The sequence below is a fragment of the Tenrec ecaudatus genome, unplaced genomic scaffold (assembly GCF_050624435.1).
Source record: "Tenrec ecaudatus isolate mTenEca1 unplaced genomic scaffold, mTenEca1.hap1 Scaffold_719, whole genome shotgun sequence".
In the NCBI taxonomy this organism is placed as follows: Eukaryota; Metazoa; Chordata; class Mammalia; order Afrosoricida; family Tenrecidae; genus Tenrec; species Tenrec ecaudatus.
This window is the reverse complement of record NW_027459613.1, coordinates 135120-275846: the sequence shown is the minus strand read 5'-3', so window position 1 is coordinate 275846 and position 140727 is coordinate 135120. Positions and strand designations below refer to the sequence as shown.

Genomic DNA, 140727 nt, shown 5'->3' with positions numbered 1-140727 from the left:
GAAGGTAACTAGTTACCACAAGTCAGCATCAGGAAACAGTAAGTGTACCTCTCCTGTCATCCAGCAGTCATGTCAGTCTTTAGTCCTTAGCCTCTCAGTCACATAGTCCCTTTGCCTCTTTGGGCCAGAAAGGCAGCCCACTGCTCTGCCTCAAAGTATCATAGTCTCAGTATTGCTCCTCTGTTTTATGTCATGGACGCCTTGCCTCAGCTCTGGTCTTGGCCTAGTCCCTCTGTTCTGTCCCATGGTCTCTGTGATGCAGCCTTTGATGCCTCCATCTCAGTCTCTACCACTTCAGACAAAGATCTCAAGTATGTCCCACTAGGGCCTCTTACACCTTGATGGTCCAGCATTTCTCTGTGTTCCTGCTTCTGAGATGGCTTTTCCACATAACCATCCCTCCAAAATGGGATTTTAACCATAGCCATATAGGCTAGAATTGATAATACAATGCATAAGAGATGATGGCTAGATGGGCCTTATTCATTGACTACATCTCTTCATCTCTTTCTTAGGATCCCTGCTGGCATTGTAGGATAGGCATTGATTGGACTGCTAACCATAAGGTTCCAGAACCAAACTCTCTGGTATGGAGTCAATGCTGATTCCTAGGGATCCCCTATGGGTTTCTGAGTAGAAAGCCCAGGCTTTCTCCTACTGGTACTGGTAGTTTTGAACTGTCGACCATGCAGATTGCAACCCAGTGATTAACTGCTGTACCACCAGGGTTCTGAAGTTCTTACGGTTCAAATTTACCAACTGTTGCTCAGGGGAAAGATGAGACTCTTAGTTTCTGTAAGGATTTACAGCCTTGGAAAACCAATATAGGGTCATTGTGAGTTAGAATCAACTAGAGGGCGGTGATAGAATCTCTTTATAGATATTTTAATTTATGTATATATATATTGCTAACCCAGTTTTCTTTTGTTCTTTGGGCCTGTTTTTTTTCCTAATTGTTTTATTAGGGGCTCATAGAACTCTTATCACAATCCATATATATACGTACATCAATTGTATAAAGCACATCTGTACATTCTTTGCCCTAATCATTTTTTTTACATTTTATTAGGGGCTCATACAATTATTATCACAATCCACACATATACATACATCAATTGTGTAAAGCACATTCCTACATTCTTTGCCCTAATCATTTTGAAAGCATTTCCTCTCCACTTAAGCCCTTTGCATTAGGTCCTCTTTTTTTCCCCCCTCCCTCCCTTGCCCCCCCTCCCTCATGAGCCCTTGATAATTTATAGATTGTTATTTTGTCATATCTTTCCCTATCCGGAGTCTCCCTTACCCCCCGCCCCCCCACCCTTCTCTGCCGTCCGTCTCCCAGAGAGGAGGTCACATGTCGATCCTTGTAATCAGTTCCCCCTTTCCAACCCACTCACCCTCCACTCTCCCAGCATTGCCCCTCATACCATTGGTCCTGAAGTTATCATCCACCCTGGATTCCCTGTGCTTTCAGCTCCCATATGCACCAGTGTAGAATTAGGATCATGGTAGTTGGGGGGAGGAAGCATCCCGGATCCGGGGGAAAGCTGTGTTCTTTTTTTTTTTCTTTCTTTTTTTACATTTCATTAGTGGCTCATACAACTCTTATCACAATCCACACATATACATACATCAATTGTATAAAGCACATCCCTACATTCTTTGCCCTAATCACTCTCAAAGCATTTGCTCTTCACTTTACCTTTGCATCAGGTCCTCTTTTTTTTCTCCCCTCCCTCATGTGCCCTTGGTAATTTATACATTGTTATTTTGTCATATCTTTCACTATCCGGAGTCTCCTTTACCCCCCCCCCCCACCCTTCTCTGCCGTCTGTCTCCCAGAGAGGAGGTCACATGTGGATCCTTGTAATCAGTTCCCCCTTTCCAACCCACTCACCCTCCACTCTCCCAGCATTGCCCCTCATACCAATGGTCCTGAAGTTATCATCCACCCTGGATTCCCTGTGCCTCCAGCTCCCATATGCACCAGTGTACAACCTCTGCCCTATCCAGTCCTGCAAGGTAGAATTCGGATCATGGTAGTTGGGGGAGGAAGCATCCAGGATCTGGGGGAAAGCTGTGTTCTTCATCGGTACTGCATCACACCCTGACTGACCCATCTCCTCTCCTAAACCCCTCTATGAGGGGATCTCCAGTGGCCGACAAATGGGCTTTGTGTCTCCACGCTGCACTTACCCCTTCATTCACTATGGTGTGTGTGTGTGTGTGTGTGTGTGTGTGTGTGTGTGTGTGTGTAAAATTAAAAACTTTTATACAATAGCCTATACTCCAGGATAAAGTGTAGCTATCTGCTTTATACTCCTCCTGGATCATTGCAGTATCCCCACTTTGGGAAACACTGCTATAGAGGGACAGGAGTATAGAAATACTTATAGTGCCCTCTCTGCAACAAACTTTGATTCACAGTTTTAAGGTAATAGTGTTGTGTGAGCTGAACTATATTAAGCTTATATTTTATAGGTCAAAAATGATTGGATGTTGGCACTTTAATTTCAAGCATCTTAATGTAATCTAACATTCCATCTTCCATAAATTTTGTTTTATTTTTAAAATACTAAATGAAAATTAATTGATTGCTAAGTTACTGTGTAAGCAAAATGAAAGAGCATGAAACTGAATCTTTTAAATGTATTTTTAAGTATTCCTGAGAAACAAGAGATTGGAAGACTTGATTTCCTTTGAAAAACAGTTTGTTCACTCCCTCAATGCATGAATATCTCCTTTTATTAAATTGGAACTCTATGATGCTCACTCTCCCGACACAACGTCTGGAGCCAAAGTGGGTGAACAAGTAAATATGGTGAAGAAAGCTGATGGTGCCCGGCTATCAAAAGAGATAGTGACTGGGGTCTTAAAGGCTTGAAGATAAACAAGCGGCCATCTAGCTCAGAAGCAACAAAGTCCACATGGAAGAACACACCAGCCTGTGTGATCGAGTGGTCCCGAAGGGATCAGTTACCAGGCATCAAAGAACAAAAAATCATATCATTGACTGCACACCTCCATGATAGGATCGCTGAAGACAAATGGGTGCATAAGCAAATGTGGTGAAGAAAGCTGATGGTGCCTGGCTATCAAAAGAGATAGTGTCTGGGGTCTTAAAGGCTTGAAGGTGAAAAAGCGGCCATCTAGCTCAGAAGCAAAAAAGCCCACATGGAATAAGCACACCGGCCAGTGCGATCGCGAGGTGCCAAGGGACCAGGTATAAGGCATCATGCAATAAAAAAAAGATATGTGTGTATGTATGTGTACATGTGTGTATATGTATATATGTATATGTATATATGTATATATATACCATATTAAATGAAGGGGGAAGTGCAGAGTGGAGACCCAAGGCCCAAGTGTCGGCCAATGGAGATCCCCTCATAGAGGGGTTTAGGAGAGGAGATGGGTTAATTAGGGTGCGAGGTAGTACCGATGAAGAACACAACTTTCCTCCAGATCCTGGATGCTTCCTCCCCCCAACTACCATGATACGAATTCTACCTTGCAGGGCTGGATAGGGCAGAGGCTGTACACTGGTACATATGAGGGCTGGAGGTACAGGGAATCCAAGGTGGATGATACCTTCAGGACCAAGGGTGTGAGGGATGATGCTGGGAGAGTGGAGGGTGAGTGGGTTGGAAAGGGGGTACTGATTACAAGGATCCACATGTGACCTCTTCCCTGGGAGAGGGACAGCAGCGAAGGGGGGTAAGGGAGACTCCGGATAGGGCAAGATATGACAAAATAACGATGTATAAATTTCCAAGTGCACACGAGGGAGGGGGGAAAGGGGAGGGAGGGGGAAAAAATAAAAAAGAGGACCTGATGCAAGGGGCTTAAGTGGAGAGCAAATGCCTTGAGAATGATTGGGGCAGGGAATGTATGGATGTGCTTTATACAATTGATGTATGTATATGTATGGATTGTGATAAGAGTTGTATGAGTCCCTAATAAAATGTAAAAAAGGAAAAGAGAAAAATATGATTAGGGCAAAGACTGTACAGATGTGCTTTATACAATTGATGTATGTATATGTATGAACTGTGATAAGAATTGTATGAGCCCCAGTAAATTGTTAAAAAGAAAAACAGTTTGTTTTTAGATGTATGTTCTTTTATCCTGATGGATTATGGGAAGGATCTGGTCAATCTAGTTGAGGTAAAATGCTCTTTTCTTTCTTGTTTGCCACTGTTATGTCCCTCATTTTTATTCCTTCTGATTAATATAGTGCATTGTTTGAGAGGAAAACGTCCAACTATGTAGTCTCCTTTTATCTAAATCCCTGGTTTCCTTATTGGTAATACCATCCATGTATACATTTGCAAAGCTTATTTTTCCCTTCCCGGTGACGTAGGAAATTGAGATCTTTAGGTTTAGGACCACAGTAAATATCTGGGAATAGTAAGGGTCCTAAGTACACAGAGGAGGACAGACACATAAAATACAGTACTTTTACTGTTCGGGCATTTATATAATCCCACTTCATGTTATGATCACTGCATATTTTAAAAGGTAATTTGGATAAAATATCTGATTTTCTTTTCAGGTACGGTGTCTAAGAGACTATGGAGAATTTGAAGTTGATGATGGTACCTCTGTGATACTAAGAAAAAACAGCCAGGTATTTATTGTCTTAAGAATGTATACTTTGAACTTCAATAAAAGTATTGAATGAAGAAAATGTTCGAATCAATAGTAAAATAATTACCTTGTGATGACAATTTATAGCACAGGCATTATGTTTAATATAGATCACCTTGTTTTGTACTTTTTGTAAATGTTAAGACTTACAAATATTGAATATACAATGGACTGCAAAAAGTGGGAAAATTCCATTCTGTGATTCCATTTATCTACCATGTGTTCTAAGCAATGTACTAGTAAAATTTTTATCTATTAATTACAAACAGATATAATTTTTATGAGTATATTACTTGGGCTTTGTTTGTTGTTTTTTCATTCTCTTTTGTTTTGTTTTTTCTATAGCACCTATATCTTTAGTGACTTCTTTAAGCATTAAAGAGGGCCACATCCTAAGAACTCATAGTTCTTAGATTGGGGCTAGATTTAAATGGGAGCACAAAATCCATTCACATATCTGTGGTTTATATATGTCTCTGGTTCACTTTAGAAACAACATTATCATTTTATGATAACGAAAACTTTTCAAACCATCTTCCTGGGACATAAGGTAACGATAGTGTGATTCATTTAGCTAATGATACAGAATTTAAAACACGGTTGAGAAAAGCATATAGAAGTATAGGCTGGTTTCAGACATCAATTCATGCTCGAATTGTTGACTTATATAGATTAAATTCAAGTTTCTGAACAATTTATTAAAAAATCTTTTCTGGGGGGACTCATACAGCTCTTATTACAATTCATCCATACATACATTGTGTCCAGCACATTTGTACATTTGTTGCCATATAATTTTCAAAACATTTTCTTTCTACTTGAGCCCTTGGTATCAGCTCCTCATTTTCACCCTCCTTCCCCCACCCTCCCTCACGAACCCTTGATTATTTATAAATTATTATTATTTTGGCATATCTCACACTGTCCAACGTCTCCCTTCACCCACTTTTCTGTTGTCTGTCCCCCATGGAGGAGTTTATATGTAGATCTTTATAATCCCTTGCCCCTTTCTACCCTACCTTCCCTCCACCCTCCCGGTATCGCCACTCTCACTACTAGTCCTCAGAGGGTCATCTGTCCTGGATTGCCTCTGTTTCTAGTTCCTGTCTGTACCAGTGTACATCCTCTGGTCTACCCGTATTTGTAAGGTAGAATTGGGATCATGATAGTGGGAGGGAGGAAGCATTAAAGAACTAGAGGAAAGCTGTATGTTTTATCTTTACTATACTATACCCTGACTGGTTTGTCTCCTCCCCAAGGCCCTTCTGTAAGGGTATGTCCAGTTGCCTATAGATGGGTTTTGTGTCCCCATTTCGCACTCCCACTCATCACAGTGATAGGACTTTTTGTTTTTTGATGCCTGATACCTGATCCCATTGACACCTCGTGATCACACAGGCTGGGCTGGACACTATTTACACAAATAATTAGGGTTGATGTTGGAACAAAACTTTCAACAAAATTCATTCCAAAAGGTAGCAACATGCATACCTGACTAATACATGTCATAACAAAATAAGAAGAGCATTAAAGTAGTAAATATTTGGTATTCCTGGATCACCATTCATTAGGCACCCTGAAGGCCAGAGAGTCAAACCAAAGTCCAATAACTGCCAATTCCATAACTTGGGATAGCAGTCATCATCTTCTCACACTGATGAATTTCAGTCTTAAATCAAAGGGCTCCTGATGAGTTTGAATGAAAGCCCAGTTTACAAACTCCAGTGAATGTAGCTTCCACAAGGATTCTTTCTGGTGTGGCCTATGAAAGATATTGTGTGCCTCCAAAGAACAATATTAAGTCCACGAGTCTGTAGCACACACCCTGGATTACCAAGAGCTGGATAGAAAGTAGGTCCAAAAGGTCCAATTAAGTGGGCCTCTACTCAAGTACTCCCTCAACGCAAGAACACTTTGTTCTAGTCACCTGGCATTCTGTGATAACCTTCCCGCCAGAATTGCTGAAGACAAATGGGTGCATAAGCAAATGTAATGAAGAAAGGTGATGGTGTCCAGCAATGCAAAGATATAGCATCTGGGGTCTTACAGGCTTGAAGATGAACAAGTGACTCTCTCTAAGAAGCAACAAAGCCCACATGGAAGAAGCACACCAGCTTGTGTGATAAAGAGGTGTCGAAGGGATCAGGTATCTGGCATCAAAGACCCAGAACAAAAAGCCTTATTGATGTGATTGAGGGGGAGGGTGGACTGGAGACCCCAAACCCATTTGTAGACAGCTGTGAGAGTAGTGGTAACAAGAGGGGGCACTGATCACAATGTAACCCCTCCTTGGGCATGGGCAGTAGAAAAGAGGGTAAAGAGAGACCTCGGACAGTGTAAGACATGAAAAATTAATAACAATTTATGAATTATTAAGAGTTCGTGAAGAAGGGAAGAGGGAAAAATGAGGAGCCCATGCCAAGGGCTCAAGTAGAATGAAATTGTTTTGAAAATGATGATGGCAACAATGAACAAATGTGCTAGACACAATGGATGGATGCATAGATTGTGATAAGAGCTGTATGAGCCCCCAAGAAAATGATTTTGATCAGAATTGTGTTCTATCTATAGATTTATTGCTTTCAGTAATATTCACATTTTGATTTTTCTGTAGTTTCCTTTGTACAGGTCTTTTGTTTCTTTGGTTAAGTTTATTCCCAGGTATTCATCTTTTGTATGGATATTATAAATGATATTGTTTTCTCTTTTTTATTTTTTTTCTTGATGTTTTTATTTTGGAGCTCTTCAATAGCATATTAAAATTGATTTCTGCTTATTAATCTTGTATGCCATTACTTTAACAGATTCGTTAGTACTTTCCAACAATCTTTCTGTGGAGTCCTTGGGGCTCTCACTATGTAAAATCATACTATCTGCAAATAGTGACACCTTGACCTATTTTTTGCCCAATTATATTCCTTTTATTTTAAAATTTTTTTGCTGTCTGTCTGGCTAAGATGTTTATTGTAGTACAATGTTGAATAAGAATATTGATGAGGGACACTCTTATCTACTTCCTGTTTTCATTTTTTCTAAATGATCGTGATCAGGTTTTGAGGATTATGCTCATTTCATAGAATGCGTGTGGGAGTTTGCTGTCAGTTTCTATATTTTGGAATAGTCTGCACAGAATTAGTTATGGCTCTTCCCTGAATACTTGCTAGCATTCTCCTGTGAAGGCAACATACATACTTCTTTAGAATCTTTCTTGGTTGGAAGTCTCTTGGTGACCTCTAATTCTTCTTTTGCTCTACATGTATCTTTTTATTTCATTTGGATCTTTTGTGATGGCACCCTTTTCATCTCAAATTCTAGATATTTGCATCTTTCTTTTCCTTTGTTAAGTTTTCTAGCAGTTTGTCGATTTTGTTAATCTTTTCATAACCAACTTTTTGTCTTGTTGATTTCCCCCCCATTTTTCAGTTCATTTATTTCTGCTTCAATTTTTATTAGTTCTTTCCCTTTATTGTTGAAGGACTTATGTGGTTTCCCTCTTTCTACTTCTTGGAAGTGTTTTATTAGTATTGGTTTTGGATTTCTCTCATATTTCGTGTGTGTATTGATTGCTATAAATTGACTTCAGATAACTGCATTTGTTGTATCCGAGTTTTTGGTATGATGTGTTATAGGTTTGCTTGTTTTAAGGAGTTTCTTAATTTCTCGTTTTCGTTTACTCTAGTGTCCAGTCATTTTGAAATGGTATGTTGTTCAGTCTCCATGTGTTTGTCTTTTTGTTCCTTTTCTTTCTGTTGTAGATTTCCAGTTTTATAACATTGTGATCTGAGAAAATGAATTGTTGAATTCAAAATTCCTTTATTTTTTCCTCCTCAGGAAATAACCTTTATTTCTCCCTTGTATTTGAGGGATATTTTTGTTCAGTATAATATTCTTGGCTGGCTTCCTTCCGCCCCACCCCCCCTTCCACCCGTCACAATTGTATATATGTCATTCCATTGTCTTCTTGCCTGCAGGTCTTTTGCTGAGAAGTCTGAATTTATCCTTTTCAACTTTCCTTTGTAGATGACTTTTCCTTTTTCTCTACCTGCCCTCAGATTCTCTCCTTTTCTTTATGTCTTGATGTTTTCTCTTTGGTTGTCCATTCTTCTCAGCTTGTTGAATAGTATGTTGAAATTTTCTTCCATGGTTTCTTGTACTATTCTCTGTAGATTTTTTTTTTTGGTGGTGTTCTTTTCCCAGCATTTCTTTTCTTTTTTCTTTTCTTAGATGGGTTCTTATGATAGTGTCCTACAGGATTTATTTGAATGCTTCCGGGTTTTTTTGTTGATTGCTTCTCTTGTCTACTGTCGTGAGGGTAATTGTCTTCAAGCTCATTTATTTTATTTTCCTTTTCCATTTTATTCCTCTAGCCTTTTACTATGTTGCCTAATTCAGTTATCTCATTGCTTATCTTCTAGAATCCTTTGGTTTAAGGATGTTAGTTTCTCAATTTCTTCTGTTTTTCTCATGAACATTCCCCAGATCTCTTGACCTAAGCATCATTCTTCTGAATTCTGTTACTGGTGGTTCACAATCACATCTTCAGACTATTCCATTGGTTTGAGTGCTACTTGGTTGTTCATGTTTGTTTTTCTTGAATTTGGAAGCTTTCTGTGCTTGACTGCTGTTTCTTCAGCATTGTGGTGTGTGAGCTGCTGGTCATACAGAGGTAGAGTTTGTCTAGTGACACAGGTGAGTTCTAATAGGAGCTGGAAAACATACAGTGGTGAAATGAAAAGAAGGGGAAAGGTGCCTAAGTGGGGATAGTGGCTGGGAAAAATAGAATAAAATAAAAGTAATGATAAGAATAAAGTAATGATAGTAATAAGTGACTGTGAATAAGCCAACAGACTTGCAAAAATAATGGGAAAATATTTTCAGAGGGGTAATCACAATAAGGAGCTCTGGTCACATAATGGTTATGTATTGAGTTGTAATCCGAAAGGTCAACATTTTAAAACCACCAGCTGCTCCGCCAAAAAAAGGAGACTTTCTATTCCCATAAACAGTTACAGTCTCAGAAACTCACCGGACAGTTTTACCCTGTCCTATAGGATCACTGTGAGTTGACACTTGCGGGCAGAGAGTTAATCTCAATTAATAGGTTTCATGGAAAGATATTTAATGAGAGAACAGCAAGAAAATAGAAAGATAATTGATAGAAGTACAAGGATCAAAAAAAAAAAAAACTTGGGTATGGTTGTGGGTACCAGATTCTGCTATTGTGGCAATGTGAATGAATGTGAGCATATCTGTGCACGTAGGAGGTCCTGGAAAGCCCATGCTAGAGTGGGTATGCTGGGATACACAGACCTGTCTCTTCCTGGGAGGAATGTGGATTCTCAGGAGGGTGGAGTCACTCCAGAAGAGGAAGTAGGAGATCAAAAAAGAGAGAGAGAGTATTAAAATAGAACAAAAGTACAAAATCCAAAATTATATATAATAAAGCTACCTTGTGGGTGGGGATTCCTGCTCTTTTAGTAGTCTGTGTGTACATGTATGCGGTATCACGGCGCTGGCACACGGGATGGAATGCCTTGTAGAACAAAGCAGGAAAAGAGGAGGAAGATGGGGAAATGGTACAAAGCGTACCTTGGGTACTGAGCATGTGTGTACCAAGCTGCCCAAGTGATCTGCTAGCTATCTGTGTCCCTAGAGGCCAGGGAGGTAGAGGGTTGGCTGGCTGACTGTCTTTTCTCAGGGGCCACGAAGAATCACGATGCTTGTAGAAGCAACTCATGTTGCTGCTCATCCGTAAAGGGGAGTCTGTCAGCAGGCCTTGCTGCTTTCCACTTTGAGAAACTTGGGTCAACTTGGCTTTTAAGTTGAATTTCTTGCTACCAGGAAGTGCAGAATCTCTCTCATAGTGGAAACTCTTTGGTAGTTGCTGAGCACATCTTCCCGGGCTTGTTATATGGTGGCCATCTTACCCCATTTTCTGTCTTTTTCTACTTGAGGTATTATAGTAGTATAGATGTATTTTTTTTCTCACAACAACAACCTTACATTATTTATTGTTAAACTTGATTAGGAAGTAAAAAAACAAGGAATAAACCAGATTATTTGCCGATTGAAGTTCAATTCATCAGATGGGGACAAAAATCTTAATTCATGATATGAGCCTGGGAAAATGCGGCCATGCGTGCCATCCTTCAGGGGGCTCCTTACAGACCCAGCTTGGTTCTTCTCCAATGTCTTCTCTTGGAGTTGTACCTGATTTTATTACCGGTTTTCATTCGAATCCATTGGGGAATGGGCAGATTCTGCTTCTGTTTCTTGGCCAGGAATCTCTTGATCCTGAAAGTCTTATGAGATGACATGGTGAAGTCGGAGCACCACCACACTCGGGGTGGCAGAGAGACGGAGAGGTAGATGTATTTTTTAATATCATTTTACTAGGGGCTCTTACACCTCTTATAGCAACCCATATATCAATTGTATCAAGCACATTTGTACATATGTTGTCACCATTATTTTCAAAACATTTTCTAATTGAGGCCTTGGTATCAGCTTCTGTTTTATTTCCCTCCTTCCCTCCCTCACCCTCATGACTCCTTGTTAAATTATAAATTATTATTATTTTCATATTTTACACTGTCTGCAGTCTCCCTTTACTCTGTTGCTTGTCCCCTGCAGGTGGGGAGTGGCTTATATGTCGATCATTGTGACTGGTTTTCCTTTTCTCCCTTTCCTCTCCCATCTTCCCCTTCCCCTCATGGTATTGCTACTCCCATTACTGTTCCTGAGGGATTTATCTGTCCTGGATTCCGTGTACCAAGAGCTCTGATATGTACTAGGGTACATGTTCCTGTCAAGCCAGATTTGTAAGCTAGAACTGGGGTCAGGATAGTGGGGTGCCAAGGTCAATTAAAGAGCTAGAGTAGTGTGTATTTTGTTGGTGCTAAACTTCACCCTGACTGACTTGACCCTTCTGTGAAGAGATGTCCAATTGTTTACAAATGGGCCCTGGGTCTCCACTCCACCCCCCCCCAATTCATATCTATATGATGGTTTGTTTTGGGTCATCTGATACCTGATCCTGTTGACACCTTGTGATCACACAGGCTGTGTGCTTCTTTCATGTGGGTTTTATTGCTTCCCTGCTAGATGGCCGCTTGTTTAACTTCAAGCCTTTAAGACCCCAAACACTGTATCTTTTCATAGCTAGGCACCATCAGCTTTCTTCACCACATTTGCTAATGCACCCATTTGACTTTAGCTATCATGTCAGGAAGGTGAGCATCACAGAATGCCAGGTTATTAGAAGGAAGTGTTCTTGCGTTGCGGGAGGACTTGAATAGAGAACCAATATTCATCTGCAACCTTAATATTAAACATAAATATATGAACATAGACCCATATCCCTATCATTATATAAGTATATTTTTATATATGTGTGTATATTTACACCTCTATAAATGTCTTTTGCCTCCAACAAACGATCCTTGAACTAACTACAAGTTTTCTTTCTTGATGTGTTTTGTTTTGTTCTTTGTCAGTGATTTGTTGTTGTTTTGTTGTCTGGTTGTATACTGTTGCTTTGTTTTCCTCTGTCTTATTTTCGTGCATGTTATTGTCTCCACAGGTCTGTCTAAATAAGACAGGCTGGATGAACTATCTGGAGGAAAAACAATGGACCGACAGTTCCGGGGGGGGCTTGGGATAGGGGAAGTGGGGGGGTAAGGAAGTGGTGTTAACAAACCCAGGGACAAGGGAACAACATGGGACCCAAAATGGTAGTGAGGAGGGAGTGGCAGGCCTGGTAGGGAATGATCAAGGGTAAGGTTACATAAAGAAGAGGTATAGCTGTAACCCAGGTGGGGATGGAGCTTGGTAGTAGGGCAGGAGGAAAGTCAAGGGAGATGGAGGAAAGAGCTAGGAGTCAAAGGGCATTTATAGAGGTCTAGACAAAGACATGTACATGCAAATATATATATGAGGATGGGGAAATAGATCTATGTTTCTGTATTTATAGGTTTAGTTTTAAGGTGGCAGAAGGACCTTGGACCTCTACTCAAGCACTCCCTCAATGCATGAATACTTTCTTTTATTAAGTTGGCACTCTACGATGCTCACCCTCCCTACACAACTGCTGAAGCCAAAGTGCGTGAACAAGTAAATGTAGTGAAGAAAGCTGATGGTGCCCGGCTATCAAACGAGATAGGGTCTGGGGTCTTAAAGGCTTGAAGATAAACAAGCGGCCATCTAACTCAGAAGGCACAAAGCCCACATGGAAGAACACACCAGCCTGTGTGATCCCGTGGTCCTGAAGGGATCAGTTATCAGGTATCAAAGAACAAAAAAATCATATCATTGGGTGCACACCTCCATGATACGATCACCAATGACAAACGGGTGCATAAGCAAATGTGGCGAAGAAAGCTGATGGTACCCGGCCATCAAAAGAGATAGTGTCTGGGGTCTTAAAGGCTTGAAGGTGAACAAGCGGCCATCTAGCTCAGAAGCAATAAAGCCCACATGGAAGAAGCACACCAGCCTGTGCAATCACGAGGTGCCAAAGGCATCATGCAAAAAAAAAAAATATATATATATATATATATATACCGTAGTGAATGAAGGGGGAAGTGCAGAGTGGAGACCCAAAGCCCATTTGTCAACCACTGGAGATCCCCTCATAGAGGGGTTTAGGAGAGGAGATGGGTCAGTCAGGGTGCGATGTAGTACCGATGAAGAACACAGCTTTCCCCCAGATCCTGGATACTTCCTTCCCCCAACTACCATGATCCGAATTCTACCTTGCAGGACTGGATAGGGCAGAGGTTGTATGTACACTGGTGCATATGGGAGCTGGAGACACAGGGAATCCAGGGTGGATGATACCTTCAGGACCAGGGGTCTGAGGGGTGATACTAGGAGAGTGAGGGTGAGTGGGTTGGAAAGGGGGAACCGATTACAAGGATCCACATGTGACCTCCTCCCTGGGAGATGGACGGCAGAGAAAGGGAGGAAAGGAGCCTCCGGATAGGGAAAGATATGACAAAATAACAATCTATAAATTATCAAAGGCTCATGAGGGAGGGGGGACCGGGGAGGGAGGGGGGAAAAAAGAGGACCTGATGCAAAGGGCTTAAGTGGAGAGCAAATGCTTTGAAAATGATTAGGGCAAAGAATGTAGGGGTGTGCTTTATACAATTTATGTATGTATTTGTATGGATTGTGATAAGAGTTGTATGAGCCCCTAATAAAATGTAAAAAAAAATGTCTTTTGCCTCCTTTCCTCCTCTATTTCCCTTTACTTTCCTCCTGTCCCACTATCATGTTTGACCTTCATTTGGCTCTCAGTAATTCCTCTTTCAGCTACATTGCACTTGATCTAACCCCACCAGGCATTCTACACCTTCCTCTCCATCAATTTTAGATCTCTTGTTGTTCCCTGTCCGTGGGTCTGTTGGCTCCCCTCCCCCTTCCCTAGCTCTCCCTTTCTATTATCCCCTGGAACCGTCGGTCCCATTTTCTTCTCAGGATTGTAGGATTTGAATTTTTCTAATATGGTTATAAAGTTCTTTCCTGTTGTTTTGTTTATATAGTGGATAACATTGATTGTTTTTCTAATATGTAACCATCATTGCACCCTTGTTATGAATTCATGTTGGTCATGATGATTTACTTTACTGAGATATTTATTGTTGGCTTTATTAGGTAGGGTTTTGTTGAGATATTTTTACATTTATGTTCATAAGGGATATTGCTGTATTATTTTCTTTCCTGGCTATGTTTCTGTCTGATTTGGGTATAATGATTTTACAAGTTTCATAAAATGAATTTGGGGACTTTCCATTTTTATTATGTCCTACAATGGTTTGAATAAAATTGGTGTCAACTCTTCTTTGAATGTATTGGGAGTTTTTAATTGCATGACTTGTTTCTCTTTTCAATATCTATGTTTACTTTTCCTGCTTCAGTGTGTTCGTGTATGATAGATGGTGGTGTTGTTGCTGTTATTGGAAGGTGCTGTGGAGTTATTCCAACTCAGTGTTCCTATGGACAATAGAGCAAAACCCTGCCCCATACTGTGCAGTCCTCACTATTATTCTTATCTTTGAGCCCAGTGATGCAGCTACTGTGTCAATCCATCTTGTTGAAGGTTTTCCTCGGTTCTAAAACCCGGTACTTTTATCATGCGTGGGACACGTCTCCAAGGTCTGTCTCCCTGGACAAAATGTCCAAAGTACATTAAACCAAGTCTCGTCATTTTCTGCTACAGAGCCTTCTGGATGCACTTTTTCTAAGACAATTTTTGTTTTCAGTTCCTCTTTTTAAGTAACTTATTTTTCCTCAATTGCTGTCAGGATTCCTGTCATTTGTAACTTTCATCATGATATGTCATGATTATTTTATTTCAGTCAGCCCTGCTTTTGGTTTGTTTAGCTTCATGAGTACATTTGTTACCATGTCATGATATATTAAGGAAGTTTCCTTCTCTCTGCTCTTTTGATTGTTTTGTTTGTTTCTTCCTGTTTTTTTGTCCAATCACACATAATGTACTTGATGTTGTCCCACAGAATTCTGTGATTTTCTCTAGATTTTCTTGTCTATTTTAAAAATTATTCCTTTACCAAATTAGGTTGAGAGATTTTCTTTAATCTCACTGATGAACTCTCTCTGATTCAATTCTAGTCCATTTGCTCTTTTTTAAAATTAAAAGATCATACTACTGGGGACTCAGTTAGTTTATTGTGCCAACCTGGCCGATAAACACATGTGGGGTTAATTGAAGGGCAGAGGGATAAATGGCTCAGTGAGCCTCACCTTTCTAGTTCTCGGGTCTCTTGCTTTGTGGTCACACCAGGGTGCAACTGCTTTCGCAGTTCCCTGCTTCAGCTTGCAAGACAGACTTCCTGCAAGACATCCCCAGGGAGAAGCCACATGAACGTACCCTGATGCAGCCCTGGGTGCTGGAGCACCCACGTGGAGACCCCTGCCAGCGCTGAGATGCTTACATATTCATTGACTCAGCTTTCCTCTGCAGTCGACATCATTGTGTCTGTTTTGTGAGATGGAGCAGGACTTTGTGGACTGTTATTGGACTAATGGGTTAATGTTGGACTTGTGGGCTTGGGCAGCACTGGGTTGGGATATTTTCTTGATGCGCACTTAACCTTTACATACAACTCTCTCTTATACACAAGTTGCTGTAGATTTACTTCTCCAAAGTACCTAGACTAATAAAGGGGCTCTTAGAGCTCTTATAACAATCAATACATCAATTGTATCAAGCATATTTGTACATATGTTGCCAAGATTATTTTCTAAACATTTACTTTCTATTTGAGCCCTTACTATTAGACCCCAGGGACTCTCAAGGGGCAGGATTGTACTAGGAGGCCAAGAGGTGCAGTCCTTATGCCCTTGTGATGATACTGGCCTTGCTGTGCCCCAGGGTCAGTTAGCCCCTAGGGCAAGGCAGGGCATGAAGTGAGACCAGTGTTAAGAGCTCCGCTGGTGTAGGCAGTCCCCAAAGGAGAGAAGGCCACCGTTGATCCCAAACCCTAGCGAGGTGATCTCCTGGCTGTCTTTTCAGGCAAGTGGGGGAGATATGTCAGTTACGTGGGCGCTGACAGAAAATGAACCAGCCATGTGATGGACATGGGGCTTAGAGGAGCCAGCAGAGAGCAGGCTGCCACGGTCAGGCCTTATCATGGGTTTAGAGGCCAGGGTCAAAATATCAGTCCCTCTTTTTCCCCTCCCTCCCCACCCCACCTTGACCCCTTGATAAATTATAAATTATTATTATTTTCATATCTTAACCTACCACTCTCTCCTGTCACCCTTGGTTTCTGTTGATCGTCCCCCTGGGGTGGGGGTGTGGTTATGTGTCAATCATTGGAGTCACCTTTCTCCTGCCCTCCTGGTATCACTACTTCCATTGTTATTCCTTGATTCAGTGTGTGTCTCGAGCCCTTATCTGTATCTGTGTACATGTTCTGGTCTAGCCCTCAGTGAAAGGCAGGACTGGAGTCATGGTAGTGGGGGGTGAGGAACCTCAAGGAACCAGAGGAATATTGTATATTTCATTGGTGTTATACTGCATCCTAGTTGACTCATCCCTTGTGACCCTTTTGCAAGGAGATGTTCCATTATCTACAGATGGATTTGGGGGGGTGTGTGTGTGTGTGTGTGTGTTTTGGGTCTTCTGATGCCTGTTACCTGATCCCATCTCATGATCACACAGGCTGGTGTGCTTCTTCCATGTGGGTTTGTTTATCAGCTAGACAGCTGCTTGTTTAACCTCAAGCCTTTTAGATCCCAGATGCTATATCTTTTGATAGAAGAGGTACCATCAGCTTTCTTTTTTTTTTTTAATATTAGCATGGTGTGTTTTATTTTTGCAGTACTTTCACATATCCTGCTCCAATTAGTGATACTTATTTTCCCCAGAGATAAAGAAAACAAGGGAATGGGTTATTAAGCTAAACTGAAATAAGGTATGAATAGCAAACTAGTAAATGTACAAGTAATTTTCTCACATAACACTTGATCACTAGAGTATGAATAGCAGCTTCTCCAACTCTGACACCAAGCGATTACATTTAATGCGATGGAAAGTTAATGTCCAAGCCTGGGTGAGCAGCATCTGACACTTGTCAGAGCCAGTCTTAGTTTTCTGTTGTTGTTGTGGTCGGGTGCTGTCGAACCAGCTCCACCTCACAGTGACCCTCTAGACAAGAGAGCACACCCCATCCAGTCCTGAACCATCCCCAGTATCGCTCTATTTTTGCATCATTGTTGCAGGCAATCCATCAGCTTTCTTTACCACATTTGCTTGTGCACCCATTTTGTCTTCACCGATCATGCCAGGAGGGTGAGCATCACAACATGCCAGGTTCTTAGAACAAAGTATTCTTGTATTGAAGGCAGGCCCTGAGCAGAGACCTAACGTCCATCTACTACACCAATGTCTTGCCATATATGATGTACATAGACCAATACCTCTATTTTTATGAATTAATGTATTTACATAGGTACACACTTATGCTTATACCTCTATCTATAGCTTTGCTTCCTAGATCTTTCCTGTTTCTTTTTACCTTTCTTCTACCTCACCATCACACTCACCCTTCTTCCACCTTAGTAGTTCTTCTCAGCTAAACTGCTGTTACCCCAACACCACCAGGATCTCTATGTCCTCCTCATTGTTGATTTTAATTCCTTAGTTATTCCCGTCTTTGGCGTTGTTTGCTTACCACTCCCTTCCCCTGCCTCCTTCTACTCGCAAAGTCCTTTGCTCTTCTAATGCGTTATCTGTTTCTCTCATCTTAGTATTAATCTTCTGAATTTCTCTTTGCTGTGGTGTACGGTTTCTAGTTTCAATTGATGTGTTATTTTAGTGCTTTCCTGAATTACTCTAGTGTGTGTGTGTGTGTGTGTGTGTGTGTGTGTGTGTTCAGTTTTTCTTTAGCTTCGCAATCTTTCCTTTCTCCCGGTTCATTGATAGTATAAAAGTATAATTTTTAATAGTTTATCAGGTAATTTCAATGCCTTTTCTTCCTGAAAAAAGGTCTTCTAGCTCTATATTGGTCATGTGCTTCAGCTGTTCTGTCTTGTTTCTTCATATAAACTTAAATTGTCTTTGCCACTGAGATGTTGTAGTATTAGTGTTTTTGTGTTTAATTGATCTTAGTATCTTGAGACTGCAGACACTCCACCTATCTACTGGTTGTTGTAAAGGATAATTTGAGAATGTGTGTAGTACTGTTTGTTGTTATTATAGCACAGTTAGCAATGGTTTGTTTGGTGGTCTCACTTACGTAAAGATGATCAGGTGGTACAGGAGTATGTAGTGTCTGTCACTGTATAGGTATGACTACAGTCATAGAGGTGGCTAGGCCTGCGATTGCTGTCCACTGTCAGGTAGAACAGGAAGGGACAAAAAAAATTGCCAACGAAGAAATAATTTTTGAAAAAGAAACCAGCAAGAGACAGCGGACAAACAAGAGCAAGTGAAAGGAATTTAATAACTAGAAGTGTGTGTGTGTGTGTGTGTGTGTGTGTGTGTGTGTGTCAAAAACCAAGGTAGAGAAAAATAAAAGAGAAGCTAATCAAAACATAAAAAAGGAAAGGAAGGGAACTGGAAAAGTAAATTAAAATGGAAAGAATAGAAGTAGAAGCAGAAATAAAGAAGAAAGCAGAGTGCAGACGTGATTAAAATAAATAAAAGGAAGTGAAGGAAAAGGAAAAACAAAGAGAAAACTTGGGGTGAGGACCTTTTTGTATAGGTCACAGCCTCTAGGGGGTTGAATATTGATTCCAGATGGAGCTTGGCAGGCCTATCTGTTTTCTGTGGTCCACGCACCTGATCCAGTAGGGCGTTTTTACAGCTTAGGTGATAGCTGAGGGGATTCTTTCTGGTAGAGAAGCAGCTGGGTCAGAATGGCTAATCATGGGGGAACTTTCCACGTGTCCAAGAGCAGCGAGGGATCCAGCAGTGTATTTTTTGCTAGTGCTTTGAGGAGAATCTCAAGCATTTCTGGGCATGGGGGTGATAATCCATCTCTAGGCATGGGGATGTTAAACCATGAGGGCATAGCTTTGTCTTCAAGCAGAAATGGACTTACAAGGATATCTCTGTCTGGTGTATGGGTGAAGGTAGGGGCTGGCAATTGTGATATCAGGAGGGTGTGGGAAACAAGTGAGGATCCTTTCTTAGTGCCAGCTACCAATGTGCCAGGCTTCTGTCTGGATGGAATGCGTCAGGCTAGCTGACAATTCACCTGTCTGTTCTTGCACCACTTTTGTTTCCCTTCATCTTCTAGTTAGTTTTTAGTCCACTTTTCTATAATTTCTTCTGAAGCTCAAGGTTCCAAGATTACCTAGTTTTACTAGATCTCTTGTATCTTTGTTGTAAGTTGTCTGTATAGTTATTCATTATACCTGATGTCCTTAATTCATAAGGTGAGCATCACGGCATGCCAGTTCAATAGAACAAAGTGTTCTTGCAATTGAGGGAGAAAAGAAGTGGAGGTCCAATGTCCATCTGCTACCTTAATTCTAAACCTATCAATATTAACAAGGGTTTAGGAGGGAGGGGGTAGGGAGGGAGATAGAAAAACGAGGAGCTGATACCAAGGGCTCAATTAGAAAGGAAATGTGTTGAGAATGATGAGGTCAACAAATGCACAAATGTCCTAAACACAATGGAATGATGTATTGATTGTGATAAGGGTTGTACAAGCCCCCAATAAAATGATTTAAAAAAAAAGGGGGGCGACTGATTACAAGGATTTACATATAACCCCCTCCATGGAGTTGCACAACAGAAAAGTGGATGAAGGGAGATGTGGGCACTGTAAGACATGACAAAATAATTGATAAATGATCAAGGTTCCATGAAGCAGGGGAAAAAGTGAGGAGCTGATATAAAGGGAGTAAGGAGAAAGCAAATGTTTTGAGAATGATATCAAAAATGTACAAATGAGCGTGACACAATGTATGTACATATGGATAGTTATATGAGCCCTCAATAGAATGATTTTTATTTTTAAAAAAGGGAAAAGAGGAAGTTTCGGGGGGTGTGGGTGGTACATCTATTCCAAGCTATGCTGCTCCCTAAACTATGTGCTCAGATTAGTATTGGAAAATTCGTCTCACCTCATGGATAAAGTCAAATGGAACCCCAAGGACTCTTTCCGGAGGGCCGCGTTCCACTGGAAGAAGGCACCGGTCACCGCCTCCCCACTTCCGGTCATATTTCTCTACCGCGTATGGAATTGTCCCTTTGCAACCACCGTAGCCATGCAACCTGCGTCCTTGCCTTCCCATTGGTTGGGGATTTTTACCGCCAAAGCGCAGGCGATTTCCTAGACCTGCGCTAATAAGCGCGGCGCGAACTAGGCTGCAGGGAGCCCGCAGACTCTTCGGTCAAGTGGGCGGCCGACAAGGAGGTCCCGGTACCAGGTCTACCCGCCATGTTCTGTGAAAAGGCGACGGAGGTGGTCCGCGAACTGCACCACACGCCAGAAGGGCAGCTGCCCGCCTTTAATATGACGGGCTGGACGGCAGAGGGCGGGATGGAGGTCCGGGGAGCTTGGCTGAAAGGGGCTGGAGGGTGAGCGGGATCTCCCCTGGGCTGCTCTTTTCGCGGTTTGCTTCAGATTCCCCTGAGGGTGTGAGCCAAGTTCCCGAAGGGAAAGTAACAGCATAACAAAAGGTTACTGTGGGAGAAAGAAGGAAGTTACTGTACTACTCAGCAATTGAGCTTCCTCAAAGTCTACTTCCTTCCGTTTTGCTTCATTTTTAGCTTTGTTGCTTTTCCTTTGCTTAGCCAATACGAACTAAAGTAAATTCGAATCCACCTCCATTCTGCCGAAGAAAGCTGGAAGCTTTCTGTTCTTTTAAAGATTGACAGCCTCAGAAACCCACAGAACCAGTCGTTTTTATTGGATCTAGCGTTTTATGCGCGTTAGTGTGCGCGCACGCACTCAGTGAGCAAAATGTGATGATGAAGTAGGCCTCTGGTGCCAGACTGAGATTCATACTCTGTTCGATCACTGTGGACTCAGGCTTTCTGTGCGTCCAGTGTTCTCACCAACAAAAATGGGCATGATGATGGTACAGAGCTCTTGGTGTAGTGAGGAACTGTACCTGACACACCCAGGGCTGAGTCCCTGTATGCTGTTTCTACAAGAAATAATAATAGTGCTAACAGTCGTATTGTTACTATTATGATTATTTGTCCACTACAATACCATGGAAGTAGGAATGATGTTCAGCACTTAGCTTGCAATTGTCTCTCCTCATAATTGTGTGAGATCTGAGCTGTCTCCCCCCACCTCAAACATGTGAGTGGAGAATTGAAGTTAGGAGATTTGTCAGTGGTGATATAGCCAGTAAAGAGCAGAGCTAGAGCTTGAACCCTGGAAGTCTGGCTCAAGAGCCTGTACGTTTAAGCATCGTAGTAAACAATCATAGGGCAGCAACTAGATAGATGTCAGTGAGAGGACCAAGAAACACAAGTGAATAGAATGCAATGTGGTAAGTGAAACTGGTGTTGCGTAGATGGGAGCATAAAGAGAAATGCTACTGGGGGGTTGGGAGTGGGTGTTCGAGCCTTGTATGAAGTATTAGCCCTCACACAGGCAGGTGATAAACAATGGCTTAAGACTCATGATCACAACTGGAAAGGTTATGTATGGAGATGTCAATGGTGGGTTCTAGGATTAGAAAAACTTCGGCATTATTCCACAGGCATTTGGAATCAGGTAGAGGTTTTCAGGTAGGGGTGTGGCGGGATGTTTTTATATTTTGGAGTACTTATTGGCAGTAAAATGAGGCCTGGAGTTATGCATTGGGCTGCTAGCCTAATGGTCAGCAATTCAAACACACCAGCCATTCTAAGGGAGAAAGATAGCCGCTTCTGTAAAGATTTACAGCTGTGTAAACCATAGGGAGCAATTTTCTCCGTCCTATAGGGTCATTTAATCAAAATGTACTTAATGGAAGTGGTTTTGGTTATTGGCAATATGGAAAATGCATCAGAAGAGAAGAACTAATGGAGGCAGAGAGATGAGCTAGTGGTGAGAAATGTGGATGATTGAAACTCAATTCTACAGATATTGATAAATGAGTTTTTTAAGTGATTGAAGACTAGCAGGACTTGTAACTTTTAGAATTGTGGAGATGAAATGGGTAATAAATGACATCAAGAGTAAACAAGGCTATTCATCATCATCAGATATTTTCAACATATAATTGGCTACAGGGTTGGTTGAACCCAAGACTGTATTTTGGCTGAAAGAATATGTGATGTCACTTCTTTTCAAATGGTCAACTATCTTATTAACATTTATGAATTTTAGAATTAAAACATTTTATTTGTCTAAGTGAAAAATTTCTATCTTAAGGTAGATGGTAGGAAAAATTCCTTTGGCTTTTCTTTTCTTGCAATACAAACCAAAACTGTGTCTTTGGGGGGAAAAATTGGGAGAAATATTTTAAAACTTGTATTTGTTGTTTTTGCAGTGAAAATGTGTACTTTCATGCTCGATTAAGCCTTTATTTTTGATATAGGTACATAAATAGCCAGAATTTATGCAATGGCTATGGATTTTAAATAAATTATATATATAAATTGAGGATAAATGTAGTACAGATAGATTTAGGGGATTAATTGAATGCATTGGGGAATCCATGGATATATATCAAAAGCAGTTTATATATTCCAGGAGGATGGACTCAGACAAATTCTGGAGAAGATGAAGGCTTTATATGAACAAAACCAATCCGATGTGTAAGTTTTCATAAGATTTTTTTTAAGTTATCAGAGTTAAGAATTAATTAGAAATAATATTAGCTAGTTGATTTTGCATCATATTTGGGTTTTTTTTAATCTCTGTGCACCTGATTATATTCTAACTATATAATTTAGCCCAGCTCTAAAGGACTTAATATTGCTTATTGTTATATCTGCATTTTGGGTGCTTTAATGCATATTTGTTGGTTGATTGATATGACGGAATTAGGATAGACCCAAATTGAGATACAAGTGAATAAAAGCACTAACAAAGTGGAATACATACATTTTACTTTTTAAAAAAATTAATAGATGTTTTAATGCATTGAGTAAAGAGAATAGACAATATATAGTAGGCAGTATAGACAATAGACAACATGATAGCTACATGTTGGGCTGCTGACTGCAAGATCAGCTGTTTGGAACCATCAGCTACTCTGAGGAGGAAAGATGAAGCTTTCTACTCCTATAAAGTGACAGTCTTAAAAATCCAGAGGGGCAGTTCTACCCTGTCCTATGGGCAGAACTGCTTTGGGTGGAAATCAACTCACTGGCAGAGTTTGGTTTGAGTATCGGCGCAGTAGAGATTATTCATAGTTGGAGTGGAGTTTATACAGAACTAGTGCTGCAGAAAGCTCAAAAGGTTTCTAGATTTACAGATAGTAAAAGTTCAGCCTGGGATTTGGCACAGTGAAGAATTTGAGCTGTAAGACAAAGTAATAGTGCCCTGTGATTTGGTCAAAAAACAAACCAAGCTCACTGCCATTGAGTCAATGCCGACTCATAGTGACTCTATGGGACAGGATAGACTGCCTGTGTGGGTTTCTGAGCCTTTTTTAAAACAGTTTTATTGGTACTTAATCCACATATATCACACAATTCAATAGTTCAGTCATATCAAGAAGACTTACATAATCATTAACACAATCAATTCTTTAGAGATAAAATTACAAATAATGAGTAAGAAAGAAAAGACCACCTTGTCTTAGAACAAGCAAGAAATGCTCTCACCTAAACAGCAGTTGTCAACCTGTTGGTTACGACCCGTTGGCGGTCAAACAACCCTTTCACAGGAGTCACCTAAGACCTGAAAACACATTTCCAATGGTCTTAGGAACCAAGACACTGTTCCTCTAGCTGTCTCTAGGCAGGGCTGCCCATATGCAGATATGCCCACATACGAGTAACTGGCGTGAAAACTGTTACCCATGCTACACTATGCTTTACAACAAAATTAATTTCATTTGTAGTTAGAAATTAGTCTTTCACAATAGAAAATGTTTTTGTGATTAATCACTCTGCTTTAATTGTGTTCAAATTGTAACAATGAAAATACTTCCTGCTTATCAGGTTTTACATGACGATTCATAACAGTAGCAAAATTACAGTTATGAAGTAGCAACAAAAATAATTTTATGGTTGGGGGGGTCACCACAATATGAGGGACTGTAGTAAATGTATATTAGGAAGGTTGAAAACCACTGACCAAGAACAAGTTCAGGTTAGAAGGGAGGTCATCTGACCATGTATCCAGTTCATTCCAGCATAATCACACTTACAATGATCTCTATCTGATAGAAAAGCTGTTCGAGACACTTTCCTGTGACTAGAGGGGATCTGCTGGTGGCTTAATCTGACTAGATACTCTGCAGATGGGTTTGGGGCCCCCCTATCTTCTATAGCATTCTATAAATTGGGTCTTCGAAATTTGGGTTCTGATACTTTTCCCTTTGTCATTTTTGAATTTTGTTTTGCGTGCCTTTGGGTCACGCAAGCTGGTGTGCTTCTTCTTTGTGGACATAGTTCACTCCTCGTTTAGATGACTACTTGTTTGAATTTAAGACTCCACACACTATTCCGATTGATAGTGAGCACCATTTGTTTTCTTCACCACACTTAGCTATAGCACCCTTATCTTCAGTGATCATTACATGAGGTGGGCAAGGCCATGTTATCCAAACTAACTGTCTTTGGATTGGGACTAAAGTTAAATTGGGGCCAGAATCCATCTGCTTGTCCCTGGGATATGCATAGCTCGGGTTTACTTTGACAGCCATACTATGACAAATTAATACCCTGTAAGACCAACTACCCCACCAACAGCAGCAAAACAACTAGCAGACAACTAAAGAGAAACACAAACAAAACAAGCAAATGAAAGGCAGGGAAAAAACCCATAGAAACAGAAAAGTAACACATTGTCAATCATTCCCCCTGGAGTATAAGATGATTGCACTGGCAACACCATCAAGTTTTCCGATGACACATCATTCTGCTGTAGGTTTGAGGAGTCTGCAAGTACAGTTCTAACTTGAGCCAAAACCCATGAGTTGTTGCTCCACACAGTTAGATCTCATATTCAGTTGAATTCTGTTTACCCTAAGCAGGGGGGATCGATGCCAGGGGAAACATCCTGGATCAATTCTTCCAAGTTTAAATCCCTGCCCAACAGATCAAAGCCAGTCATATCACTGAGAGGGGAGCATCAAGGTACTAAATATATGGTGATTCTGAGTCCCTTTTGATGGACTCCAACCAAATGGGGTTCCCCCCAAGGTCCAATGACCATCACTTCCACAGGTCCAGGGCAGCCACTCTGCTTCCTCTTCTATCTAAGCACCCCAGTCCTCAGTCCAAGGGTACAGGCACCTTTGAGGCCAGGCTCAGTTCATTCTGCTGGGCCTCTGTGTTAAGCGCTTGTGTAGCCCGAGTGATGCCATGCTGACCACAAGGTTTACCGTACCACAAGGTCAGCATCCAGTGACATCTTGGTGTTTAGTCCATGGCATGTTTTATTGAGCTTTGGCTAGAGACATATTTGTAGTGTTTACCCAGGAACATAAAATCTGTCCCTATAGGTTCCCTACAATCATTGTTTAGCACCCCTTCCCAATGTGAGGATATTTCTCCCCAATCACCTACCATGCTCGCCAACAGAACTATCAGTGATGTTCCTCTCCCCTGGCCTAAACTTGATTTCCTGGCAAGGTTCTTTCATTTCTGTGGGGATTTGCCCCAGCCTTGTCTTGGTGTAGACCCTCAGGTGGATGGTCTTATCCCATATCCCACCTCTTTGTGGAGTGACCCACTTTGGAGGATATTTTTGGTTTAAGGATTATTTTAGGACTTGGGTTTTTCCAGTTTACGTGGCTCTAGAAAGTCTAGAGTTCTTGGTAATTTGAAATTCAATTTTGAATTTTTCCCTTTTGATCAGCATTCGTTTATAGATTCTTTAATCAAAAAGTTCACACTATCAATAGAATTGCCATGTGCCCCTGGGGGTGATTGATAATGTTCTCTAATATAAAATTACAATGATGTCTCTTAAGATTAACCAGAGATGTACGTAAACCATAGATAACATGAATGGGATTTAGACTTGCATTTAATTCTAGCCCAATATGAGAATTAGTTCTTGTGACTTGGCCCTTTTTGATGCTCACTGAAGATATGGATGCTATAGCAAAGTGTAGTAAAGAAATTTAGATGGTATGATTTTTAGAAAGAATGGCGCATGGGGGTCTTATTTTTCAACAAGCAGCCTTCTGAGTGAAATGTCACCTAAGTCCACATGGAAGAAGCACATCAGCCTTTGTGACCAGAGGAGTGTGAATAATTAAAACTCAAATATGAAGGAGGGAATAGTATTAGAGCTTAAATTGTGAACACCTGATTTGCAGAAGGATATGGATGACAGTGGAAATCCAAAATCATTTGCAAGTTCCACACAAGTGGTTTAAGATTCCGGTGAATCCTCTCTGACTCAGTTGAAGGATGTCAGTAGTCTTGCTATCAGACAGAGAGTGTTATAGAGATGATTACAATAAAGCATGATATCATTTGACCTCTGTTTTGACCCATTTTACTTCAGTAAAAACAAAGTGCAGGGGAAATACGTATGGATAAAGCTCTGTGAGTCCTCTCTGAGCATAGACAAGTGTTGTGGTTAGCCTTGCTGTTATGCAGAGTGCATTGGAAAGTGGATTATTGCAGATGCAATTCCTTTAAAATTTAGCACCATAGCCATTGATCTCCTTTTTGACCCATTTTAAATTGATTTTAGTTTTTTATATTTTCTATCTTTTCAGTTGGGATACTTTTGTTTTACTTTGTTATTTTTAGTAGGTTTTTTGCTGTTTTTAAATGTTTTAGTGTATATGAAATCTAGGGTAGGTATATCTATTGAGACAATATCTTGATTAATGGTTCCTGAGTTGTGGCCGGGGCGGTTTGAAGGAAGTGAGTACAATAATAACAGTGAGTACAAGAAGGAAGAAAATGTTCTAAATTCGATTGTGGTAATGATTGTACAACTCTTCTTAATATGATTGAACCATTTAATTATATAATTTGCGATGGACTTTTTAACAGTTTATTGGTATATAATTCACATATCGTTGTAGAATCATCACCATAATCAGGTTTAGATATTTTCTTCATTCTTGGACTCATTGTTATTAGCTCCCCATTTCCTCCCCACCTCCCCTGCCCTGCCCCAAGGAACCATGAATCCAGTTACTGCCTCTGATTCACCTATCTTGGATTTTATATACAGAAAAACAGTGAAAACAATAAAAACAACACTAACAAGACTATGAAAGTAAAACAAAAACCTCAGTCAAAAGAAAGCTACAAGTATCTTAAGAACTAGAACACATTTAGATGGCTCATAAGGGAGAGCAAATGGTGGGGTGCTGAGTTTGAACCTAACCGCATCCGCAGGAATCCACTGCGCTCTGCATGCTAGCGAGGCCCTCCACCCCTCGTCCATGGTCACAGTGAGGCTCCAAGGGTTTGCTTCATGAGTATTTTCCCTTCACTTTTTTTTTAAATTGAAACAGCTTTAAAATGGGTCCAAAGGAAAATCAAATAAGATATACTGCATTTTGATCTATGTCTGACATATTGATTTACAGTGTCTGATAATAGAGCTCTTCACATCCCTCAGCTATAACGAGAGGGAATTCACAAGAGGCTTGATCTCTTTGTGGACCCTCTAAATGGATTTTGGGCTTCCACTGACAACCATAGCCTTCTACAAACCAATTGTTCACAATTTAAGCTTTGATATCATTCCAGCCTTTAGATTTGGATTATGTTCACACAGGCTGATGTGCTCCTTCCATGTGACACCCCACTTAGATGGCTGCTTGTTTGAAAACAAACCTTTAAAATCCCCAACACTATTTTTTCTAATAGCTGGGCACCATCTAGGTTCTTCACCACATTTTGCTGTAGACTCATATCTTCAGTGATTTCTTCATGAGGGCAACCACTAAGCAGGACCATGTCATAAGAACTAGCTGTTCTTAGATTGGGACTAGAATTAAGTACAAGCCTAAAATCCACTCATGGTTTATAAATGACTCTGGTTCACCTAAGAGACATCATTGTCATTTTATGTTACAGAACATTATCAATTATCATCCCCTTGCTGACTCATGACAACTTTATAGGGCAGGGTAGAACTGTCCTGTGAGTCTCCCAGCCTGCACATCATCACAGGAGTAAAAAGCCTCATCCTTCCCCCACAGACTTGGCTGGTGACTTTAAACTGCTGATGTTTCACTTAGGAGTCTAATGTGTAGCCGGTACACTTTGATGGTGTCATTAGTTTAGCCAATGTTACAGAATTTAGAACATTGTCGAGAAAGGGAAATTATACAAGTATGGGCCAGCTATGAACTGCAATACATGAATTGTTGACTTGTGTAAATTAAACCTTTAAGTGACTGAGCACTATTTACAGAAACAACAGGAGTTGGTGATAGGGCAAACGTTCCAATAATATTTACAACAGCAGAGCCACACCTGCCATAAAAAGCAAAGAAGCATTAAAACAGACTGGTAGTTCTGGGCCACTGTTCTTGGTGGCAAGAGATTGAAACCAAGTCCCGTGCTGTGGTTGACTTCTTTCACTAGTTTAATGACATCGAGTCCCATCCATATTATAGATTGTGCCAATTCTTCATTTCTCCGATTGGCTGAGTAACATCAGCAGCAGCAGTAGTGTGTACACATATATATCACATTTTCCTATTCATGGGCATTAGGTGGTTCTTATCTTCACCCATTGCAAATAGTATAGCAAGGAATGTTGGTGTACAAGTCTGTTTGCATGTCTTTTCAAATCTGGGTGTAGTAGATCAGATTTTTGTTGAGCTGCGACACTACTACCTACATTAGCGATACCATTTTACATTCCTACCAGCAATGGATACAGGAAATTTTTTTTTTTTGGTAGTGAGTTTGGTTAGGTTTATTTATTTTATTAAATCCTTTTATTGGGGGCTTGTATAACTAACTCTTTGCACAATCCATAAATCCATCTATTATGTCAAGCACATTTGTGGCCATCATCATTCTCAAAACATTTTCTTTCTTCTTGAGTCTTTGGTATCCGCTCATTTTTTACCCTTCTTCTCCCTCCCTCCCTACCTCACAAAACTTTGATAATTTATAAAATTTTTTTCATGTCTTACACTGTCCAATATCTCCCTTCACCCACTTTTCTGTTTTCCACCCCCAGGGAGGGGGTTATATGTGGATCGTTGGTTCCTCTTTTCTCCCCCACCTTCCCCTTACCCTCCTGGTATTGCTGCACTCATTGATCCTGAAGGGTTTATCTGCCCTGGATTCCCTGTGTTTCCGGCTCTTATCTGTATCAGTGTACAGCCTCTGGTCTACCCGGATTTGTAAGGTAGAATTGAGATCATGATAATTGGGGGAGGAAGCATTAAAGAACTAGAGGAAAGTTGCGTGTTTCATCAGTGTTATACTGCACACTGACTGGCTCGTCTCCTCCCTGTGACCCTGCTGTAAAGGGATGTCTACTTGCCTACAGATGGACTTTGAGTCTCCACTCCGCACTCCCCCTCATTCACAATGATGATTTTTTTTGTTCTTTGATGACTGGTACCTGTTCCTATAGATACCTCGTGATCACACAGGTTAGTGTGCTTCATCCATGTGGGTCTCTATCTTCAAGCCTTTAAGATCCCAGAGGCCATATCTTTTGATAGCTGGTACCATCAGCTTTCTTTTTCACATTTGCTTATGCACCTGTTTTGTCTTCAGCAATCATGTAGGGAAGGTGAGCATCATGGAATGCCAATTTAATAGAACAAAGTGTTCTTGCATTGAGGGAGTATTTGAGTAGAGTCCCAATGTCCTTTAATACTAAACCTATAAATACATGCACATTAGATCTACTTCTCCATCATCATATATAAATATTGGCATGTACACACCTGTATTTAGACCTTTAAATACTCTTTGACTCCTAATTCTTTCCTCTATTTCCTTTTGCTTTCTTCTTGTCCCACTATCATGCTCAGTCTTCATTTGGATTTCAGTAATTCCTCTAGGTTATACTGCTCTTGATCAAGCCCTACCAGGCCTCCTGCACCCTCCTGGCCATTGATTTTGAATCACTTATTGTTCCCTTGTCCCTAGGTTTGTTAACACCCACTTCCTTTCCCCCCACCCCCGCCTCCCCTGCTCCCATATCTCCCCAGAACCAGCAGTCCGTTGTTTTCTCCTTCAGATTGTTTATCCCGCCTATTTTTTCTAGATAGAATTGCAGAGATAATAATATGCACAAAAAACAAGACAGAGCAAAACGAAGCAACAAAAGAAAACCAAAAAAAGACAAAAAAAAAAAAAAAAAGAAAAGCCTGTAAATAGTTCAAGGTCTGTTTGTTGACCTTTAGGAGTGTTTTCCAGTTGAGTCTGATGGGGTGGCACACTCTGGCCCCAAAGTCTATTTTTTTACTCCCTCAAGACTTCTTTGCTCTGCTTCCTTTGCTGTTTTGTTGCATGGCTCTTAGTGTTTTGCCTCAGTGTGATAGGGTCAGATTGGGCACAGTTCCCACACTGTGTTTCCAGTGTTGTCCCCTGGTAGCACTATGGGTCAGTGAGGTACATCGTGTCTCATAGTGGACTGGCCATATGGTCCTCTCTGTGCTTTGACTTCTCTGAGTGGAAATATCGTCCTCAGGGCTTGGTGGGCCAGGATGTGTTCCACTTTGAACTACTTTCTTGTATTCATAACACTTGTAAATTCTTGTTTTAAAAATTTGTCCCCCATCTTCCTGATGTCCTTCTGAGAAAACAATCACTGTAAGCAATGTCTGGTTAAATTATATATCAAAAGAAATCTTTTTATTTACCCACCTATAAATGTGATTTTTTTTAGGACATTTGATGTATGTTTTTAAGTACTTGGTATTAGGTGTATTTGTGCTTAGTTTGTACAATGTAGACCATAATCTGGTACCCATAGAGTGACAGCAGATAGAAAAACGTAACAGCACAGGGTGTGCATTTTTCCTGTTTTCAGGGCCTAGTGCATTATGTGGAACAAAGCATGGTGGACCCTTTTTATATTCATCTAATTGCTTTAAAATGCTAAAGTAGATACTTACTCCTTTTGTTCTTCTGGTTTTAAAATGTGATCCATATCAAGTGTCTAAGAAGATGTGCATTTTATAGGGTGAAACTACTTCCTCTGTATATGAAAAAACCCTAAAGTATAGTAAAAAATATAGATGGGGAAATAGCAAATATTTGTTGAATGAATAAACTGCTGACTCCATGTCCAGCTACAGTAGTGTGGTGAGGATTCGGAAGTGCTCCTAGAAGCGGAGTGCTCATACAATAGAAACATCATGTAAGACCACCTTCTTCGGGCCATGATGTCAGGTTTTCTCTTACCTCAGTGAACAAATAGGACACTTGTTTTTTGAAATAATAGAAAGCAATCAGTGTGCAAAACTGTACAATACCAACTGGTTAAAGGAGATTAAATTATTATAGTATCATTGCATTGACAAGTTAGTTAACTTGGCTTTTTCTTACTTTAATCTTGTAATGTGTAAATAAAAGTTCTGAAGTAGAAGCAGCACAATTTGCTTAGGTAAACTGTTACGTACAAATAGGTAAAAATGTGTACGTGTATCAGTCCTTTGAAAAATATCATGGAAACATTAATTTTTTTGGTTCTGTAGTGCCAGGAACTGGATTTAATGGTTTCTTGTGGGGATTGTAGGGGTGGTTGGTGGGAAAGAGGAAGCTAATAACAATGAGTACAAGAAATAAGAAAATGTTCTAAAATTGATTGTAGTGGTAATTGTACAGTTTTTTGTACAATTCTTAATAACTATTGAATTGTTTGATGTGAATTGTTACATGTCAATAAAACTTAAAAATTTTTGTTGTTCTGCAATGTATTTATCCATTTTCTCTTTAATTCTCTTCCGAGTAATGAAGCAAAATCAGACGGAAGAAGCAATTTGATACCAACCATCAAATTTCGGCACTGTTCTTTGTTAAGAAATCGACGCTGCACTATTGCGTACTTGTAAGCTGCTGTGATTTTACTTGTAGTAGCAGGAAACAAAGAAGAGTTTTCCATGGGGTTTCTCAATTAAGTTTCTGGTTGATAGCAACAGATCTCAGATTTATTTATCTCTGTGGTTATGCATGGAGCCCTGGTAGCATGGTTACTTGTTGGGCTGTGATCTACATGGTCCACAGTTCAAAACCACTAGTAGTTCCGAGGGGAAAAGGCCGTGTTTCTATTCCTGTAAATAATTACAATCTCGGAAACCCACAGGGGTTTGCTATGAGTCAGCATTGGCTTGATGGAAGTGAGAGTGTTTTCAGTGTTTATGCGCTGGACTGTTAACCAGAAACAGCATTTCAAAACCACCAGCTGTTCTGCGGGGAAAAGATGAGGCTTTCTACTCTTAAAAAAGAGTTACAATCTCGGAAACTCACTGGTGCGCTTCTATCCTGTCCTTACAGTGTCAGTATGAGTCAAACAACTCCATGTGGCAGTGAGTTATTTCTTTTAAGTTTGATTTAATGTAAGCATTTTAATTTCGTTTTTCCAGTTTAAAATTTGTATTGTAAAAGATTGCACTATTCTTGAAAGCAGAGAGAATAATATAGTGAAGCTCCTGGAGTTGTCTTATAAATTTAACAATACATTTTCCATAATTTATGACATATGTATGTTAGGCTACTTAAAACTAAGTACTAAACATCAGATAACATTTTACCACTATATACTTTAGGATACATCTCTAAGAAATAAGGGCCTTTCTGATCTTTTTCCACATTACTGCTGTGTCACCATCACAGTTACGACAATGAACAGTGCTAGGGGCATCAGCCCAGTTCCTATTCCCGATTTCTGGTAGTCCCAAAGATGTCTTCTTAGAGTAGATCTATTTGCATCAGAATCTTAAAAAAAAAAAATCCACAAATGACAGTTTAGTTGATAAGATCCTTGAGTCCTTACTGATAGAACAGTGTCTGATTTCCTGCTTGTTTCTATGCTAATACTCTCAATGTCCTAGGTATGACCGGTTACTGCGGATTCGTGCACTTAGGTGGGAATATGGCAGTGTGTTGCCTAATGCTTTACGATTTCACATGTCTGCTGAAGAAGTAAGTTAGCACTTTTTCAAGTTAATGATTTTGGGAAAATACTGAGATCCTGGCTTTTTTTTTCTACAATGATGTTTACTGGTATTTCTCTGTTTTCTGTAAATTTTCTATATTTTGTTTGTGAGAATGTGTAGAGGTAAATATAAACTACTAACTCAGCAGTTTGTATATATAATTTATTGACACATACTTTTTGAATTAAGCAACCATTCTTACCATACTTTTCTGAGTTATTCCTCACTAGCATAAGCTTACTACTCCAAGATTCCTAGCTAATCTTTTGAGTTGCTATCATTTGATCCATGATTTGATCACCTTTTCAGCAATAAGTTTTCAGCGTTTTTTAAGCAGTTAGTACTTACTGCGATAGGCATGGGAAGTATAAAACCAAACTCATTACTCTCAAGTCGATTGTGACTAAAACTGCCTCAGAGGTTTATAAGGCTATACATTATTTTTGTTTTGAACTGTCTTATTTGGCACATAATCCATATACACTATCAATCTTTATGGAAACCAACTGCCATATTTTTCTCTTACAGAGTAGCTAAGTGGATTCAAATTGCCAACCTTTCCATTAATAGTGACAAATGTGGCAACTGCCATTGGGGTACCCTCCTGGAAGGGAGTAGTAGTAAGTAATTCTAGTGCTACAGGGAAAACTGACAAACAATAAAAAAAGGAGTTTCTTTTATTTATTAGTGATTCATCAGTGGAGTTGAAAAGCCGACATTATTCTTAGGAGATATGTAGTTTTCTAGTCAGCATGAATAAATATTCAGAATAAGATGAGTATTTGTCACTGAAGGTAGGGTGCTAGACCAGTATTTCAAGATAGAACATTAGAGTCAGAACACTTGGTTTCAACTCCTGACACTGCTTTCTAATCTTGGGCAAGTAACCTCATTGCTCTGTGTTCACTCCTTTATTTACAAAATGGGGTCATAGTGTGTCCTACTACAGCCTTGGTTCTCAACCTTCCTAATGCCACGACCCTTGAATAGAGTTCCTCATGTTGTGGTGATCCCCAATCTTAAAATCATTTTTGTTGCTACTTCATAACTGTAATTTTGCTACTGTTGTGAATTATAATGTAAACATCTGATATGTAGGATATATTTTTAGTTTACAAATTGAACATATTTAAAGCATAGTGATTAATCACAAAAATAGGTAATTATATCTTGTGAAATACTGATTTCTAATTATAAATAAATGAAATTTTGTCTTGAAGCATGGTGTAGCATGAGTAACAGTCTTAATATAACAATAGTGAACTACATTGCTACATTTTGCGACAGTGTGCGTAAAAAGCCAGAAGGTTGAGATAGTTTCTTTCTCACTAGATCAGAAATTCTCCAGACAGTCTTTGCAAGAGCACAAGATCATCTTCCACAACAAATCTACTTCTTTATTTAGACTTGATAACAAACAAGCTGGAAAACCCTGTTTCACAAAGATAAGTTGTTGGAAATGGAAGAAAAAGGTGCAACACAGTCTCAGACAGAACAGGACCTGACTGCAAACACTTGATCCAGAATTTTGTAACTGGCATTATAGAGAAATCAGTTCTCGCTGCATCGCTGTTAGTTCAATAAACGTCTCTTGTGCTATCTCAGGAACATCTTCAACTTTGACTGCAAATGGGCTTCTGGCAAGTGCAAATGAGGTGTCGGGTAGATTTGGAAAGTACGATGAAATTTCATCTGCAAGCATATGCAAGTGTTCTTTCACAGAAATTGTAATCCTTTTGTCTGGTTCAGTGTCATGTTCTTCAAAGAAAACAGATAGGGTAGGCATGTAAATTTTATTTTCTTTTTATTATTTTTTTGGTAAATTTTATTTTCATCCAATTTTTTCCCCCAAAGCTGATGTTTCCTTTGGAATGATCAGATATTTTCAGATAAATCAAGGCATGTTGCATTTTGTCCTTGCAGTAATAAATTGTAACTCATTCAAGATGGCAAAGATGGCAATCAAACTATTTTCTGTATCTCACTTTTATCGCTGCAAAATGCTTTGAACTGCGGTCATGTTTTCTGATAAAAAACGTTTTGAGTTCATCACCATGCTCAAAAACACCTTTTAAAACTTTTCCTCTGGACAACCGTCTCACTTCAGTTGCGAAAGCAGTAGACTGTTTAAAGTGCTCGCCTTTACAAAATTGACAGAATTTATGATGCTTCTCATTACTTCTTATAACTCTTTTGGCCGTGCATTTGTTGCTAATATTTTCTGAGGAGTTATACAGTGAGTTCCGGTGACTTTCGGTGACTCAGTACCAAACGTTGAAATTCAGATTGACATCCTAGCATAGTGGAGCATCATCTGCAAACACCACAAACCTTTTCCCAAGAGATCTTATGCTCTTTCAGAATGAACCAACTATCAAATACATCACGTGTAGTAGTTGCCATTTTAAGAGGTTTGCAAAAAAAGAAACTCATATTTAAAGTCGCCATCATTAATATGCCTCAGGTAAACAGTAACTGTGAACAGTTTGCAACGTCTGTAGATTCATCACGCTGGATGCTAAATATTGGAAGTGGAGCAGATTTACTTTCCTGGATTATCTGATCAAGAATATCAGCAGCCTTGTCTGCTATTCTTCTGCAGGCAGTGTCATTTGATAAGAAAATTGCGCTCAATTTTGTAACAAATTCATCTCTGATCATAACTCGAACAATTTACTGGCCCCTGGCAACAGTGAATCCTCAGCAATGGTGTAGGGTTTCATAGCGCTGGTGATTCTGAGTGCCACCAAATATGAAACTTCAATGACTGCTACGTTTTGTTTGTGGTACTTGCCACCAGTGTCAAGTCTGGCTTTCTTGAGTTTATCATCAGCTTTGCTTTTAAAATAGTTGGTATCCTTGCCAGCAAAGCTCGGATATTTGCTATCAAAATGGCATATTAGTTTGTTCAGCTTCATAGATTCAACTAATAGAACTTCACAACAAGTAAGACATTGTAGTTTCTCAGTTCCTGCTGTCATTGAAGTAAAACCATACCATAAAAAATCCTCACTATCTTTTCTTAACGTTCTTCTACATGATCCATTGTCATGGGATGGTTGGCTAATGAAAATAATATATAACCATAGCTTTAATAATACAAAAGATGGCTCTCCCTCCTCCACCACTGCCACCTCCTCCTGCTGTTCCTGCAGCTGCCTGTGTGCTCGTTTGGTGCGGACCTGGTACCTCTTTTGAGAAGACTTCAGCATTCACCCTGGCCAACAAAAAACTCAAGGGAGGAGTCAAGACTGAGAACAATGATCAGATTAACTTGAAGGTGGTAGGGCAGGATGGTTCTGTGGTGCAGTTTAAGATTCAGAGGCACACCCACTTAGTAAGCTAATGGAAGCCTATTGTGAACAGGGTTTGTCAATGAGTCAGATCTGATTTGATTCGACAGACAGCCAATCAATGAAACAGACACACCTGCACAGTTGGAAATGGAGGATGAAGATACAATTGATGTGTTCCAGCAGCAGACAGGAGGCATCTTCTAAGGGAGCCTGCTCCTTTCCTCCAGAACTCTCTTCCAGCCGACCAAGAATCCATTCTTGATTAGAAAACCACAGTTTGATTCCACCACCTCCTGACAACTACAGTATAGTTTTCTCTTTATTTCATTTCCCCTTCCTCATTCCTTTATTGTACACAAAGTAACTGGTGCATGTACACAAGCATATTAAATTTTTCCCTTTGTTTATTTATTCGTTTACTAAATCACCAATGGTATGTTTTGATCAACATCAGGTGGAGATGGGATGGGGAAAACACTGGTTCTGTGAAAGCTCCCCTTCTCCATCAGTGGCTTGCTCATTCAGCTTCTCTCTTTGTATTTCAGTAGGTTATTTTGCTCTCACTGTTTAACAAAAACAAAAAAAAATGACATGAAAAAAATCCTTGCATGCCTTGTTCGATTGAAGAATTTTTATGTTTTTCATTTATCATTGTAAAACCAAGGACAGTTTTATAACATTTTTGTATGTAGCTATTACATGTAGGGCAATCTGTCTTTAAGTAGGCATAAATTACTCTCAATGAAGCCTAGATAGTTTTCCCTTCAAGTCAAGCGTCTTGTTTAAATTTCTTATTTAAAAAAAAAATAGTACTAAAGATGATACATGGCACAATTTAGTCAATACAGTTTATTAAAATTTCCTATGATTTAACATTCTCTATGTTGTGTTTTTACATACCTGTTACTATCACAAGGAGCAGTATTCACATCAACCACAGCTGAATATAAAAAGACCAATCAGCATCCAGATAAAGTTCCCATGGTACAGATATCGATTTTTTGCAGTAGTTTATGATTTTACCCAGAAATAATAATTCATGAAGTGTCATTTACCACCAATACTGCTGCTTTTAACACTGTCGCTGCTTTTAACACAGTAGCTGCTTTTAACACAGCAGCTGCTCTCTACGCATGTGTGACTTGTCCACATAAACACATTGTGGTGCCAACCCTGTCACATCCACCTTTATTTGTACAAGTTGAATGTGATGGGGTTGTCTGATTATGTCATTACGCTGCGTACTCGTATGTGGGCAGACCCTCCTGGAGATGGATAGAGGAGCAGTGACTTGGTTCCTAAGACCATTGGAAATACATGTTTTCCAATGGTCTTAAGTGACTCCTGTGAAAGGGTCCTTTGACCCCAAAAGAGGTCGTAACCCACAGGTTGAGAACTGCTGTATTAACAGGGTTGTTACAGGATGATTAAGGCTGCCCATTTGGAACATAGCATAGAACGGAATGTGATCAATGCTGTTATTGTGTGAGTTTGGTATAGTATATCACTTATGAAAGAAAGTGTTAGTCTGGGTTGACTAGAGGAACAGTCATACACTCATGTGTATAAGAACTTTATATAAAAGAGCAATTATATATTGAGAAAACATCTCAGCCCAGTTCAGATCAAGTTCCTAAGTCCGATATTAGCCTATATGTTCGGTACTAGTCGATAAATTCCTCTTTAGATTCACAGTATATGTAATGATGCCAAATGCAGGAATATCGCAGGCCAGTGGGTAGAAGGTCTTGTGGATCCAGTGGCAGTGTATGCATTTCAGTGTTGGCACGGGTCTCCTCCAGCTCTCTGACTGTCTCAGCGCAGAAAAGGAAGGCAGAGAGACTGGGTTTGATCTCCATTGAGCTACTTATTTCTGTCATGCCTCAAAATGAGGTCATCAAGCTGCAATTTTATTGACAGGCTGACAGGATATAATGTAATTGCCACGGCATGTATTCAGTAAATTTGCCATGAGTTTTATAAACAATTTACTTGCTAACTGCATTTAAAAAATTTAACTTGAGTTTAATTGACATAATTCATATACCACACAACCCAGTGGTTTAAATATATTAAAAAGAGCTGTGCAGTTATGATCTCCATCAATTTTAGAACATTTTCTTCAGTCTTAAACTCACCATTTGCCCCAGCCTGCCCTGTCCTAACCCAAAGAAACTTAATCCATTTATAGTCTTCACAGTAACTAAGTCCTATCCTAGATTTTATTTAAAGAAAATCATATGCGTATGGATTGTGATAAGAGTTGTATGAGCCCCTAATAAAATGTAAAACACAAAATAAAAAAAACACCTAACTATCCTAAGTCATCATGGCAAAATATTGAATGCTCAATAAACCACTGAAAACTCCAAAAAAAAGAAAGAAAATCATATGCAAAAAAAAACAGCCCTCAATCCAAAAGAAAATATAAAAACTAGGACAAATTTAAAAGGGACCAAAAGAGAGAAAAACAATAACGTTAAAAATTATCTGTGTTAATCTACTTTCCAATGCACTCAGTGTATAACAAGACTATTTCCATTCTTTGTTCATGGTCTAAGGAGATTCACTGGAGGCTTAATCTGTGTGGGAACTGTGCAAATGGAGTTTGGGCTTCCACTGTCATCCGCAGTCTGCTCAGGTTTTAATCTCTAATACCATTGCCTCCTCTGATCTTGGATTGCTAAGTACATTTCCATGCTTTATTTTTATTCTGTTCATGTTCTGGAGAAAGAAACAAAGTACCTCAGCTTCTTGAGGGAACTACTAAATAATTACGTTACCAGTTAATTTTTCAGGTTCTTTTTCCATGGTCTTTGTGCCGGAATCTTACATTAAGTGGACTTGAGGGGTGTCTCTTTATTATGGTGAAATGAACAGAACATGTTCTTTCTCTAATAACAATAGCTATAGTATTTTTTTAAAAACATAGAGTGTTTAAGAGTAATAGTTCTTGTAGGATTTTATCTTAAAATTTAAGTAACCAATAGATGAGGATTTTATTTTAAACATAAATACATGAACTTGTCGTGCATAAACTTTTTTAGTTTAGTACAAGGTAGTCATGACAAGGCACACAGGTAAGACTTCAAGATGCTGATTTTCGAACCAGAAAATTATAATTAAGAATTATAATGTTAGTCTTGAGATTAGATTTCCATATTTTAGACTTCATTTTGACCTTGAGTTCAATGGAAATCCCTTATAGCTGGGGTCCAAATTCGGTGTTAATAGAGTCTCTACAAGGTCTAGTCTATGGAGAGAATCACTGCCTCTGCCTTTTCCTTCTCACAGCATAAACCGAAATTCAGTTTCTATATGTGAACATTTCACTTTGAACTCACCGATAAGGGATAGGTGATGCCATCTTTAACAAAGATTAGTGTATTATTTTTTTCCATGAAGGTAGACAAATAGTAGTTTACAAGTTAGAGACTCCAAGACACTTTAGAGAGAGATAATCTTATGTCATAATTTCTTTTTTAAAAATCATTTTATTGGGGCTCATACAACTATTATCACAATCCATACATACATACATTAATTGTGTAAAACACCCACTGCCATTGACTTTTAACAATCCTTAAGGATGAGCAAAGTCGAACTGGCTCTTTAGGTTTCTGAAGCTGTATTTCTTTATAGGAGCAGAAATCCCCTTTCTCCCTAGGTGTAACTGGTTGAGTCAAACTGTTGACCTTGGCTTTAGCCAACACATAACCCAATACTAACCAACATAGTAGTGGTGGGTGCCTTCTCGTCAGTTCCGCCTCATAGTGGCCCTGTCTAGATCAGCATGAAGTACTACTGGACTCTGCATCCTCACAATTGTTATGTTTGAACCCATTGTTGAGTTACCGTATCAATTCATCTCCTTGAGTTGTTTTTGTTTTTCCCACTGACTTTGCACTGTACCAAGTATTGTGTCGTTTTCTAAGGACTGGTCTCCTGAAAACATGCCCAAAACTTGTGAGACAAGTCTTGCCATACTCATCTCTAAGGATCAGTCTGGCTGTGATCTTCCGAGACAGATTTGTTTGTTCAGTTAGCAGTCCATGGTACTTTCGGTGTTCTTTGCCAACATGCTAATTCAAAGGCATCTATTCTTTGGTCTTTATTAATTGTTGTCCAACTTTCATATGCTTATGAGGCAATGGAAAATCCCATGGCTAAGGTCAATGGAAAATCCCATGGCATTGCTCAGTCCTCAAAGTGTGACATCCTTGCTCTTCATCACTTTAAAGTAGAATTTCAGAAATCCAAAATATGTTTAGTGAAAGAAATTTGTCACAAAATAATAAATACTGTGTGGATCTATTTAAAGTACAAATAATGAACAGCACTAAACTAGTGTTTTAGGGATGCATTCTTGGGTGATAATGTAAAATTTTCAGAATGGAACAAAATGATAAGTCTCCATTTTGGGGCTGAGGATGTGTTACTCCTTGACCAGGCTGTTTCTTAATAATGTCATTAACCTGTACATCTTTGTTTTGCCTACCTTTCTGTAATTATACATAAATAAGATTCTGAGGAGATTGCAACTAATGTCACAAAACAAAATATATATAAATTACTGTATAAAACATGAGTTTTCTCTGTAAACTTTCACCCTAACCATAATAGACTTTAAAAAATAACAAATGCCTTTTATTATTATTTCCTTCCCCCAGCCCTTTGGCAACTCTTAATCTACTTTTTTACATTTATAGAATTCCGATGACTGACTTTCCTACAAATGCAGTCGTAAAATAATGTGACCTCTTGCGCCACTTTACGTGTGATAAAGGTTTACCCTTGTCAGCTACAACTTAGAACTGAATTCCAAAGTAAGCCTCACTATCTTCTATTGTGTGCACTCCTCATTTTGCTTGTCCTTCCTTCTCTTTGGGGACATTTGCATTGTCTGCTCAAGCATGTTGTTCCATTCTTATAAAAAGAGTCCGTGCAGTATTTAATGCGACCATAACTGAATCATGTGTTTTTCGTAGTGTTGTTTCTGGTTGAATGGTTTTTTTAGATCTGTGCTTAGGTCTACTGGTTTGTAAGCTATGTGATAACAAGAATTTTGTCTGTTTTGGTTGAATGCTCCATCCTAAGTGCACAGACAGTTCCTGACTCGTAGAAGACAACCATTAATGTTCGCTATATAAATACAGGAATGCCACACTCATGATCTACATGGGCGTATGTGCTGTTTGAAGTCACGATTACACAATGTTGGCAAGCTTGTTTTCTTTGTCACTTGGTAAAAAGACCATTTTTCTGTTTTCAGATAGAATGGTTCAATTGTTATAAGAAGTCCCTTGCTACTTACATGAGGTCATTGGGAGGAAATGAAGGTTTGGACATAACACAGGATATGAAGCCTCCCAAAGCTTATATATTGAAGTAAGTTTTACCTCTTGAGAATGGATTTTATTGAATGTGTGGATTATGCTCCTATTATGTAAGAAGGGGATATGAATATAGTTTTGTTAGGTGCCACCAAGTCCTATTCATAGTAACTAGATGTACAACAGAATGAAACACTGCCTTGCCCCGCACCCTCTTCTCAAACATTGCTGTTTGAGCCCATTATTGCAGTCCTGGTGTCAATGTGTACCACTGAGAGGCTTCCTCTTTTTGACCATCCAGGGACTTGCCATCCAGATGACATATACACGGAGTCGGCCTCTTTAAGGGGCACTCCCGCTGTAGCTCTTCCAGCATAGCTTTGTTTGCTCTTCTGGCTGTTGATGTTTTGTCAGTGCTTTTCTGCGATATCATAATTCATAGTTATCAATTCACCTCTGTCTTATTCATTGTTCACCTTTCATATACATATTAGGTGATTAAAAAATAGCATGGCTGGGGTCAGATAAACCGAGGACTAGTTTTCATAGTTTTACTGAGATAAAAGGACCCCTGGTGGTACAGTGGTTACACATTGGGTTGCGATCAGCATGGTCCGCAGTTCAAAACCCACAAAAACTCTGTCCCTTGACTCCACCCCTTGAGGGATAAGATGGGGTTCCTGCCAGGTCTAGAGGCCAGGTGTGTGGATTTCTCACCCAATGGGGGGGTTAAATTAAACCTCTCAAGTCTACTTTGAGATTGGTGCGGGAAGTGCTAGGCTTCTCTTTCCCCCTTGCCCCCTAATTGTGTTGTTTTGCTAACACATTTCCTGCTTGGGGGTGGCAAGGTGAGGAATGTTGAGCAAGGGCTGGTGGAACTGTAGAACAAAGCAAAAGTTAAGCTTGGCTAGTGACTGTCTGCACCAAGCTGACTCTGCAAAGCTGTTCTTCACCAGAGGACAGCAAGCCAAGAGGCTTGGTCAGCTGGGTTAGCTCAGGGACCAGAAAAAATTGGCTATGCCAGGCAGGAGGGACGCTTCCCCAGCGTGTGGACAGCCTATAACAAAGAGGGGAATCTGTTAGTAGTTGCTACTGCTCTCTCAGTTTAAGAAGCTTGGATGTACTTCATATTGAGATTCTCTTCCATGAAGTTTAGGATATCGCTCCTAGTGGACCTTCTCTATAATTGCTGAGAGTTGTCCGAGTTTGTTGTCTGACAGTCATTTTGCTGACTCTGCTGCTCTTTAACACTTTAAAGAAGTCTTTTGCAGCATTTATCTCATGGCTTGATTTCTTCACTAATTCCATGAATGTTGATTATGCATTGAAATAAATGAAATCCGTGTCAATTTATTTTTTTCTCTTTTTATCATTGTGTTTATTGGCCCGAGCATGAGGCTTTTTTTTTCCATCGAGCCATAATCCCTACAGAAAGCTTTAGTCTCAGTTCTTCATTAATGTGTTGAATCCTCTTAGCTTTCCATAAGCAAAGTTGTATCATATGCATATCACAAGGTCTCTGCTTTTACACTGGACATTTTAATACTTTCATATTGAAAGTTACTACCACTAAGGAAGTACTTACCAAGGAGCTTCAAATGTTTCTGGGACTTTTTTCAGTTTTTAAATTCCATATTTGCACACACTTGAAGTCCCTGTCATATAGTTGTCATTTTGTTACTTGTTAAGTGGGTTATCCTCTCTTTGCTCCTCATTTCTTCCAGTAGTACCACGTACTTTGGCGCTTAGTTAATTTTTGGATTTTGAACCATCTTTATTATCCTCTTTTGTATACTTTTGAATATTGAATAAAGTAGACCAAAGAAAAATGTTTGCATTCAACTTAGGTGTTGGCTAAATATGTTAGGTAGCCAGAATAGGGGCCATAAAGGGGGAGTGTTAGTCTGGGTAGACAAGAGAAACAAATTCATAGAAACTCATGTTTATAAGAAAGAGGTTTATATAGAAGAACAACTGAATATTGCGAAAACGTCCCAGCCCAGTCCAGGTCAAGTCCGTGAGCCCAATATTAGCCCATATGTCTGATACCAATCTGTAAAGGCCTCGTCAGACTCACGAAACATGCAATGACTCCTATTGCAGGACGATCTTGAACCAGCGAGTAGAAAGTTTTTGGATCCAGTAGCATTGTAAACATCTCAGCGCTGGCAGGGTTCTTCTCTATGTAGCTTCTCTGGCTCCAGAGGTCTGTTGCATCAGGGTAGGTCCGTGTGGCTTTCCCAGCTACCAGGACGTAGTGCCATGTGTCTTGCCAGTAGAGCATCTCCAAGGAAGTGAGCTGAGAGAGAGAAGCGTCTCCTGTTTAAGGAGGAAATACTGGAGTTCCCAGAATTCTCAGGCGAAGGCAATGCCCACACAGAGGCCTCACTGGCTATCCTGATTGACCAACTAGACTCCACCACTTCACTCTTAATCCTCTCAAGTCCCAAATTGACATCAGATTACATAAGCACCACAAGGGGGTTGTCTCCGCACTAACTGCATAAGGCTAAAGCAAAAGGATTGGAAGAAATCAGGCATCCGTTAAATTTTAGAACAATCAAACTGAGCATGCTCAGACAAGAGCTCCCTCCGCCCCGAGGGGAGGTCCACCAGGGCACACAGATTAGGCTCAGTTACATTACCTCACACAGGTGGGCCTAAACTCAAGCCAGTGGAACCAACCAATACCTTCAACCATGCTTCCCCCAGCCGTTGTGGAAAGGAGGGAATAAAGACCCTGCCTTGACTTCCTTCCATTCCAGCATTCTCCACAAGTGGGGGGTGGGAGCCCTTTTGGCCCCTGGGATTTCCTGGTTCCACGTGCTGGGTTACGTGTTCCTGTTCTTTCTATGTGTTTTTTCCCCATTCAGCAGTGAACCCATGTGCAGTTCTGCGGATCCTTGTATGCTTTCTTAAAACAATGTGTATTATTTGAGGCTGTAATACCTGAAACTTCCCTTTTCCCCATAAAATCACTTGGATTACAAACCTGCTTCTGCTGTGTGAATTCTTTCAGGTACCTGAATCCAGGAACCTAACACCTTTTTCTCTATATTGCTTCATCTTGCAATCTACTCTCCTTGTATTTCAATCTAAAGGAATGTCTCAACATTCCCTCAGGTTTTATTTGTTTTCTTGAATTTTATCCTCATTTATAAAGGAAAGTTTTGCTGGCTATAGGAATCTTGGATGGCTGTTCATTTCTTTCATTATTTTAAATATGTGACTCTATTACCTCCTGGTTTCCAGGGTTTCTATATATGTAAATTGGTACTTCATTTTATTTGATATTGTCAAGATTTTATCTTTTTTTTAAAGAGTTTGATGATAAGATATTTTGGTGTGGATCTCTCAGGCTTTCTTCTGATTTGGAAATTCTTAAGTGACATTGATATGTACATTCTTGTCCTTTGTCAAGTTTTGGTAATGTTCTGCTGTTGTCTATTAAGTTTTATTTAGTTACCCTTTGCCCTCTTCTGGGACTTCCATAATATTTGCATTGATTTGCTTGATGGTGTTCCTTGGGATCATGTTTCTTTACTTTTGTTCCTCAGACTCAATAAGCTGTTCTGTTCTTCTGCCAACTCAAATATCCTGTTGAGTTATCCAGTAACGTTGTTTCTCTTATTTGTTAGTGCTAGTAATTGGATTGGCTTCTTTAAATGTAGGAAGACATATCAGAGGGCCGTATTTGACTTTCTCTGGCTTCACTGTTTCCATGAGGCAGAGTTCAGACATGCCTCCATCCTTCATCCTTCAATATCTATTCTGACACCACCCACTCCTCCCTCACACACTGCCTTTCTGTCGGGTTCAATTATCGGTCCCAGTTGGCCTCACAGAACTCACAGACAATATTCACAATTTAGTGGGCTTATTAAGGAAGGTAACTAGTTACCACAAGTCAGCATCAGGAAACAGTAAGTGTACCTCTCCTGTCATCCAGCAGTCATGTCAGTCTTTAGTCCTTAGCCTCTCAGTCACATAGTCCCTTTGCCTCTTTGGGCCAGAAAGGCAGCCCACTGCTCTGCGTCAAAGTATCATAGTCTCAGTATTGCTCCTCTGTTTTATGTCATGGACGCCTTGCCTCAGCCTCTGGTCTTGGCCTAGTCCCTCTGTTCTGTCCCATGGTCTCTGTGCTGCAGCCTTTGATGCCTCCATCTCAGTCTCTACCACTTCAGACAAAGATCTCAAGTATGTCCCACTAGGGCCTCTTACACCTTGATGGTCCAGCATTTCTCTGTGTTCCTGCTTCTGAGATGGCTTTTCCACATAACCATCCCTCCAAAATGGGATTTTAACCATAGCCATATAGGCTAGAATTGATAATACAATGCATAAGAGATGATGGCTAGATGGGCCTTATTCATTGACTACATCTCTTCATCTCTTTCTTAGGATCCCTGCTGACATTGTAGGATAGGCATTGATTGGACTGCTAACCATAAGGTTCCAGAACCAAACTCTCTGGTATTGAGTCAATGCTGATTCCTAGGGATCCCCTATGGGTTTCTGAGTAGAAAGCCCAGGCTTTCTCCTACTGGTACTGGTAGTTTTGAACTGTCGACCATGCAGATTGCAACCCAGTGATTAACTGCTGTACCACCAGGGTTCTGAGGATCTTAAGGTTCAAATTTACCAACTGTTGCTCAGGAGAAAGATGAGACTCTTAGTTTCTGTAAGGATTTACAGCCTTGGAAAACCAATATAGGGTCATTGTGAGTTAGAATCAACTAGAGGGCGGTGATAGAATCTCTTTATAGATATTTTAATTTATGTATATATATTGCTAACCCAGTTTTCTTTTGTTCTTTGGGCCTGTTTTTTTCCTAATTGTTTTATTAGGGGCTCATAGAACTCTTATCACAATCCATATATATACACGTACATCAATTGTATAAAGCACATCTGTACATTCTTTGCCCTAATCATTTTTTTACATTTTATTAGGGGCTCATAAATTCTTATCACAATCCACACATATACATACATCAATTGTGTAAAGCACATTCCTACATTCTTTGCCCTAATCATTTTGAAAGCATTTGCTCTCCACTTAAGCCCTTTGCATTAGGTCCTCTTTTTTTCCCCCCTCCCTCCCTTGCCCCCCTCCATCATGAGCCCTTGATAATTTATAGATTGTTATTTTGTCATATCTTTCCCTATCCGGAGTCTCCCTTACCCCCCGCCCCCCCACCCTTCTCTGCCGTCCGTCTCCCAGAGAGGAGGTCACATGTGGATCCTTGTAATCAGTTCCCCCTTTCCAACCCACTCACCCTCCACTCTCCCAGCATTGCCCCTCATACCATTGGTCCTGAAGTTATCATCCACCCTGGATTCCCTGTGCTTCCAGCTCCCATATGCACCAGTGTAGAATTAGGATCATGGTAGTTGGGGGGAGGAAGCATCCAGGATCCGGGGGAAAGCTGTGTTCTTTTTTTTTTTCTTTCTTTTTTTACATTTCATTAGTGGCTCATACAACTCTTATCACAATCAACACATATACATACATCAATTGTATAAAGCACATCCCTACATTCTTTGCCCTAATCACTCTCAAAGCATTTGCTCTTCACTTTACCTTTGCATCAGGTCCTCTTTTTTTTCTCCCCTCCCTCATGTGCCCTTGGTAATTTATACATTGTTATTTTGTCATATCTTTCCCTATCCGGGGTCTCCCTTACCCCCCCCCTCACCCTTCTCTGCCGTCCATCTCCCAGGGAGGAGGTCACATGTGGATCCTTGTAATCAGTTCCCCCTTTCCAACCCACTCACCCTCCACTCTCCCAGCATTGCCCCTCATACCATTGGTTCTGAAGTTATCATCCACCCTGGATTCCCTGTGCCTCCAGCTCCCATATGCACCAGTGTACAACCTCTGCCCTATCCAGTCCTGCAAGGTAGAATTCGGATCATGGTAGTTGGGGGAGGAAGCATCCAGGATCTGGGAGAAAGCTGTGTTCTTCATCGGTACTGCATCGCACCCTGACTGACCCATCTCCTCTCCTAAACCCCTCTATGAGGGGATCTCCAGTGGCCGACAAATGGGCTTTGAGTCTCCACGCTGCACTTACCCCTTCATTCACTATGGTGTGTGTGTGTGTGTGTGTGTGTGTGTGTGTGTGTGTGTGTGTGTGTGTGTGTAAAATTAAAAACTTTTATACAATAGCCTATACTCCAGGATAAAGTGTAGCTATCTGCTTTGTACTCCTCCTGGATCATTGCAGTATCCCCACTTTGGGAAACACTGCTATAGAGGGACAGGAGTATGGAAATGCTTATAGTGCCCTCTCTGCAACAAACTTTGATTCACAGTTTTAAGGTAATAGTGATGTGTGAGCTGAACTATATTAAGCTTACATTTTATAGGTCAAAAATGATTGGATGTTGGCACTTTAATTTCAAGCATCTTAATGTAATCTAACATTCCATCTTCCATAAATTTTGTTTTATTTTTAAAATACTAAATGAAAATTAATTGATTGCTAAGTTACTGTGTAAGCAAAATGAAAGAGCATGAAACTGAATCTTTTAAATGTATTTTTAAGTATTCCTGAGAAACAAGAGATTGGAAGACTTGATTTCCTTTGAAAAACAGTTTGTTCACTCACTCAATGCATGAATATCTCCTTTTATTAAATTGGAACTCTATGATGCTCACTCTCCCGACACAACGGCTGGAGCCAAAGTGGGTGAACAAGTAAATGTGGTGAAGAAAGCTGATGGTGCCCGGCTATCAAAAGAGGTAGTGACTGGGGTCTTAAAGGCTTGAAGATAAACAAGCGGCCATCTAGCTCAGAAGCAACAAAGTCCACATGGAAGAACACACCAGCCTGTGTGATCGAGTGGTCCCGAAGGGATCAGTTACCAGGCATCAAAGAACAAAAAATCATATCATTGACTGCACACCTCCATGATAGGATCGCTGAAGACAAATGGGTGCATAAGCAAATGTGGTGAAGAAAGCTGATGGTGCCTGACTATCAAAAGAGATAGTGTCTGGGGTCTTAAAGACTTGAAGGTGAAAAAGCGGCCATCTAGCTCAGAAGCAAAAAAGCCCACATGGAAGAAGCACACCGGCCAGTGCGATCACGAGGTGCCAAGGGACCAGGTATAAGGCATCATGCAAAAAAAAAAAAAAGATATGTGTGTATGTATGTGTACATGTGTGTATATGTATATATGTATATGTATATATGTATATATATACCATATTAAATGAAGGGGGAAGTGCAGAGTGGAGACCCAAGGCCCAAGTGTCGGCCAATGGAGATCCCCTCATAGAGGGGTTTAGGAGAGGAGATGGGTTAATTAGGGTGCGAGGTAGTACCGATGAAGAACACAACTTTCCTCCAGATCCTGGATGCTTCCTCCCCCCAACTACCATGATACGAATTCTACCTTGCAGGGCTGGATAGGGCAGAGGCTGTACACTGGTACATATGAGGGCTGGAGGTACAGGGAATCCAAGGTGGATGATACCTTCAGGACCAAGGGTGTGAGGGACGATGCTGGGAGAGTGGAGGGTGAGTGGGTTGGAAAGGGGGTACTGATTACAAGGATCCACATGTGACCTCTTCCCTGGGAGAGGGACAGCAGAGAAGGGGGGTAAGGGAGACTCCGGATAGGGCAAGATATGACAAAATAACGATGTATAAATTACCAAGTGCACACGAGGGAGGGGGGAAAGGGGAGGGAGGGGGAAAAAATAAAAAAGAGGACCTGATGCAAGGGGCTTAAGTGGAGAGCAAATGCCTTGAGAATGATTGGGGCAAGGGAATGTATGGATGTGCTTTATACAATTGATGTATGTATATGTATGGATTGTGATAAGAGTTGTATGAGTCCCTAATAAAATGTAAAAAAGGAAAAGAGAAAAATATGATTAGGGCAAAGACTGTACAGATGTGCTTTATACAATTGATGTATGTATATGTATGAACTGTGATAAGAATTGTATGAGCCCCAATAAATTGTTAAAAAGAAAAACAGTTTGTTTTTAGATGTATGTTCTTTTATCCTGATGGATTATGGGAAGGATCTGGTCAATCTAGTTGAGGTAAAATGCTCTTTTCTTTCTTGTTTGCCACTGTTATGTCCCTCATTTTTATTCCTTCTGATTAATATAGTGCATTGTTTGAGAGGAAAACGTCCAACTATGTAGTCTCCTTTTATCTAAATCCCTGGTTTCCTTATTGGTAATACCATCCATGTATACATTTGCAAAGCTTATGTTTCCCTTCCCGGTGACGTAGGAAATTGAGATCTTTAGGTTTAGGACCACAGTAAATATCTGGGAATAGTAAGGGTCCTAAGTACACAGAGGAGGAAACAGACACATAAAATACAGTACTTTTACTGTTCGGGCATTTATATAATCCCACTTCATGTTATGATCACTGCATATTTTAAAAGGTAATTTGGATAAAATATCTGATTTTCTTTTCAGGTACGGTGTCTAAGAGACTATGGAGAATTTGAAGTTGATGATGGTACCTCTGTGATACTAAGAAAAAACAGCCAGGTATTTATTGTCTTAAGAATGTATACTTTGAACTTCAATAAAAGTATTGAATGAAGAAAATGTTTGAATCAATAGTAAAATAATTACCTTGTGATGACAATTTATAGCACAGGCATTATGTTTAATATAGATCACCTTGTTTTGTACTTTTTGTAAATGTTAAGACTTACAGATATTGAATATACAATGGACTGCAAAAAGTGGGAAAATTCCATTCTGTGATTCCATTTATCTACCATGTGTTCTAAGCAATGTACTAGTAAAATTTTTATCTATTAATTACAAACAGATATAATTTTTATGAGTATATTACTTGGGCTTTGTTTGTTGTTTTTTCATTCTCTTTTGTTTTGTTTCTTCTATAGCACCTATATCTTTAGTGACTTCTTTAAGCATTAAAGAGGGCCACATCCTAAGAACGCATAGTTCTTAGATTGGGGCTAGATTTAAATGGGAGCACAAAATCCATTCACATATCTGTGGTTTACATATGTCTCTGGTTCACTTTAGAAACAACATTATCATTTTATGATAACGAAAACTTTTCAAACCATCTTCCTGGGACATAAGGTAACGATAGTGTGATTCATTTAGCTAATGATACAGAATTTAAAACACGGTTGAGAAAAGCATATAGAAGTATAGGCTGGTTTCAGACATCAATTCATGCTCGAATTGTTGACTTATATAGATTAAATTCAAGTTTCTGAACAATTTATTAAAAAATCTTTTCTGGGGGGACTCATACAGCTCTTATTACAATTCATCCATACATACATTGTGTCAAGCACATTTGTACATTTGTTGCCATATAATTTTCAAAACATTTTCTTTCTACTTGAGCCCTTGGTATCAGCTCCTCATTTTCACCCTCCTTCCCCCACCCTCCCTCACGAACCCTTGATTATTTATAAATTATTATTATTTTGGCATATCTCACACTGTCCAACGTCTCCCTTCACCCACTTTTCTGTTGTCTGTCCCCCATGGAGGAGTTTATATGTAGATCTTTATAATCCCTTGCCCCTTTCTACCCTACCTTCCCTCCACCCTCCCGGTATCGCCACTCTCACTACTAGTCCTCAGAGGGTCATCTGTCCTGGATTGCCTCTGTTTCTAGTTCCTGTCTGTACCAGTGTACATCCTCTGGTCTACCCGTATTTGTAAGGTAGAATTGGGATCATGATAGTGGGAGGGAGGAAGCATTAAAGAACTAGAGGAAAGCTGTATGTTTTATCTTTACTATACTATACCCTGACTGGTTTGTCTCCTCCCCAAGGCCCTTCTGTAAGGGTATGTCCAGTTGCCTATAGATGGGTTTTGTGTCCCCATTTCGCACTCCCACTCATCACAGTGAAAGGACTTTTTGTTTTTTGATGCCTGATACCTGATCCCATTGACACCTCGTGATCACACAGGCTGGGCTGGACACTATTTACACAAATAATTAGGGTTGATGTTGGAACAAAACTTTCAACAAAATTCATTCCAAAAGGTAGCAACATGCATACCTGACTAATACATGTCATAACAAAATAAGAAGAGCATTAAAGTAGTAAATATTTGGTATTCCTGGATCACCATTCATTAGGCACCCTGAAGGCCAGAGAGTCAAACCAAAGTCCAATAACTGCCAATTCCATAACTTGGGATAGCAGTCATCATCTTCTCACACTGATGAATTTCAGTCTTAAATCAAAGGGCTCCTGATGAGTTTGAATGAAAGCCCAGTTTACAAACTCCAGTGAATGTAGCTTCCACATGGATTCTTTCTGGTGTGGCCTATGAAAGATATTGTGTGCCTCCAAAGAACAATATTAAGTCCACGAGTCTGTAGCACACACCCTGGATTACCAAGAGCTGGATAGAAAGTAGGTCCAAAAGGTCCAATTAAGTGGGCCTCTACTCAAGTACTCCCTCAACGCAAGAACACTTTGTTCTAGTCACCTGGCATTCTGTGATAACCTTCCCGCCAGAATTGCTGAAGACAAATGGGTGCATAAGCAAATGTAATGAAGAAAGGTGATGGTGTCCAGCAATGCAAAGATATAGCATCTGGGGTCTTACAGGCTTGAAGATGAACAAGTGACTCTCTCTAAGAAGCAACAAAGCCCACATGGAAGAAGCACACCAGCTTGTGTGATAAAGAGGTGTCGAAGGGATCAGGTATCTGGCATCAAAGACCCAGAACAAAAAGCCTTATTGATGTGATTGAGGGGGAGGGTGGACTGGAGACCCCAAACCCATTTGTAGACAGCTGTGAGAGTAGTGGTACCAAGAGGGGGCACTGATCACAATGTAACCCCTCCTTGGGCATGGGCAGTAGAAAAGAGGGTAAAGAGAGACCTCGGACAGTGTAAGACATGAAAAATTAATAACAATTTATGAATTATTAAGAGTTCGTGAAGAAGGGAAGAGGGAAAAATGAGGAGCCCATGCCAAGGGCTCAAGTAGAATGAAATTGTTTTGAAAATGATGATGGCAACAATGAACAAATGTGCTAGACACAATGGATGGATGCATAGATTGTGATAAGAGCTGTATGAGCCCCCAAGAAAATGATTTTGATCAGAATTGTGTTCTATCTATAGATTTATTGCTTTCAGTAATATTCACATTTTGATTTTTCTGTAGTTTCCTTTGTACAGGTCTTTTGTTTCTTTGGTTAAGTTTATTCCCAGGTATTCATCTTTTGTATGGATATTATAAATGATATTGTTTTCTCTTTTTTTATTTTTTTTCTTGATGTTTTTATTTTGGAGCTCTTCAATAGCATATTAAAATTGATTTCTGCTTATTAATCTTGTATGCCATTACTTTAACAGATTCGTTAGTACTTTCCAACAATCTTTCTGTGGAGTCCTTGGGGCTCTCACTATGTAAAATCATACTATCTGCAAATAGTGACAGCTTGACCTATTTTTTGCCCAATTATATTCCTTTTATTTTAAAATTTTTTTGCTGTCTGTCTGGCTAAGATGTTTATTGTAGTACAATGTTGAATAAGAATATTGATGAGGGACACTCTTATCTACTTCCTGTTTTCATTTTTTCTAAATGATCGTGATCAGGTTTTGAGGATTATGCTCATTTCATAGAATGCGTGTGGGAGTTTGCTGTCAGTTTCTATATTTTGGAATAGTCTGCACAGAATTAGTTATGGCTCTTCCCTGAATACTTGCTAGCATTCTCCTGTGAAGGCAACATACATACTTCTTTAGAATCTTTCTTGGTTGGAAGTCTCTTGGTGACCTCTAATTCTTCTTTTGCTCTACATGTATCTTTTTATTTCATTTGGATCTTTTGTGATGGCACCCTTTTCATCTCAAATTCTAGATATTTGCATCTTTCTTTTCCTTTAAGTTTTCTAGCAGTTTGTCGATTTTGTTAATCTTTTCATAACCAACTTTTTGTCTTGTTGATTTCCCCCCCATTTTTCAGTTCATTTATTTCTGCTTCAATTTTTATTAGTTCTTTCCCTTTATTGTTGAAGGACTTATGTGGTTTCCCTCTTTCTACTTCTTGGAAGTGTTTTATTAGTATTGGTTTTGGATTTCTCTCATATTTCGTGTGTGTATTGATTGCTATAAATTGACTTCAGATAACTGCATTTGTTGTATCCGAGTTTTTGGTATGATGTGTTATAGGTTTGCTTGTTTTAAGGAGTTTCTTAATTTCTCGTTTTCGTTTACTCTAGTGTCCAGTCATTTTGAAATGGTATGTTGTTCAGTCTCCATGTGTTTGTCTTTTTGTTCCTTTTCTTTCTGTTGTAGATTTCCAGTTTTATAACATTGTGATCTGAGAAAATGAATTGTTGAATTCAAAATTCCTTTATTTTTTCCTCCTCAGGAAATAACCTTTATTTCTCCCTTGTATTTGAGGGATATTTTTGTTCAGTATAATATTCTTGGCTGGCTTCCTTCCGCCCCACCCCCCCTTCCACCCGTCACAATTGTATATATGTCATTCCATTGTCTTCTTGCCTGCAGGTCTTTTGCTGAGAAGTCTGAATTTATCCTTATCAACTTTCCTTTGTAGATGACTTTTCCTTTTTCTCTAGCTGCCCTCAGATTCTCTCCTTTTCTTTATGTCTTGATGTTTTCTCTTTGGTTGTCCATTCTTCTCAGCTTGTTGAATAGTATGTTGAAATTTTCTTCCATGGTTTCTTGTACTATTCTCTGTAGATTTTTTTTTTGGTGGTGTTCTTTTCCCAGCATTTCTTTTCTTTTTTCTTTTCTTAGATGGGTTCTTATGATAGTGTCCTACAGGATTTATTTGGATGCTTCCGGGTTTTTTTGTTGATTGCTTCTCTTGTCTACTGTCGTGAGGGTAATTGTCTTCAAGCTCATTTATTTTATTATCCTTTTCCATTTTATTCCTCTAGCCTTTTACTATGTTGCCTAATTCAGTTATCTCATTGCTTGTCTTCTAGAATCCTTTGGTTTAAGGATGTTAGTTTCTCAATTTCTTCTGTTTTTCTCATGAACATTCCCCAGATCTCTTGACCTAAGCATCATTCTTCTGAATTCTGTTACTGGTGGTTCACAATCACATCTTCAGACTATTCCATTGGTTTGAGTGCTACTTGGTTGTTCATGTTTGTTTTTCTTGAATTTGGAAGCTTTCTGTGCTTGACTGCTGTTTCTTCAGCATTGTGGTGTGTGAGCTGCTGGTCATACAGAGGTAGAGTTTGTCTAGTGACACAGGTGAGTTCTAATAGGAGCTGGAAAACATACAGTGGTGAAATGAAAAGAAGGGGAAAGGTGCCTAAGTGGGGATAGTGGCTGGGAAAAATAGAATAAAATAAAAGTAATGATAAGAATAAAGTAATGATAGTAATAAGTGACTGTGAATAAGCCAACAGACTTGCAAAAATAATGGGAAAATATTTTCAGAGGGGTAATCACAATAAGGAGCTCTGGTCATATAATGGTTATGTATTGAGTTGTAATCCGAAAGGTCAACATTTTAAAACCACCAGCTGCTCCGCCAAAAAAAGGAGACTTTCTATTCCCATAAACAGTTACAGTCTCAGAAACTCACCGGACAGTTTTACCCTGTCCTATAGGATCACTGTGAGTTGACACTTGCGGGCAGAGAGATAATCTCAATTAATAGGTTTCATGGAAAGATATTTAACGAGAGAACAGCAAGAAAATAGAAAGATAATTGATAGAAGTACAAGGATCAAAAAAAAAGACTTGGGTATGGTTGTGGGTACCAGATTCTGCTATTGTGGCAATGTGAATGAATGTGAGCATATCTGTGCACTTAGGAGGTCCTGGAAAGCCCATGCTAGAGTGGGTATGCTGGGATACACAGACCTGTCTCTTCCTGGGAGGAATGTGGATTCTCAGGAGGGTGGAGTCACTCCAGAAGAGGAAGTAGGAGATCAAAAAAGAGAGAGAGAGAGAGTATTAAAATAGAACAAAAGTACAAAATCCAAAAATATATATAATAAAGCTACCTTGTGGGTGGGGATTCCTGCTCTTTTAGTAGTCTGTGTGTACATGTATGCGGTATCACGGCGCTGGCACACGGGATGGAATGCCTTGTAGAACAAAGCAGGAAAAGAGGAGGAAGATGGGGAAATGGTACAAAGCATACCTTGGGTACTGAGCATGTGTGTACCAAGCTGCCCAAGTGATCTGCTAGCTATCTGTGTCCCTAGAGGCCAGGGAGGTAGAGGGTTGGCTGGCTGACTGTCTTTTCTCAGGGGCCACGAAGAATCACGATGCTTGTAGAAGCAACTCATGTTGCTGCTCATCCGTAAAGGGGAGTCTGTCAGCAGGCCTTGCTGCTTTCCACTTTGAGAAACTTGGGTCAACTTGGCTTTTAAGTTGAATTTCTTGCTACCAGGAAGTGCAGAATCTCTCTCATAGTGGAAACTCTTTGGTAGTTGCTGAGCACATCTTCCCGGGCTTGTTATATGGTGGCCATCTTACCCCATTTTCTGTCTTTTTCTACTTGAGGTATTATAGTAGTATAGATGTATTTTTTTTCTCACAACAACAACCTTACATTATTTATTGTTAAACTTGATTAGGAAGCAAAAAAACAAGGAATAAACCAGATTATTTGCCGATTGAAGTTCAATTCATCAGATGGGGACAAAAATGTTAATTCATGATTTGAGCCTGGGAAAATGCGGCCATGCGTGCCATCCTTCAGGGGGCTCCTTACAGACCCAGCTTGGTTCTTCTCCAATGTCTTCTCTTGGAGTTGTACCTGATTTTATTACCGGTTTTCATTCGAATCCATTGGGAAATGGGCAGATTCTGCTTCTGTTTCTTGGCCAGGAATCTCTTGATCCTGAAAGTCTTATGAGATGACATGGTGAAGTCGGAGCACCACCACACTCGGGGTGGCAGAGAGACGGAGAGGTAGATGTATTTTTTAATATCATTTTACTAGGGGCTCTTACACCTCTTATAGCAATCCATATATCAATTGTATCAAGCACATTTGTACATATGTTGTCACCATTATTTTCAAAACATTTTCTAATTGAGGCCTTGGTATCAGCTCCTGTTTTATTTCCCTCCCTCCCTCCCTCACCCTCATGACTCCTTGTTAAATTATAAATTATTATTATTTTCATATTTTACACTGTCTGCAGTCTCCCTTTACTCTGTTGCTTGTCCCCTGCAGGTGGGGAGTGGCTTATATGTCGATCATTGTGACTGGTTTTCCTTTTCTCCCTTTCCTCTCCCATCTTCCCCTTCCCCTCATGGTATTGCTACTCCCATTACTGTTCCTGAGGGATTTATCTGTCCTGGATTCCGTGTACCAAGAGCTCTGATATGTACTAGGGTACATGTTCCTGTCAAGCCAGATTTGTAAGCTAGAACTGGGGTCAGGATAGTGGGGTGCCAAGGTCAATTAAAGAGCTAGAGTAGTGTGTATTTTGTTGGTGCTAAACTTCACCCTGACTGACTTGACCCTTCTGTGAAGAGATGTCCAATTGTTTACAAATGGGCCCTGGGTCTCCACTCCAAACCCCCCCCCCCAATTCATATCTATATGATGGTTTGTTTTGGGTCATCTGATACCTGATCCTGTTGACACCTTGTGATCACACAGGCTGGGTGCTTCTTTCATGTGGGTTTTATTGCTTCCCTGCTAGATGGCCGCTTGTTTAACTTCAAGCCTTTAAGACCCCAAACACTGTATCTTTTCATAGCTAGGCACCATCAGCTTTCTTCACCGCATTTGCTAATGCACCCATTTGACTTTAGCTATCATGTCAGGAAGGTGAGCATCACAGAATGCCAGGTTATTAGAAGGAAGTGTTCTTGCGTTGCGGGAGGACTTGAATAGAGAACCAATATTCATCTGCAACCTTGATATTAAACATAAATATATGAACATAGACCCATATCCCTATCATTATATAAGTATATTTTTATATATGTGTGTATATTTACACCTCTATAAATGTCTTTTGCCTCCAACAAACGATCCTTGAACTAACTACAAGTTTTCTTTCTTGATGTGTTTTGTTTTGTTCTTTGTCAGTGATTTGTTGTTTTGTTGTCTGGTTGTATACTGTTGCTTTGTTTTCCTCTGTCTTATTTTCGTGCATGTTATTGTCTCCACAGGTCTGTCTAAATAAGACAGGCTGGATGAACTATCTGGAGGAAAAACAATGGACCGACAGTTCCGGGGGGGGCTTGGGATAGGGGAAGTGGGGGGGTAAGGAAGTGGTGTTAACAAACCCAGGGACAAGGGAACAACATGGGACCCAAAATGGTAGTGAGGAGGGAGTGGCAGGCCTGGTAGGGAATGATCAAGGGTAAGGTTACATAAAGAAGAGGTATAGCTGTAACCCAGGTGGGGATGGAGCTTGGTAGTAGGGCAGGAGGAAAGTCAAGGGAGATGGAGGAAAGAGCTAGGAGTCAAAGGGCATTTATAGAGGTCTAGACAAAGACATGTACATGCAAATATATATATGAGGATGGGGAAATAGATCTATGTTTCTGTATTTATAGGTTTAGTTTTAAGGTGGCAGAAGGACCTTGGACCTCTACTCAAGCACTCCCTCAATGCATGAATACTTTCTTTTATTAAGTTGGCACTCTACGATGCTCACCCTCCCTAAACAACTGCTGAAGCCAAAGTGCGTGAACAAGTAAATGTAGTGAAGAAAGCTGATGGTGCCCGGCTATCAAACGAGATAGTGTCTGAGGTCTTAAAGGCTTGAAGGTGAACAAGCGGCCATCTAGCTCAGAAGCAATAAAGCCCACATGGAAGAAGCACACCAGCCTGTGCAATCACGAGGTGCCAAAGGCATCATGCAATATATATATATATATATATATATATATATATATATATATATATATATATATATATATATATATATATATATATATATATATATATATATATATATATATATATATATATATATATATATATATATATACCATAGTGAATGAAGGGGGAACTGCAGAGTGGAGACCCAGAGCCCATTTGTCAACCACTGGAGATCCCCTCATAGAGGGGTTTAGGAGAGGAGATGTGTCAGTCAGGGTGCGATGTGGTACCGATGAAGAACACAGCTTTCCCCCAGATCCTGGATACTTCCTTCTCCCAACTACCATGATCCGAATTCTACCTTGCAGGACTCGATAGGGCAGAGGTTGTATGTACACTGGTACATATGGGAGCTGGAGACACAGGGAATCCAGGGTGGATGATACCTTCAGGACCAGGGGTCTGAGGGGTGATACTAGGAGAGTGAGGGTGAGTGGGTTGGAAAGGGGGAACCGATTACAAGGATCCACATGTGACCTCCTCCCTGGGAGATGGACGGCAGAGAAAGGGAGGAAGGGAGCCTCCGGATAGGGCAAGATATGACAAAATAACAATCTATAAATTATCAAAGGCTCATGAGGGAGGGGGCAACCGGGGAGGGAGGGGGAAAAAAAGAGGACCTGATGCAAAGGGCTTAAGTGGAGGGCAAATGCTTTGAAAATGATTAGGGCAAAGAATGTAGGGGTGTGCTTTATACAATTTATGTATGTATTTGTATGGATTGTGATGAGTTGTATGAGCCCCTAATAAAATGTAAAAAAAAATGTCTTTTGCCTCCTTTCCTCCTCTATTTCCCTTTACTTTCCTCCTGTCCCACTATCATGTTTGACCTTCATTTGGTTCTCAGTAATTCCTCTTTCAGCTACATTGCACTTGATCTAACCCCACCAGGCATTCTACACCTTCCTCTCCATCAATTTTAGATCTCTTGTTGTTCCCTGTCCGTGGGTCTGTTGGCTCCCCTCCCCCTTCCCTAGCTCTCCCTTTCTATTATCCCCTGGAACCGTCGGTCCCATTTTCTTCTCAGGATTGTAGGATTTGAATTTTTCTAATATGGTTATAAAGTTCTTTCCTGTTGTTTTGTTTATATAGTGGATAACATTGATTGTTTTTCTAATATGTAACCATCATTGCACCCTTGTTATGAATTCATGTTGGTCATGATGATTTACTTTACTGAGATATTTATTGTTGGCTTTATTAGGTAGGGTTTTGTTGAGATATTTTTACATTTATGTTCATAAGGGATATTGCTGTATTATTTTCTTTCCTGGCTATGTTTCTGTCTGATTTGGGTATAATGATTTTACAAGTTTCATAAAATGAATTTGGGGACTTTCCATTTTTATTATGTCCTACAATGGTTTGAATAAAATTGGTGTCAACTCTTCTTTGAATGTATTGGGAGTTTTTAATTGCATGACTTGTTTCTCTTTTCAATATCTATGTTTACTTTTCCTGCTTCAGTGTGTTCGTGTATGATAGATGGTGGTGTTGTTGCTGTTATTGGAAGGTGCTGTGGAGTTATTCCAACTCAGTGTTCCTATGGACAATAGAGCAAAACCCTGCCCCATACTGTGCAGTCCTCACTATTATTCTTATCTTTGAGCCCAGTGATGCAGCTACTGTGTCAATCCATCTTGTTGAAGGTTTTCCTCGGTTCTAAAACCCGGTACTTTTATCATGCGTGGGACACGTCTCCAAGGTCTGTCTCCCTGGACAAAATGTCCAAAGTACATTAAACCAAGTCTCGTCATTTTCTGCTACAGAGCCTTCTGGATGCACTTTTTCTAAGACAATTTTTGTTTTCAGTTCCTCTTTTTAAGTAACTTATTTTTCCTCAATTGCTGTCAGGATTCCTGTCATTTGTAACTTTCATCATGATATGTCATGATTATTTTATTTCAGTCAGCCCTGCTTTTGGTTTGTTTAGCTTCATGAGTACATTTGTTACCATGTCATGATATATTAAGGAAGTTTCCTTCTCTCTGCTCTTTTGATTGTTTTGTTTGTTTCTTCCTGTTTTTTTGTCCAATCACACATAATGTACTTGATGTTGTCCCACAGAATTCTGTGATTTTCTCTAGATTTTCTTGTCTATTTTAAAAATTATTCCTTTACCAAATTAGGTTGAGAGATTTTCTTTAATCTCACTGATGAACTCTCTCTGATTCAATTCTAGTCCATTTGCTCTTTTTTAAAATTAAAAGATCATACTACTGGGGACTCAGTTAGTTTATTGTGCCAACCTGGCCGATAAACACATGTGGGGTTAATTGAAGGGCAGAGGGATAAATGGCTCAGTGAGCCTCACCTTTCTAGTTCTCGGGTCTCTTGCTTTGTGGTCACACCAGGGTGCAACTGCTTTCGCAGTTCCCTGCTTCAGCTTGCAAGACAGACTTCCTGCAAGACATCCCCAGGGAGAAGCCACATGAACGTACCCTGATGCAGCCCTGGGTGCTGGAGCACCCACGTGGAGACCCCTGCCAGCGCTGAGATGCTTACATATTCATTGACTCAGCTTTCCTCTGCAGTCGACATCATTGTGTCTGTTTTGTGAGATGGAGCAGGACTTTGTGGACTGTTATTGGACTAATGGGTTAATGTTGGACTTGTGGGCTTGGGCAGCACTGGGTTGGGATATTTTCTTGATGCGCACTTAACCTTTACATACAACTCTCTCTTATACACAAGTTGCTGTAGATTTACTTCTCCAAAGTACCTAGACTAATAAAGGGGCTCTTAGAGCTCTTATAACAATCAATACATCAATTGTATCAAGCATATTTGTACATATGTTGCCAAGATTATTTTCTAAACATTTACTTTCTATTTGAGCCCTTACTATTAGACCCCAGGGACTCTCAAGGGGCAGGATTGTACTAGGAGGCCAAGAGGTGCAGTCCTTATGCCCTTGTGATGATACTGGCCTTGCTGTGCCCCAGGGTCAGTTAGCCCCTAGGGCAAGGCAGGGCATGAAGTGAGACCAGTGTTAAGAGCTCCGCTGGTGTAGGCAGTCCCCAAAGGAGAGAGGGCCACCATTGATCCCAAACCCTAGCAAGGTGATCTCCTGGCTGTCTTTTCAGGCAAGTGGGGGAGATATGTCAGTTACGTGGGCGCTGACAGAAAATGAACCAGCCATGTGATGGACATGGGGCTTAGAGGAGCCAGCAGAGAGCAGGCTGCCACGGTCAGGCCTTATCAGGGGTTTAGAGGCCAGGGTCAAAATATCAGTCCCTCTTTTTCCCCTCCCTCCCCACCCCACCTTGACCCCTTGATAAATTATAAATTATTATTATTTTCATATCTTAACCAACCACTCTCTCCCGTCACCCTTGGTTTCTGTTGATCGTCCCCCTGGGGTGGGGGTGTGGTTATGTGTCAATCATTGGAGTCACCTTTCTCCTGCCCTCCTGGTATCACTACTTCCATTGTTATTCCTTGATTCAGTGTGTGTCTCGAGCTCTTATCTGTATCTGTGTACATGTTCTGGTCTAGCCCGCAGTGAAAGGCAGGACTGGAGTCATGGTAGTGGGGGGTGAGGAACCTCAAGGAACCAGAGGAATATTGTATATTTCATTGGTGTTATACTGCATCCTAGTTGACTCATCCCTTGTGACCCTTTTGCAAGGAGATGTTCCATTATCTACAGATGGATTTGGGGGGGGGGGTGTGGGGTGTGTGTGTGTGTGTTTTGGGTCTTCTGATGCCTGTTACCTGATCCCATCTCATGATCACACAGGCTGGTGTGCTTCTTCCATGTGGGTTTGTTTATCAGCTAGACAGCTGCTTGTTTAACCTCAAGCCTTTTAGATCCCAGATGCTATATCTTTTGCTAGAAGAGGTACCATCAGCTTTCTTTTTTTTTTTTTAATATTAGCATGGTGTGTTTTATTTTTGCAGTACTTTCACATATCCTGCTCCAATTAGTGATACTTATTTTCCCCAGAGATAAAGAAAACAAGGGAATGGGTTATTAAGCTAAACTGAAATAAGGTATGAATAGCAAACTAGTAAATGTACAAGTAATTTTCTCACATAACACTTGATCACTAGAGTATGAATAGCAGCTTCTCCAACTCTGACACCAAGCGATTACATTTAATGCGATGGAAAGTTAATGTCCAAGCCTGGGTGAGCAGCATCTGACACTTGTCAGAGCCAGTCTTAGTTTTCTGTTGTTGTTGTGGTCGGGTGCTGTCGAACCAGCTCCACCTCACAGTGACCCTCTAGACAAGAGAGCACACCCCATCCAGTCCTGAACCATCCCCAGTATCGCTCTATTTTTGCATCATTGTTGCAGGCAATCCATCAGCTTTCTTTACCACATTTGCTTGTGCACCCATTTTGTCTTCACCGATCATGCCAGGAGGGTGAGCATCACAACATGCCAGGTTCTTAGAACAAAGTATTCTTGTATTGAAGGCAGGCCCTGAGCAGAGACCTAACGTCCATCTACTACACCAATGTCTTGCCATATATGATGTACATAGACCAATACCTCTATTTTTATGAATTAATGTATTTACATAGGTACACACTTATGCTTATACCTCTATCTATAGCTTTGCTTCCTAGATCTTTCCTGTTTCTTTTTACCTTTCTTCTACCTCACCATCACACTCACCCTTCTTCCACCTTAGTAGTTCTTCTCAGCTAAATTGCTGTTACCCCAACACCACCAGGATCTCTATGTCCTCCTCATTGTTGATTTTAATTCCTTAGTTATTCCCGTCTTTGGCATTGTTTGCTTACCACTCCCTTCCCCTGCCTCCTTCTACTCGCAAAGTCCTTTGCTCTTCTAATGCGTTATCTGTTTCTCTCATCTTAGTATTAATCTTCTGAATTTCTCTTTGCTGTGGTGTACGGTTTCTAGTTTCAATTGATGTGTTATTTTAGTGCTTTCCTGAATTACTCTAGTGTGTGTGTGTGTGTTCAGTTTTTCTTTAGCTTCGCAATCTTTCCTTTCTCCCGGTTCATTGATAGTATAAAAGTATAATTTTTAATAGTTTATCAGGTAATTTCAATGCCTTTTCTTCCTGAAAAAAGGTCTTCTAGCTCTATATTGGTCATGTGCTTCAGCTGTTCTGTCTTGTTTCTTCATATAAACTTAAATTGTCTTTGCCACTGAGATGTTGTAGTATTAGTGTTTTTGTGTTTAATTGATCTTAGTATCTTGAGACTGCAGACACTCCACCTATCTACTGGTTGTTGTAAAGGATAATTTGAGAATGTGTGTAGTACTGTTTGTTGTTATTATAGCACAGTTAGCAATGGTTTGTTTGGTGGTCTCACTTACGTAAAGATGATCAGGTGGTACAGGAGTATGTAGTGTCTGTCACTGTATAGGTATGACTACAGTCATAGAGGTGGCTAGGCCTGCGATTGCTGTCCACTGTCAGGTAGAACAGGAAGGGACAAAAAAAATTGCCAACGAAGAAATAATTTTTGAAAAAGAAACCAGCAAGAGACAGCGGACAAACAAGAGCAAGTGAAAGGAATTTAATAACTAGAAGTGTGTGTGTGTGTGTGTGTGTGTCAAAAACCAAGGTAGAGAAAAATAAAAGAGAAGCTAATCAAAACATAAAAAAGGAAAGGAAGGGAACTGGAAAAGTAAATTAAAATGGAAAGAATAGAAGTAGAAGCAGAAATAAAGAAGAAAGCAGAGTGCAGACGTGATTAAAATAAATAAAAGGAAGTGAAGGAAAAGGAAAAACAAAGAGAAAACTTGGGGTGAGGACCTTTTTGTATAGGTCACAGCCTCTAGGGGGTTGAATATTGATTCCAGATGGAGCTTGGCAGGCCTATCTGTTTTCTGTGGTCCACGCACCTGATCCAGTAGGGCGTTTTTACAGCTTAGGTGATAGCTGAGGGGATTCTTTCTGGTAGAGAAGCAGCTGGGTCAGAATGGCTAATCATGGGGGAACTTTCCACGTGTCCAAGAGCAGCGAGGGATCCAGCAGTGTATTTTTTGCTAGTGCTTTGAGGAGAATCTCAAGCATTTCTGGGCATGGGGGTGATAATCCATCTCTAGGCATGGGGATGTTAAACCATGAGGGCATAGCTTTGTCTTCAAGCAGAAATGGACTTACAAGGATATCTCTGTCTGGTGTATGGGTGAAGGTAGGGGCTGGCAATTGTGATATCAGGAGGGTGTGGGAAACAAGTGAGGATCCTTTCTTAGTGCCAGCTACCAATGTGCCAGGCTTCTGTCTGGATGGAATGCGTCAGGCTAGCTGACAATTCACCTGTCTGTTCTTGCACCACTTTTGTTTCCCTTCATCTTCTAGTTAGTTTTTAGTCCACTTTTCTATAATTTCTTCTGAAGCTCAAGGTTCCAAGATTACCTAGTTTTACTAGATCTCTTGTATCTTTGTTGTAAGTTGTCTGTATAGTTATTCATTATACCTGATGTCCTTAATTCATAAGGTGAGCATCACGGCATGCCAGTTCAATAGAACAAAGTGTTCTTGCAATTGAGGGAGAAAAGAAGTGGAGGTCCAATGTCCATCTGCTACCTTAATTCTAAACCTATCAATATTAACAAGGGTTTAGGAGGGAGGGGGTAGGGAGGGAGATAGAAAAACGAGGAGCTGATACCAAGGGCTCAATTAGAAAGGAAATGTGTTGAGAATGATGAGGTCAACAAATGCACAAATGTCCTAAACACAATGGAATGATGTATTGATTGTGATAAGGGTTGTACAAGCCCCCAATAAAATGATTTAAAAAAAAGGGGGGCGACTGATTACAAGGATTTACATATAACCCCCTCCATGGAGTTGCACAACAGAAAAGTGGATGAAGGGAGATGTGGGCACTGTAAGACATGACAAAATAATTGATAAATGATCAAGGTTCCATGAAGCAGGGGAAAAAGTGAGGAGCTGATATAAAGGGAGTAAGGAGAAAGCAAATGTTTTGAGAATGATGGCAAAAATGTACAAATGAGCGTGACACAATGTATGTACATATGGATAGTTATATGAGCCCTCAATAGAATGATTTTTATTTTTAAAAAAGGGAAAAGAGGAAGTTTCGGGGGGTGTGGGTGGTACATCTATTCCAAGCTATGCTGCTCCCTAAACTATGTGCTCAGATTAGTATTGGAAAATTCGTCTCACCTCATGGATAAAGTCAAATGGAACCCCAAGGACTCTTTCCAGAGGGCCGCGTTCCACCGGAAGAAGGCACCGGTCACCGCCTCCCCACTTCCGGTCATATTTCTCTACCGCGTATGGAATTGTCCCTTTGCAACCACCGTAGCCACGCAACCTGCGTCCTTGCCTTCCCATTGGTTGGGGATTTTTTCGCCAAAGCGCAGGCGATTTCCTAGACCTGCGCTAATAAGCGCGGCGCGAACTAGGCTGCAGGGAACCCGCAGACTCTTCGGTCAAGTGGGCGGCCGACAAGGAGGTCCCGGTACCAGGTCTACCCGCCATGTTCTGTGAAAAGGCGACGGAGGTGGTCCGCGAACTGCACCACACGCCAGAAGGGCAGCTGCCCGCCTTTAATATGACGGGCTGGACGGCAGAGGGCGGGATGGAGGTCCGGGGAGCTTGGCTGAAAGGGGCTGGAGGGTGAGCGGGATCTCCCCTGGGCTGCTCTTTTCGCGGTTTGCTTCAGATTCCCCTGAGGGTGTGAGCCAAGTTCCGGAAGGGAAAGTAACAGCATAACAAAAGGTTACTGTGGGAGAAAGAAGGAAGTTACTGTACAACTCAGCAATTGCGCTTCCTCAAAGTCTACTTCCTTCCGTTTTGCTTGATTTTTAGCTTTGTTGCTTTTCCTTTGCTTAGCCAATACGAACTAAAGTAAATTTGAATCCACCTCCATTCTGCCGAAGAAAGCTGGAAGCTTTCTGTTCTTTTAAAGATTGACAGCCTCAGAAACCCACAGAACCAGTCGTTTTTATTGGATCTAGCGTTTTATGCGCGTTAGTGTGCGCGCACGCACTCAGTGAGCAAAATGTGATGATGAAGTAGGCCTCTGGTGCCAGACTGAGATTCATACTCTGTTCGATCACTGTGGACTCAGGCTTTCTGTGCGTCCAGTGTTCTCACCAACAAAAATGGGCATGATGATGGTACAGAGCTCTTGGTGTAGTGAGGAACTGTACCTGACACACCCAGGGCTGAGTCCCTGTATGCTGTTTCTACAAGAAATAATAATAGTGCTAACAGTCGTATTGTTACTATTATGATTATTTGTCCACTACAATACCATGGAAGTAGGAATGATGTTCAGCACTTAGCTTGCAATTGTCTCTCCTCATCATTGTGTGAGATCTGAGCTGTCTCCCCCCACCTCAAACATGTGAGTGGAGAATTGAAGTTAGGAGATTTGTCAGTGGTGATATAGCCAGTAAAGAGCAGAGCTAGAGCTTGAACCCTGGAAGTCTGGCTCAAGAGCCTGTACGTTTAAGCATCGTAGTAAACAATCATAGGGCAGCAACTAGATAGATGTCAGTGAGAGGACCAAGAAACACAAGTGAATAGAATGCAATGTGGTAAGTGAAACTGGTGTTGCGTAGATGGGAGCATAAAGAGAAATGCTACTGGGGGGTTGGGAGTGGGTGTTCGAGCCTTGTATGAAGTATTAGCCCTCACACAGGCAGGTGATAAACAATGGCTTAAGACTCATGATCACAACTGGAAAGATTATGTATGGAGATGTCAATGGTGGGTTCTAGGATTAGAAAAACTTCGGCATTATTCCACAGGCATTTGGAATCAGGTAGAGGTTTTCAGGTAGGGGTGTGGCGCGATGTTTTTATATTTTGGAGTACTTATTGGCAGTAAAATGAGGCCTGGAGTTATGCATTGGGCTGCTAGCCTAATGGTCAGCAATTCAAACACACCAGCCATTCTAAGGGAGAAAGATAGCCGCTTCTGTAAAGATTTACAGCTGTGTAAACCATAGGGAGCAATTTTCTCCGTCCTATAGGGTCATTTAATCAAAATGTACTTAATGGAAGTGGTTTTGGTTATTGGCAATATGGAAAATGCATCAGAAGAGAAGAACTAATGGAGGCAGAGAGATGAGCTAGTGGTGAGAAATGTGGATGATTGAAACTCAATTCTACAGATATTGATAAATGAGTTTTTTAAGTGATTGAAGACTAGCAGGACTTGTAACTTTTAGAATTGTGGAGATGAAATGGGTAATAAATGACATCAAGAGTAAACAAGGCTATTCATCATCATCAAATATTTTCAACATATAATTGGCTACAGGGTTGGTTGAACCCAAGACTGTATTTTGGCTGAAAGAATATGTGATGTCACTTCTTTTCAAATGGTCAACTATCTTATTAATATTTATGAATTTTAGAATTAAAACATTTTATTTGTCTAAGTGAAAAATTTCTATCTTAAGGTAGATGGTAGGAAAAATTCCTTTGGCCTTTCTTTTCTTGCAGTACAAACCAAAACTGTGTCTTTGGGGGAAAAAATTGGGAGAAATATTTTAAAACTTGTATTTGTTGTTTTTGCAGTGAAAATGTGTACTTTCATGCTCGATTAAGCCTTTATTTTTGATATAGGTACATAAATAGCCAGAATTTATGCAATGGCTATGGATTTTAAATAAATTATATATATAAATTGAGGATAAATGTAGTACAGATAGACTTAGGGGATTAATTGAATGCATTGGGGAATCCATGGATATATATCAAAAGCAGTTTATATATTCCAGGAGGATGGATTCAGACAAATTCTGGAGGAGATGAAGGCTTTATATGAACAAAACCAATCCGATGTGTAAGTTTTCATAAGATTTTTTTTAAGTTATCAGAGTTAAGAATTAATTAGAAATAATATTAGCTAGTTGATTTTGCATCATATTTGGGTTTTTTTTAATCTCTGTGCACCTGATTATATTCTAACTATATAATTTAGCCCAGCTCTAAAGGACTTAATATTGCTTATTGTTATATCTGCATTTTGGGTGCTTTAATGCATATTTGTTGGTTGATTGATATGACGGAATTAGGATAGACCCAAATTGAGATACAAGTGAATAAAAGCACTAACAAAGTGGAATACATACATTTTACTTTTTAAAAAAATTAATAGATGTTTTAATGCATTGAGTAAAGAGAGTAGACAATATATAGTAGGCAGTATAGACAATAGACAACATGATAGCTACATGTTGGGCTGCTGACTGCAAGATCAGCTGTTTGGAACCATCAGCTACTCTGAGGAGGAAAGATGAAGCTTTCTACTCCTATAAAGTGACAGTCTTAAAAATCCAGAGGGGCAGTTCTACCCTGTCCTATGGGCAGAACTGCTTTGGGTGGAAATCAACTCACTGGCAGAGTTTGGTTTGAGTATCGGCGCAGTAGAGATTATTCATAGTTGGAGTGGAGTTTATACAGAACTAGTGCTGCAGAAAGCTCAAAAGGTTTCTAGATTTACAGATAGTAAAAGTTCAGCCTGGGATTTGGCACAGTGACGAATTTGAGCTGTAAGACAAAGTAATAGTGCCCTGTGATTTGGTCAAAAAACAAACCAAGCTCACTGCCATTGAGTCAATGCCGACTCATAGTGACTCTATGGGACAGGATAGACTGCCTGTGTGGGTTTCTGAGCCTTTTTTAAAACAGTTTTATTGGTACTTAATCCACATATATCACACAATTCAATAGTTCAGTCATATCAAGAAGACTTACATAATCATTAACACAATCAATTCTTTAGAGATAAAATTACAAATAATGAGTAAGAAAGAAAAGACCACCTTGTCTTAGAACAAGCAAGAAATGCTCTCACCTAAACAGCAGTTGTCAACCTGTTGGTTACGACCCGTTGGCGGTCAAACAACCCTTTCACAGGAGTCACCTAAGACCTGAAAACACATTTCCAATGGTCTTAGGAACCAAGACACTGTTCCTCTAGCTGTCTCTAGGCAGGGCTGCCCATATGCAGATATGCCCACATACGAGTAACTGGCGTGAAAACTGTTACCCATGCTACACTATGCTTTACAACAAAATTAATTTCATTTGTAGTTAGAAATTAGTCTTTCACAATAGAAAATGTTTTTGTGATTAATCACTCTGCTTTAATTGTGTTCAAATTGTAACAATGAAAATACTTCCTGCTTATCAGGTTTTACATGACGATTCATAACAGTAGCAAAATTACAGTTATGAAGTAGCAACAAAAATAATTTTATGGTTGGGGGGGTCACCACAATATGAGGGACTGTAGTAAATGTATATTAGGAAGGTTGAAAACCACTGACCAAGAACAAGTTCAGGTTAGAAGGGAGGTCATCTGACCATGTATCCAGTTCATTCCAGCATAATCACACTTACAATGATCTCTATCTGATAGAAAAGCTGTTCGAGACACTTTCCTGTGACTAGAGGGGATCTGCTGGTGGCTTAATCTGACTAGATACTCTGCAGATGGGTTTGGGGCCCCCCTATCTTCTATAGCATTCTATAAATTGGGTCTTCGAAATTTGGGCTCTGATACTTTTCCCTTTGTCATTTTTGAATTTTGTTTTGCGTGCCTTTGGGTCACGCAAGCTGGTGTGCTTCTTCTTTGTGGACATAGTTCACTCCTCGTTTAGATGACTACTTGTTTGAATTTAAGACTCCACACACTATTCCGATTGATAGTGAGCACCATTTGTTTTCTTCACCACACTTAGCTATAGCACCCTTATCTTCAGTGATCATTACATGAGGTGGGCAAGGCCATGTTATCCAAACTAACTGTCTTTGGATTGGGACTAAAGTTAAATTGGGGCCAGAATCCATCTGCTTGTCCCTGGGATATGCATAGCTCGGGTTTACTTTGACAGCCATACTATGACAAATTAATACCCTGTAAGACCAACTACCCCACCAACAGCAGCAAAACAACTAGCAGACAACTAAAGAGAAACACAAACAAAACAAGCAAATGAAAGGCAGGGAAAAAACCCAAAGAAACAGAAAAGTAACACATTGTCAATCATTGCCCCTGGAGTATAAGATGATTGCACTGGCAACACCATCAAGTTTTCCGATGACACATCATTCTGCTGTAGGTTTGAGGAGTCTGCAAGTACAGTTCTAACTTGAGCCGAAACCCATGAGTTGTTGCTCCACACAGTTAGATCTCATATTCAGTTGAATTCTGTTTACCCTAAGCAGGGGGGATCGATGCCAGGGGAAACATCCTGGATCAATTCTTCCAAGTTTAAATCCCTGCCCAACAGATCAAAGCCAGTCATATCACTGAGAGGGGAGCATCAAGGTACTAAATATATGGTGATTCTGAGTCCCTTTTGATGGACTCCAACCAAATGGGGTTCCCCCCAAGGTCCAATGACCATCACTTCCACAGGTCCAGGGCAGCCACTCTGCTTCCTCTTCTATCTAAGCACCCCAGTCCTCAGTCCAAGGGTACAGGCACCTTTGAGGCCAGGCTCAGTTCATTCTGCTGGGCCTCTGTGTTAAGCGCTTGTGTAGCCCGAGTGATGCCATGCTGACCACAAGGTTTACCGTACCACAAGGTCAGCATCCAGTGACATCTTGGTGTTTAGTCCATGGCATGTTTTATTGAGCTTTGGCTAGAGACATATTTGTAGTGTTTACCCAGGAACATAAAATCTGTCCCTATAGGTTCCCTACAATCATTGTTTAGCACACCTTCCCAATGTGAGGATATTTCTCCCCAATCACCTACCATGCTCGCCAACAGAACTATCAGTGATGTTCCTCTCCCCTGGCCTAAACTTGATTTCCTGGCAAGGTTCTTTCATTTCTGTGGGGATTTGCCCCAGCCTTGTCTTGGTGTAGACCCTCAGGTGGATGGTCTTATCCCATATCCCACCTCTTTGTGGAGTGACCCACTTTGCAGGATATTTTTGGTTTAAGGATTATTTTAGGACTTGGGTTTTTCCAGTTTACGTGGCTCTAGAAAGTCTAGAGTTCTTGGTAATTTGAAATTCAATTTTGAATTTTTCCCTTTTGATCAGCATTCGTTTATAGATTCTTTAATCAAAAAGTTCACACTATCAATAGAATTGCCATGTGCCCCTGGGGGTGATTGATAATGTTCTCTAATATAAAATTACAATGATGTCTCTTAAGATTAACCAGAGATGTACGTAAACCATAGATAACATGAATGGGATTTAGACTTGCATTTAATTCTAGCCCAATATGAGAATTAGTTCTTGTGACTTGGCCCTTTTTGATGCTCACTGAAGATATGGATGCTATAGCAAAGTGTAGTAAAGAAATTTAGATGGTATGATTTTTAGAAAGAATGGCGCATGGGGGTCTTATTTTTCAACAAGCAGCCTTCTGAGTGAAATATCACCTAAGTCCACATGGAAGAAGCACATCAGCCTTTGTGACCAGAGGAGTGTGAATAATTAAAACTCAAATATGAAGGAGGGAATAGTATTAGAGCTTAAATTGTGAACACCTGATTTGCAGAAGGATATGGATGACAGTGGAAATCCAAAATCATTTGCAAGTTCCACACAAGTGGTTTAAGATTCCGGTGAATCCTCTCTGACTCAGTTGAAGGATGTCAGTAGTCTTGCTATCAGACAGAGAGTGTTATAGAGATGATTACAATAAAGCATGATATCATTTGACCTCTGTTTTGACCCATTTTACTTCAGTAAAAACAAAGTGCAGGGGAAATATGTATGGATAAAGCTCTGTGAGTCCTCTCTGAGCATAGACAAGTGTTGTGGTTAGCCTTGCTGTTATGCAGAGTGCATTGGAAAGTGGATTATTGCAGATGCAATTCCTTTAAAATTTAGCACCATAGCCATTGATCTCCTTTTTGACCCATTTTAAATTGATTTTAGTTTTTTATATTTTCTATCTTTTCAGTTGGGATACTTTTGTTTTACTTTGTTATTTTTAGTAGGTTTTTTGCTGTTTTTAAATGTTTTAGTGTATATGAAATCTAGGGTAGGTATATCTATTGAGACAATATCTAGATTAATGGTTCCTGAGTTGTGGCCGGGGCGGTTTGAAGGAAGTGAGTACAATAATAACAGTGAGTACAAGAAGGAAGAAAATGTTCTAAATTCGATTGTGGTAATGATTGTACAACTCTTCTTAATATGATTGAACCATTTAATTATATAATTTGCGATGGACTTTTTAACAGTTTATTGGTATATAATTCACATATCGTTGTAGAATCATCACCATAATCAGGTTTAGATATTTTCTTCATTCTTGGACTCATTGTTATTAGCTCCCCATTTCCTCCCCACCTCCCCTGCCCTGCCCCAAGGAACCATGAATCCAGTTACTGCCTCTGATTCACCTATCTTGGATTTTATATACAGAAAAACAGTGAAAACAATAAAAACAACACTAACAAGACTATGAAAGTAAAACAAAAACCTCAGTCAAAAGAAAGCTACAAGTATCTTAAGAACTAGAACACATTTAGATGGCTCATAAGGGAGAGCAAATGGTGGGGTGCTGAGTTTGAACCTAACCGCATCCGCAGGAATCCACTGCGCTCTGCATGCTAGCGAGGCCCTCCACCCCTCGTCCATGGTCACAGTGAGGCTCCAAGGGTTTGCTTCATGAGTGTTTTCCCTTCACTTTTTTTTTTAATTGAAACAGCTTTAAAATGGGTCCAAAGGAAAATCAAATAAGATATACTGCATTTTGATCTATGTCTGACATATTGATTTACAGTGTCTGATAATAGAGCTCTTCACATCCCTCAGCTATAACGAGAGGGAATTCACAAGAGGCTTGATCTCTTTGTGGACCCTCTAAATGGATTTTGGGCTTCCACTGACAACCATAGCCTTCTACAAACCAATTGTTCACAATTTAAGCTTTGATATCATTCCAGCCTTTAGATTTGGATTATGTTCACACAGGCTGATGGGCTCCTTCCATGTGACACCCCACTTAGATGGCTGCTTGTTTGAAAACAAACCTTTAAAATCCCCAATACTATTTTTTCTAATAGCTGGGCACCATCTAGGTTCTTCACCACATTTTGCTGTAGACTCATATCTTCAGTGATTTCTTCATGAGGGCAACCACCAAGCAGGACCATGTCATAAGAACTAGCTGTTCTTAGATTGGGACTAGAATTAAGTACAAGCCTAAAATCCACTCATGGTTTATAAATGACTCTGGTTCACCTAAGAGACATCATTGTCATTTTATGTTACAGAACAATATCAATTATCATCCCCTTGCTGACTCATGACAACTTCATAGGGCAGGGTAGAACTGTCCTGTGAGTCTCCCAGCCTGCACATCATCACAGGAGTAAAAAGCCTCATCCTTCCCCCACAGACTTGGCTGGTGACTTTAAACTGCTGATGTTTCACTTAGGAGTCTAATGTGTAGCCGGTACACTTTGATGGTGTCATTAGTTTAGCCAATGTTACAGAATTTAGAACATTGTCGAGAAAGGGAAATTATACAAGTATGGGCCAGCTGTGAACTGCAATACATGAATTGTTGACTTGTGTAAATTAAACCTTTAAGTGACTGAGCACTATTTACAGAAACAACAGGAGTTGGTGATAGGGCAAACGTTCCAATAATATTTACAACAGCAGAGCCACACCTGCCATAAAAAGCAAAGAAGCATTAAAACAGACTGGTAGTTCTGGGCCACTGTTCTTGGTGGCAAGAGATTGAAACCAAGTCCCGTGCTGTGGTTGACTTCTTTCACTAGTTTAATGACATCGAGTCCCATCCATATTGTAGATTGTGCCAATTCTTCATTTCTACGATTGGCTGAGTAACAACATCAGCAGCAGCAGTAGTGTGTACACGTATATATCACATTTTCCTATTCATGGGCATTAGGTGGTTCTTATCTTCACCCATTGCAAATAGTATAGCAAGGAATGTTGGTGTACAAGTCTGTTTGCATGTCTTTTCAAATCTGGGTGTAGTAGATCAGATTTTTGTTGAGCTGCGACACTACTACCTACATTAGCGATACCATTTTACATTCCTACCAGCAATGGATACAGGAAATTTTTTTTTTTTTTGGTAGTGAGTTTGGTTAGGTTTATTTATTTTATTAAATCATTTTATTGGGGGCTTGTATAACTAACTCTTTGCACAATCCATAAATCCATCTATTATGTCAAGCACATTTGTTGCCATCATCATTCTCAAAACATTTTCTTTCTTCTTGAGTCTTTGGTATCCGCTCATTTTTTACCCTTCTTCTCCCTCCCTCCCTACCTCACAAAACTTTGATAATTTATAAAAATTTTTTTCATGTCTTACACTGTCCAATATCTCCCTTCACCCACTTTTCTGTTTTCCACCCCCAGGGAGGGGGTTATATGTGGATCATTGGTTCCTCTTTTCTCCCCCACCTTCCCCTTACCCTCCTGGTATTGCTGCACTCATTGATCCTGAAGGGTTTATCTGCCCTGGATTCCCTGTGTTTCCGGCTCTTATCTGTATCAGTGTACAGCCTCTGGTCTACCCGGATTTGTAAGGTAGAATTGAGATCATGATAATTGGGGGAGGAAGCATTAAAGAACTAGAGGAAAGTTGCGTGTTTCATCAGTGTTATACTGCACACTGACTGGCTCGTCTCCTCCCTGTGACCCTGCTGTAAAGGGATGTCTACTTGCCTACAGATGGACTTTGAGTCTCCACTCCGCACTCCCCCTCATTCACAATGATGATTTTTTTTGTTCTTTGATGACTGGTACCTGTTCCTATAGATACCTCGTGATCACACAGGTTAGTGTGCTTCATCCATGTGGGTCTCTATCTTCAAGCCTTTAAGATCCCAGAGGCCATATCTTTTGATAGCTGGTACCATCAGCTTTCTTTTTCACATTTGCTTATGCACCTGTTTTGTCTTCAGCAATCATGTAGGGAAGGTGAGCATCATGGAATGCCAATTTAATAGAACAAAGTGTTCTTGCATTGAGGGAGTATTTGAGTAGAGTCCCAATGTCCTTTAATACTAAACCTATAAATACATGCACATTAGATCTACTTCTCCATCATCATATATAAATATTGGCATGTACACACCTGTATTTAGACCTTTAAATACTCTTTGACTCCTAATTCTTTCCTCTATTTCCTTTTGCTTTCTTCTTGTCCCACTATCATGCTCAGTCTTCATTTGGATTTCAGTAATTCCTCTAGGTTATACTGCTCTTGATCAAGCCCTACCAGGCCTCCTGCACCCTCCTGGCCATTGATTTTGAATCACTTATTGTTCCCTTGTCCCTAGGTTTGTTAACACCCACTTCCTTTCCCCCCACCCCCGCCTCCCCTGCTCCCATATCTCCCCAGAACCAGCAGTCCGTTGTTTTCTCCTTCAGATTGTTTATCCCGCCTATTTTTTCTAGATAGAATTGCAGAGATAATAATATGCACAAAAAACAAGACAGAGCAAAACGAAGCAACAAAAGAAAACCAAAAAAAGACAAAAAAAAAAAAAAAAGAAAAGCCTGTAAATAGTTCAAGGTCTGTTTGTTGACCTTTAGGAGTGTTTTCCAGTTGAGTCTGATGGGGTGGCACACTCTGGCCCCAAAGTCTATTTTTTGTACTCCCTCAAGACTTCTTTGCTCTGCTTCCTTTGCTGTTCTGTTGCATGGCTCTTAGTGTTTTGCCTCAGTGTGATGGGGTCAGATTGGGCACAGTTCCCACACTGTGTTTCCAGTGTTGTCCCCTGGTAGCACTATGGGTCAGTGAGGTACATCGTGTCTCATAGTGGACTGGCCATATGGTCCTCTCTGTGCTTTGACTTCTCTGAGTGGAAATATCGTCCTCAGGGCTTGGTGGGCCAGGATGTGTTCCACTTTGAACTACTTTCTTGTATTCATAACACTTGTAAATTCTTGTTTTAAAAATTTGTCCCCCATCTTCCTGATGTCCTTCTGAGAAAACAATCACTGTAAGCAATGTCTGGTTAAATTATATATCAAAAGAAATCTTTTTATTTACCCACCTATAAATGTGATTTTTGTTTAGGACATTTGATGTATGTTTTTAAGTACTTGGTATTAGGTGTATTTGTGCTTAGTTTGTACAATGTAGACCATAATCTGGTACCCATAGAGTGACAGCAGATAGAAAAACCTAACAGCACAGGGTGTGCATTTTTCCTGTTTTCAGGGCCTAGTGCATTATGTGGAACAAAGCATGGTGGACCCTTTTTATATTCATCTAATTGCTTTAAAATGCTAAAGTAGATACTTACTCCTTTTGTTCTTCTGGTTTTAAAATGTGATCCATATCAAGTGTCTAAGAAGATGTGCATTTTATAGGGTGAAACTACTTCCTCTGTATATGAAAAAACCCTAAAGTATAGTAAAAAATATAGATGGGGAAATAGCAAATATTTGTTGAATGAATAAACTGCTGACTCCATGTCCAGCTACAGTAGTGTGGTGAGGATTCGGAAGTGCTCCTAGAAGCGGAGTGCTCATACAATAGAAACATCATGTAAGACCACCTTCTTCGGGCCATGATGTCAGGTTTTCTCTTACCTCAGTGAACAAATAGGACACTTGTCTTTTGAAATAATAGAAAGCAATCAGTGTGCAAAACTGTACAATACCAAATGGTTAAAGGAGATTAAATTAGTATAGTATCATTGCATTGACAAGTTAGTTAACTTGGCTTTTTCTTACTTTAATCTTGTAATGTGTAAATAAAAGTTCTGAAGTAGAAGCAGCACAATTTGCTTAGGTAAACTGTTACGTACAAATAGGTAAAAATGTGTACGTGTATCAGTCCTTTGAAAAATATCATGGAAAAATTAATTTTTTTGGTTCTGTAGTGCCAGGAACTGGATTTAATGGTTTCTTGTGGGGATTGTAGGGGTGGTTGGTGGGAAACAGGAAGCTAATAACAATGAGTACAAGAAATAAGAAAATGTTCTAAAATTGATTGTAGTGGTAATTGTACAGTTTTTTGTACAATTCTTAATAACTATTGAATTGTTTGATGTGAATTGTTACATGTCAATAAAACTTAAAAATTTTTGTTGTTCTGCAGTGTATTTATCCATTTTCTCTTTAATTCTCTTCCTAGTAATGAAGCAAAATCAGACGGAAGAAGCAATTTGATACCAACCATCAAATTTCGGCACTGTTCTTTGTTAAGAAATCGACGCTGCACTATTGCGTACTTGTAAGCTGCTGTGATTTTACTTGTAGTAGCAGGAAACAAAGAAGAGTTTTCCATGGGGTTTCTCAATTAAGTTTCTGGTTGATAGCAACAGATCTCAGATTTATTTATCTCTGTGGTTATGCATGGAGCCCTGGTAGCATGGTTACTTGTTGGGCTGTGATCTACATGGTCCACAGTTCAAAACCACTAGTAGTTCCGAGGGGAAAAGGCCGTGTTTCTATTCCTGTAAATAATTACAATCTTGGAAACCCACAGGGGTTTGCTATGAGTCAGCATTGGCTTGATGGAAGTGAGAGTGTTTTCAGTGTTTATGCGCTGGACTGTTAACCAGAAACAGCATTTCAAAACCACCAGCTGTTCTGCGGGGAAAAGATGAGGCTTTCTACTCTTAAAAAAGAGTTACAATCTCGGAAACTCACTGGTGCGCTTCTATCCTGTCCTTACAGTGTCAGTATGAGTCAAACAACTCCATGTGGCAGTGAGTTATTTCTTTTAAGTTTGATTTAATGTAAGCATTTTAATTTCGTTTTTCCAGTTTAAAATTTGTATTGTAAAAGATTGCACTATTCTTGAAAGCAGAGAGAATAATATAGTGAAGCTCCTGGAGTTGTCTTATAAATTTAACAATACATTTTCCATAATTTATGACATATGTATGTTAGGCTACTTAAAACTAAGTACTAAACATCAGATAACATTTTACCACTATATACTTTAGGATACATCTCTAAGAAATAAGGGCCTTTCTGATCTTTTTCCACATTACTGCTGTGTCACCATCACAGTTACGACAATGAACAGTGCTAGGGGCATCAGCCCAGTTCCTATTCCCGATTTCTGGTAGTCCCAAAGATGTCTTCTTAGAGTAGATCTATTTGCATCAGAATCTTAAAAAAAAAAAATCCACAAATGACAGTTTAGTTGATAAGATCCTTGAGTCCTTACTGATAGAACAGTGTCTGATTTCCTGCTTGTTTCTATGCTAATACTCTCAATGTCCTAGGTATGACCGGTTACTGCGGATTCGTGCACTTAGGTGGGAATATGGCAGTGTGTTGCCTAATCCTTTACGATTTCACATGTCTGCTGAAGAAGTAAGTTAGCACTTTTTCAAGTTAATGATTTTGGGAAAATACTGAGATCCTGGCTTTTTTTTTCTACAATGATGTTTACTAGTATTTCTCTGTTTTATGTAAATTTTCTATATTTTGTTTGTGAGAATGTGTAGAGGTAAATATAAACTACTAACTCAGCAGTTTGTATATATAATTTATTGACACATACTTTTTGAATTAAGCAACCATTCTTACCATACTTTTCTGAGTTATTCCTCACTAGCATAAGCTTACTACTCCAAGATTCCTAGCTAATCTTTTGAGTTGCTATCATTTGATCCATGATTTGATCACCTTTTCAGCAATAAGTTTTCAGCGTTTTTTAAGCAGTTAGTACTTACTGCGATAGGCATGGGAAGTATAAAACCAAACTCATTACTCTCAAGTCGATTGTGACTAAAACTGCCTCAGAGGTTTATAAGGCTATACATTATTTTTGTTTTGAACTGTCTTATTTGGCACATAATCCATATACACTATCAATCTTTATGGAAACCAACTGCCATATTTTTCTCTTACAGAGTAGCTAAGTGGATTCAAATTGCCAACCTTTCCATTAATAGTGACAAATGTAGCAACTGCCACTGGGGTACCCTCCTGGAAGGGAGTAGTAGTAAGTAATTCTAGTGCTACAGGGAAAACTGACAAACAATAAAAAAAGGAGTTTCTTTTATTTATTAGTGATTCATCAGTGGAGTTGAAAAGCCGACATTATTCTTAGGAGATATGTAGTTTTCTAGTCAGCATGAATAAATATTCAGAATAAGATGAGTATTTGTCACTGAAGGTAGGGTGCTAGACCAGTATTTCAAGATAGAACATTAGAGTCAGAACACTTGGTTTCAACTCCTGACACTGCTTTCTAATCTTGGGCAAGTAACCTCATTGCTCTGTGTTCACTCCTTTATTTACAAAATGGGGTCATAGTGTGTCCTACTACAGCCTTGGTTCTCAACCTTCCTAATGCCACGACCCTTGAATAGAGTTCCTCATGTTGTGGTGATCCCCAATCTTAAAATCATTTTTGTTGCTACTTCATAACTGTAATTTTGCTACTGTTGTGAATTATAATGTAAACATCTGATATGTAGGATATATTTTTAGTTTACAAATTGAACATATTTAAAGCATAGTGATTAATCACAAAAATAGGTAATTATATCTTGTGAAATACTGATTTCTAATTATAAATAAATGAAATTTTGTCTTGAAGCATGGTGTAGCATGAGTAACAGTCTTAATATAACAATAGTGAACTACATTGCTACATTTTGCGACAGTGTGCGTAAAAAGCCAGAAGGTTGAGATAGTTTCTTTCTCACTAGATCAGAAATTCTCCAGACAGTCTTTGCAAGAGCACAAGATCATCTTCCACAACAAATCTACTTCTTTATTTAGACTTGATAACAAACAAGCTGGAAAACCCTGTTTCACAAAGATAAGTTGTTGGAAATGGAAGAAAAAGGTACAACACAGTCTCCGACAGAACAGGACCTGACTGCAAACACTTGATCCAGAATTTTGTAACTGGCATTGTAGAGAAATCAGTTCTCGCTGCATCGCTGTTAGTTCAATAAACGTCTCTTGTGCTATCTCAGGAACATCTTCAACTTTGACTGCAAATGGGCTTCTGGCAAGTGCAAATGAGGTGTCGGGTAGATTTGGAAAGTACGATGAAATTTCATCTGCAAGCATATGCAAGTGTTCTTTCACAGAAATTGTAATCCTTTTGTCTGGTTCAGTGTCATGTTCTTCAAAGAAAACAGATAGGGTAGGCATGTAAATTTTATTTTCTTTTTATTATTTTTTTGGTAAATTTTATTTTCATCCAATTTTTTCCCCCAAAGCTGATGTTTCCTTTGGAATGATCAGATATTTTCAGATAAATCAAGGCATGTTGCATTTTGTCCTTGCAGTAATAAATTGTAACTCATTCAAGATGGCAAAGATGGCAATCAAACTATTTTCTGTATCTCACTTTTATCGCTGCAAAATGCTTTGAACTGCGGTCATGTTTTCTGATAAAAAACGTTTTGAGTTCATCACCATGCTCAAAAACACCTTTTAAAACTTTTCCTCTGGACAACCGTCTCACTTCAGTTGCGAAAGCAGTAGACTGTTTAAAGTGCTCGCCTTTACAAAATTGACAGAATTTATGATGCTTCTCATTACTTCTTGTAACTCTTTTGGCCGTGTATTTGTTGCTAATATTTTCTGATGAGTTATACAGTGAGTTCCGGTGACTTTCGGTGACTCAGTACCAAACGTTGAAATTCAGATTGACATCCTAGCATAGTGGAGCATCATCTGCAAACACCACAAACCTTTTCCCAAGAGATCTTATGCTCTTTCAGAATGAACCAACTATCAAATACATCACGTGTAGTAGTTGCCATTTTAAGAGGTTTGCAAAAAAAGAAACTCATATTTAAAGTCGCCATCATTAATATGCCTCAGGTAAACAGTAACTGTGAACAGTTTGCAACGTCTGTAGATTCATCACGCTGGATGCTAAATATTGGAAGTGGAGCAGATTTACTTTCCTGGATTATCTGATCAAGAATATCAGCAGCCTTGTCTGCTATTCTTCTGCAGGCAGTGTCATTTGATAAGAAAATTGCGCTCAATTTTGTAACAAATTCATCTCTGATCATAACTCGAACAATTTACTGGCCCCTGGCAACAGTGAATCCTCAGCAATGGTGTAGGGTTTCATAGCGCTGGTGATTCTGAGTGCCACCAAATATGAAACTTCAATGACTACTACGTTTTGTTTGTGGTACTTGCCACCAGTGTCAAGTCTGGCTTTCTTGAGTTTATCATCAGCTTTGCTTTTAAAATAGTTGGTATCCTTGCCAGCAAAGCTCGGATATTTGCTATCAAAATGGCATATTAGTTTGTTCAGCTTCATAGATTCAACTAATAGAACTTCACAACAAGTAAGACATTGTAGTTTCTCAGTTCCTGCTGTCATTGAAGTAAAACCATACCATAAAAAATCCTCACTATCTTTTCTTAACGTTCTTCTACATGATCCATTGTCATGGGATGGTTGGCTAATGAAAATAATATATAACCATAGCTTTAATAATACAAAAGATGGCTCTCCCTCCTCCACCACTGCCACCTCCTCCTGCTGTTCCTGCAGCTGCCTGTGTGCTCGTTTGGTGCGGACCTGGTACCTCTTTTGAGAAGACTTCAGCATTCACCCTGGCCAACAAAAAACTCAAGGGAGGAGTCAAGACTGAGAACAATGATCAGATTAACTTGAAGGTGGTAGGGCAGGATGGTTCTGTGGTGCAGTTTAAGATTCAGAGGCACACCCACTTAGTAAGCTAATGGAAGCCTATTGTGAACAGGGTTTGTCAATGAGTCAGATCTGATTTGATTCGACAGACAGCCAATCAATGAAACAGACACACCTGCACAGTTGGAAATGGAGGATGAAGATACAATTGATGTGTTCCAGCAGCAGACAGGAGGCATCTTCTAAGGGAGCCTGCTCCTTTCCTCCAGAACTCTCTTCCAGCCGACCAAGAATCCATTCTCGATTAGAAAACCACAGTTTGATTCCACCACCTCCTGACAACTACAGTATAGTTTTCTCTTTATTTCATTTCCCCTTCCTCATTCCTTTATTGTACACAAAGTAACTGGTGCATGTACACAAGCATATTAAATTTTTCCCTTTGTTTATTTATTCGTTTACTAAATCACCAATGGTATGTTTTGATCAACATCAGGTGGAGATGGGATGGGGAAAACACTGGTTCTGTGAAAGCTCCCCTTCTCCATCAGTGGCTTGCTCATTCAGCTTCTCTCTTTGTATTTCAGTAGGTTATTTTGCTCTCACTGTTTAACAAAAACAAAAAAAATGACATGAAAAAAATCCTTGCATGCCTTGTTCGATTGAAGAATTTTTATGTTTTTCATTTATCATTGTAAAACCAAGGACAGTTTTATAACATTTTTGTATGTAGCTATTACATGTAGGGCAATCTGTCTTTAAGTAGGCGTAAATTACACTCAATGAAGCCTAGATAGTTTTCCCTTCAAGTCAAGCGTCTTTTTTAAATTTCTTATTTAAAAAAAAATAGTACTAAAGATGATACATGGCACAATTTAGTCAATACAGTTTATTAAAATTTCCTATGATTTAACATTCTCTATGTTGTGTTTTTACATACCTGTTACTATCACAAGGAGCAGTATTCACATCAACCACAGCTGAATATAAAAAGACCAATCAGCATCCAGATAAAGTTCCCATGGTACAGATATCGATATTTTGCAGTAGTTTATGATTTTACCCAGAAATAATAATTCATGAAGTGTCATTTACCACCAATACTGCTGCTTTTAACACAGCAGCTGCTCTCTACGCATGTGTGACTTGTCCACATAAACACATTGTGGTGCCAACCCTGTCACATCCACCTTTATTTGTACAAGTTGAATGTGATGGGGTTGTCTGATTATGTCATTACACTGCGTACTCGTATGTGGGCAGACCCTCCTGGAGATGGATAGAGGAGCAGTGACTTGGTTCCTAAGACCATTGGAAATACATGTTTTCCAATGGTCTTAAGTGACTCCTGTGAAAGGGTCCTTTGACCCCAAAAGAGGTCGTAACCCACAGGTTGAGAACTGCTGTATTAACAGGGTTGTTACAGGATGATTAAGGCTGCCCATTTGGAACATAGCATAGAACGGAATGTGATCAATGCTGTTATTGTGTGAGTTTGGTATAGTATATCACTTATGAAAGAAAGTGTTAGTCTGGGTTGACTAGAGGAACAGTCATACACTCATGTGTATAAGAACTTTATATAAAAGAGCAATTATATATTGAGAAAACATCTCAGCCCAGTTCAGATCAAGTTCCTAAGTCCGATATTAGCCTATATGTTCGGTACTAGTCGATAAATTCCTCTTTAGATTCACAGTATATGTAATGATGCCAAATGCAGGAATATCGCAGGCCAGTGGGTAGAAGGTCTTGTGGATCCAGTGGCAGTGTATGCATTTCAGTGTTGGCACGGGTCTCCTCCAGCTCTCTGACTGTCTCAGCGCAGAAAAGGAAGGTAGAGAGACTGGGTTTGATCTCCATTGAGCTACTTATTTCTGTCATGCCTCAAAATGAGGTCATCAAGCTGCAATTTTATTGACAGGCTGACAGGATATAATGTAATTGCCACGGCATGTATTCAGTAAATTTGCCATGAGTTTTATAAACAATTTACTTGCTAACTGCATTTAAAAAATTTAACTTGAGTTTAATTGACATAATTCATATACCACACAACCCAGTGGTTTAAATATATTAAAAAGAGCTGTGCAGTTATGATCTCCATCAATTTTAGAACATTTTCTTCAGTCTTAAACTCACCATTTGCCCCAGCCTGCCCTGTCCTAACCCAAAGAAACTTAATCCATTTATAGTCTTCACAGTAACTAAGTCCTATCCTAGATTTTACTTAAAGAAAATCATATGCGTATGGATTGTGATAAGAGTTGTATGAGCCCCTAATAAAATGTAAAACACAAAATTAAAAAAAACACCTAACTATCCTAAGTCATCATGGCAAAATATTGAATGCTCAATAAACCACTGAAAACTCCAAAAAAAAAGAAAGAAAATCATATGCAAAAAAAACAGCCCTCAATCCAAAAGAAAATATAAAAACTAGAACAAATTTAAAAGGGACCAAAAGAGAGAAAAACAATAACGTTAAAAATTATCTGTGTTAACCTACTTTCCAATGCACTCAGTGTATAACAAGACTATTTCCATTCTTTGTTCATGGTCTAAGGAGATTCACTGGAGGCTTAATCTGTGTGGGAACTGTGCAAATGGAGTTTTTGGGCTTCCACTGTCATCCGCAGTCTGCTCAGGTTTTAATCTCTAATACCATTGCCTCCTCTGATCTTGGATTGCTAAGTACATTTCCATGCTTTATTTTTATTCTGTTCATGTTCTGGAGAAAGAAACAAAGTACCTCAGCTTCTTGAGGGAACTACTAAATAATTACGTTACCAGTTAATTTTTCAGGTTCTTTTTCCATGGTCTTTGTGCCGGAATCTTACATTAAGTGGACTTGAGGGGTGCCTCTTTATTATGGTGAAATGAACAGAACATGTTCTTTCTCTAATAACAATAGCTATAGTATTTTTTTAAAAACATAGAGTGTTTAAGAGTAATAGTTCTTGTAGGATTTTATCTTAAAATTTAAGTAACCAATAGATGAGGATTTTATTTTAAACATAAATACATGAACTTGTCGTGCATAAACTTTTTTAGTTTAGTACAAGGTAGTCATGACAAGGCACACAAGTAAGACTTCAAGATGCTGATTTTAGAACCAGAAAATTATAATTAACAATTATAATGTTAGTCTTGAGATTAGATTTCCATACTTTAGACTTCATTTTGACCTTGAGTTCAATGGAAATCCCTTATAGCTGGGCTCCAAATTCTGTGTTAATAGAGTCTCTACAAGGTCTAGTCTATGGAGAGAATCACTGCCTCTGCCTTTTCCTTCTCAGAGCATAAACCGAAATTCAGTTTCTATATGTGAACATTTCACTTTGAACTCACCGATAAGGGATAGGTGATGCCATCTTTAACAAAGATTAGTGTATTATTTTTTTCCATGAAGGTAGACAAATAGTAGTTTACAAGTTAGAGACTCCAAGACACTTTAGAGAGAGATAATCTTATGTCATAATTTCTTTTTTAAAAATCATTTTATTGGGGCTCATACAACTATTATCACAATCCATACATACATACATTAATTGTGTAAAACACCCACTGCCATTGACTTTTAACAATCCTTAAGGATGAGCAAAGTAGAACTGGCTCTTTAGGTTTCTGAAGCTGTATTTCTTTATAGGAGCAGAAATCCCCTTTCTCCCTAGGTGTAACTGGTTGAGTCAAACTGTTGACCTTGGCTTTAGCCAACACATAACCCAATACTAACCAACATAGTAGTGGTGGGTGCCTTCTCGTCAGTTCCGCCTCATAGTGGCCCTGTCTAGATCAGCATGAAGTACTACTGGACTCTGCATCCTCACAATTGTTATGTTTGAACCCATTGTTGAGTTACCGTATCAATTCATCTCCTTGAGTTGTTTTTGATTTTCCCACTGACTTTGCACTGTACCAAGTATTGTGTCGTTTTCTAAGGACTGGTCTCCTGAAAACGTGCCCAAAACTTGTGAGACAAGTCTTGCCATACTCATCTCTAAGGATCAGTCTGGCTGTGATCTTCCGAGACAGATTTGTTTGTTCAGTTAGCAGTCCATGGTACTTTCGGTGTTCTTTGCCAACATGCTAATTCAAAGGCATCTATTCTTTGGTCTTTATTAATTGTTGTCCAACTTTCATATGCTTATGAGGCAATGGAAAATCCCATGGCTAAGGTCAATGGAAAATCCCATGGCATTGCTCAGTCCTCAAAGTGTGACATCCTTGCTCTTCATCACTTTAAAGTAGAATTTCAGAAATCCAAAATATGTTTAGTGAAAGAAATTTGTCACAAAATAATAAATACTGTGTGGATCTATTTAAAGTACAAATAATGAACAGCACTAAACTAGTGTTTTAGGGATGCATTCTTGGGTGATAATGTAAAATTTTCAGAATGGAACAAAATGATAAGTCTCCATTTTGGGGCTGAGGATGTGTTACTCCTTGACCAGGCTGTTTCTTAATAATGTCATTAACCTGTACATCTTTGTTTTGCCTACCTTTCTGTAATTATACATAAATAAGATTCTGAGGAGATTGCAACTAATGTCACAAAACAAAATATATATAAATTATTGTATAAAACATGAGTTTTCTCTGTAAACTTTCACCCTAACCATAATAGACTTTAAAAAATAACAAATGCCTTTTATTATTATTTCCTTCCCCCAGCCCTTTGGCAACTCTTAATCTACTTTTTTACATTTATAGAATTCCGATGACTGACTTTCCTACAAATGCAGTCGTAAAATAATGTGACCTCTTGCGCCACTTTACATGTGATAAAGGTTTACCCTTGTCAGATACAACTTAGAACTGAATTCCAAAGTAAGCCTCACTATCTTCTATTGTGTGCACTCCTCATTTTGCTTGTCCTTCCTTCTCTTTGGGGACATTTGCATTGTCTGCTCAAGCATGTTGTTCCATTCTTATAAAAAGAGTCCGTGCAGTATTTAAAGCGACCATAACTGAATCATGTGTTTTTCGTAGTGTTGTTTCTGGTTGAATGGTTTTTTTAGATCTGTGCTTAGGTCTACTGGTTTGTAAGCTATGTGATAACAAGAATTTTGTCTGTTTTGGTTGAATGCTCCATCCTAAGTGCACAGACAGTTCCTGACTCGTAGAAGACAACCATTAATGTTCGCTATATAAATACAGGAATGCCACACTCATGATCTACATGGGCGTATGTGCTGTTTGAAGTCACGATTACACAATGTTGGCAAGCTTGTTTTCTTTGTCACTTGGTAAAAAGACCATTTTTCTGTTTTCAGATAGAATGGTTCAATTGTTATAAGAAGTCCCTTGCTACTTACATGAGGTCATTGGGAGGAAATGAAGGTTTGGACATAACACAGGATATGAAGCCTCCCAAAGCTTATATATTGAAGTAAGTTTTACCTCTTGAGAATGGATTTTATTGAATGTGTGGATTATGCTCCTATTATGTAAGAAGGAGATATGAATATAGTTTTGTTAGGTGCCACCAAGTCCTATTCATAGTAACTAGATGTACAACAGAATGAAACACTGCCTTGCCCCGCACCCTCTTCTCAAACATTGCTGTTTGAGCCCATTATTGCAGTCATGGTGTCAATGTGTACCACTGAGAGGCTTCCTCTTTTTGACCATCCAGGGACTTGCCATCCAGATGACATATACACGGAGTCGGCCTCTTTAAGGGGCACTCCCGCTGTAGCTCTTCCAGCATAGCTTTGTTTGCTCTTCTGGCTGTTGATGTTTTGTCAGTGCTTTTCTGCGATATCATAATTCATAGTTATCAATTCACCTCTGTCTTATTCATTGTTCACCTTTCATATACATATTAGGTGATTAAAAAATAGCATGGCTGGGGTCAGATAAACCGAGGACTAGTTTTCATAGTTTTACTGAGATAAAAGGACCCCTGGTGGTACAGTGGTTACACATTGGGTTGCGATCAGCATGGTCCGCAGTTCAAAACCCACAAAAACTCTGTCCCTTGACTCCACCCCTTGAGGGATAAGATGGGGTTCCTGCCAGGTCTAGGGCCAGGTGTGTGGATTTCTCACCCAATGGGGGGGTTAAATTAAACCTCTCAAGTCTACTTTGAGATTGGTGCGGGAAGTGCTAGGCTTCTCTTTCCCCCTTGCCCCCTAATTGTGTTGTTTTGCTAACACATTTCCTGCTTGGGGGTGGCAAGGTGAGGAATGTTGAGCAAGGGCTGGTGGAACTGTAGAACAAAGCAAAAGTTAAGCTTGGCTAGTGACTGTCTGCACCAAGCTGACTCTGCAAAGCTGTTCTTCACCAGAGGACAGCAAGCCAAGAGGCTTGGTCAGCTGGGTTAGCTCAGGGACCAGAAAAAATTGGCTATGCCAGGCAGGAGGGACGCTTCCCCAGCGTGTGGACAGCCTATAACAAAGAGGGGAATCTGTTAGTAGTTGCTACTGCTCTCTCAGTTTAAGAAGCTTGGATGTACTTCATATTGAGATTCTCTTCCATGAAGTTTAGGATATCGCTCCTAGTGGACCTTCTCTATAATTGCTGAGAGTTGTCCGAGTTTGTTGTCTGACAGTCATTTTGCTGACTCTGCTGCTCTTTAACACTTTAAAGAAGTCTTTTGCAGCATTTATCTCATGGCTTGATTTCTTCACTAATTCCATGAATGTTGATTATGCATTGAAATAAATGAAATCCGTGTCAATTTATTTTTTTCTCTTTTTATCATTGTGTTTATTGGCCCGAGCATGAGGCTTTTTTTTTCCATTGAGCCATAATCCCTACAGAAAGCTTTAGTCTCAGTTCTTCATTAATGTGTTGAGTCCTCTTAGCTTTCCATAAGCAAAGTTGTATCATATGCATATCACAAGGTCTCTGCTTTTACACTGGACATTTTAATACTTTCATATTGAAAGTTACTACCACTAAGGAAGTACTTACCAAGGAGCTTCAAATGTTTCTGGGACTTTTTTCAGTTTTTAAATTCCATATTTGCACACACTTGAAGTCCCTGTCATATAGTTGTCATTTTGTTACTTGTTAAGTGGGTTATCCTCACTTTGCTCCTCATTTCTTCCAGTAGTACCACGTACTTTGGCGCTTAGTTAATTTTTGGATTTTGAACCATCTTTATTATCCTCTTTTGTATACTTTTGAATATTGAATAAAGTAGACCAAAGAAAAATGTTTGCATTCAACTTAGGTGTTGGCTAAATATGTTAGGTAGCCAGAATAGGGGCCATAAAGGGGGAGTGTTAGTCTGGGTAGACAAGAGAAACAAATTCATAGAAACTCATGTTTATAAGAAAGAGGTTTATATAGAAGAACAACTGAATATTGCGAAAACGTCCCAGCCCAGTCCAGGTCAAGTCCGTGAGCCCAATATTAGCCCATATGTCTGATACCAATCTGTAAAGGCCTCGTCAGACTCACGAAACATGCAATGACTCCGGTTGCAGGACGATCTTGAACCAGCGAGTAGAAAGTTTTTGGATCCAGTAGCATTGTAAACATCTCAGCGCTGGCAGGGTTCTTCTCTATGTAGCTTCTCTGGCTCCAGAGGTCTGTTGCATCAGGGTAGGTCCGTGTGGCTTTCCCAGCTACCAGGACGTAGTGCCATGTGTCTTGCCAGTAGAGCATCTCCAAGGAAGTGAGCTGAGAGAGAGAAGCGTCTCCTGTTTAAGGAGGAAATACTGGAGTTCCCAGAATTCTCAGGCGAAGGCAATGCCCACACAGAGGCCTCACTGGCTATCCTGATTGACCAACTAGACTCCACCACTTCACTCTTAATCCTCTCAAGTCCCAAATTGACATCAGATTACATAAGCACCACAAGGGGGTTGTCTCCGCAGTAACTGCATAAGGCTAAAGCAAAAGGATTGGAAGAAATCAGGCATCCATTAAATTTTAGAACAATCAAACTGAGCATGCTCAGACAAGAGCTCCCTCCGCCCCGAGGGGAGGTCCACCAGGGCACACAGATTAGGCTCAGTTACATTACCTCACACAGGTGGGCCTAAACTCAAGCCAGTGGAACCAACCAATACCTTCAACCATGCTTCCCCCAGCCGTTGTGGAGAGGAGGGAATAAAGACCCTGCCTTGACTTCCTTCCATTCCAGCATTCTCCACAAGTGGGGGGTGGGAGCCCTTTTGGCCCCTGGGATTTCCTGGTTCCACGTGCTGGGTTATGTGTTCCTGTTCTTTCTATGTGTTTTTTTCCCATTCAGCAGTGAACCCATGTGCAGTTCTGCGGATCCTTGTATGCTTTCTTAAAACAATGTGTATTTTTTGAGGCTGTAATACCTGAAACTTCCCTTTTCCCCATAAAATCACTTGGATTACAAACCTGCTTCTGCTGTGTGAATTCTTTCAGGTACCTGAATCCAGGAACCTAACACCTTTTTCTCTATATTGCTTCATCTTGCAATCTACTCTCCTTGTATTTCAATCTAAAGGAATGTCTCAACATTCCCTCAGGTTTTATTTGTTTTCTTGAATTTTATCCTCATTTATAAAGGAAAGTTTTGCTGGCTATAGGAATCTTGGATGGCTGTTCATTTCTTTCATTATTTTAAATATGTGACTCTATTACCTCCTGGTTTCCAGGGTTTCTATATATGTAAATTGGTACTTCATTTTATTTGATATTGTCAAGATTTTATCTTTTTTTTAAAGAGTTTGATGATAAGATATTTTGGTGTGGATCTCTCAGGCTTTCTTCTGATTTGGAAATTCTTAAGTGTCATTGATATGTACATTCTTGTCCTTTGTCAAGTTTTGGTAATGTTCTGCTGTTGTCTATTAAGTTTTATTTAGTTACCCTTTGCCCTCTTCTGGGACTTCCATAATATTTGCATTGATTTGCTTGATGGTGTTCCTTGGGATCATGTTTCTTTACTTTTGTTCCTCAGACTCAATAAGCTGTTCTGTTCTTCTGCCAACTCAAATATCCTGTTGAGTTATCCAGTAACGTTGTTTCTCTTATTTGTTAGTGCTAGTAATTGGATTGGCTTCTTTAAATGTAGGAAGACATATCAGAGGGCCGTATTTGACTTTCTCTGGCTTCACTGTTTCCATGAGGCAGAGTTCAGACATGCCTCCATCCTTCATCCTTCAATATCTATTCTGACACCACCCACTCCTCCCTCACACACTGCCTTTCTGTCGGGTTCAATTATCGGTCCCAGTTGGCCTCACAGAACTCACAGACAATATTCACAATTTAGTGGGCTTATTAAGGAAGGTAACTAGTTACCACAAGTCAGCATCAGGAAACAGTAAGTGTACCTCTCCTGTCATCCACCAGTCATGTCAGTCTTTAGTCCTTAGCCTCTCAGTCACATAGTCCCTTTGCCTCTTTGGGCCAGAAAGGCAGCCCACTGCTCTGCCTCAAAGTATCATAGTCTCAGTATTGCTCCTCTGTTTTATGTCATGGACGCCTTGCCTCAGCTCTGGTCTTGGCCTAGTCCCTCTGTTCTGTCCCATGGTCTCTGTGATGCAGCCTTTGATGCCTCCATCTCAGTCTCTACCACTTCAGACAAAGATCTCAAGTATGTCCCACTAGGGCCTCTTACACCTTGATGGTCCAGCATTTCTCTGTGTTCCTGCTTCTGAGATGGCTTTTCCACATAACCATCCCTCCAAAATGGGATTTTAACCATAGCCATATAGGCTAGAATTGATAATACAATGCATAAGAGATGATGGCTAGATGGGCCTTATTCATTGACTACATCTCTTCATCTCTTTCTTAGGATCCCTGCTGGCATTGTAGGATAGGCATTGATTGGACTGCTAACCATAAGGTTCCAGAACCAAACTCTCTGGTATGGAGTCAATGCTGATTCCTAGGGATCCCCTATGGGTTTCTGAGTAGAAAGCCCAGGCTTTCTCCTACTGGTACTGGTAGTTTTGAACTGTCGACCATGCAGATTGCAACCCAGTGATTAACTGCTGTACCACCAGGGTTCTGAAGTTCTTACGGTTCAAATTTACCAACTGTTGCTCAGGGGAAAGATGAGACTCTTAGTTTCTGTAAGGATTTACAGCCTTGGAAAACCAATATAGGGTCATTGTGAGTTAGAATCAACTAGAGGGCGGTGATAGAATCTCTTTATAGATATTTTAATTTATGTATATATATATTGCTAACCCAGTTTTCTTTTGTTCTTTGGGCCTGTTTTTTTTCCTAATTGTTTTATTAGGGGCTCATAGAACTCTTATCACAATCCATATATATACGTACATCAATTGTATAAAGCACATCTGTACATTCTTTGCCCTAATCATTTTTTTTACATTTTATTAGGGGCTCATACAATTATTATCACAATCCACACATATACATACATCAATTGTGTAAAGCACATTCCTACATTCTTTGCCCTAATCATTTTGAAAGCATTTCCTCTCCACTTAAGCCCTTTGCATTAGGTCCTCTTTTTTTCCCCCCTCCCTCCCTTGCCCCCCCTCCCTCATGAGCCCTTGATAATTTATAGATTGTTATTTTGTCATATCTTTCCCTATCCGGAGTCTCCCTTACCCCCCGCCCCCCCACCCTTCTCTGCCGTCCGTCTCCCAGAGAGGAGGTCACATGTCGATCCTTGTAATCAGTTCCCCCTTTCCAACCCACTCACCCTCCACTCTCCCAGCATTGCCCCTAATACCATTGGTCCTGAAGTTATCATCCACCCTGGATTCCCTGTGCTTTCAGCTCCCATATGCACCAGTGTAGAATTAGGATCATGGTAGTTGGGGGGAGGAAGCATCCCGGATCCGGGGGAAAGCTGTGTTCTTTTTTTTTTTCTTTCTTTTTTTACATTTCATTAGTGGCTCATACAACTCTTATCACAATCCACACATATACATACATCAATTGTATAAAGCACATCCCTACATTCTTTGCCCTAATCACTCTCAAAGCATTTGCTCTTCACTTTACCTTTGCATCAGGTCCTCTTTTTTTTCTCCCCTCCCTCATGTGCCCTTGGTAATTTATACATTGTTATTTTGTCATATCTTTCACTATCCGGAGTCTCCTTTACCCCCCCCCCACCCTTCTCTGCCGTCTGTCTCCCAGAGAGGAGGTCACATGTGGATCCTTGTAATCAGTTCCCCCTTTCCAACCCACTCACCCTCCACTCTCCCAGCATTGCCCCTCATACCAATGGTCCTGAAGTTATCATCCACCCTGGATTCCCTGTGCCTCCAGCTCCCATATGCACCAGTGTACAACCTCTGCCCTATCCAGTCCTGCAAGGTAGAATTCGGATCATGGTAGTTGGGGGAGGAAGCATCCAGGATCTGGGGGAAAGCTGTGTTCTTCATCGGTACTGCATCACACCCTGACTGACCCATCTCCTCTCCTAAACCCCTCTATGAGGGGATCTCCAGTGGCCGACAAATGGGCTTTGAGTCTCCACGCTGCACTTACCCCTTCATTCACTATGGTGTGTGTGTGTGTGTGTGTGTGTGTGTGTGTGTGTGTAAAATTAAAAACTTTTATACAATAGCCTATACTCCAGGATAAAGTGTAGCTATCTGCTTTATACTCCTCCTGGATCATTGCAGTATCCCCACTTTGGGAAACACTGCTATAGAGGGACAGGAGTATAGAAATACTTATAGTGCCCTCTCTGCAACAAACTTTGATTCACAGTTTTAAGGTAATAGTGTTGTGTGAGCTGAACTATATTAAGCTTATATTTTATAGGTCAAAAATGATTGGATGTTGGCACTTTAATTTCAAGCATCTTAATGTAATCTAACATTCCATCTTCCATAAATTTTGTTTTATTTTTAAAATACTAAATGAAAATTAATTGATTGCTAAGTTACTGTGTAAGCAAAATGAAAGAGCATGAAACTGAATCTTTTAAATGTATTTTTAAGTATTCCTGAGAAACAAGAGATTGGAAGACTTGATTTCCTTTGAAAAACAGTTTGTTCACTCCCTCAATGCATGAATATCTCCTTTTATTAAATTGGAACTCTATGATGCTCACTCTCCCGACACAACGTCTGGAGCCAAAGTGGGTGAACAAGTAAATATGGTGAAGAAAGCTGATGGTGCCCGGCTATCAAAAGAGATAGTGACTGGGGTCTTAAAGGCTTGAAGATAAACAAGCGGCCATCTAGCTCAGAAGCAACAAAGTCCACATGGAAGAACACACCAGCCTGTGTGATCGAGTGGTCCCGAAGGGATCAGTTACCAGGCATCAAAGAACAAAATATCATATCATTGACTGCACACCTCCATGATAGGATCGCTGAAGACAAATGGGTGCATAAGCAAATGTGGTGAAGAAAGCTGATGGTGCCTGGCTATCAAAAGAGATAGTGTCTGGGGTCTTAAAGGCTTGAAGGTGAAAAAGCGGCCATCTAGCTCAGAAGCAAAAAAGCCCACATGGAATAAGCACACCGGCCAGTGCGATCGCGAGGTGCCAAGGGACCAGGTATAAGGCATCATGCAAAAAAAAAAAGATATGTGTGTATGTATGTGTACATGTGTGTATATGTATATATGTATATGTATATATGTATATATATACCATATTAAATGAAGGGGGAAGTGCAGAGTGGAGACCCAAGGCCCAAGTGTCGGCCAATGGAGATCCCCTCATAGAGGGGTTTAGGAGAGGAGATGGGTTAATTAGGGTGCGAGGTAGTACCGATGAAGAACACAACTTTCCTCCAGATCCTGGATGCTTCCTCCCCCCAACTACCATGATACGAATTCTACCTTGCAGGGCTGGATAGGGCAGAGGCTGTACACTGGTACATATGAGGGCTGGAGGTACAGGGAATCCAAGGTGGATGATACCTTCAGGACCAAGGGTGTGAGGGATGATGCTGGGAGAGTGGAGGGTGAGTGGGTTGGAAAGGGGGTACTGATTACAAGGATCCACATGTGACCTCTTCCCTGGGAGAGGGACAGCAGCGAAGGGGGGTAAGGGAGACTCCGGATAGGGCAAGATATGACAAAATAACGATGTATAAATTTCCAAGTGCACACGAGGGAGGGGGGAAAGGGGAGGGAGGGGGAAAAAATAAAAAAGAGGACCTGATGCAAGGGGCTTAAGTGGAGAGCAAATGCCTTGAGAATGATTGGGGCAGGGAATGTATGGATGTGCTTTATACAATTGATGTATGTATATGTATGGATTGTGATAAGAGTTGTATGAGTCCCTAATAAAATGTAAAAAAGGAAAAGAGAAAAATATGATTAGGGCAAAGACTGTACAGATGTGCTTTATACAATTGATGTATGTATATGTATGAACTGTGATAAGAATTGTATGAGCCCCAGTAAATTGTTAAAAAGAAAAACATTTTGTTTTTAGATGTATGTTCTTTTATCCTGATGGATTATGGGAAGGATCTGGTCAATCTAGTTGAGGTAAAATGCTCTTTTCTTTCTTGTTTGCCACTGTTATGTCCCTCATTTTTATTCCTTCTGATTAATATAGTGCATTGTTTGAGAGGAAAACGTCCAACTATGTAGTCTCCTTTTATCTAAATCCCTGGTTTCCTTATTGGTAATACCATCCATGTATACATTTGCAAAGCTTATTTTTCCCTTCCCGGTGACGTAGGAAATTGAGATCTTTAGGTTTAGGACCACAGTAAATATCTGGGAATAGTAAGGGTCCTAAGTACACAGAGGAGGACAGACACATAAAATACAGTACTTTTACTGTTCGGGCATTTATATAATCCCACTTCATGTTATGATCACTGCATATTTTAAAAGGTAATTTGGATAAAATATCTGATTTTCTTTTCAGGTACGGTGTCTAAGAGACTATGGAGAATTTGAAGTTGATGATGGTACCTCTGTGATACTAAGAAAAAACAGCCAGGTATTTATTGTCTTAAGAATGTATACTTTGAACTTCAATAAAAGTATTGAATGAAGAAAATGTTCGAATCAATAGTAAAATAATTACCTTGTGATGACAATTTATAGCACAGGCATTATGTTTAATATAGATCACCTTGTTTTGTACTTTTTGTAAATGTTAAGACTTACAAATATTGAATATACAATGGACTGCAAAAAGTGGGAAAATTCCATTCTGTGATTCCATTTATCTACCATGTGTTCTAAGCAATGTACTAGTAAAATTTTTATCTATTAATTACAAACAGATATAATTTTTATGAGTATATTACTTGGGCTTTGTTTGTTGTTTTTTCATTCTCTTTTGTTTTGTTTTTTCTATAGCACCTATATCTTTAGTGACTTCTTTAAGCATTAAAGAGGGCCACATCCTAAGAACTCATAGTTCTTAGATTGGGGCTAGATTTAAATGGGAGCACAAAATCCATTCACATATCTGTGGTTTATATATGTCTCTGGTTCACTTTAGAAACAACATTATCATTTTATGATAACGAAAACTTTTCAAACCATCTTCCTGGGACATAAGGTAACGATAGTGTGATTCATTTAGCTAATGATACAGAATTTAAAACACGGTTGAGAAAAGCATATAGAAGTATAGGCTGGTTTCAGACATCAATTCATGCTCGAATTGTTGACTTATATAGATTAAATTCAAGTTTCTGAACAATTTATTAAAAAATCTTTTCTGGGGGGACTCATACAGCTCTTATTACAATTCATCCATACATACATTGTGTCCAGCACATTTGTACATTTGTTGCCATATAATTTTCAAAACATTTTCTTTCTACTTGAGCCCTTGGTATCAGCTCCTCATTTTCACCCTCCTTCCCCCACCCTCCTTCACGAACCCTTGATTATTTATAAATTATTATTATTTTGGCATATCTCACACTGTCCAACGTCTCCCTTCACCCACTTTTCTGTTGTCTGTCCCCCATGGAGGAGTTTATATGTAGATCTTTATAATCCCTTGCCCCTTTCTACCCTACCTTCCCTCCACCCTCCCGGTATCGCCACTCTCACTACTAGTCCTCAGAGGGTCATCTGTCCTGGATTGCCTCTGTTTCTAGTTCCTGTCTGTACCAGTGTACATCCTCTGGTCTACCCGTATTTGTAAGGTAGAATTGGGATCATGATAGTGGGAGGGAGGAAGCATTAAAGAACTAGAGGAAAGCTGTATGTTTTATCTTTACTATACTATACCCTGACTGGTTTGTCTCCTCCCCAAGGCCCTTCTGTAAGGGTATGTCCAGTTGCCTATAGATGGGTTTTGTGTCCCCATTTCGCACTCCCACTCATCACAGTGATAGGACTTTTTGTTTTTTGATGCCTGATACCTGATCCCATTGACACCTCGTGATCACACAGGCTGGGCTGGACACTATTTACACAAATAATTAGGGTTGATGTTGGAACAAAACTTTCAACAAAATTCATTCCAAAAGGTAGCAACATGCATACCTGACTAATACATGTCATAACAAAATAAGAAGAGCATTAAAGTAGTAAATATTTGGTATTCCTGGATCACCATTCATTAGGCACCCTGAAGGCCAGAGAGTCAAACCAAAGTCCAATAACTGCCAATTCCATAACTTGGGATAGCAGTCATCATCTTCTCACACTGATGAATTTCAGTCTTAAATCAAAGGGCTCCTGATGAGTTTGAATGAAAGCCCAGTTTACAAACTCCAGTGAATGTAGCTTCCACAAGGATTCTTTCTGGTGTGGCCTATGAAAGATATTGTGTGCCTCCAAAGAACAATATTAAGTCCACGAGTCTGTAGCACACACCCTGGATTACCAAGAGCTGGATAGAAAGTAGGTCCAAAAGGTCCAATTAAGTGGGCCTCTACTCAAGTACTCCCTCAACGCAAGAACACTTTGTTCTAGTCACCTGGCATTCTGTGATAACCTTCCCGCCAGAATTGCTGAAGACAAATGGGTGCATAAGCAAATGTAATGAAGAAAGGTGATGGTGTCCAGCAATGCAAAGATATAGCATCTGGGGTCTTACAGGCTTGAAGATGAACAAGTGACTCTCTCTAAGAAGCAACAAAGCCCACATGGAAGAAGCACACCAGCTTGTGTGATAAAGAGGTGTCGAAGGGATCAGGTATCTGGCATCAAAGACCCAGAACAAAAAGCCTTATTGATGTGATTGAGGGGGAGGGTGGACTGGAGACCCCAAACCCATTTGTAGACAGCTGTGAGAGTAGTGGTAACAAGAGGGGGCACTGATCACAATGTAACCCCTCCTTGGGCATGGGCAGTAGAAAAGAGGGTAAAGAGAGACCTCGGACAGTGTAAGACATGAAAAATTAATAACAATTTATGAATTATTAAGAGTTCGTGAAGAAGGGAAGAGGGAAAAATGAGGAGCCCATGCCAAGGGCTCAAGTAGAATGAAATTGTTTTGAAAATGATGATGGCAACAATGAACAAATGTGCTAGACACAATGGATGGATGCATAGATTGTGATAAGAGCTGTATGAGCCCCCAAGAAAATGATTTTGATCAGAATTGTGTTCTATCTATAGATTTATTGCTTTCAGTAATATTCACATTTTGATTTTTCTGTAGTTTCCTTTGTACAGGTCTTTTGTTTCTTTGGTTAAGTTTATTCCCAGGTATTCATCTTTTGTATGGATATTATAAATGATATTGTTTTCTCTTTTTTATTTTTTTTCTTGATGTTTTTATTTTGGAGCTCTTCAATAGCATATTAAAATTGATTTCTGCTTATTAATCTTGTATGCCATTACTTTAACAGATTCGTTAGTACTTTCCAACAATCTTTCTGTGGAGTCCTTGGGGCTCTCACTATGTAAAATCATACTATCTGCAAATAGTGACACCTTGACCTATTTTTTGCCCAATTATATTCCTTTTATTTTAAAATTTTTTTGCTGTCTGTCTGGCTAAGATGTTTATTGTAGTACAATGTTGAATAAGAATATTGATGAGGGACACTCTTATCTACTTCCTGTTTTCATTTTTTCTAAATGATCGTGATCAGGTTTTGAGGATTATGCTCATTTCATAGAATGCGTGTGGGAGTTTGCTGTCAGTTTCTATATTTTGGAATAGTCTGCACAGAATTAGTTATGGCTCTTCCCTGAATACTTGCTAGCATTCTCCTGTGAAGGCAACATACATACTTCTTTAGAATCTTTCTTGGTTGGAAGTCTCTTGGTGACCTCTAATTCTTCTTTTGCTCTACATGTATCTTTTTATTTCATTTGGATCTTTTGTGATGGCACCCTTTTCATCTCAAATTCTAGATATTTGCATCTTTCTTTTCCTTTGTTAAGTTTTCTAGCAGTTTGTCGATTTTGTTAATCTTTTCATAACCAACTTTTTGTCTTGTTGATTTCCCCCCCATTTTTCAGTTCATTTATTTCTGCTTCAATTTTTATTAGTTCTTTCCCTTTATTGTTGAAGGACTTATGTGGTTTCCCTCTTTCTACTTCTTGGAAGTGTTTTATTAGTATTGGTTTTGGATTTCTCTCATATTTCGTGTGTGTATTGATTGCTATAAATTGACTTCAGATAACTGCATTTGTTGTATCCGAGTTTTTGGTATGATGTGTTATAGGTTTGCTTGTTTTAAGGAGTTTCTTAATTTCTCGTTTTCGTTTACTCTAGTGTCCAGTCATTTTGAAATGGTATGTTGTTCAGTCTCCATGTGTTTGTCTTTTTGTTCCTTTTCTTTCTGTTGTAGATTTCCAGTTTTATAACATTGTGATCTGAGAAAATGAATTGTTGAATTCAAAATTCCTTTATTTTTTCCTCCTCAGGAAATAACCTTTATTTCTCCCTTGTATTTGAGGGATATTTTTGTTCAGTATAATATTCTTGGCTGGCTTCCTTCCGCCCCACCACCCCTTCCACCCGTCACAATTGTATATATGTCATTCCATTGTCTTCTTGCCTGCAGGTCTTTTGCTGACAAGTCTGAATTTATCCTTTTCAACTTTCCTTTGTAGATGACTTTTCCTTTTTCTCTAGCTGCCCTCAGATTCTCTCCTTTTCTTTATGTCTTGATGTTTTCTCTTTGGTTGTCCATTCTTCTCAGCTTGTTGAATAGTATGTTGAAATTTTCTTCCATGGTTTCTTGTACTATTCTCTGTAGATTTTTTTTTTTTTGGTGGTGTTCTTTTCCCAGCATTTCTTTTCTTTTTTCTTTTCTTAGATGGGTTCTTATGATAGTGTCCTACAGGATTTATTTGGATGCTTCCGGGTTTTTTTGTTGATTGCTTCTCTTGTCTACTGTCGTGAGGGTAATTGTCTTCAAGCTCATTTATTTTATTTTCCTTTTCCATTTTATTCCTCTAGCCTTTTACTATGTTGCCTAATTCAGTTATCTCATTGCTTATCTTCTAGAATCCTTTGGTTTAAGGATGTTAGTTTCTCAATTTCTTCTGTTTTTCTCATGAACATTCCCCAGATCTCTTGACCTAAGCATCATTCTTCTGAATTCTGTTACTGGTGGTTCACAATCACATCTTCAGACTATTCCATTGGTTTGAGTGCTACTTGGTTGTTCATGTTTGTTTTTCTTGAATTTGGAAGCTTTCTGTGCTTGACTGCTGTTTCTTCAGCATTGTGGTGTGTGAGCTGCTGGTCATACAGAGGTAGAGTTTGTCTAGTGACACAGGTGAGTTCTAATAGGAGCTGGAAAACATACAGTGGTGAAATGAAAAGAAGGGGAAAGGTGCCTAAGTGGGGATAGTGGCTGGGAAAAATAGAATAAAATAAAAGTAATGATAAGAATAAAGTAATGATAGTAATAAGTGACTGTGAATAAGCCAACAGACTTGCAAAAATAATGGGAAAATATTTTCAGAGGGGTAATCACAATAAGGAGCTCTGGTCACATAATGGTTATGTATTGAGTTGTAATCCGAAAGGTCAACATTTTAAAACCACCAGCTGCTCCGCCAAAAAAAGGAGACTTTCTATTCCCATAAACAGTTACAGTCTCAGAAACTCACCGGACAGTTTTACCCTGTCCTATAGGATCACTGTGAGTTGACACTTGCGGGCAGAGAGTTAATCTCAATTAATAGGTTTCATGGAAAGATATTTAATGAGAGAACAGCAAGAAAATAGAAAGATAATTGATAGAAGTACAAGGATCAAAAAAAAAAAAAACTTGGGTATGGTTGTGGGTACCAGATTCTGCTATTGTGGCAATGTGAATGAATGTGAGCATATCTGTGCACGTAGGAGGTCCTGGAAAGCCCATGCTAGAGTGGGTATGCTGGGATACACAGACCTGTCTCTTCCTGGGAGGAATGTGGATTCTCAGGAGGGTGGAGTCACTCCAGAAGAGGAAGTAGGAGATCAAAAAAGAGAGAGAGAGTATTAAAATAGAACAAAAGTACAAAATCCAAAATTATATATAATAAAGCTACCTTGTGGGTGGGGATTCCTGCTCTTTTAGTAGTCTGTGTGTACATGTATGCGGTATCACGGCGCTGGCACACGGGATGGAATGCCTTGTAGAACAAAGCAGGAAAAGAGGAGGAAGATGGGGAAATGGTACAAAGCGTACCTTGGGTACTGAGCATGTGTGTACCAAGCTGCCCAAGTGATCTGCTAGCTATCTGTGTCCCTAGAGGCCAGGGAGGTAGAGGGTTGGCTGGCTGACTGTCTTTTCTCAGGGGCCACGAAGAATCACGATGCTTGTAGAAGCAACTCATGTTGCTGCTCATCCGTAAAGGGGAGTCTGTCAGCAGGCCTTGCTGCTTTCCACTTTGAGAAACTTGGGTCAACTTGGCTTTTAAGTTGAATTTCTTGCTACCAGGAAGTGCAGAATCTCTCTCATAGTGGAAACTCTTTGGTAGTTGCTGAGCACATCTTCCCGGGCTTGTTATATGGTGGCCATCTTACCCCATTTTCTGTCTTTTTCTACTTGAGGTATTATAGTAGTATAGATGTATTTTTTTTCTCACAACAACAACCTTACATTATTTATTGTTAAACTTGATTAGGAAGTAAAAAAACAAGGAATAAACCAGATTATTTGCCGATTGAAGTTCAATTCATCAGATGGGGACAAAAATCTTAATTCATGATATGAGCCTGGGAAAATGCGGCCATGCGTGCCATCCTTCAGGGGGCTCCTTACAGACCCAGCTTGGTTCTTCTCCAATGTCTTCTCTTGGAGTTGTACCTGATTTTATTACCGGTTTTCATTCGAATCCATTGGGGAATGGGCAGATTCTGCTTCTGTTTCTTGGCCAGGAATCTCTTGATCCTGAAAGTCTTATGAGATGACATGGTGAAGTCGGAGCACCACCACACTCGGGGTGGCAGAGAGACGGAGAGGTAGATGTATTTTTTAATATCATTTTACTAGGGGCTCTTACACCTCTTATAGCAACCCATATATCAATTGTATCAAGCACATTTGTACATATGTTGTCACCATTATTTTCAAAACATTTTCTAATTGAGGCCTTGGTATCAGCTCCTGTTTTATTTCCCTCCTTCCCTCCCTCACCCTCATGACTCCTTGTTAAATTATAAATTATTATTATTTTCATATTTTACACTGTCTGCAGTCTCCCTTTACTCTGTTGCTTGTCCCCTGCAGGTGGGGAGTGGCTTATATGTCGATCATTGTGACTGGTTTTCCTTTTCTCCCTTTCCTCTCCCATCTTCCCCTTCCCCTCATGGTATTGCTACTCCCATTACTGTTCCTGAGGGATTTATCTGTCCTGGATTCCGTGTACCAAGAGCTCTGATATGTACTAGGGTACATGTTCCTGTCAAGCCAGATTTGTAAGCTAGAACTGGGGTCAGGATAGTGGGGTGCCAAGGTCAATTAAAGAGCTAGAGTAGTGTGTATTTTGTTGGTGCTAAACTTCACCCTGACTGACTTGACCCTTCTGTGAAGAGATGTCCAATTGTTTACAAATGGGCCTTGGGTCTCCACTCCAAACCCCCCCCCCCCAATTCATATCTATATGATGGTTTGTTTTGGGTCATCTGATACCTGATCCTGTTGACACCTTGTGATCACACAGGCTGTGTGCTTCTTTCATGTGGGTTTTATTGCTTCCCTGCTAGATGGCCGCTTGTTTAACTTCAAGCCTTTACGACCCCAAACACTGTATCTTTTCATAGCTAGGCACCATCAGCTTTCTTCACCACATTTGCTAATGCACCCATTTGACTTTAGCTATCATGTCAGGAAGGTGAGCATCACAGAATGCCAGGTTATTAGAAGGAAGTGTTCTTGCGTTGCGGGAGGACTTGAATAGAGAACCAATATTCATCTGCAACCTTAATATTAAACATAAATATATGAACATAGACCCATATCCCTATCATTATATAAGTATATTTTTATATATGTGTGTATATTTACACCTCTATAAATGTCTTTTGCCTCCAACAAACGATCCTTGAACTAACTACAAGTTTTCTTTCTTGATGTGTTTTGTTTTGTTCTTTGTCAGTGATTTGTTGTTGTTTTGTTGTCTGGTTGTATACTGTTGCTTTGTTTTCCTCTGTCTTATTTTCGTGCATGTTATTGTCTCCACAGGTCTGTCTAAATAAGACAGGCTGGATGAACTATCTGGAGGAAAAACAATGGACCGACAGTTCCGGGGGGGGCTTGGGATAGGGGAAGTGGGGGGGTAAGGAAGTGGTGTTAACAAACCCAGGGACAAGGGAACAACATGGGACCCAAAATGGTAGTGAGGAGGGAGTGGCAGGCCTGGTAGGGAATGATCAAGGGTAAGGTTACATAAAGAAGAGGTATAGCTGTAACCCAGGTGGGGATGGAGCTTGGTAGTAGGGCAGGAGGAAAGTCAAGGGAGATGGAGGAAAGAGCTAGGAGTCAAAGGGCATTTATAGAGGTCTAGACAAAGACATGTACATGCAAATATATATATGAGGATGGGGAAATAGATCTATGTTTCTGTATTTATAGGTTTAGTTTTAAGGTGGCAGAAGGACCTTGGACCTCTACTCAAGCACTCCCTCAATGCATGAATACTTTCTTTTATTAAGTTGGCACTCTACGATGCTCACCCTCCCTACACAACTGCTGAAGCCAAAGTGCGTGAACAAGTAAATGTAGTGAAGAAAGCTGATGGTGCCCGGCTATCAAACGAGATAGTGTCTGGGGTCTTAAAGGCTTGAAGATAAACAAGCGGCCATCTAACTCAGAAGGCACAAAGCCCACATGGAAGAACACACCAGCCTGTGTGATCGCGTGGTCCTGAAGGGATCAGTTATCAGGTATCAAAGAACAAAAAAATCATATCATTGGGTGCACACCTCCATGATACGATCACCAATGACAAACGGGTGCATAAGCAAATGTGGCGAAGAAAGCTGATGGTACCCGGCCATCAAAAGAGATAGTGTCTGGGGTCTTAAAGGCTTGAAGGTGAACAAGCGGCCATCTAGCTCAGAAGCAATAAAGCCCACATGGAAGAAGCACACCAGCCTGTGCAATCACGAGGTGCCAAAGGCATCATGCAAAAAAAAAATATATATATATATATATATATATATATATACCGTAGTGAATGAAGGGGGAAGTGCAGAGTGGAGACCCAAAGCCCATTTGTCAACCACTGGAGATCCCCTCATAGAGGGGTTTAGGAGAGGAGATGGGTCAGTCAGGGTGCGATGTAGTACCGATGAAGAACACAGCTTTCCCCCAGATCCTGGATACTTCCTTCCCCCAACTACCATGATCCGAATTCTACCTTGCAGGACTGGATAGGGCAGAGGTTGTATGTACACTGGTGCATATGGGAGCTGGAGACACAGGGAATCCAGGGTGGATGATACCTTCAGGACCAGGGGTCTGAGGGGTGATACTAGGAGAGTGAGGGTGAGTGGGTTGGAAAGGGGGAACCGATTACAAGGATCCACATGTGACCTCCTCCCTGGGAGATGGACGGCAGAGAAAGGGAGGAAGGGAGCCTCCGGATAGGGAAAGATATGACAAAATAACAATCTATAAATTATCAAAGGCTCATGAGGGAGGGGGGACCGGGGAGGGAGGGGGAAAAAAAGAGGACCTGATGCAAAGGGCTTAAGTGGAGAGCAAATGCTTTGAAAATGATTAGGGCAAAGAATGTAGGGGTGTGCTTTATACAATTTATGTATGTATTTGTATGGATTGTGATAAGAGTTGTATGAGCCCCTAATAAAATGTAAAAAAAAATGTCTTTTGCCTCCTTTCCTCCTCTATTTCCCTTTACTTTCCTCCTGTCCCACTATCATGTTTGACCTTCATTTGGCTCTCAGTAATTCCTCTTTCAGCTACATTGCACTTGATCTAACCCCACCAGGCATTCTACACCTTCCTCTCCATCAATTTTAGATCTCTTGTTGTTCCCTGTCCGTGGGTCTGTTGGCTCCCCTCCCCCTTCCCTAGCTCTCCCTTTCTATTATCCCCTGGAACCGTCGGTCCCATTTTCTTCTCAGGATTGTAGGATTTGAATTTTTCTAATATGGTTATAAAGTTCTTTCCTGTTGTTTTGTTTATATAGTGGATAACATTGATTGTTTTTCTAATATGTAACCATCATTGCACCCTTGTTATGAATTCATGTTGGTCATGATGATTTACTTTACTGAGATATTTATTGTTGGCTTTATTAGGTAGGGTTTTGTTGAGATATTTTTACATTTATGTTCATAAGGGATATTGCTGTATTATTTTCTTTCCTGGCTATGTTTCTGTCTGATTTGGGTATAATGATTTTACAAGTTTCATAAAATGAATTTGGGGACTTTCCATTTTTATTATGTCCTACAATGGTTTGAATAAAATTGGTGTCAACTCTTCTTTGAATGTATTGGGAGTTTTTAATTGCATGACTTGTTTCTCTTTTCAATATGTATGTTTACTTTTCCTGCTTCAGTGTGTTCGTGTATGATAGATGGTGGTGTTGTTGCTGTTATTGGAAGGTGCTGTGGAGTTATTCCAACTCAGTGTTCCTATGGACAATAGAGCAAAACCCTGCCCCATACTGTGCAGTCCTCACTATTGTTCTTATCTTTGAGCCCAGTGATGCAGCTACTGTGTCAATCCATCTTGTTGAAGGTTTTCCTCGGTTCTAAAACCCGGTACTTTTATCATGCGTGGGACACGTCTCCAAGGTCTGTCTCCCTGGACAACATGTCCAAAGTACATTAAACCAAGTCTCGTCATTTTCTGCTACAGAGCCTTCTGGATGCACTTTTTCTAAGACAATTTTTGTTTTCAGTTCCTCTTTTTAAGTAACTTATTTTTCCTCAATTGCTGTCAGGATTCCTGTCATTTGTAACTTTCATCATGATATGTCATGATTATTTTATTTCAGTCAGCCCTGCTTTTGGTTTGTTTAGCTTCATGAGTACATTTGTTACCATGTCACGATATATTAAGGAAGTTTCCTTCTCTCTGCTCTTTTGATTGTTTTGTTTGTTTCTTCCTGTTTTTTTGTCCAATCACACATAATGTACTTGATGTTGTCCCACAGAATTCTGTGATTTTCTCTAGATTTTCTTGTCTATTTTAAAAATTATTCCTTTACCAAATTAGGTTGAGAGATTTTCTTTAATCTCACTGATGAACTCTCTCTGATTCAATTCTAGTCCATTTGCTCTTTTTTAAAATTAAAAGATCATACTACTGGGGACTCAGTTAGTTTATTGTGCCAACCTGGCCGATAAACACATGTGGGGTTAATTGAAGGGCAGAGGGATAAATGGCTCAGTGAGCCTCACCTTTCTAGTTCTCGGGTCTCTTGCTTTGTGGTCACACCAGGGTGCAACTGCTTTCGCAGTTCCCTGCTTCAGCTTGCAAGACAGACTTCCTGCAAGACATCCCCAGGGAGAAGCCACATGAACGTACCCCGATGCAGCCCTGGGTGCTGGAGCACCCACGTGGAGACCCCTGCCAGCGCTGAGATGCTTACATATTCATTGACTCAGCTTTCCTCTGCAGTCGACATCATTGTGTCTGTTTTGTGAGATGGAGCAGGACTTTGTGGACTGTTATTGGACTAATGGGTTAATGTTGGACTTGTGGGCTTGGGCAGCACTGGGTTGGGATATTTTCTTGATGCGCACTTAACCTTTACATACAACTCTCTTATACACAAGTTGCTGTAGATTTACTTCTCCAAAGTACCTAGACTAATAAAGGGGCTCTTAGAGCTCTTATAACAATCAATACATCAATTGTATCAAGCATATTTGTACATATGTTGCCAAGATTATTTTCTAAACATTTACTTTCTATTTGAGCCCTTACTATTAGACGCCAGGGACTCTCAAGGGGCAGGATTGTACTAGGAGGCCAAGAGGTGCAGTCCTTATGCCCTTGTGATGATACTGGCCTTGCTGTGCCCCAGGGTCAGTTAGCCCCTAGGGCAAGGCAGGGCATGAAGTGAGACCAGTGTTAAGAGCTCCGCTGGTGTAGGCAGTCCCCAAAGGAGAGAGGGCCACCGTTGATCCCAAACCCTAGCGAGGTGATCTCCTGGCTGTCTTTTCAGGCAAGTGGGGGAGATATGTCAGTTACGTGGGCGCTGACAGAAAATGAACCAGCCATGTGATGGACATGGGGCTTAGAGGAGCCAGCAGAGAGCAGGCTGCCACGGTCAGGCCTTATCAGGGGTTTAGAGGCCAGGGTCAAAATATCAGTCCCTCTTTTTCCCCTCCCTCCCCACCCCACCTTGACCCCTTGATAAATTATAAATTATTATTATTTTCATATCTTAACCAACCACTCTCTCCCGTCACCCTTGGTTTCTGTTGATCGTCCCCCTGGGGTGGGGGTGTGGTTATGTGTCAATCATTGGAGTCACCTTTCTCCTGCCCTCCTGGTATCACTACTTCCATTGTTATTCCTTGATTCAGTGTGTGTCTCGAGCTCTTATCTGTATCTGTGTACATGTTCTGGTCTAGCCCTCAGTGAAAGGCAGGACTGGAGTCATGGTAGTGGGGGGTGAGGAACCTCAAGGAACCAGAGGAATATTGTATATTTCATTGGTGTTATACTGCATCCTAGTTGACTCATCCCTTGTGACCCTTTTGCAAGGAGATGTTCCATTATCTACAGATGGATTTGGGGGGGGGGTGTGGGGTGTGTGTGTGTGTGTGTGTGTTTTGGGTCTTCTGATGCCTGTTACCTGATCCCATCTCATGATCACACAGGCTGGTGTGCTTCTTCCATGTGGGTTTGTTTATCAGCTAGACAGCTGCTTGTTTAACCTCAAGCCTTTTAGATCCCAGATGCTATATCTTTTGCTAGAAGAGGTACCATCAGCTTTCTTTTTTTTTTTTAATATTAGCATGGTGTGTTTTATTTTTGCAGTACTTTCACATATCCTGCTCCAATTAGTGATACTTATTTTCCCCAGAGATAAAGAAAACAAGGGAATGGGTTATTAAGCTAAACTGAAATAAGGTATGAATAGCAAACTAGTAAATGTACAAGTAATTTTCTCACATAACACTTGATCACTAGAGTATGAATAGCAGCTTCTCCAACTCTGACACCAAGCGATTACATTTAATGCGATGGAAAGTTAATGTCCAAGCCTGGGTGAGCAGCATCTGACACTTGTCAGAGCCAGTCTTAGTTTTCTGTTGTTGTTGTGGTCGGGTGCTGTCGAACCAGCTCCACCTCACAGTGACCCTCTAGACAAGAGAGCACACCCCATCCAGTCCTGAACCATCCCCAGTATCGCTCTATTTTTGCATCATTGTTGCAGGCAATCCATCAGCTTTCTTTACCACATTTGCTTGTGCACCCATTTTGTCTTCACCGATCATGCCAGGAGGGTGAGCATCACAACATGCCAGGTTCTTAGAACAAAGTATTCTTGTATTGAAGGCAGGCCCTGAGCAGAGACCTAACGTCCATCTACTACACCAATGTCTTGCCATATATGATGTACATAGACCAATACCTCTATTTTTATGAATTAATGTATTTACATAGGTACACACTTATGCTTATACCTCTATCTATAGCTTTGCTTCCTAGATCTTTCCTGTTTCTTTTTACCTTTCTTCTACCTCACCATCACACTCACCCTTCTTCCACCTTAGTAGTTCTTCTCAGCTAAATTGCTGTTACCCCAACACCACCAGGATCTCTATGTCCTCCTCATTGTTGATTTTAATTCCTTAGTTATTCCCGTCTTTGGCATTGTTTGCTTACCACTCCCTTCCCCTGCCTCCTTCTACTCGCAAAGTCCTTTGCTCTTCTAATGCGTTATCTGTTTCTCTCATCTTAGTATTAATCTTCTGAATTTCTCTTTGCTGTGGTGTACGGTTTCTAGTTTCAATTGATGTGTTATTTTAGTGCTTTCCTGAATTACTCTAGTGTGTGTGTGTGTGTTCAGTTTTTCTTTAGCTTCGCAATCTTTCCTTTCTCCCGGTTCATTGATAGTATAAAAGTATAATTTTTAATAGTTTATCAGGTAATTTCAATGCCTTTTCTTCCTGAAAAAAGGTCTTCTAGCTCTATATTGGTCATGTGCTTCAGCTGTTCTGTCTTGTTTCTTCATATAAACTTAAATTGTCTTTGCCACTGAGATGTTGTAGTATTAGTGTTTTTGTGTTTAATTGATCTTAGTATCTTGAGACTGCAGACACTCCACCTATCTACTGGTTGTTGTAAAGGATAATTTGAGAATGTGTGTAGTACTGTTTGTTGTTATTATAGCACAGTTAGCAATGGTTTGTTTGGTGGTCTCACTTACGTAAAGATGATCAGGTGGTACAGGAGTATGTAGTGTCTGTCACTGTATAGGTATGACTACAGTCATAGAGGTGGCTAGGCCTGCGATTGCTGTCCACTGTCAGGTAGAACAGGAAGGGACAAAAAAAATTGCCAACGAAGAAATAATTTTTGAAAAAGAAACCAGCAAGAGACAGCGGACAAACAAGAGCAAGTGAAAGGAATTTAATAACTAGAAGTGTGTGTGTGTGTGTGTGTGTGTGTGTGTCAAAAACCAAGGTAGAGAAAAATAAAAGAGAAGCTAATCAAAACATAAAAAAGGAAAGGAAGGGAACTGGAAAAGTAAATTAAAATGGAAAGAATAGAAGTAGAAGCAGAAATAAAGAAGAAAGCAGAGTGCAGACGTGATTAAAATAAATAAAAGGAAGTGAAGGAAAAGGAAAAACAAAGAGAAAACTTGGGGTGAGGACCTTTTTGTATAGGTCACAGCCTCTAGGGGGTTGAATATTGATTCCAGATGGAGCTTGGCAGGCCTATCTGTTTTCTGTGGTCCACGCACCTGATCCAGTAGGGCGTTTTTACAGCTTAGGTGATAGCTGAGGGGATTCTTTCTGGTAGAGAAGCAGCTGGGTCAGAATGGCTAATCATGGGGGAACTTTCCACGTGTCCAAGAGCAGCGAGGGATCCAGCAGTGTATTTTTTGCTAGTGCTTTGAGGAGAATCTCAAGCATTTCTGGGCATGGGGGTGATAATCCATCTCTAGGCATGGGGATGTTAAACCATGAGGGCATAGCTTTGTCTTCAAGCAGAAATGGACTTACAAGGATATCTCTGTCTGGTGTATGGGTGAAGGTAGGGGCTGGCAATTGTGATATCAGGAGGGTGTGGGAAACAAGTGAGGATCCTTTCTTAGTGCCAGCTACCAATGTGCCAGGCTTCTGTCTGGATGGAATGCGTCAGGCTAGCTGACAATTCACCTGTCTGTTCTTGCACCACTTTTGTTTCCCTTCATCTTCTAGTTAGTTTTCAGTCCACTTTTCTATAATTTCTTCTGAAGCTCAAGGTTCCAAGATTACCTAGTTTTACTAGATCTCTTGTATCTTTGTTGTAAGTTGTCTGTATAGTTATTCATTATACCTGATGTCCTTAATTCATAAGTTCTTCTTTTTTTAAAAAAAATATATACTAGTTACACTCCTGGAAAATTCAGGGTTTATTAAAGTTGGGCAAAAAACCACTTCTGTGTTTACAAGTTTCTTATTGAATTTAATTTAAACTATACAATTCATTTAAGTAATTCTGATTAAAATACCAATAGCTTTAACAAAATTTGAATAAAGCAATAAATATAGTAAAGTTAACTTAATTCCTTATTAACTACTTGTTGCTGTTGAGTTGATTATGATCTATCACCGTTGGAATTTTAAAATAAGCTATTAGTTTGTTTTTTATTGATGTAAAATATAATCCAAGAGGTTATTTTCCAATAATTTCTTTTCTGTGTCCCTTTTTTCCCTCAGCATTTTTTACCTCGTTGGAAGTGTGAACAGTTAATCAGACAAGGAATTCTGGAACATGTGCTGTCATAGCTTCACATTTAGACAGAGTGCAGCTCTTGGAGACATCTGTACATCTTTCCATCTACCTGACACCACTGTTTAATTGTTAAAATTACAGGCATTCTTTATGTAAAACCAGAATTACTTGACTACATAGTTTTAGTGCTCATTTCTAAGAATTTATTAGAATCCTAAGAATTCTCATCCTTGCAGTAATCTCTATCCATATATATAACATTTTATATTAGTGGTTTGTTAATTACCTTTGAGTCTTTTTCCTCTTTTCCCCCCAAACACAGTTGCATTTGGCTGTACAAGAAGAAGGCAGACCCTCATGGGTCTTACATTCGGCAGGGATGCTGTAGCATTCCTGGTGAAGCCAAGAAGCCCAAGATTCTTGAATATTTATTAATGTTTCACACAAGCAAGTTACGATGATGTGTAAGACCTCTTGCTATATTTAATGTGTAACCACAATTGTTTATCATCTGATTTGCGAAGGCAGACAGTAATGGCTAGCCTGGCACATGACTATCAATAAACTTGTGCATCAGCAACAACTAAATGCCATAAGCAAGGTAGCTTAAAACAAAGGGAAGTTTATTCTCGGTTCTGGAGGCCAGAAATCTGAAGGCAAGTGTTGACAGCACCTTGTTCTCTCTCTGAAATAAGGGAGGTCCGTATATCGTTTTTCTCAGCTTTTGGGAACTGCCAGCAATTCTTAGAGTTGCTTAGCTTGTAGTCAATCATTCATTATCTATTTAATTGTGTTTTTGGATTCAAATGCCTTTTAAAGATACCAATCACCATTTTGAAATAACAGTGAAAGCAAATAATAATTTATAAGTGTATGTATATATATAGGTAGATATGAGTTGAACCGGTGGTCTGTGGGAGTATACCTGTGTGGCAGGGACTATTTTGATATACTTATTTGTACTGTAAATATGTCAATATGTCCACGTATGTGATAGAGCATACAGGGTACAAAGTTATGAAAACTTATTCATATCCAAAAACACCTTCAAGTTCTGAGGCACTGGACTGGAAGGGTAAAGACCATAGTTTGGAGACTGTCTAGTGCAATTGGTGTAACAGTCTTTAAACCGAATGTTTTGCATTTTATTTGGATGAGTAGCAGTTATAGGGAGTCTTATAAGCTTGCGTGGTGACCAGTTAAGTTCCAACTGTTAGTCTCTTTCCATTTGGAAAAGAGTTGAAATCAAAGACCCAAACAATTAGGTTAAAGAACTATTGGACCACATGAACTCCTACCTCCTGAGGGGTACCAACTCCCACAATCAAACGGGTCCAGTTGTGTAATTGAGGGGTAAAATTAAAGAGACAACAGACAAAATAAAGTATACAAAATTGCTCACCTTCAGGACGGCCATGATCTCAACAGCCAGGTCCACACACAGAGAGAAAATGTATCATATTTCTAATCATTCTGTATATACATTTTGAGGACATTCAAGCCCCCTAGTGACAGGTAACCATATGCGTAACAGGAAGGGGCTGTACAATAGGTTTATGCGTGACAGGAAGGGGACGAGCTAGGAATGCACACACAATAGGAAGGGGGAAACACTGGGGATACACCTGTGACAAGATACCCTCTAAGCAGCTGACCTCCAAGTGTACAGTCATTTACCATGTGTCATAATAAGGTTGTGACAACCTGGGGAAAACCTTTCTGTATCCCACAACCTCTCTAACCTTAAGACGAGGAGAACTGGAAGGTTCCTGGCTACCACTCTAGTAAAAATCGAAGATCCTGAACAGAGTAGGAGAGAAAAGACCAGCTTCACTGGTCTGATAAAGACAGGTAGAGAATCCCCTCTCCCCCTAAGACTATAACCCTTAAACATCCGTCAAACCTGAAAATGAACCTATTCCCAGAGATCATTTTTATGCCATACTGGACAGACCTGTAAAATAGTAACACTTGTGAGGACTCATGAGAACAAAGTATACTGACAATCATATGAGAAGAAATGTTGCTAAAAGCCAAGTTCAGAAGGCAGGAAGAGGGTGAAATGGGAACCCAAAAAGGATGTTTAAGGGATTACAACTAATGTCACAAAAGAAACAAATTAAGAATTGTTGAATGCGAAACTAATTCTGTAAACAGGTACAATGATGAAGTGTTCTTTAATTAAATAAAAACTTAGTATTAGATTGTTGTTGCTGTGCATGTTGGGTGCTGTTTAAGATTTTCAACTCAGCAACCCCATAAGTGTTTGTTGGGGCTGTAGTTTTGGTTATCTCTACTATATTTTAAATTATGAAATGATGAAATGTTAAGTAAGTGAGTAAAGCTTTTCCAAAAAGTCATGTGGAAATAGAACTAAAAGATAATCAAGAAGGACTTCTGCCTAGATTAAATAGACACCGAGAGATTGAGACAGAGTCACAGAACAGAGGCAGGGTTCAGATAAAAATGAGTGAAAGAGAAAGATTTTATTGAGGGAAAAGAACTCCCAGATGGATTCCACAACCCAACAAGAATAGGTTAAGGAAGTCGCGCATGGTGCTAGGGTGGCAGGATATATACATATTATATGAGCTTAAAGGCCTATGGGCCGGTAAGGGGAAGGGAGGTTCTTTGTACTGCGGCTGCAAGTTTCGGAGCAGGAGATGACCTGTCCATAAATCATCTTGTTCTCAGCAAACTTGCTTCCTGGCACGCTGGGGGGGAGTCTGTGTTCTGCCCGGGGGTAAGCTTTGTGACATGCTGGAGGCAGCTGCTTTGAAGTTCAGCAGGTCATTTGTCTTCTTGAGAGGCTGGTGCAAGGTGCTGCCTGGTCCGGACCTGGCCCAAACAGACACACTACCAAGATCCTGTACAAGAAATATGTGAAAGACCAAATAAAACACGAATGAAAATCCAGGGACCCTCAGTTTTAAAGGAGAGGATAGAGAGATTATTTGAATGCTGACTACAAGAAGCTGAATAAAATCTAAATATGAAGACACGAGACTAGTAAATTCTCAACTGACATTACAGCACATCCATTATGAAATTTGTGTTTAATGTGAAATCATCACTATAATCAACATTGGAAGATTTTCTTCTTGTACCCATTGCTGTTGAACATTATGAAGTTTTGTGAACAGGGTTTGATCAGAACAATGAGCTGACAACTGCCCCATATCAATAGCTGGCAGCCCAGGTGCCCAGCCCTCCCCTCCCCCCACCCATTTACCATAGGAGTTCTACCTACAGGTGGGGGCCACTTTTTGACTAATGATAGTGGCCAACATCTTCTAAATCTGTTCTCAACTGCACTCCGCAGTGAACAGAGAATTATAGTCATTCCCGTTCTGTGTCACACCCATAAGGAGACAGGTGCTTAGCACCTAACAACATATAATCACCAATTAAGTACAAATAGTACCATTACAGTACACTGAAGAATTCAATTTCATTTCACCCAAAGAAACAATTCACCAAAATAAAGATCTAGAAACCCTTTCTAAGGAAGAAATGTCATGGGAACTTCCTAATAGTTAATAATTGGGCATTTTACATAGAGAATATTGCAAGGCAAACAAAACTTTGGGAAAATTCAGGGACGACTACAATAACAAAATAAATGAAACATTAGAAATTATACCAACACAGCAAATTAAAATCCAAAAGATTACAGAAGTAGGTAGCATTGAAGGTAAGTCAATGAAATGTAATCAAGAAGAAACATTCATCAAGAGAAGACCAAGCTCATTAAGCTGATCATTTTTAGGTGCTATTTAGTTGGTTCCTCATAGCAACCCAGTGTACAAAAGAGCAAAATACTACCGTCCTGTGCCTCTTCACAATTAGGTTTGAACTTGTAACCATTTTATCAGTCCATTGTGAGAATCTTTTTTACTACCCTATTTTAACAAGTCTGATGTCCAACATCTTGAGACAATATGCTCAAAGTATGTGAAATGAAATCTTGTCATCTTTACCATTAAGGATCATTCTAGCTGTATTTGTTCTAGAATACTTGTTCTGCCTGTCCCTGGTCTTCTCACTGTTCTTCATCAATACCATGATTCAAATGTATCCATTCTTCTCTGGTCTTAATGCCCAAATGCCACACTCTCTTGGGTCAGACAGGTCTCAGTCTCAAAGTGACTCCCTTGCTCTTCAACACTAAAATGTCTTGTGCAGCAGATTTGTCCAGTGCAATACTGTTTGTTTTCTTGACTGCTCCTTCCATGGGCATTGCTTGTCAATCCAAGCAGAATGACATTTTAGATAATATTAGTCTTTACCATAATGTTGACTACTGATTATAAGGGTTTTGGTTTCCTTTGCATTGAGTTGTATTCCATACTGAAGATTGCAACCCTTGATCTTCATCAGCAAGTGTTTCAGGTCCTCACCTGTAGCAGGTGAGGTGTCATCTGTATATTGTAAGTTGTTAATAAACACTCTCTCCAATCCTGGGCCTGTCTTCATATGTTCTTAGATTATTATTTCACCATATATTTTGATTAAATATGGCGAAAGAAAGCAGCTCTGACATGAATATTAGCTGCTTTTAAACAGCCCCATATTGTTCTATTCCAATGAATGCCTCAAATACCACTTGGTTTGTACAGGGATGATCAAGGGTTGAGGAATTCCCATTTTTCCAAATGTGATCAATAGTTATGATCTATGTACCCTGTTACCTTTACAACGCAAGTAGCAACAGTTGTTATCTTTGTTCATCCAAGATCCATCTCATATAATCAATGATAAATCCTTTGTTCCACATCCTCTCCTGAATCTGACTTGAATTTCTGGCAGCACTCTGTTGATTGTAACCATTGATGAATTTTTTTCAGCAAAAGTTGATTTAACAGATATTAATATAAGAAGTTTGATAACTTCTGCAGTCTGTTGTGTCACCTTTCTTTGACGTAGGCACAGATTTTCAGTTGGCCTTATAACCTTGTGCCAAATTTCTTAGGCATAGACGAGCCTGTATATTCCTTCGCTGAAGAAACATTTCCATTGACCAATTGCAGGAACTTTATTTTTTGCGAATGCCTTTGATAGGGCTTGGACTTCTTCCTTCAATACCGTTGTTTTGTGATCAGAAGTTACCTCTTAAAATAGCTGAATGTACTTTTCAGTACAGTGAGTGTTCTTCCCATCATCTTTGGGTACTTCCTGCTTTGTTCAATATTTTGCCCATAGGAATCCTTAATGTTTAACTCAAGGCTTGGATTTTTTTTTTTTCAGTCCTTCAGCATGAGATATGTTGAGTGTGTTCTTCCTTTTTGGTTTTCTAACTTCAAGTCTGCATATTTGATACTTTGTCTCTTTAATCTGCCCTTTGTGATTTTCTGTGAACTTCATTTCTTAAATTTATTACAGTTGATCTATGATCAACTGCAAGTTTTAGGGTCTCTTCTGATATCTGCTTTGTTTTCTTTTTATTGGCATATTGCTTTCTTATTATATAACCTTGTCATTTATTTCATCCTACAGCATATCAGTTGTCATCAGTGTTGTTAATATTTAATGCTGTTCTTGATGTGTCTATAAAATTGAGGTGGGATATATGCAAGGTCATATTGGGGCTTTTGTGGGCATGTTTTAATTTTCAACATCAACCTGAACTTTTATGTGAGCAATTGATGTTCTGTTTCACAGTCAGCCTTTTGGCTGCTATTACTGAGCTTCTCTGTCATCTCTTCCCATGGAGGTAGTCAGTATGAGACCTATCTATACATTCTGTATGCTGTCTATCCAAGTACACATTATGTTGTTGAAAAAGGTATTGCATTTAAGTCCATCTCAGAAAATTCTATCATGCAATCAGCAACTTTTGTTTCTCTGAAGCCATAGTTTCAAACTATTGTCCCTCTTTGTTCCAGCTCTCATTCCAATTATCAATAATGCATCTTGATTATATTTGTGATCAGTTCAGACTGAAGTTGGTAGAATTCAATTTCTTTATTCTTAAATTAGAATAATAGTCATACTAATTGGGCTTCCTTGTAGGTATATAGATATTTTCATATTACAGAAAGCATTGTACTTTAAGTTTTGAAATTCTCTTTAATCCACATTCACACAATTCAATAGTTCAGTCATATCAAGAAGAATTGTACAATCATTACCACAATTTCAGGATATTTTCTCTATACCCCCCCACTCCCATGGTTAAATCATCTTTAAATTGAGTTGTGTAATCACCTTGAGTCCTAGTACTCACTCCCCCTCCCACCTTCATTGTTTACTCCCGAAATAGCCTCACCCTCCCCAATCCCTGCTCACCCACCCCTATATCTCCTAGAAACCCTTTCATCAGTTAACTATATTTATCCACTCCTGTGCTTCAACTGGTAAATCCAACAGAAATAATAACAAAAAATAAAATGATATGGATAAGACAATAATATATAAAGACAAATAAAAAGCACCACCATCATTTTTTTTTTCCCTAACCCACCACCATCAATATTTTAAAGGCCAGGGAAGAAGTTTTTATCATGGAGTAAGCAAGAGATCCTTACACCTAGAACAAATTCAGGATGGATCTAGAAGGTCAATTGATCAAATCCCAAGTTTGATCCAGCATAATCAGGATGACAATGATTTTTGTTTGGTAGTAAGTATTTCAGACCTTTGCCTGTAACTAGAGATCTGCCAGTGGCTTAATTTGTCTTGATATTCTGCAGATGGATTTTGGGCTCCCACTGTCCTCCATAGCCTTCCACAAATTGGGTGTTCATAATTTTAGGTCTGATATTACTTCTTTCATCATATTTGAGTTTATTGTCATCTTTGACTCATACGAGCTGGTTTTCTTCCATGTTGGCTTAGTGGACTCCTTACTTAGATGGCTTTTTATTTGAATACACACCTTAAAACCACAAACACGATTCCACTTGAGAGCCAGGCACCATCTGCTTTCTCACCACAATGCGTAGGACACTCTTCAGTGATCTTTTCATGTGAGTGAGTATTGAGCAGGGCCATGTTTTCAGAACTGACTATTCTTGGGCTGGAGCTAGAGTTCATTTGGGGCCCATAATCTAGCTGCTTCTCCCGGGGATATTCATGACTCAGGTTTACTGTGGTGGTTGTGTGTGTTAGTCCAGGTAGAGAGATCCAGGGAGACACTCGTGTATAAAAAAGAACTTTATATAAAAGAGCAACTGTATATTGAGAAAACATCCCTGCCCAGTCCAGATCAAGTCCATAAGTCTGATATTAGTCCATATGTCCAATACCAGTCTATAAATTCCTCTTCAGACTCAAGCAACACATGCAATGATGTTGAATGAGGAAAATCACAGGCCAGTGGGTGAAAAATCCGGATCCAGTGGTGGTGAAAGCATCTGAGCGATGTCATGGGTCTCCATATGACTCCTCCATCTCCAGGGCCCTGGCTCCATCAGTGTAGCTCCCAGTGGCTTGTCAACAGGAATGTCTCACAGGGAGGCAAACAGAGTGAATCAGATACAGAAAACCTTAAGAGTAGAAACAACATTGTCAGAGATGGTGCCAGAAGATGAGCCTTCAGTCCAGAAGACACTCAGTATGACTCCAGGAGAACTGCCTTCACAAAGTAGAGTCTATTGTGATGTGGGTGGAATACACCCTACATGAGTAAAGCCTTCAGGACCTTCATTTACTGATGGGACATGACTCAAAAGGAGAAGAGATAGCTGAAAACACCAATTACCATATATGCTTGAGTGTAAGCCACGTTTTTTGTTTTTTAATTTTAACAATTTATTAGGGGCTCATACAATTCTTATCACAGTTCATACATATACATAAATCAATTGTATAAAGCACATCTGTACAGTCTTTGCCCTAATCATTTTTTCTCCTCTTTTCTTTTTTTACATTTTATTAGGGACTCATACAACTCTTATCACCATCCATACATATACATACATCAATTGTATAAAGCACATCCATACATTCCCTGCCCCAATCATTCTCAAGGCATTTGCTCTCCACTTAAGCCCCTTGCATCAGGTCCTCTTTTTTTTCCCCCTCCCTCCCCTTTCTCCCCTCCCTCATGTGCCCTTGCTAATTTATACATCGTTATTTTGTCATATCTTGCCCTATCCGGAGTCTCCCTTCCCCCCTTCTCTGCTGTCCCTCTCCCAGGGAAGAGGTCACATGTGGATCCTTGTAATCAGTTCCCCCTTTCCAACCCACTCACCCTCCACTCTCCCAGCATCGTCCCTCACACCCTTGGTCCTGAAGGTATCATCCACCCTGGATTCCCTGTACCTCCAGCCCTCATATGTACCAGTGTACAGCCTCTGTCCTATCCAGGCCTGCAAGTTAGAATTTGGATCATGGTAGTTGGGGGGGGGGGAAGCATCCAGGATCTGGGGGAAAGCTGTGTTCTTCATCGGTACTACCTCGCACCCTAATTAACCCATCTCCTCTCCTAAACACCTCTATGAGGGGATCTACATTGGCCGACACTTGGGCCTTGGGTCTCCACTCTGCACTTCCCCCTTCATTTAATATGGTATATATATACATATACACATATATACACATACATACACACACTTATATCGTTGTTTGTGTTTTTTTGCATGATGCCTTATACCTGGTCCCTTGGCACCTCGTGATCGCACTGGCCGGTGTGCTTCTTCCATGTGGGTAAGCCACGTTTTTCAGCACATTTTAATGTAATTTTTGTGGTAAAATTAGGTGCTTCGGCAGATATTCAAGTCATATACTTGAGTATATACAGTAATGGAACTTAGAATGTAGGGATTTAGGAAAATTGAGAGTTGTAAAAAATGAAATGGAAGACAGAAATAGATATTCGTGGTGTTAGTGAACCAAAATGGACTAGCATTGGCCATTCTGAATCTAAATGTAGCTTGCTGAGAATGATAGATTCAAGAGGAATAGTGTTTCATGCATTGTCAAAAAGGACATTTCAAGATCTAGAGTATAATGCTGTCTGTGATGCAAAATCTATCCTCATATAAGGAAATCCAAACAATTGTGATTATTCAAATTTACATACCAACCATTCAAGCTAGTGATACAGAAATTGAAAATTTCTACCTATGTACCTATGTCTCCATTCTGTAATTTATCAAACATGGGAATACTGCATAGTTTAAAATCATGAAAGGTGTTAGTCAGGTTTATACTGTCTTACCATACTTACTCAATCTGTATGATTAGCTCGATTATATGAAGAATGTGACACCAGAATTGGAGGAAGGCATATTAACAAACTGCAATATGCGGATGTCACAACCTTGCTTGCTGAAAATGAAGAGAAATGGAAGCACTTGCTGATGAAGGTCAAGGATTGCAGCCTTCAGTATGGGCTACTACTCTATAAGGTAAACCAAAATACAACTGGACCAGTAGGTAACAGCATGATAAATGGAGAAAAGTTTGAAGTTGTCAAGGATTTTGTCTTGATTGGATCCACAATCAATGCTCATGGATGCAGCAGTCAAAGAGATCAGAAGACATGTATTTGGGTAACTGAATATTTTGAGTACCAAGTTGCACCTGACCATGCCGTGGCATATTTTTTTCTTTTTTAAAATTTTATTAGGGACTCATACAACTCTTATCACCATCCATACATATACATACATCAATTGTATAAAGCACATCCATACATTCCCTGCCCCAATCATTCTCAAGGCATTTGCTCTCCACTTAAGCCCCTTGCATCAGGTCCTCTTTTTTTTTCCCCCTCCCTCCCCAATCTCCCCTCCCTCATGTGCCCTTGCTAATTTATACATCGTTATTTTGTCATATCTTGCCCTATCCGGAGTCTCCCTTCCCCCCTTCTCTGCTGTCCCTCTCCCAGGGAAGAGGTCACATGTGGATCCTTGTAATCAGTTCCCCCTTTCCAACCCACTCACCCTCCACTCTCCCAGCATCGTCCCTCACACCCTTGGTCCTGAAGGTATCATCCACCCTGGATTCCCTGTACCTCCAGCCCTCATATGTACCAGTGTACAGCCTCTGTCCTATCCAGGCCTGCAAGTTAGAATTTGGATCATGGTAGTTGGGGGGGGGGGGAAGCACCCAGGATCTGGGGGAAAGCTGTGTTCTTCATCGGTACTACCTCGCACCCTAATTAACCCATCTCCTCTCCTAAACACCTCTATGAGGGGATCTCCATTGGCCGACACTTGGGCCTTGGGTCTCCACTCTGCACTTCCCCCTTCATTTAATATGGTATATATATACATATACATATACACATATATACACATACATACACACACTTATATCGTTGTTTGTTTTTTTTTGCATGATGCCTTATACCTGGTCCCTTGGCACCTCGTGATCGCACTGGCCGGTGTGCTTCTTCCATGTGGGTAAGCCACGTTTTTCAGCACATTTTAATGTAATTTTTGTGGTAAAATTAGGTGCTTCGGCAGATATTCAAGTCATATACTTGAGTATATACAGTAATGGAACTTAGAATGTAGGGATTTAGGAAAATTGAGAGTTGTAAAAAATGAAATGGAAGACAGAAATAGATATTCGTGGTGTTAGTGAACCAAAATGGACTAGCATTGGCCATTCTGAATCTAAATGTAGCTTGCTGAGAATGATAGATTCAAGAGGAATAGTGTTTCATGCATTGTCAAAAAGGACATTTCAAGATCTAGAGTATAATGCTGTCTGTGATGCAAAATCTATCCTCATATAAGGAAATCCAAACAATTGTGATTATTCAAATTTACATACCAACCATTCAAGCTAGTGATACAGAAATTGAAAATTTCTACCTATGTACCTATGTCTCCATTCTGTAATTTATCAAACATGGGAATACTGCATAGTTTAAAATCATGAAAGGTGTTAGTCAGGTTTATACTGTCTTACCATACTTACTCAATCTGTATGATTAGCTCGATTATATGAAGAACGTGACACCAGAATTGGAGGAAGGCATATTAACAAACTGCAATATGCGGATGTCACAACCTTGCTTGCTGAAAATGAAGAGAAATGGAAGCACTTGCTGATGAAGGTCAAGGATTGCAGCCTTCAGTATGGGCTACTACTCTATAAGGTAAACCAAAATACAACTGGACCAGTAGGTAACAGCATGATAAATGGAGAAAAGTTTGAAGTTGTCAAGGATTTTGTCTTGATTGGATCCACAATCAATGCTCATGGATGCAGCAGTCAAAGAGATCAGAAGACATGTATTTGGGTAACTGAATATTTTGAGTACCAAGTTGCACCTGACCATGCCGTGGCATATTTTTTTCTTTTTTAAAATTTTATTAGGGACTCATACAACTCTTATCACCATCCATACATATACATACATCAATTGTATAAAGCACATCCATACATTCCCTGCCCCAATCATTCTCAAGGCATTTGCTCTCCACTTAAGCCCCTTGCATCAGGTCCTAATTTTTTTTCACCCTCCCTCCCCTTTCTCCCCTCCCTCATGTGCCCTTGGTAATTTATACATCGTTATTTTGTCATATCTTGCCCTATCAGGAGTCTCCCTTACCCCCTTCTCTGCTGTCCCTCTCCCAGGGAAGAGGTCACATGTGGATCCTTGTAATCAGTTCCCCCTTTCCAACCCACTCACCCTCCACTCTCCCAGCATCGTCCCTCACACCCTTGGTCCTGAAGGTATCATCCACCCTGGATTCCCTGTACCTCCAGCCCTCATATGTACCAGTGTACAGCCTCTGTCCTATCCAGGCCTGCAAGTTAGAATTTGGATCATGGTAGTTGGGGGGGGGGGGGGAAGCATCCAGGATCTGGGGGAAAGCTGTGTTCTTCATCGGTACTACCTCGCACCCTAATTAACCAATCTCCTCTCCTAAACCCCTCTATGAGGGGATCTCCATTGGCCGACACTTGGGCCTTGGGTCTCCACTCTGCACTTCCCCCTTCATTTAATATGGCATATATATACATATATACACATATATATACACATATATACACATACATACACACACATCTTTTTTTTGCTTTTTTTTTTAAATTTTTTTATTTTAACAATTTATTGGGGCTGATACAATTCTTTTCACAGTTCATACATATACATACATCAATTGTATAAAGCACATCTGTACAGTCTTTGCCCTAATCATTTTTTTCTCTTTTCTTCTTTTACATTTTATTAGGGACTCAAGCAACTCTTACCACAATCCATACATATACATACATCAATTGTATAAAGCACATCCATACATTCCCTGCCCCAATCATTCTCAAGGCATTTGCTCTCCACTTAAGCCCCTTGCATCAGGTCCTCTTTTTTCCATCCCCCTCCCTCCCCTTTCCCCCCTCCCTCTTATGCCCTTGGTAATTTATACCTTGTTATTTTGTCATATCTTGCCCTATCCAGAGTCTCCCTTCCCCCCTTCTCTGCTGTCCCTCTCCCAGGGAAGAGGTCACATGTGGATCCTTGTAATCAGTTCCCCCTTTCCAACCCACTCACCCTCCACTCTCCCAGCATCGTCCCTCACACCCTTGGTCCTGAAGGTATCATCCACCCTGGATTCCCTGTACCTCCAACCCTCATATGTACCCGTGTACAGCCTCTGTCCTATCCAGCCCTGCAAGGTAGAATTCGGATCATGGTAGTTGGGGGGAGGAAGCATCCAGGATCTGGGGGAAAGCTGTGTTCTTCGATACTACCTCACACCCTAATTAACCCATCTCCTCTCCTAAACCCCTCTATGAGGGGATCTCCATTGGTCGACACTTGGGCCTTGGGTCTCCACTCTGCACTTCCCCCTTCATTTATTATGATATATATATATACATATATACATACATATATACATATACACATATATACACATACATACACACACTTATATCTTTTTTTTTTTTTTGCATGATGCCTTATACCTGGTCCCTTGGGCACCTCGGGATCGCACTGGCCGATGTGCTTCTTCCATGTGGGCTTATTTGCTTCTGAGCTAGATGGCCGCTTGTTCACCTTCAAGCCTTTAAGACCCCAGACACTATCTCTTTTGATAGCCGGTCACCATCAGCTTTCTTCACTACATTTACTTGTTCACCCACTTTGGCTCCAGCCGTTGTGTTGGGAGAGTGAGCATCATAGAGTTCCAATTTAATAAAAGAAGGTATTCATACATTGAGGGAGTGTTTGAGTAGAGGCCCAAGGTCCTTCCGCCACCTTAATACTTGACCTATAAATATAGACACATAGATCTATTTCCCCATCCTCCTATATATATTTGCATGTACCTGTCTTTGTCTAGACCTCCATGAATGCCCTTTGACTCCTAGCTCTTTCCTCCATCTCCCTTGACCTTCCTCCTGCCCATCTACCATGCTTCATCGCCACCTGGGCTAGAGTATACCTCTTCTCTAATCAACCTTACCCTTGATCATTTCCCACCAGGCCTGCCACTCCCCCTTCTCTACCATTTTGGGTCCCATGTTTTTCCCTTGTCCCTGGGTTTGTTAACACCACTTCCTTATACCCCTCTACCCCCCCACCCCATGTCCCCCCGGAACTGTCGGTCCCATTGTTTTTCCTCCAGATAGTTCATCCAGCCTGTCCTATTCAGACAGACCTGTGGAGACACTAACATGCACGAAAACAAGACAGAGGAAAACAAAGCAACAATATACAACCAGGCAACAAAACAACAAAAACAAACCACTGACAAAGAACAGAACAAAACAGTTCACAAGAGAAAAGCTTGTAGTTAGTTCAGGGATCGTTTGCTGGCCCTTAGGAGCGTTTTCCAGTCCAGTCTTTTGGGGGCCATGGCATTTTTAATCATCTCATTCACATGTAAAAATTGGACATTGATTAAGGAAGATCAATGTAGAATCGATGTATTTGAATTATGGTGCTTGTGAAAAATATTGGAAGTAATTGGACTGCCAAAAAACAACAACAAATCTGTCTTGGAAGAAGTACAGCCGGAAAGCTCCTTAGATACAAGGATGGCAAGATGTTGGACATTGGTCAGGTTTTCAGGAGAGACCAGTCCCTGAAAGAATGCTTGTTACAGAAAAGGCACAGCAAAAAAGATGGATTGACATGACTGAAATCATAGGCTCAAAGAGAAAACGTGTGTAAGGATGACACAAGAAACAAGCACTGTTTCCTTATGTTGTTGATAGGGTCACCGAGTCTGAACTGACTGGGTGGCACCTAACAAAACAAGATTGAATATATGCCATCAGTTATATCTATTTTTTATGTTCAAATAAATCTTTATTTTTTTAAATCATTTTATTGGGGGCTCATACAACTCTTATCACAATCCATAGCACATCAATTGTGTCAAGCACATTTGTACATTCGTTGCCCACATCATTCTCAAAACATTTGCTCTCCACTTAAGCCCTTGGCATCAGCTCCTCATTCCCCCCCCCACCCGTCGCTGCCCTCTCTCTCATTAACCCTTGGCAATGTATTATTTTGTAATATCTTGCACTGTCCAACATCGCCCTCCACCAACTTTTCTGTTGTCCATTCCCCAGGGAGGAGGTTATATGTACATCCTTGTAATTGGTTTCCCCTCCCCCCCCTCCTTCCACCCTCCTGGTATCCCCACTCTCACCACTGGTCCTGAAGGGATCATCTGTCCTGGATTCCCTGTTTTTCCAGTTCCTATCTGTACCAGTGTACATCCTCTCATCTAGCCAGATTTGTAAATTAGAATTGGGATCATGATAGTGGTGGGGAAGGAAGCATTAAAGAACTAGAAGAAAGTTGTAAGTTTCATTGTTGCTACAATGCACCCTGATTGGCTGTCTCGCCCCACCCCCCAACCCTTCTGTAAGGGGATGTCCAGTTGTCTACAGATGAGTCTCTCTTGGTTCCCTAATCTGCACCCCCCTCGTTCACAATGATAATATTTTTTGTTCTTTGATGGCTCCTACCTCATCCCTTTGACACCTCATAATCCCACAGGCTGGTGTGCTTCTTCCATGTGGGCTTTGTTGCTCCTCAGCTAGATGTTCGCTTGTTTACCTTGAGTCTTTAAGACCTTAGACACTATATCTTTTGCCACCATCAGTTTTCTTCACCACATTTGCTTATGCACTCATTTGTCTTCATCGATTGTGTTGGGAAGGTGAGCATCATGGAATGCCAGTTTAATAGAACACAGTGTTGCATTGAGGCAGTACTTGAATGGAGGCCCAATGTCTATCTACTACCTTAATACTAAACTTTGAGGGCCCGCCAGTCCCTTCAAACCTTGTGGATCTGTGCCTACTTATCTTTATGATGCGCCTCCTGTGACCCAGCAGTGTTGAATTTCCCTCTTAGTAGCTCTCCTGGGTTGATTTCTGTGGAGTCCCTCTGGTATGTGTTACTCAGTCACCATCTTCCCTCCAAGATAGTTTTTTTAAAAAACATTTTATTAGGGGCTCATACATCCAAGATAGTTTTTATTGATTGTGTTATTAAACTTTTTTTGGTCTTCATTGCCTTTTTTCTTGACATTTTTTTTCTTTGAGAGTGGTGTATTGAAGTCTTCTGTTCTTACTGTCGATGTGTCTTGGTCCTTTTTCAATTCTATGAGGATCTGATGTATTTCAAAGGTATTTCATTGAGTGCATAGATGACTATTAAAGTTATGGTTTTCTGAGCTATTTTTCCCTTTATCATTATGTAGTATTCAATCTTTTCTCGTTATGTTGTTTACCTTGAAGTTTATCTTCTTGGAGATTAATATTGTTACCCCTGCTGAGTTTTGTTGTTGTTTGCTGGGTATGCTTTTGTTCCACCTCTGATTTTTAATGTCTTCAAGTCTCTGTTTGTGAGGTGTTTTTCTTGTAGGCAGCATATTGATGGGGCTTGCTTTCTTATCCATTCAGCTTCTCTCTGTCTCTGTACTGGTGTATTTAGTACATTAACATTCAGTGAAATTATTGACATGTATGTGTATTTGTTTCCACCATTTTGGTTTATATATGCGTGTGTTGTGTGTTTGGATGTGTATTATGTTCAGTTTCTTTGTTCTTCCTGTGTCGTTCCCTTGCTCTGGGTGTTGTTCCGTGTGTGCTGGTTTTTGTGAGGAATTGTCTTGAATGTTGGTTTCAGGTTTGTGTGTTGTTGCTGTTGGTTTTTTTGGCCACAGTACTTCATTGAGTATTTTTTGTAATGGTGGTCTTGCTTTTGGCTTTTCTTGTCTTGAAATAATTGTATTATACCACCATATTTAGTTGCTGAACCTTTGTGTGTAATTGATCTTTTTCTCTAGGTGCTTTTAGATTGTTTGTTGTTTCCGTTCTGATGTTCGACATCTTGACTACAATATGCCGTGGAGTTTGCCTTTTAGAATCTCTCCTGGCTGGGGTTCTTTTGGCTTCCTAAATAATCATCTTTTTCTCTTTTAGACATTGAGCAAAGTTCTTTGACTGGCGCTCTTGGACTATTCTCTGTGTGGATGTAACTTTGTTTGTTTCTTCCTCTTCTGGAATTCCTACAAGATGCAGGTTGTTCCTCTTAATGGTGTCCCACATTATTATCAAGCTTTTCTCAGTCTCTTTTGCATTTTTTGGTTATTTGTCCTTCCTTTAGATTGTAATCTATAGATTTGTCTTTCAGTTCACTAATTTGGGTTTCTATCTCTTCAATTCTGTATCTCTATTTCTTTTACAGCCTCCCGCTTTTCCTTTATAGCAGGGGTGTCAAACTGGCCCTGTCGGCCGCATGTAGCCCCTGAGGAGCTTTTTTTGTGGCCTGCGATGCTCTGAAATAAAATGAAAATAGAAAAAAATTGTTATGAAGAAAATAGCACTTAGGGGAGATCGAGGCAATACCGTACACACAATTCCCTCGTTAACCCTTTATCTGAAGATGAGTATACATGTGGCCCAGTGCTTTCTGGGGGGCCTGTGGATGTGTATAAATGCACTGACCTAGTTCCAGTGATGATTGGAAGCGATCTGTCTGCCACTCTCAGTGTCACATAATGTAAAGAGATCCCAATAGTGAAAAGGTGAAAAATAGCCCTCTGGGTTGTGCTGTTATGATCATACCTAGCAGCAGTGCTAGTGAACATTTTTAGAGGGAAGCCATTACAATTGTGCATCACGTTTGTCAGCTGCCCAAATCTTGGTGTTTTTTATTAGTTACCTTGTTATATTTTCCGGTCACAACATAAGACGTAGTGAAAACTAGTAGAAGGAAAGCACTGTCAAGTTAAGGGTAAAACAATAATTTTAGTTTTATAAATACATTAAATAAAATAAATATTTAAATAAAAGCTATTATAGTATTTTAATTATCCTATCCATATTCCTGAATCCTCACTTCAAAATAGAAATTGAACAAAATTTGTAAATGTGATGTGGCCCATGTGAATCTTGCCTGTTGCACCAAATGGCCCGCTTTTTAATTGAGTTTGACACCCCTGCTTTGTAATTCTGCTATTTATTGTAGTGTTTGATTTTTGTGTTTCTGTTTGTTTCTCTAATGAGGTTATAGCTTTTCTATTGTTTTATTTTTCCTTTCAGACTTCTTTCAGCTGTTGCATGAGCACAAACATCATTCTTTACATTCTTTTTCTGGGAAATCCATAACTTGTACAGTTTCAGGTATTACATTTAGGTCTGATTGCTATTTGGTTATTTGTTTCTGTTTCTCTTGTTTTGTGTGTGTGTGTGTGTGTGTGTGTGTGTGTGTGTGTGTGAGACTAATATCTTCTGTTGTTTCCTTGTCATCTTGGAGTCTATTGGGAGTGTTATGTAGGCGATGTTATTTGGAACTGGTTAACTCTATTAGGTGGTGCAGTAGAGGGCTAATGAATAGTTTGTATTAAGTGTCTGAGGGAGGTTGCTAATTTATGTGTTAAGGGAGTCATATGAAATTTGGGGAGGAAATGTTATGAGTGTTGGGAGAGTGAAAGAAGCAGTAGGTTAAAAAAGAGGGTGGAGGATCAGGTAGTGCTATATAGTAGGTTAAAGGAAGGGGTATTTGGCCCTGAAATGCCTCATTTGCAACGATGGATCAATGGGTACTAGTATTTGAGAGCAAAAACAATTTTAAATATTGTGATAGTAGTATTAGTCTTTGGTTTTATGAGTCTGAAAATGTAAGAAAAATTTTGATGATCAGTACAGTGAAACTAAAAGACAGGTTAATGATGTTATGAAGTAAAACTTTGGATATTTAGACTAAAGAAAGGAAAATGAAAGAAAAGGGGTAAGAGATGAAAGTTTTAATAATAGTAATAGGAAAAATCATACTAGCATAAGATGCAGGAGAGCTGTTAATGTATGTTTGTCCGGGACACTAAGCTTCACACAGAGCTTAGTCTCTGTTGTGGGTGCGAACTAGTAGGTAGATGGGGTGTTAGGGGTCTAGGAAATAAACCAATGAGATCGGAAGGAAAAAACGTAAAGTAATATATCATACAAATGATATATATAAACTCCCTTATATAAATTCCTTGCCTGGGCTTGTAAAACCTGTTCTGCCTGCCAAACCTGCTCCAGCTTCTTGTTTTGTGATGCAAATACTTAGTCAATGAGTCAGGTGTATGCAATCCAGGTATGTGTAACAAGTAATATGAAAATAAATCCTCAGAGTGGCCCAATTATTTAAGGTACCAGGCCTTTGGGGTGTCTTCCGATCAGGGGTTGTGCTGAGTGGTACCTCAGGAGGGGGCTGGAGCTCTTGGTGTTAATCACTTAACACCTGCTTTCAGCTGCCCTGTTCTCAGCCCTGTGAGGCTCAGTAAGCTGTGAAGTACCCACTACTAGGAGTGAGTCCTAGATGGGGGATCTCCACTGGCAGTCTTCTGGTCTTGGCAGGAAGCCAAAGAAATTTATATTTTTATTTTCCCTGGTCCCAGTCTGGTCACTTCGAATTATGATCCTTTTGCTCCATCACACCCCACTGGCACGTACCCCCCACCCCCTCAGCTAGCTTCCCAATTCAAAGACCCGGGAATCTCCCCTCAGGCGGCCGAGGAGATGCCCTAAGCGGTTCTAATTGGCTGGTGTTTCTGCTCTCTCGTTGTAGTCTATTTGTGTCTACCTATCTTTATGTTGACAATCCTGTGGTCTGGAAGTGCTATCCCTTTCAGTAACTCTTTTGCGCTGTTCTCTGCAGTGTGTGCTGCTTGGTCATCCTCCTCCTCCCAGCTGCCCCTCAATCCCCTCTGGGGTGCTGCTTATCTCCTCTTGCTGCTCTCATTGTCTTTCTTATTTGAAAGTTCATATCCCCTAGGAGGAGTCATCAGGCTGTAACCTGTTTGATAGGTGGGACTAGTGCTACAGTTTCCCACAGGGTCACGTTGACATAACATCTAACTGCCACAACAGCTAAAGGCAAACTGCTTGTGCTGCTCCTTTAAAACTGGAATTGAGAAAAACACTTTTGCCCAATTAGTAGCTGCTATCAGATACTAGAAGAGATATTAATCTACTCAAGCAATAAAACCATTTCTGGGACAGTAGCTTCAATTGGAGTCACCACCTGGATAAGTTTCCAGGCACCCCCTGCCATTCTCAAAGATCCATCTGTTTTTTGCACTGACCAAATTGACAGGGACAGAAGAGGCATTTTCTGCCTGCAATATGGGAATTAACAGAAGACCTTGTGAGAACAGGTTAGTAAGCAGGTCAACCTTGAAGCTAGGCCCTAATGAATGTCCTCACACAGCAGTGCTGCTGGAGATAAATCTGACAGCACACTGATCCAGAGACAAAAGCTGAGATTGTAATTTAAAGAGCCTCAAGGGTGGTCTAAATAACTAATTAGAAAGCTAATTGTACATCTGTGGAGTGGCAAACTCCTCCCCTTTAAAACTGTCTTTTAGAAACTAGGAGTCTTCCCCTAGACAATGAATGACCCTTCTTAATTTGTGAAAGGGGCCCCCACTACATTCCGGGAGCAAAGCATATTTTATCTATGCTTAAGGTATCCTTTTCACCATGCCAGAAGGACTCACATACTTTCTTTGGAAATGATTCTATCTATGCTCTAATAAAATTGTTGCCCAGCCTGTGTGATCACAAGGTGTAGATGGGATCAGAAAGTGTTAGGGAGCTAGAGGCAGAAACCTCTACCTCTACCTGCCAAGGCCTCCCTCCACCCTTACAGACTGTGGGAAGCTGCTCCAGGCTGGATGGCATGAATAAATTCAGGCAGTTGAGACGAAGCCAGTACTCTTGGGAGGACCTCAATCTAGGCCAGGTGAGCTTAATTGAGTCAATGGAGTCAACCAGTACTGTCAACCACGCCTCCCAGTGGAGGGCCCTGAAAAGTCAGAATTGCAAGGAGATGACAAGCAATTCTCCAGGTCTCCAGACCCCATATGCTAATTGCCATACATTCCTCACTACCCCTGTAAAAACCCTCACCCCCAGCTGCTGAATGGGACTTCCCTGACCTGTCCGCCTAGGTCACGAAACCTCGGCAGGGAGCCCCAGGAGCCGCCCTACTGCCCCACCTAATAAAGCTATTTCTGTTTCTGCTTTCCTTGTCCTGTCAGTTATGTCTGTCTTCCTCCCTGTACCTCAGTTTCACCTTTACACTTCTATCCTTTATAAAAATTCACTTGGATCACAAACCAGGCTTCGGTGTGAATTCATTCTCATGGGAAGCCAATGACCCAGGTATTTCCACCTGAGGAATCTAACAGTATCAGACATCAGGAGACCCCAAACCATCATATGATGTGAATGAAGGGAGTCGGATGGAGACTCAAAGCCCATCTGTAGACAATTGGACATCCCTCACAGGAGGGACAAGTCAGCCAGAGTGCAGTACAGCACCAACGAGACACACATTTCTTTAGTTCTTTAGTGCTTCCCGCACCCCACCCCACCCACCTATCATGACCCCACTTCTACTTTACAAATCCCAGTTCTAGCTTACAAATCTAGCTAGACCAGATGGTACAGATAAGAGCTCTTGTCACACGGGATCCAGGACAGATAAACACATCAGGAACAGTAATGGGAGTAGCAATACTATCAGCGTAGGCCACTTAGGGGGAATGTAGGGGGAAAAGGGGGAGAAACAGAGAATTGATTACAATGATGATGTAGACATAACCCCCACACCCTGAGGGGGACAAACAACAGCAATGTGGGTGAAGGGAGACAGAAGATGGTGTAAGATAGGAAAACGATAATAATTTATCAAGGGTCTTGAGGGTGGGAGGGTGGGTGAGGGAGGGAAAAAAGGAGCTGATATCAAGGGCTCAAGTAGAAAGAAAATGTTTTGAAAATGATGATGGCAACATATGTACAAATATGCTTGACTCCACTGATGTATGGATTGTTATAAAAGAGATGTAAGAGCCCCTAATAAAGTGATTAAAAAACCCCACACTAAAAACTGGCTTAACCGCTGCTGGTGCTTGTGTGTGTGTAAGCACAGCTTATACCTGGACCCTTACAAACCACATAGGTCTAGAGTTTGCTAGTCCCCCCATAGACAACAGCTCAGTTCGGAAGTAATGGTCTCCAGCCCTATATTCTTCAATTCCTTGATGGTGCAATCTTTGCACCCTGATCTTTGCAATCCCTCCAGGAAAACATAATTGCGTTGGCTTTACCATTTTCCTAAGTAGAGGTAGCTTTACTAGCTTCCACTCCTGCCCCTGCCATAGTAGTCCATGTTCTAGAGTCAGGTAGCCATATGGGGTACTGGCAGTCAGTGAGTCTGTCTATTCCATTTATGTGTTCTAGAACAGGGAAATTACTATAGGATAGGTTTGGGCTCATACTGGATCCCCTGTGAGATCAACCTGAGCTAAGACTCCATTATAACTTGACCTTTATATGCTCCTAGTCTGATTGTGGGACCTTAAAATTTAGGGTCACTTAGATTAATGTCAGTTTGGAGCCAATGTCCAGTAACCATCCCCAATGTCTGATTATTTCCTTTCTCCAATGAATTGTCACTTATAAAAGGCGCAGTTTCCACTGGGCAGGCCTGGGAGAAAGGCTAACTATGCATTTTTTTTATTAGTGTAGTGGGTGCCTTCCTCAAAGGGACCTGGCTTCCCCATAAATGAAGGGTTTGTGAACTGGCTCAATTTTTGGGAATTGATCGAGCATTTGCGACTCTATATCTGGCTATTTGAATTAGACTGCTATTCAACTGGCCTAGAATTTTTCAACTTGTACAGATCAATGAAAGATTTGGTAGGTTTCTCATTTATTTCACTCCTAGGGACACTCTGCTTAGGTATCCATGCCATACAAATCAGGCTATTCTGTTACTACTTTGACTCTGCTAACCATTTGGCAACCACACCCACCTTGTCTCTGTTAAATGCTACTGCTTACCGCCTACTACCATGGGACCCAATCAGCCATGTTATGTGCAAACGTCTTAATTAGGGTATTTTCCACTGTCAAAACTGGCTCAAAATAAAATATCAATCACAGCAGTCTTTAGAGATACTTATGATCCCTTCAGAAATTTGTTTCCCACTGAGAGAAAAGGTGTGTCCTCAGTGCATTCCATTTGTGAGTCTATGGGTCTGCCCTGAAACATGCCCATTCCCTTAATCCTCTAAAGTATACCAAGCTAGGTCTGGTACTTCAACTTAACTTGCTCTAAGCCATTGCAGAAGCTTTGCTTCAGTAAACCAAACAGATAAACTATTAGATTCTGTCCTAACGTCTGGTGCTGAAACACTGACTGAAGGATCAGTGCTTAGTTGGTCCACGTCAACACATTCAGACTGATGCAACCGTTCGCTCCTTGCATCATCATCTCACTCCCGCACACATTCCTCGGGTCTCTGCCTGTACATACTAGAAAATGCTAGCAGTCCTTTAAGAGGATAGCACAGCTCTTTCTGGATCAATATTTGGAGGTCACCTTTGGGATTACTGAGACAAGTTTAGAGGCAGTGTCGAAGCAGGCATGAGTGTCGAAGGTGTTTCCCAGCAAGTGTCAGCATTATCTTGCAAGGCATCTGCTGCAGGGAATGCTCCAGATACAACTCGAGGTTCCCTATCAGCAGGGAAAGTTGGGCTAAGCTCAAGTGCAGGTGGAGGGGACAATGGCTTTACTAATGATGGATTAAACTCTTCAGATGTGAGTGGTAGTGTTGTTGGCTGAAGTAACTCAATGGCATGTCAAGGATCCATGTTCTGATATTTCTGAGAATAATCTTTCCGTGTGTCCCTATGATGGTTCGATTTTATATCAGTTTGATGCATCTGTGTGAAAGTATGGGTAGAGTTCAATCTCAATAAGGCCCTCTCCTTGGAGGAGGTGCCCAATTTAGAGAGATGCCATGGACAACTTTTCTTCCCTCTCCCTCCATCCTGCTTACCTTGATTCTGCATCTCTAGGATTCATGGCCGAGCCGGCCTGCTGATCATAGGAGCTGCAGTGCCCTGCCCTCTTCCTGCTGACCTTACATCCAGATGCTCTTGCCCCTACTGGCCTGTGATTTTCCCGATTCCTGCTTTGCCTTTGCTTCATTGGCTGGAAGCTGGGTGAGTCTAAAGGGGACTTCATCTAGCATCTGACCCATGGACTTGAGTTGAACTGGGCTGGGCTTCCTGATGTAAATTGACTTTTGCTATAAAGTTATTTGAGTGTAGTTTGATTTATTTCTCTAGAAAACTCAGCGTAGCACAGTCCTCTCCACCGTAACTTTCAGGTTCCCATTTAGTCCCAATCCATGCTCTCCTATTAACATCAGAAATCATTCTAAGTAGAGGGTTCAGTTAGTGTTGTAATTCAGCCACTCTTTTTTTTTTAGATTTAGTACTTTTTAAAAAAACATTTTATTAGGGGTTCATACAACTCTTATCACAACCCATACATATACATACATCAATTGTATAAAGCACATCTATACATTATTTGCCCTAATCATTTTCAAAGCATTTGCTCTCCACTTAAGCCCTCTGCATCAGGTCCTCTTTTTTTCCCCCCTCCATCCCCGCTCCTCCCTCCCTCATGAGCCCTTGATAATTTATAGATTGTTATTTTGTCATATCTTGCCCTATCCAGAGTCTACCGCCCCCCCCCTTCTCTGCCGTCCATCTCCCAGGGAGGAGGTCACATGTGGATCCTTGTAATCAGTTCCCCCTTTCCAACCCACTCACCCTCCACTCTCCCAGCATCGGCCCTCACACCCCTAGTCCTGAAGGTATCATCCACCCTGGATTCCCTGTGCCTCCAGCTCCCATATGCACCAGTGTACAACCTCTGCCCTATCCAGTCCTGCAAGGTAGAATTCGGATCATGGTAGGTGGCGGGAGGAAGCATCCAGGATCTGGGGGAAAGCTGTGTTCTTCATCGGTACTACATCGCACCCTGACTGACCCATCTCCTCTCCTAAACCCCTCTATGAGGGGATCTCCAGTGGCCGACAAATGGGCTTTGGGTCTCCACTCTGCACTTCCCCCTTCATTCACTATGGTGTGTGTGTGTGTGTGTGTGTGTGTGTGTGTGTGTGTGTGTATATATATATATTGCATGATGCCTTATACCTGGTCCCTTTGGCACCTCGTGATTGCACAGGCTTGTGTGCTTCTTCCATGTGGCCTTTATTGCTTCTGAGCTAGATGGCCGCTTGTTCACCTTCAAGCCTTTAAGACCCCAGACACTATCTCTTTCGATAGTCGGGCACCATCAGCTTTCTTCGCCACATTTGCTTATGCACCTGTTTGTCTTCGGTGATTGTATCATGGAGGTGTGCAGCCAATGATTTGAGTTTTTGTTCTTTGATATCTGTTCCCTTCGGGACCATGCAATCACACAGGCTGGTGTGTTCTTCCATGTGGGCTTTGTTGCTTCTGAGCTAGATGGCCGCTTGTATATCTTCAAGCCTTTAAGACCCCAGACACTATCTCTTTTGATAGCCGGGCACCATCAGCTTTCTTCACATTTACTTGTTCACCCGCTTTGGCTTCAGCAGTTGTGTCGGGAGGGTGAGCATCACAGAGTGCCAATTTAATAAAAGAAAGTATTCATACATTGAGGTAGTGCTACTATCTACTTTTTTGCGACACTTCGCTGTAGTACCTTTATCTTCAGTGATCATTTCATGAAGGTGAGTACTGAGCAGGGCCATGATAATTCTTTTTAAGTGTGAGCCCCCAAACCATTCCTGAATCTATGCTTTTTAAAAAATTTGCTAACTTAGGAGTTAATACAAATGTCATATTATTCCATAGTTCAATCACATCAAACAGAATTGTAAAATTGCTGCCACAATCAGTCTCCACACATACATTTCCCTCCTAGACTACTTGACATCATCTCCCTCTTACTTCCCCCGACCCTCTTTATCCTCGCCCCCCCAAACTATTGTTATATTTTCTTTCTCAAAGTCTCTGGGTCTCATTTACTAAAGAGCAGAAACAAATAACAGCTTCAAGAAAGTGACCCCCATGGTGCTGCACCCCTGAGACACACCTTAATATACCCAAGCACATGCAACACACAGTAGAGGGGCTGTCACAAGATTTCCAGAATACTAGATATCTTAACCCAGCATAAAGGGGGTTGATGTAACATGACCTTATTTGTCCACCAACCATCAGTACACCACTCTTGGTACAGCTGTTTTCTGCTTCCTCAGGCACCATGTATTTCCCGCTTAAGTCCTCATGTTACAAGTGTGTCTGAGGTAGAGTCTAGTTCACCCAGTGGGATTCCCATATGGGGCTCACTGATGTAGCCTCTGGAGCATGCATGCACCCCAAAGATCCAGGATTTGGTGTCCCAGCATTTTATGGCACCTGGTCTGCTTTCCTGGGATACCCCCCCCCCCAGATGCCCTACACCAGTTCTGCCCACCCATTGCATGCCACTGAAGACACCTCCCATTTATTGTTGCCAAGAGCATCCTCAGTCTTTTGTCCCCCACCTGGAGGTTAGCTCTCCCTCCCCTCCCTTCAACAGGCATGCACCTATGTACCCCCAAATTTGACCATTCCCTTTCATCTCCTGTGCGGCACCTCTCATCAGTAAACCCCATTCCTCCGACGGGGCTACCTCCCTCTCTGGGAGACCTCACCACAGATCTAAATGGCTACTATTCAGCGAACAGCCACTACCCCCTCGCACCCTCCATTTGATCCCAGCTGTCGTGAGATGACCTCCGGCCAAGTGACCTACACTATACTCACCAGGAGCAGATGATGTGTAGGTCATTGGCACTGGTCCAGCTCGTTAGCGGCCTGTCTGACCCCAGCCAGACGACTGCATGGCCTGCACACTTGAGCTTGCGCCCCTTCTGCTGCTTGTTCCTGCTGCTCTGGACTCACACAGTGCTTGTCCTTTCGTGCTTCACTCGCTTCCCTCAGCATGTCTTCCAGAGCCCTCCACGACGTGAGGGGTCTCATTGCTGTTCTTCAGGCATGCGCAGTACTCATCATGTTTATGTACCAGAGGTTTTTTATCCATTGTTGGGAATGGAGGCCGCTTCTAGCAATTGTGAGCTGTGCTGTGATGAACATGGGGGAGCAAATGTCTGCTTATGATGTTTTTTATTTCTTTGGGGTATATGTTCAGTAATGGTATTGCTGGATCATATGGTAGTTCAGTTGCCATCTGTTCTAGGTATCGCCATACTGCCTTCCTGAGTGTCTGTACATATTTACAAGTCCACCAGCAGAGGATAAGAGTTCCTATCTCACCACACACTCTCCAACATTTGCTGTTCTCAGCTTTTTTACTTTAACTGGGCTACAGTTATGGGTGTTAGGTGGTATCTCATGGTTGCTTTGACTTGCATTTCCTGGATAGCTAATGACTGAGAGAACTTACTCATATGTTTATTAGTTATTCGCGTATCATCCTTTGTGAATCATCTGCTCCGGTCCTTTGCCCACTTTTTCATAGGGCTACTAGTTTGTTTTTCTTGCCACCTTGTAAATTCTGTAGATTTTAGTAATTAGTCCTTTGTTATGTCATTACTAAATATCTTTTCCCAGTCTATGGGTCTTTTTACTCTTTCAATGAAGTCTTTTAATGTATGCAAGTTTTTTATTTTTTAATATGTCCCACTATTTTGTTTTCTATGGATTGTGTCAGCTTTGTTATTTCTGATAGCCCATCTACTGCTCTAGGGTTCCTAGTTTTGTCCCAGTTTTCTGATCCTGAGAGCTTTGGGTTTTACATTTAGGAATTTGATCCATCTTGAGTTTGTTTCTGTGCATGGGTGAGGCAGTCGTCTTTTTTTTTGTTCTTCTGCAAGTGGATAGCCAGTATTTCCAATAGCATTTATTGAAGAGGTGTCTGCTTCCCATTTAATGTTTTTTAGGCCTTTGTCAACAATAAGTTCTCTGTCTGTGGAAGCTAGAGGGTAGACAGGTGTTATTTTTGTGAAGGGAAGACAATATAAAACAAGAGATTGGCAAAAAATATTGGAAATGAAAAGACAATGGTAGATTTAACGAGTTATTTAATGTAAAACTGATGTCTGCTCTATAAACCTTCACCTAAGTAACAATAGAAAATATTTTTAAAAACTTAAAAAAATTCTCTGTCTCTGAATTCTATTCTTTAATGACTATTTTAACACAGACACACACATGTTCTATTTTGTTACCATTAGACTCACAGTTTAATGATAAAAATTACATTAAAACAGAACAGAAAAGTTGGTGAAGGGAGACGTCGGACAGTACAAAAAAAATAAAAGGAATTTTTTTAAATTTATTTTTTTAACAATTTATTGGGGCTGATACAATTCTTTTCACAGTTCATACATATACATACATCAATTGTATAAAGCACATCTGTACAGTCTTTGCCCTAATCATTTTTTTCTCTTTTCTTCTTTTACATTTTATTAGGGACTCAAACAACTCTTACCACAATCCATACATATACATACATCAATTGTATAAAGCACATCCATACATTCCCTGCCCCAATCATTCTCAAGGCATTTGCTCTCCACTTAAGCCCCTTGCATCAGGTCCTCTTTTGAAATTTTTGTTTTTTAAAAAAGTGACTTAAATAAGAAAAACTGTGCATGAGCAGCCAGTAGTAACTATTGGTCTCTCTGCACTCGGAGGAAACAAGAGTGAAGTCAAAAGACATGTTGAATACAATTATTACAATAGAATGATGAACAACCCAAACATTAGTCTCTATAATCTTGAGCTTGGAAAACCTAAATGGTGCCTGACTACCGCTACCTATTACTCTGAACACAATCACATTAGAAGGTCCTCAATGGAATGGGGGTAAAATGTGGAACAGAACTCGTGATCATAAAACAGACTGGGTTTACTGGTTGAATGGAATCTAGTAGCATACCCCAAGAATATAACCAATGTCCTCTAGGCGTGGAACTGAAATGACCTTTTTTAAAACCATCAACAGCTTAAAACCCAAAGGGCAGCATTTACCCAATGACAAAGTCCAGAGGGTTACTAAAGAAGGAGTGATGGTAAGAGAAAGCCCAGTGGGGAAGTAGGATGGCACATGGAAGGTATTGGAGTGGATGTGCAAAATCAATGTGTATGAATTTTTCGATGTAAAACTGATGAACTTCTCTGTAAACCTTCACTTAATTGGTAATAAGTATACTTCCCTTCCCCCACCCTAACAGTTTCAGAGTCTCAAATGTTTTCGTGTGTTGTATCTTCATTTTCATTTGACTCTAAATATTCACTGGTTGTTTGTATAATGGTTTAATTTCCATATAATTGTGTATTTCAGTTTCAATGTGTTACCAAATTCTGTTTACATTCAATTGTGATCAAGAAATATACTTTGTCGCAGTCTGCTCCAGCAAGGGGACAGCATGCCACCAGCTGTTGTCAGTTGTCCAGTTCCCTCTGTGTCCCATTAGCTTCCCCCAGGGACGTCATCCTCCGAGCCTGGCGTGCCAGCGTGGGGTCTAGTCCCGCTCTCTTTCTCTTCCTCTCTCCTGGCCTGCCTCTGTGTGGGTGTGGCATGCTGGCTCCTCTCCCTAGCCTGTAGCTCTCTCTCTTCATGCATCCTTCCATGTGACCATGCTGTCCTCATGGTTTGGTGCTTCATAGTAGGGTCTACATGCACTCCAGGCTGGGAGAGGCAGCTCCTGGACAGTCTTGAAGGCCAGCGAAGAGACCCAGGATTTTTGTATAGTTCTTTTCTCTTTTTAAAAATTTTTTCTTATTGATTTACTATTTTTATTTTAAAAAATCATTTTGGGCTATGTCATAGTCGGTGTACCTACCTATATAGGATAGGTATGGGAGGCATGCTTGAGGTGAGAGCATTGGGACCAACGGTTCCAGGGAGACCTGGGAGGTCAGAGTGGTGGAGGAAGGGGGTGCTGAGCAGGCTGCG

General features: G+C 40.3%; 1 protein-coding gene and 1 pseudogene across 1 annotated transcript; both read left to right on the top strand.

Annotated features, from left to right (window-relative positions):
• The first annotated feature begins 20573 nt into the window (after positions 1-20573).
• Positions 20574-50662, top strand: LOC142436863 (DNA replication complex GINS protein PSF1-like; annotated as a pseudogene).
• A 15498-nt stretch (positions 50663-66160) lies between these two features.
• LOC142436862 (DNA replication complex GINS protein PSF1-like) lies at positions 66161-87734 on the top strand. The gene is made up of 5 exons (XM_075540245.1): positions 66161-66270; positions 68538-68602; positions 77875-77973; positions 78977-79067; positions 87615-87734. Exons 2-5 carry the CDS (start codon positions 68568-68570, stop codon positions 87732-87734), a joined length of 345 nt encoding a protein of 114 aa, XP_075396360.1. The 5' UTR covers positions 66161-66270; positions 68538-68567.
• The last annotated feature ends 52993 nt before the right edge of the window (positions 87735-140727 follow it).

Excerpts from the sequence above, each read along its gene's own strand:
- LOC142436862 (XM_075540245.1), top strand. The coding sequence starts at position 68,568 with ATGAAGGCTTTATATGAACAAAACCAATCCGATGT. Across the intron at positions 68,603-77,874 it reads GAACAAAACCAATCCGATGT|TAATGAAGCAAAATCAGACG; the intron begins GTAAGTTTTCAT and ends TTCTCTTCCTAG. Across the intron at positions 77,974-78,976 it reads CGCTGCACTATTGCGTACTT|GTATGACCGGTTACTGCGGA; the intron begins GTAAGCTGCTGT and ends TCAATGTCCTAG.